The sequence below is a fragment of the Solea senegalensis genome, linkage group LG14, assembly GCF_019176455.1.
Source record: "Solea senegalensis isolate Sse05_10M linkage group LG14, IFAPA_SoseM_1, whole genome shotgun sequence".
NCBI lineage: Eukaryota > Metazoa > Chordata > Actinopteri > Pleuronectiformes > Soleidae > Solea > Solea senegalensis.
Window position 1 is genome coordinate 13608668 of NC_058034.1, and position 144179 is coordinate 13752846.

The 144179-nt window shown below is 40.0% G+C and overlaps 6 protein-coding genes and 2 non-coding genes across 14 annotated transcripts; 2 read left to right on the top strand and 6 right to left on the bottom strand.

The window, feature by feature from the left end:
• Positions 1 to 36056: 36056 nt before the first annotated feature.
• mfsd8l1 (major facilitator superfamily domain containing 8-like 1) lies at positions 36057 to 76971 on the bottom strand. Of its 4 annotated transcripts, XR_006361742.1 has the most exons (13): positions 76543 to 76971; positions 74043 to 74228; positions 73826 to 73888; positions 73393 to 73512; positions 73046 to 73125; positions 72594 to 72951; positions 72034 to 72107; positions 71727 to 71940; positions 71364 to 71486; positions 71081 to 71211; positions 69525 to 69631; positions 37035 to 37129; positions 36057 to 36254 (listed from the first exon to the last, which is right to left on the bottom strand). XR_006361742.1 is itself a non-coding variant. In XM_044044183.1 (12 exons), exons 1-11 carry the CDS (start codon positions 76616 to 76618, stop codon positions 69551 to 69553), a joined length of 1506 nt encoding a protein of 501 aa, XP_043900118.1. In that variant the 5' UTR covers positions 76619 to 76971; the 3' UTR covers positions 37024 to 37129; positions 69525 to 69550. The 4 variants fall into 4 exon arrangements, 3 of the variants coding, with proteins under 3 accessions (XP_043900118.1, XP_043900116.1, XP_043900117.1); XM_044044183.1 differs by lacking the exon at positions 36057 to 36254 and having other exon boundaries at positions 37024 to 37129; XM_044044181.1 differs by lacking the exons at positions 36057 to 36254; positions 37035 to 37129 and adding an exon at positions 69188 to 69323.
• A 1835-nt stretch (positions 76972 to 78806) lies between these two features.
• polr2h (RNA polymerase II, I and III subunit H) lies at positions 78807 to 82328 on the bottom strand. The gene is made up of 6 exons (XM_044043390.1): positions 82143 to 82328; positions 81230 to 81322; positions 81000 to 81083; positions 80789 to 80882; positions 80223 to 80306; positions 78807 to 79205 (listed from the first exon to the last, which is right to left on the bottom strand). Exons 2-6 carry the CDS (start codon positions 81300 to 81302, stop codon positions 79088 to 79090), a joined length of 453 nt encoding a protein of 150 aa, XP_043899325.1. The 5' UTR covers positions 81303 to 81322; positions 82143 to 82328; the 3' UTR covers positions 78807 to 79087.
• A 335-nt stretch (positions 82329 to 82663) lies between these two features.
• On the top strand, positions 82664 to 105063 carry LOC122780711 (lisH domain-containing protein ARMC9). 3 transcript variants are annotated; one of them, XM_044043894.1, is made up of 26 exons: positions 82664 to 82851; positions 83399 to 83567; positions 83764 to 83889; positions 84485 to 84658; positions 84921 to 85076; positions 85200 to 85292; positions 86497 to 86521; positions 86971 to 87128; positions 87455 to 87553; positions 88257 to 88292; positions 90808 to 90842; positions 90967 to 91078; positions 91629 to 91721; positions 93108 to 93198; positions 93715 to 93838; positions 94134 to 94273; positions 94921 to 94997; positions 95261 to 95335; positions 95756 to 95846; positions 96070 to 96122; positions 96611 to 96709; positions 97082 to 97182; positions 97453 to 97607; positions 98112 to 98217; positions 100191 to 100381; positions 103085 to 105063. In XM_044043894.1, the coding sequence occupies exons 2-26, from the start codon at positions 83493 to 83495 to the stop codon at positions 103105 to 103107; spliced, it is 2508 nt and encodes an 835-aa protein (XP_043899829.1). In that variant the 5' UTR covers positions 82664 to 82851; positions 83399 to 83492; the 3' UTR covers positions 103108 to 105063. The 3 variants fall into 3 exon arrangements, with proteins under 3 accessions (XP_043899829.1, XP_043899830.1, XP_043899831.1); XM_044043895.1 differs by having other exon boundaries at positions 83467 to 83567; XM_044043896.1 differs by lacking the exon at positions 88257 to 88292 and having other exon boundaries at positions 82665 to 82851.
• Positions 105064 to 114315: 9252 nt separating this feature from the next.
• On the top strand, positions 114316 to 117656 carry b3gnt7 (UDP-GlcNAc:betaGal beta-1,3-N-acetylglucosaminyltransferase 7). Its single transcript, XM_044043293.1, has 2 exons — positions 114316 to 114549; positions 115654 to 117656. Coding segments are annotated over exons 1-2 (1251 nt in total). The 5' UTR covers positions 114316 to 114547; the 3' UTR covers positions 116903 to 117656.
• Positions 117657 to 120876: 3220 nt separating this feature from the next.
• On the bottom strand, positions 120877 to 128485 carry ncl (nucleolin). Of its 2 annotated transcripts, none has more exons than XM_044044196.1 (16): positions 128341 to 128485; positions 127217 to 127315; positions 127020 to 127119; positions 126573 to 126680; positions 125977 to 126207; positions 125630 to 125779; positions 125193 to 125276; positions 124898 to 125021; positions 124084 to 124220; positions 123828 to 123954; positions 123578 to 123714; positions 123318 to 123450; positions 122906 to 123048; positions 122579 to 122705; positions 121819 to 122108; positions 120877 to 121599 (listed from the first exon to the last, which is right to left on the bottom strand). In XM_044044196.1, the coding sequence occupies exons 1-16, from the start codon at positions 128356 to 128358 to the stop codon at positions 121535 to 121537; spliced, it is 2073 nt and encodes a 690-aa protein (XP_043900131.1). In that variant the 5' UTR covers positions 128359 to 128485; the 3' UTR covers positions 120877 to 121534. The 2 variants fall into 2 exon arrangements, with proteins under 2 accessions (XP_043900131.1, XP_043900130.1); XM_044044195.1 differs by having other exon boundaries at positions 126573 to 126686.
• On the bottom strand, positions 124560 to 124696 carry LOC122781357. Its single transcript, XR_006361794.1, has one exon. It is a non-coding gene; the product is annotated as a small nucleolar RNA SNORA57 (small nucleolar RNA).
• Positions 126319 to 126455, bottom strand: LOC122781358. The gene has a single exon (XR_006361795.1). It is a non-coding gene; the product is annotated as a small nucleolar RNA SNORA57 (small nucleolar RNA).
• Positions 128486 to 131594: 3109 nt separating the features above from the next.
• Positions 131595 to 135208, bottom strand: nppc (natriuretic peptide C). Its single transcript, XM_044044197.1, has 3 exons — positions 134132 to 135208; positions 133041 to 133334; positions 131595 to 131989 (listed from the first exon to the last, which is right to left on the bottom strand). Exons 1-2 carry the CDS (start codon positions 134222 to 134224, stop codon positions 133062 to 133064), a joined length of 366 nt encoding a protein of 121 aa, XP_043900132.1. The 5' UTR covers positions 134225 to 135208; the 3' UTR covers positions 131595 to 131989; positions 133041 to 133061.
• Positions 135209 to 144179: the final 8971 nt, after the last annotated feature.

Here is a 144179-nt window from a genome sequence, read left to right on the forward strand (position 1 = left end):
TTGTAAAGGTTTGCCTTTAATTTAAAACAATTAACGTGAGATCTGTGTCCCCTTGTCCTTTTTTTAAAAAAAAAAAACCTCAACCTTGTTAAAAAAGTTACTAATGGCATATTTCCAAGGCGAGTAGAGCCTTGTACATTTTAAACAAGCTACTTTTTTTACTTTAACTTGAGTACATTTTTAGACCAGTACCTTTACTTGTGCTTAAGTAAAATGTTATCAAAATAGTGGTACTTTTACTTGAGTAGAATGTTTCAGCACTCTTTCCATCTCTGACTGTGAGCATTAATCCATCACTCTCTTATGCAAAATCTTCAAGAAGGCAACAGAGCATTATTTTCAAAGTGTTGCAATAAAAAAAAAAACATTGCAGTGACTGGTGTTTATTGTTGAATATCGAATTTATCGAGATTCTACATTAAACACTATTTTTACGTGTTGTCATGTCTCCACAAAACTCTGGTATTCAAATGAATACATTCAAATCAATATCACTACTGACGCAATCAGGGTTAATCCCGTCAAATTATATAGTGCACAGCAAAGGGGCATTTTCTCCTCTCCACACCTTTCCTCTGTGTCACACATAGGCAGAGGCATGCCCACATGCAATTCAAGCAGTTGGCGAACTGAAAACAAATTTCTGTCCAATTTTCGCACAATAAAACAGTGGCTCTGGTAATCTGGCCAAACCGACAGCAAACAAAGCCAGGATCAATCTACTCTCTAATCCTATTGTGATTTGGGTACCTGCTAACAGTGGCTGCGGCTTGTATCTCCATTTACACTGCATTCCCGCTGTATTATTAAGCACCTGTTAGAACAAGCGTATTCACCTGGAAGGAAAGCACTCCAGGCTATTAGACCAATGCCTACAGGAAAAGTCGAGTGCATGAAAGTCTTTACTGAAGTGAAAAAGCCTGGCTTTGGTTTCTACACCGACTCAATACAGTATGAATGGCTATACACTTTGGGGGATTTACAGGATACTGCATTTGTTTTATACTCTTTATTACTATCACAATAATAATATTTTTCCAAAATTCATTTGACAGGTAAGAGGCAGATGTTTCTCATACTCAAAATACTGTATATAAACAAGAATATCAGATCACTGTCGGCCTCAGGACCATTATTCTACACTCATGTTCTCTCTGTGCATATCTAACCTTTGGGGAATGAAAAGTATAACCCTGTGGAGGAGAGAGACACGGTATAAGAGAATTAACTGAAGCCCATTATTTGTGATCAGAAAACTGCACTTTTCGAAGGACATGGACTTCCAATTTCTGCTTAATGTGATCGCCTGACTTTGATCTATACAAGTGTTTTTCATTTACGATGACGTTGATTGTGATAATTAAATTATTAAAAACTTAAATTTCCTATCCAAAGAGCAGTGATTTTCCTCACAGAGGCATCAGAATGTACATGTTTTTAAAGCAAACCTTATCCAGTGGCTGCATGGGCAAATTCAATTGAAGCATGTCTGCCAATGACATGCACAACGATTTTTGCAGAAGTCATAAACAAGCAAGTATTCGCCACCCGACAAATCGCTGAAGAGTAACCACCGCCCCAGTAAACCCCTACTTTTTTAAAACGCTATATTTCTCAGTGTGCAGCCCTGTCCTCTGGTGTGGTACAGGAGCTTCACCGGGTGCTGCAGTCACCTGGCACAAGTGAGGCCTGCACTGCCACAGCTGAGAATCGTGGGTTTAGAGCCCGACCGACGCGCCATTCCAGATAACGCTGCATCAGGCGTGCTCAGCCACTGCCCCGAAATGGCTGGCCCGTTTTGTTGTGTCCTCTGTTCGGTGGTGATTTATTGCTGCTTAGGTGGAGAGAGGGTGCAGATTGTGTTGATTAAAAAGAAATATATATGGGAACTGAATGAGCGTTGTACCATATTACTAGAGATGAATGTCATGGGGAAAAGAAATAACTAAAAGATGACATCTTAGACAATCCATTTATTAATTTATCCATCAGGTAGCTGAAACTTACACCCTTGTTACTTTTTCAGATGGTCAGACAGTTCTGTCTGAACCACCAAAAAACTACAATACAAACAGAGGAAGCCAGTGTGTGTGCGCAAGAATCCACAACACATCATAAGGATGAGGGTTGCTAGTGGTATATATTTTTTAAGGAGCCTATTGACTGGAAATAAAGCTGTTAAAATGCCAGTCTTCATTTTATTGCAATGTATGTGCCTTTTATATTTCAGCCTGTTGGAAGGGCTGTTTTGTTATGTATTAATATTCAGTAAATATAAATGTAACCGAAACATAAATTAAACTAGATTTAAAAAATAGAGGAATTTTATTGCCAAGTGCAAAAGGTTTACAAGAATAATAAAGTCCGGTTGGCCAGTGTCTCATGCACTTGTCTTATTTTTTATTTTTGCAGTGTGCACTTCACGGACGCAGCGTCTACTGCCACACAGCTGTGTTACCCGGTTAATGGACAACGAGCAACAGCGCGTTAACATGCACTGATAATTCAGCCTGTTTTTTTTTTAAATTTTTGAGAAGCTTTTAACTCGACGTTTATTCAAGTTGACCTTCACTCCACTCCGTGTGTGCTCATGCACGAAATACCGAACTGGGCAGGACCTAGAGGAGAGGACAGAAATGACGAAGAAACACACACACTGACCTGAAATAAAACAAGCGTTGCTCCAAATGAATAATGGAGGAAACACTGAGCCCGTTGATAACAAAGACAGTGTGAAAGTTGAGATGCGAGGTGTGCTGCACACTGACTGTCCGCACGGCCTGGCACAAGCAGCAGGAGAACACCACTGTTGACTGAATATGGGGCATTTATCGCAGTTCAAGCATTCGTTTGATTTCAGGATGGCGATACATTTGCGATATATTGTGTAACCCTATAGTTGAAGCCGTTCATTTCTTGCAGCTTTCTGTCTCGAGTGTATGTGAGGACATATTGGGACAAGAGTCTCTAGATTCTGTAATTCCATTGCAGCCGATTGCTGATGGTCAGTCTTGCAGTTCTGTAGTATTATCATTATTATTATTATTCTGCAACTTCACTGGAGTAAAAATTGCAATTCCAAGTTATTCCTTTGGTTTCCAACACTGTCTTTTATGCAGCCTCCCTGTTGACAAGCAATTTTAGCAGAGACCTCCCTAAGTGTCTACTTCCCTGCCGAGGGCAACGCATCCAGCACATGCAGAGTTTCGCCTCGTCCTAATACCAAGGCTTTGAAAGCACTTTAAAACTCAGCATCATTTGCGGCGTCATTTGCAGCAAAGTTCATCCATATCCTCGAGAAATTGACAACACGGTTCATGAATTATAGCACGGCTTCAAAACCAAGGAGATAAATAATCTGCCAGGTGGTGAAACAATAGTTTCTGAGTAAAGTGGTCCCATAAACGCAGACAGATTAAGTGTTTATGTAAAAGCATGGAAACCTGGCCAACACCAATCATCCAATGGATCTGCTCCAAGTTGAATGTTTTTCACAATTAGCGAGACAAATCAGGGACATTATTAATATGCAATTTTCCTGCCTTGCATTAGCTGTGTCATCACTTAAATATTTGTCATATTTGACAGAAAAATAATGAACATGAGCCTCATAAGCTTTTGGCCAGCAATTGTTTAAGATTAAATGGACAGATAGAAATGGTTATGTCTCCCCTGGCAGTGTATACACGTATTATATTTTAATGCTACTGCCAGAGGTAAAGTCCCTTTTTTGATTTAAAGGTTGTCTGTGGGGGCTTTTTCCAGCACTTGTTCCCGAGCAAATCCACGACACAAATGTACTGTACATAATATTAGGTACGGAGGAGAACCTCTTACACGACTGTGCGACTTACTGTACGAGAGAGCAAGAGTGGAGGACAAAGAAAAGTACTTACAGGGCAGATTCTTAAAGGTTTGTGTTTTCTAAATTATACGGGCATTAGTAATGGTCAACAAGACTTTGAGCTTTTAAAAAGATGTCACAGATAAATAGCTAAGAGCCCGTAGCTCCAAATCAACCGTTTTAAACTCATGTGGACATACCTTCCATGCCCTTTGATTGCAGTTTGTGTATATGCAGATTTATTTTACAGGTTTAAAATGATTAGTTCACAACGCAAGATCTATTGGTCAACACATCACAAGCTCAAAATAGTATTGAATATTATTTGAGCTCATACGCAAAGAAGAAGAACACACTTTCATGTGGGATACAGACAATTTCCTTAAAGCAGGACCCCTGCTCGGTGAAAACAAAGGCCAGAAGAAGCGCTTCAGAAGGCTTGACAGAATCGATGGAGGTGAAATTTAATAAAAAACAAAAACTGAATGCCAACAAGTCTGCATGGTTGCTCTCTACCAACACATAAAGAAATCACCAACAACCCCAAAAAGGACAAAGACGATTTAAACAACAACAAAGAAGGCACATGAAAGCTACCTGATAATTTACCTGATAAACCGTTGTAGAGTTATTGCAAGTACAATTTTGTGTGCGTTAAGTGCAAAATAACAAAGCTCTCAATGGCACTGAGATGGCAGCAATGGCTGTCTGAAAGTGAGATAATTGTGTTTTGCTGTGGCTATTGGCCAGTATAAATATTCACCATAATATAGACTAATTTATCCCAATTTACTTGCTGTTTATTTTAAATCAAAGCCTCGCTGTTAAGACAGTGCTGAGTAAATGGAAAAGTTGAGTTGCACACAGACAGTTATGCAACTCAACACAATCATACTAATTACAACATTGACATTTGTGTTAGTTATTCAATCACTGAATGATCAGCCGAAATGTCCCAGTCCTTCACTCAGTGTTAATTAATTACAGTGTTGTATTTTATAGCCTTCACATAACAGAAAGAAACGTTCTCTCAAGAGATTGGACATACTTCAGTTTCCCATGTGAAACCAATATTTGTAGTTGTGATTTTTTTGATTCGTGATCATTCCATAACCTGACCCGTTTTTATTGTAACCACCACAACTTTGATCACAATCTTTTACAAAACATAACCAAGTGGTTTTTGTGCCAAAACCCAATCAAGCCATGACCGCAGACCTGGCAGAATGAGGCGACTGATGGGGCTTTTAAAAAGGGTGAGGAGGCAAATTAAGTGATGTAACCGTCAAAGAGCTTTCAAATAAAACTAGGCCACTGTTTAATAGCTAAATGCACCTTGGAGTATAGCCTACCAGCAAAAGGACATGAAGGTAACACAGCACCAACTATTGTTTTGTATTCATGAATGACTTGCAGTCCAACTCAGCAGGGGGAGGGACAGAGAAACAGCTGTTAGCCCATCTCTCCTTTCTCCTTCTGTCTGTTTCAGTTCAACAGTGTGGTCCTATAGTCACATGTATCTCAACCAATACATGCATCTTACATTTTCTCAATAGTTTAAGTGTATTAGAGATAATCACTGCATACCTGACTTCATTTGTGAACCTACTTCACAGCTGTGTCTGTGCAGCTATGTGATGTTCCATAGACACTATTGACCGGGTGTTGGAAATGAATGGCTCCCCGAGTCACAGAGTGCCAATTTTTAAAAGACAGAGTGGGGCTTGGTTGGATGAAATGCACCTGAGGTGGCTGTTCTCGGCTCTATCCTTTATTTTGTGATTGAATCGATAGAGACTGGCTGATCTGAGCAAGCTCTGACACTGCCAAGCACTGCCTGCAATCATTTACTTCCACCAGTGTGGCTAATGGAGTCACAGCAGTGTCAGGTGGAAGGAAGACCGCTGTGGTGGCCTGTCTGGATATACTGTCAGATATTAGCTGGCCCAAACGATCATTAAAAGGACCTCTAGCCAAGCTCTGATTTCAATTTAATACAATGGCGACGATGTACAAATGTGTTGTAGGGGCAAAGATTGAATGTGAAGCAAGGTTGGAAATGTGGGATAATAAGCTTCTGAAAGCCACTGAAATGGATTTTCATTGAATTTCACTTCGTCTTGAAGATCCTGTGGTGGGGTCTTTTATGTGATCTCATTTAAAGGTACTGAAATGGCCAAAGCTCTGAGGAAAATGGAGGAGGGAAGATGGCAATATGGGGAGTTGCATGTCTTATTATTGCACAATGGACTTTAAATGAGGCCTTCGACAATCACTGACCTTTAAGAAAAAAAACTGACGGGTGGGGGGGTGGAGTTCAGATTTATCTATTTTTGATGACTGCCAACTCACCCCCCCGCCCCGCCCCCCATTCAGTGTAATCACATTTCAATTCAGCTGCGGGAAAGTCTCAATAAGTGAGTCTCCTCACAGGTCAATTGAATTGGTTAAGACTGCAAATGGGCTGTATTTTTCATTTCGCAGTTTCGAGTGCAACATGGTTTTTGGATTAAACTGATGGGGTTGAAGCACACTATATGGCAATAAGATGTAACATCATAACAATCATATTAGAGGAGAACCCTTGGGACGCATAGAAAAAATATTACGTACATCATTCACACAAAAGCTCATGCACCTTTACACGTGACTTAAGACTCTAAAATGCATATGTTGAGAAGACTATTCATTGAATGTTAAACATTTTTTTTATGCATGATGATTTGACTAGTTTTACATGACTATCGTGTTTCCTTGTTTCAGTTGCTCTGTCATTAATTTCATTTTTATCAACATCAATTTTGTCTGCTCAATTAGAAAGTTGGGGGCAGGGTAGTTTATGGGATGTGATTGTGAGGTGACATTGACTGTGTGATCCTAAGAGGCAAAACTAAACAGTATAGTAAAAATGAAAAAAGGCATTTAAGCAACCTTTACCATCAGAGTATGTGAGCTGTGGTTAATTAGCTGAAAACAGCCTCAAACCCCCCTTACAGAATAGAAAATCAACATTTTGTTCAAGATGTGATCCAGATCGGTCACACAACACACCCTCTAACCCATCATTAACATAAGCACAACTATTACAATTCCACCATAACTCGTCCTTACATCCAGCAGTCCACTGTGCTTATAGACAAGTGTAAGTTGGCCGACTAAAGTGCTATGCCCCTCTTCTCTCACATTCCTCAGCAGGAACCCATCAACGAAACACTCCGCTAGGTTATGATTTACACTGTGTGGCTCCGTTTAAAAACTTGTCATCCTAATGCAGAGCTTGGTATAAATCAGAGGTTGTAGAATGAGATATACCCAGCTGATTATGAGCACAGGGTCTGGGACCAGTGATGAATGCTGTCATAATCTGTTGATGCATGAAGAGGAAAGTACATCATCAGTTCTCCATATCAAGCAATGACCATCTTTCTCAGTATAAGTCACTGCCCTCACTGGCAATGTTGGGTGGTTGTCTTTTCGGGCTGCAACTCAGGACTATTTTGGTACTCAACTAGTCATTGATTATTATGTTTTGATTAGTGTACAATAATTTGAAATTTAGAAGTATTGTGTCTTTGTCTACCTTAAAATTAGGATAAGCCTTTTTGAATCAATACTGGTGTACCTTTATTCATTAATTTCAGTCATCGTTTATCACATTTGACCATTTAATAGAGAACAGTCAACTTGTTTATACTATCACAAGAAGGAATACGAGCAGAAACCATTTGAGTCTATGGTGAGTTTAAGAACATAAAGTGGGTTTGTTGATGCTACATAATATGATAGGGGAATGTAAAACCTATATTAATGTGTCAAGAAAGAACCATTTACTACTTCAATGGATCTGATAGCAAAAAGCATTTTGTTTCAAGTTGAACTAGACTTGAACTAGGAAATTGAGTTAATTGATTTTGCCAAGATCAGTTTTAAAGTGTAAAGCACATAACAAATTACTTAAAGTTTGTATGTATCATTTTGTGTCATCTCTGCTTGTATTTCTTTTTTAATCACTGATTGGTTTCCTATTTCAGTGTCTCCTTTCTACCTTCTAGACTGTGTGATTTATTGATGGGTTCCATTCTTGTCATGCTATGGATTTGTTAAACTGTTGTTGCAGTAGCTTTTTGCTCGGAAAAAGGCAAAAAACTAAATGCTTTATCACTCCCACCTCATCCCACCGATAACTGCATCTTCCATTTGTTCAGTTAGAGTGCCCTTGATTTCAACCAATTTATCTTATCAGTGTAAGTGCTGCTTCTCTTAATATTGTAGATATCAGTTTGTTGAGTGAGTTGCTGCACTGTTCTGGGCTCAAAAAGGAGTTTGCACTAAAAACTTGTGTCCATAACGGTTTTTTTTAATAAATATTGCTGTATACCTGAAGATGGAAAAATGGGTGCAGTTGTTAAAGTCACTACATTTTTACCTATATTTGTACCTATACCTATACCTTATAGACAACATAAATATGACATAATAAAATATAATAACATGGGTAAAGTAAGCACAAAGAGAGAAATAAAAGTGCACCAGACTTAAATACCACTGGAACGACTAGCAATACATAACGACAAGCATACAAACTCTTATTGAATGAATACAATATGAGATTTTTCCACTGGAAAAAGAGTTCTTTGCTTGTAAAACCTTTTCCAAGTTATTGAAATCACGTGAAATAATTACATTTAACTATATGATACAGTCTTGATAACAGTGCCTGCTCAGTATGTAAAAAGTATGATGAGAAGTATGATATTTTTGCTGATGTTCTCTCCCATCTGTGGGACAGAAGTAAAAGCGAGATGGAGTGTTTGGCTCACAAGGAGGAGAGCAAAAAACGGGGGAGGGAGTGGGGTCAATTACCTGAACACAATTACTGTGCCTAACAACTGCCATCCATCACTTGCATCCTCCCTCAGCACTATGGCAACCATTCCATCCCCACATTTGAATTGGCTTTCCCGCCAGACACTCAGTCATCCAAAGAGGCCCCTCCTTGCACCACTTGAAAACCTGATCGGCATTCCTAAACAACTTACAATCCACTCCGCTTCATCCACTTTGTACACTTCAGCCAGGTTTGGCAGGATGTAAACTGCCCTTGACAGTAGCACGTCAGGAGGGGTGAAAAGGCCAGACCTGCCAGGCGGAGTGCTATCTAAAGAGCAGGGAATAGGAGCCCTTGTACCAACTCACTGCCTGCATATCAGGTCTGGAATCACACCAAGGCATATATTGACCAATGGGATGACAGACAATTATAAAATAACCAGCTGGAGATTGCAGTTGGGTGCTTGCCCAACCCAAGATGCAATGATCCTTGTTTTGTCAAAAATGTTGCGCTTCCTGCAGCTGCACTTTCCTTTTATTTGATATGAGTAGTACAAGTAAACGTGTCAGAAACCCCATATTCATTTTTCTATACCATATGAATGATCAATTAACATTTACACATTTATTCAATTTGGTTTGCGATAGGGCCTCTGTGGTGAATTAATGGAAATTACAGGAGCCACAGAAAGGGGACCCAGATCGCCTGATATGTAATAAAACAATGAGAGTTCCCCTTGGGCAATGTAGGCACTGCAGCTATGCAAGATTATGTAGGCGGGTGGCCACCCCTGCAATATTAGATGGAGATTAGATTTGAGGCAAAACTCTTTTATAAATGAGCCTAGAGGAAAGCTGTAAACATACTTAGTCTTTTTTACCCTTGTCTATCGCTGCACCATACATATATTCATACAAATGCATACTACAGGAGGAAAAGCTAGGAGAAGAAGGTGCACGGTCAGAATTGTGATGAATGCCCCTGGCAGAACAGGTGCCGCTGGAAAACAGGTGATAGGTTGAGAGAGGGGTCTGTTATAATGCAAGGTTTTGTTGCTGCATGTCTAAGATGGGGCTGTGTAGCTGAAGCCTTGGGAATGCTAGGGTTAGACCTTGGGTGTTCCTATTAGTCATTATACCTCTGCTTTGCTGTGTATGTGTGTCTGTGTTTGTGAGGGAGTTTGTGCATGTCTGTGCTGATCTAATATTTATTTTATCAGTCGGATTTCTCAGTGATTGCCCATGAGAATAAGTTGGACTGAAATATTGATGACATACATTTAAAGTGCCACCGCAACTCGACACTTACCGAACACATAGGCTAATTTCTGCGGCAGCAAATACTTTGTCATAACCCCTAAAGCAAAGTGGTCTCCGAGTCTTACACGGACCAGCTCACCACCGAGAAATGCTTTGAGGAGTTTCCTCACCTGCCGCCCTCGATGCGCTCTCTCGGAGAAAACAATGAACCCATCACAAAGCAACTGTCTGTGTCCAGTGTTTCTCTTGTCTCCTGGACTGTGCGATTTCTGACAACCCTCGCCATTCTTTACCTCCGTCTGTAGCCCTGGAGCCCAATTACCCACAAAGAACACAGAGATCCTATCACAAAGCAAGGTCATATTCCACTGTTCACCATGCTCACAAGGCAACATGGCTGCAAAATTCCCAACATACCTGCCACCACCTCAGGCATGGAATGGATGTAGTGGCCAACCCACCTTTGATTTGGCATCAAGTTCAGATGCACCCAGTGGTCAAATTTCAAAACTGTTCACTTGAAAGGTATTTTACTAATGGTGTCTCATATCTCCTCTACTGAAACCTGGCAGCTTTGTGTTTGTTAGCTGAGTCTCACTCACCACTGGGAGAGATGGAAGTGTGTTATCTGTGGCCTGTGGAAAACACTATTTTGCAAACATTATCACAGTTATCTTTATTTGTACAGTTGTTGTATTGGGAGCCTAAAGGGTACCAGTTCTCCTCCAATTGAGCCCGGCACAGGGACTGAAAAGCTGTGTAAGGTTGAGGTTAATTGTTATGCAATGCCCTAAGCACTCTCAATTGTCTGGGGCACTTGTTTTAGAAACAGCTGCCCCATCTTGGAACCTAAACACACCGCATTATTTTGGATTCTTTCTGAGGCCAAATATCTTCATTGGGATGATGTGGCTGTAAAGGTCAGTGCTGAAGATCTCTAATGACACCAGGGCCGGGAGTGTCTGCCAGACGATGTCACTATCAACACATTCAGGAGTGTGTTGTACGATGATGCACTAAAATATAACTGGACTTGACACTTCACTGCCTTCCAGAAAGGTCAAGGCCCCAAGGCTCTTCGGCATCAGGCCAAAGGAGAGTCACAGAGCCAATTCTGGGAGTTGAACCGCAGTTCAGTGTCCACAGTGTGAAGTATAATGAAAGCAACAGGAGCAGGTGGGGAGAGACAGCAGAGGATCCGAGGACCCCCAAGTACCAGGTTGCTCCTGCAGATGAAAGCTGTCAACTCACAGCTTATTGTATATAGGTCAACAGCATCTGTTCTGGGTCAGTGCACTACAGTAGGGTTTAACAGAGCAAAAAGTCATAGAGTGGGCAGTGTCAGCAAGTGGTGCAGCAGCCTACATTCAGACCTTGTTTAGAATTGAGACAACACTTAGAAAAAGAATAATATTATGCAGTTGGAGACAGAGGAGAAAAACCTGGAATCTGAATGCAAGAGGCAATATTGAAGGTGGGAACAAACTGATGTCAGGATTTTAGAGATAGTAGATTCTCTCTCCTTAATGAAAATTAAAGAGAGAGATCTAAGACATGAACATGTGAAAGGAATTCTGACAATCGGAAAATAACTTCATAAATGGAGACTATTTCCTTTTCTTCGGAAATGTTACATCCTGAAATGAAGGCAGTTGACCCCCAAATAAACCTGTTCAGTTTTAAGTTCAACAGAGCAGTTTTGAAAACAGTATTTCTACAATACAAAGGGCGCAAAGTTAACTTAAATAAATAAAGATGATGAATTAAAAAGTACCCTACAACACTGAAAATAATGAGTATAAATATTATATTCTATTTTATACCCACATAGAACACCAAAAGGTACAGGAAGGGCAAAGTTGCTTTAATGCGCTCAACCACTTTGCTTTCACCTTTACTGTCCGCCTTCTTCCTCCAACTTCTTTACTGATGAAATCATACACGCAATGCGACTCCGAGAGATCAATCATTTGTTTTTCAAGGCATAAACCACCAGCTCTGTGACACTTCACTGCGGCTGGGGAGGCATGAATTTACAGTTGAAGCCAAGAGGAAAAACTGGCTTCGGACTGCTGGTTGATGATAGGACACAACTGTGGACTTCATATAGATCTGAGATCACATGGTTATTTGCTATTTTTCCGTCCTCCTCTAAAAACATTTCCCCAAGGATGACGAATTCCTCAACTCTAATATCGAGCCTTAAATGAATTGTGATGCCGTCAAGGAAGAGAAATTGCTTCAAATACATTTCCCAGAAGCTATTAAAATCGCAGAGTCATTAAAGTCCCTGTAAAGTGATAAAACAATATCTCTTGTGACTTTTGTCAACCCACAGGAACATGTGTTAGTAACCACCTTACCAAACTGGAATGACTAAAGACACGCATTTAAAAATTTGGTTTAAAATCATGTAAAATTCAGCTTCATTCTCTGCTCTGAGAGGGTGGGGGCGTGGCCACTACAGCTGTTGCACAGAATATTTTGGTCTACTCACTCAAGTGGGTCCGCGAAAATCGCAGTTGGTCAGAGTTTGTACAGAATGTTAACATAAACGCTTGGGTGACATGTACAGAATTGACATTCTCAAGAAAAACTGTTTCATATTCTTTAATTCATAATTCTTTTTTTCCAACTTCTCATCCACTATTTTCTAACATGTATGTGTGAAGAGGAGAAACTCTCCAACTTGTAACATAAACAACAGAAGTGGAGCCCACAAAATGTGATCTACTCTTAATCTAATATTTATAGTGTTGTGATACAATACTCTCTTGTTTCACTGTGGTGCCCACTCGTTTCTAGCAGTGGGCCGTTATCTTGCTTTAAACTGTGACACTCTGTTTTCAGCCGTGTTTTGGTTTGATTTATAACTCTGTTCTGTGGTCATCATCTTTGTGTGCCCTCAGACCAATTTAAACCCCGTTTCACCACACCCCCCAGTCCCTTGCATCCATATTTTGGGGGCCATCTCCCATCCTCTGCTGGGCAGTCGGAGGAGATTTATCATTATTACTGCAGTGACAGGTCTATTACCTCCGGAGACTAAGAAAACAAGCGGGGAAACTTTGCAAAGCAGCCATTGTGGGAAAAGTCATTTTTAAGACTGTGCCAAACTTCACATTCTCTGCCTTTGTTGTGATATAATTAACATAATGCCTTGCTCAACATTGTGGGCTTTTTGAAGCATCTTCTGAGCTGTGCTCCACTGTTGGTGCAGTCCTTTGTAATTTGGAGGCGTAATTGGCCTGTGAGAATATTTTTAACACTATTTGTTCATATGTGTGAAGCACTACAGAAAATAATGGTAACCCAAAGGTTGTAGAAGAGGAATTTTCAACTTAAATCCACATCCACTTGAGTGAGCCATGCTTTCTTTTCCTTGTACAAATAATTGAGGTGCCCTTGAGCAAGTCATTTGTCCATCTATTCCCCCAGAGGAAATGTCCAGTAAAGAGGGCTGGGCTTTCCTGGGAAGAGCATTTGTACAGTGTGTGTATCTACCGGAGGTAAAGTAGAAGGAGGGAAAAAAAAAACAATAACAATAGGAAAGTGAGTGATCATATACAGTGGTGACAATGATTTATAAAAGGTATAACTATTAAAACGACTGTATGAGAACCAGAAATTAAATGGTTATCAGACTGGATGGACCACTTCATTACAATGTTATCACGTGCTAAGGAAAGACTAGAGTGATATCTATTTGAAGAAGGCTATATCTTCAACAGCAGGCACCTCCCCCCTTTTTTCAATTTCACTTTCTCGATCGTTTGTTACTCTATGAATGTCATCACTTTCTTATCTTCTGGAACACTGGGGCGGCAAGTGCTTACACTGTGTACCAACCTGATATATTCTCTTCTGATCCAATGTCAGATAAAGCATCGCTACCTCTGTTGTCTGCTTGTACCATTTCTTAATTTCTTGAGATGTTTCTTAAACTTAACCAGTAATTATAATTTTGGACGCAAAGGGCACGGAATAATTGCTACATATCAAATAAGATCAATGTATTTTCCAATTTTAAAATTTTTAATCATCAACATCTTTTAAGTAAAACTTTTTTGGGGAAGTTTTCAAAGTTTAAAGGATCACTGGAGCAATCTAATGAAACAGGATTAACACCAGAATCTCTGTTGTTGTTGGCATCAAAACATCTGTTGCCTTGCTTGAAATGATCCCCTTGCACTGCAATATCAGTGCAGGTTCCTGTGGAGAGGTGATAGGTGGCACACCGCTGCTCAAACAAACCTGAGTAAATGCACTCCAGGAACAGGATCGAAATGGTTTGTCCATGATGGGGAACAAACACCTCGCCGCTAAGATGGCTACCCATGGGAATCATCCATGTGTGAGATCATGAGTAAACAGGAGAATCTTGCCGTGTAATGTGTTATCTTCAACAGGGCTAGGGAAGTGTGAAGCACACTGGCACAGGAGATAAGTGCTTAAGATGGGAGAGAGGTGTGACTGTAGATAAAAATGGCCAAAAGGGGTAAGGGGAAGAGGAGAAGGACAGGGCAGAAGGCATGAAGTGACAGACCAGACTTTCTGAGATAACGGCACTACTGTATCCAAAATGTTGTTGCATTTTCATCCATCAGCTTTGCAAGTTTCTCCTGGTTTTAAAATGTGAAATTTTTGACAGTTTGACAGTAATATACAGTGCGTCGTAGCTCCTGACTGACTGACAGTACAACAGTTCTGTGTGGGTTTTACATCATCCCACATTGTTTGGGTTTCTGTTGCCTTTGTAGACATTTTCCTGCAGAATAAACAAATAAATAAATCTTATCCGACAATTAAGTAGTGGATGATCACTCAACTGCATAAAAAAATCAATAGAAAAACCAAAACACCCTGCAGAATTGTGGGAGAGAGATAAAGTAATTCTCCTCACCAAAGACTTTATTATGTTCGGCCAGATTACAACAGAGCAGCGTTCTTGGATCCAGGACCACAGTATGATACCTTAAGGCCTTGATCTGAGTGCCATCTGTGCTTCCTCCACTCATAAAGCAGCTGTGTTTTTCATAAGCTACCCACAACCTAATGGCTGTGTTTATGTCCAAGTGTATGGTGAACGAGGCAGCAAAAAAGCACAGAGCACACTGCTGAACATAGTTAGCATTCAGCATTTCAGGCCAGACAAAAGGGAGTGTGGTAAAACATATCATAGTGAACAATAACTGCAGATTATTTAAATCGCTCAGAATTTCACTTTAGAAATCTTGATCAGGTTTAAAGTCTAACAAGAATATCTTCTATTAATATCTTCAGAGCAGTTGATGAAATACAGATCAAGACAGTGATTTTCCAAATGAATGCCTGCCATCTGATATGAGCAAATTTACAGTAGCTATTAGGCTGTGATGGGGCAGCTGATAAGTGTGTGCAAGAGAAGTACTCGCAGACAAATAGAGTTTGACATGCAGCAATGTGATGAATTTACTCTTTGTGGTCCGTGTCACAGCTTTGCCAACTCTATGTTCAGAATGGCAAATAGGAAGGGACTGACAAAATGAGTCAGGGTTATTTCAACCTGGCCACAAAGTGGTTTAGTATACACAGTAAACACTGTTGCTTTGTATAGCTTGTGATTTGTTTATCTTTGCACCAAGTAAGTTGTCAGTAGAGCACATTACAACTTTATCAATATGATCATTTAAAATCCAACCTAAGCAAAAAAATAAGCAGCAAAATGTGCTCTTAAACTTAAAACAAAAAGTATAATTAAACATCCTGTAGAGAAATATCACTCCAGGGCAACTCTGTATATTACATTACATTACATTACATTACATTACATGTCATTTAGCAGACACTTTTATCCAAAGCGACTTACAATAGAATTGAGTACAATCAGCCAGGGGTGGGATCATTGCAACCATGATGTCTTTCGCACATAGGGTACCAGTCTTAACCACTGAGCCACTTCACCCCATTATAATACATAACATCAAAAATCTGCAGCATAAGTAATATATTACTCTGTATTATAGGGGTTTCCAAACCAGGGGTCAGGTCCCTTTAAATGCTCACAAGATAAATCTGGGTCATCAGATTATTAGTGCAGGGCAAAAGAAACAAAAACAAAGATCTGTTACACAAACTTGTGTTTTAAGGGTGGTGTCAGCAGATGGGCTGCACCTTTTTTCATCAAGTCATCTACAATCTCAGAGGTTTAGGTGAATAAAACTGCCTTAAATTATCACCTTGCCGTATCCTCTGAGAATGTGGTATTAGCAGTCTTTTTCTCGAAAGAGGTCACAAACTAAGATTGGGAACCATGACTTTTATCACTGTATTTTTGAATGTATCATATATATTTCACCAAATAATGGATGTCTACATTCTCTGTAGATATATTGATTTAGATGAGGTGGAATAGAGGAATAAAGCAGCATAAAAATACTAAAGAAAAGCTCTTGTACGAGTTGGTAAAATGTACTCATATACTTTGAAGTATTAAGTAAATGAATATGCTGCGTATAAAGGATTTCAATGCTACTGTTATTGTATTAACTTAAATAAACAACATTAAGTAAATTGCAGTGCAATAGAACTAATCATTTCAGTAAACAGTACATCAGCAGCCGATTCAAACAGACACATGGCTGAATAGTATTTGGGTCATTTGTTTGTCAGTAGTGAATTTTGTTAAGAGGCCCCCCAAAGCCTAAGGGGTCTTAAGATGTCTGCTGAATCAGGGAAACATTATGAATAAACACATATCTGATATTACAGTATACTAATCTGATAGGCACGCATTCAACTAATAGGATCAATTAATTTTATTATTATTATTATTATTAATATTATTATTAGTATTATGTCCTCATCTTGCTCATGCACCTGGGAGGTAACAGCCTTGGTGGTGGCCTGTCACAGGCTTTCACCTAACTTTAGCTTTAATCAGTACCGAGTACAGCTCTGTGTTATGACAGTGAGAGAGAATGTCTGGAGGGACAGCTTTAGCCAGTGCTCAGATTGAAGATAATGTGTTGTACAGAGAACATCCTTGTATGTGTGGGTGGAATTAAAGCTCAGCAGAGCAGGACCAGACAGAGAACCTTGAGATGAGTGCATAAGAATTAAAGTACAAAGCATTAAAACTTTAAATGCCAAGAATTAAGCAAATGTAAGGTTAACAGATAGTTATCCAATTATCCTACTATGAATAACATTAAATATGATCAAACTCTTTATTCTCAATAAGTAAAACTTTGAATTTGCACAGACTATTGTGGATTTCATCATTTACAGGATAGAAACAGGGGCACTGTGAGATATTAAACTGACATAGAAAGGAAGCAAGTGTTGCAGTGCGGTGATAAATTTGGGTGCGTCAGTGTATCTGTTCCCCTTTTCTTCAACAACTGTCGCTGCTCATGAGTGATAGTACAAATTACTTTCAGCTACAAAATTAGCTCCATTTGCACGACACACCTTGGAGTTATGTCCATGTCTTTTCTTTTTTTCCTGTTTCACTCTATTTTTCTCTGTCACCTTTTGCAGCCAATTATCGATATGGGCCGTGTTGTTGTCTGTATCTCTGCCAGGGTCCCGACATGTTGTTGCAGTTGTACAACAAGAGAAGTCATTAATTAACGACAGCTGTACACAGGAGTGATTTGCAAACACTTGCCTGGAGAGCCTGGCCGAAAGATTAACAATGAAGTTCCAATCAATCATACATCTGTGGGGAAAGATATTCCACAATGTATATTAAATGAATGCTGCTAAAATCCCAGCAGTTGCATATTAATGCACCTCACAACAACAACAGCACTGGTAATGACCTTTGAATTCATTTATCTGATTGGTTATAGATGGCTACTTGTTTTTGGCCAAGTTTATTGTTTCTAAATTGTTTTTTTCTGAGGTCCCTTTGGTGGTAATAATGATGATAGTCATTAAAGTAACCATAACATGTGGTCTTTTCTACCTTTAAAGTAAATTAAAGACGTTATATCACAACATTTGCAGGACAAGAGCTTTAAAGATCAGAATCCAATGAAAACCAACATCACTGGAGAAAATGAAGAGACAAATTGGAGTGGAAAGAGTAAAAATGAAAAACATCAGGGTCACACTGAGGTGATGAAGGGAAAGATAGAAAACAGGAAGGCGAATTGCAATGCAGAAACAGAGAGTGGAAAGCTCCAAACCAATGACAGTGACGCATATTGAATAAATAGAACGGGACGAAAAGAGAATAGGTTGGGACACAGTAAGGTGATGTGAAAGTAACAGCGAAAAAAGTCACCAATGAACACTAAATCGAAAAACAGAAGTAAAGAAATAGATGAAATGTGTGCACCTGTGACTGGGGGGGGTTAAAGTCAAAAGGAAGAGGACAACGGAGCAGACAATGGAAAGATTACAGTCAATACAAGCCGAGACAAAAAAGTTAGACACAATGCAAGAGAGAAAGATGGAAACATCACAGGATAAGTAGCAAAGGATAAGAATGACAGAGGAGAGACTGAGAGAAGGAGAACGATGGAGGAGGTTTGTTCTGATTGTCCTGAATCTGAGCCGCCTACTAAGAAGATGATGATAAATGAGGCAGTGGGGAGGACGTCTCCCCTCTCTGTTCACCAGATTGAGAGCCGCACACAAGTCTTTTCTCTCTAATTACCTCTCACTTGCCATTAGTGCTGCCATGGCCACTCAGTTCCACCATCAGGTGGGTCTTCCAAAGTGGAAACAGGGCTAGCAGACAGAGATAAATCCTGGCTCTCAAAGAGTTGACTCATCATATTACACACATAACGTCCTAGCTTACCTGATAACCCTGTTTTGAATACAATCAAAATGGCTAATTGTTTTCTGATTGGTGGGCCCTGTGTTTACAGCTACTGCAAGAGAAGGGACTACAATAGTCAAATCAATCAAAATCAAAAGTGCAATATAAAGAAAAGGTCTCAGGCTGGTGGATAAAACCCCAGATTCACCTCCCACTGGAAAGTTTTAACCATCCCCAGTTTGCTTCGTCTTGATTAAATACAAAGATTATATGTTTATCACTTATTCGTGCACCAACATATCCAGGATTTTTTTCCCTTCAACATTGCATTAGCTTTGAGAGAGTCACGTGCTGTAACCACGCATAACTTATTGCCACATGGATCTAACAGGTTTTCACCTTGTACAATTCTCGGAGTCCACTAAAACTAATTAAACTAATTGTTCTTAACCCTCAAAGTATATCAGTGCTTCACACTTAAACCTTGAAGCAAGGTGATTTGTGATGCGGCTGACGGAGTACATCAGTGATATTGCACAAATCATCCCCTAATTCTTTCCTTCTCCAAATGGAGTGCCCAGTGAACATTTTATTTTTTGCTTTCTCCAAATCTCGGTACATTTTTTATTGATTGCGCCAGAAGAGCCAGGACAGTCAGTAATTAAACGGAACGACTGGTGGGTGTAAAATTAGCCTTTGTGTCATTAGACTGGAATGAGAGAGTGGGTAAAAGGAACAAGTGTGGCTGAGATGACTGATGACTGAAAGGCCAGTTAAAAGGGAGAGCAAAGAAGAGATGAGAAGAATGGCTGTAGATGTGGCAGAGACGCATATGGATTTGTCTTGGATAATGAACTCTTCAACTGTCATTGATCTCCTGCAGAAGAGACAGTGGATCAAGGATTCACTTGGAAGGAGCTAAGGGGAAATTGCTGGATAGTTTGCCTGAGATGTTGAGATGAACTTAAAGACATAAAATTGGTTGGACTCTGCTTGGTGATTGGATTATAATTATCCAATCAAGATACCTGTGTACAGACAGTTGTATTCAAATGTGTAACAGCACCACAAACAATATGGGAGTCTGAAACTTATTTTTTTCATTTAATTTCCATGCCGATTTATTTTACAAGTTTAAAACTACAGATTCATTAAAAAGGGTTAGAGGTGAGCAGATGAATATCTAACAGCCAATACATTTCTATATCAATATAAAAAACAATACCTTAAATTTATAATATTTGCTCTTACCATGACACAGAATTTCGTATAAAAAACTATGAAGACTTTTACTCTACCGAAGTAAACATATGGTAAAATCTATTCAGACAAACTGCAATCAAATGAAAATGATAATGATGAATATTATGTACTGCTTTTGAAGAGTTTAAAACTGTAGTTTTGCATATCTGCCCCATGAGTTTTAAATATTAAATTCATCATATAGTAGAGGAAAAAATGTCTGCAGAGTATTTTATTTCCTTTGTAAAGTCCCTTGTAAGCCAACAAAAGGAGCTCTCTGAATGAAAAGGCCAAGACATCTGCTCTGTTCACTAGATAATCTCTGTAACAAATACTTCTCCATGACATGGCTGTTAACCTTGGCAAATTTGAACTAAAAAACTGAGGTGAGGAGAAAGAAAAACAGCTAAAAATGAAAATGACTTTCGACTTCAATTCAATATTCAATCTTCAATGCACACTCTCTCTGATTTCCCCAAGTAATGCATTCAATAGTTTACTTTCATTTATTGGACTTGACACGCCAACTTAACTTTTACCAGCTGTGATTCATTTTGAAAAAATAGAAATGACTGGCTGTTTATATGCAGCTTACATAGCAGATTTTGAATCCTGATTTTAAGAGCTTGACAATGCAGTACAGGGAGTAAATGACCTTGGGATGAATAACACTGACCAGTCACACCTCAATTATCACATTTAGACAAAAAAATTGGGCCAGTATGTGAAGGTAAGTTGGGGAAACACCTTTGTGGTTTTAAGTGCAGTCTGTGCCTGTTCTGAAACTGACTTAATTAGTCAATTGCACTGTAGAGTTTACCATCAAATGAGGCATGCCCTGTGTTGCAATAGCACATATGCAGCATAACCACAGACTGCTGCCAAGCTCCTTGGTGCTGCCGTTCATACTATCAATTGCCAACTCAATGTTTACTGATATATTTTCAGCAGCTGTCTATCTACTAATTACATGTTTCTTTCTGCTCTTCCATGATAAGTCACAGTAAAATACAAATACGTTTGGGTCATAGGTGCTGCCTCACCCCCACACACCAGGAGAATTAACTTCAATTGAATGCACTTTTCCACACTCTAAACTGTTCAGTGCCCCTTATCGAATAGGATTTATCAGCAATGCACCACATTTGGCTGGGAAATTACTGGCTGGGAAGGCAAAAATCTGTTTCTGATCAGTCCTTTCAAGTCACAAGTTGACTGACTTTCTTGAGCACGACCAATGGTCCTGTGTGTCGCTCTAACTTTGCCATCACTCAGTCACAAAAGCCGCCCAGATGGGGAGTTGCATTTGAGGGGAGAACCTGTAAATTGTGCCCTATGTTGTGAAATGCCCTTTGTTGAGTCTGGAAGTACTGATGGAAAGCACTTTAAATGTTGCCATGGAAACAAGAAACATAGTGTTCTTCGTGTCATAGGATGTTTTCAATGTTTGTGCCCATTTTCTTTCATGGGAGAACTTCTTATCAAACAAGATTTATCGTCACAGCTCTAAGGTCAAAATGTTTCACCTATTTGTTTACTTATTCCAAGTTTTTGAATGAATAAATGAATGAATAGGCAGTTGTTGTTTTAATCTAGACTCCAAGGTCTGTCAGTTGAACTTCAGCAGTTAGGAGTATGAAACCTGAGACATTGTGCTTTCCTTGTAAAAAAAAATAAATGTGAATGAAAATAGCACTACATCCATACACAGATCCTATCACTTCTTCTGTCCTCTTAATTTGAGTCCTTAAATAAACTCAACACCCAAGGCTCTGAGGCTCTTATTAATATTGCAACAGGTTTGTGATTCATTATGAATAAGAACAAGTGTGAAGACACAGAATGGACCTCAAAACAGTACAAGGCTGTGACAGAAACAATGCAGGTCACACAGATAATCAGCACAGATATCAACCTCAACTTAAATGACAGATGCTCTCTTGAAACCTCTATTAATTGCAATGCGTGACAAAAATAGCATAGAATCAGTGTGAATAGCATAGCATAGAATCAGTGTGAATGCTGTAATCATATTTTTTGTCACCCTCTACATATTCATGAAATGTTAATGAAATCCAGTGAGGTTTGTGTGAGCTATTAAGTCGGGACATAACAAAATGTTAAATAAGAAACATTACCACTGTACAAAGGTTTTTTTGTGGTGTTTATCCTCATGGATAGAGGGTGTCACTTGCTATACAGACTATAAAGCCCTTCGAGGCAACTTGTGTTTGTGATGTTGGGCTATATGAATAAAACTGGATTCACTTAAATGGGACTGAATATATATATGCACTTCGCTCCAGTCTGACTTTAGCTCTGTCACTGTTTGTACAGTCATAGTGGCAATTCACGTTTTCAGAGAAGAAGAGGGAACTCTCAGTGCTAGAGGAATATCACTGTATAAATGATTTACCTTTTCCATTAAAATGTCCTATGACATCTGTGACGCCTGACCTGATGCAAACACTGATGGCAGTGGAATGCCACACGGTGATGAACTGGGTCCTCTTACAGTTGTCCCATGATGATGTCAACGGTGAATCAAACAACTATGTATAAGTGCATCCTAATTTAGATCTGCATGGAGAGAGGTGGGGGGGGAAAGGAAGAAGAATAAGGTGTAAAAAAAAAATAAATCAACAACATTATGATTGTTTCAGACACAAAAATACATGTGGCTTGTGACTGTGGAGCTAAGCTCTTAAATTGCTACCTCTTCATGCACAGACATGTAATTGTATTAGCCATTTCAAATAAGTGTTGAAAAGAGAGTCAAGTGTTATTAAACTAAAACTAATCTTTAACACTGTTGGATGAGGGTACAATCCAATTTGAAATATAAATGAAATCTACACTCACTTCTTAAACCACAGCTTGTGCACATTTGAATATTTAAAATACTCCTTTACCTTCTCTCACGTTCTCCAACACTTATATTGAGGATATTTAGTAGTTTTCTCACAGAGCAGGAATCCCTTGTACTGCAGAATCTTCTGAGTTAGGCGAACACACAATCCATTAGCAATCCAAAGAAGCTAGCTTCCGGTCGGCTCACTGAAGAGCTAGGCTAATCAAGGTGGCTAACCGCTCAAACGCAGACTGCTCGTCAAAAGAACCCATTCAAAACAGTCTCTCCGTTGAACATAGCATACGTTTTGTGTACTCGCGTTACTATATTACTAAAAACATGACTACAAAACCGCCCGGCACCACGTTCCTTGCTTCACTTCAGTCTCTGCCACTCTCTCCCGTTCCAAATCACTTCCTTGAAGAACACATGACCTTCAAGTCACTCGTCATTGGCTCTAAAAAATAAACACAATTATACACGTGAATCACTTCATCGTGAACTTAATTTAAGCAAACAAAATATATTTTACATCATACAAGAAAATAACCAGACAACAACCAAACAATGTCAGTCTTTATTCCGTTTATGAAAATTATCTATCTATTTTATGTATTGTTTTTTTCCTGACCCTATTAGGATTGCCAACTTCCTGACACGAAAATAATGAAGGGGGCTTAAATAAATAAATAAATAAATAAATGATATAACATTCTCTACTGAGTTTTACTGTTTACATTGCACTCACCCATACCTGATATACTGCACTTCACATAGGTTACATTAATCCCACAAACTACACACTTGCACTGTCACAGTTGAGTAAAATATGCAGTTTTGCTGTTTTATGATAGTATTTCTATGTATGTAACTTTCTATCAAACAAATCTGAGTTAAAAAATCGATATAATAGTTTTATCATATTGTTGCAATCATCATTTTTTTTCACCTGAGCACTATCCTCCTGTCACCATTTAACCTTTATACATCTTTCCATGTCTCTGTTACTACGTCACAAAGGACTCGCTGTGAATCGGACGACCAGTTAAAAGTGCCCATTTTCTGTTGGATAGTAATGAATGGCAGACAGATGGAGAGGGCTTGACAGCAGGAGGAGGAGGATTTTATTTCCCCTCATACAAATCAAGTGATCTTCATTAGTGGACTAATGTGTAATTTTTCTGTCATAGTTTTGCACTGACTAATCAGAAATAGGGAAGAAAAGCATGTGCCTTGTCTGTTCAATACGGAACAAGTCTTTTTACCTTTTCACTACAGAACAAATCTTTATTTTATGGTTGGCGACCCTGAACCTATGGATTTTCATTATCTTAATTTCCCCATGAACATCCAAAAGGCATTAAAATACATGTTAAAAAGACTATGAAACTCAAGAGTGTCACATGATATATGCAAATCTAGTAGCAACAACAGCTGTTGTTGGTGTGTGTATATTTTCATTTCAGCTGTCACACCAGTAGAAACTGTTAAAGGAAAGTCCCTATACTGTCATGTCTATGCAGAGACCTAGTGCGCCATTAAACAGCTGGGCCCTGGAGGAGATTTCTCTATGCAACAGGTGTCTTTTACTACAGATTTGCCTTCTGAATTATTCACATGAATCTTCCACCTTTAAAAGACGCATTATCTTATTCATTATTTAGCTGCTTTTTTCCACAGTGGTGGGAGGCACGTTCAATTATTAAACAACATTATAGGGCCTAGCAAGGGGTTAATAGGACTGCAAGTGGCACTGAGCTGCAGGGGAGGTAAAAAAGGTTGTCACGGAGGTGAAGGTGTGGAGGGGTGGGAAAGATTTATGATACGGGTGTGGTGGCGAGGTGAGAGATTGTGGCACTGGGGGAGTGGAGCTGAGAGACTGAGAGAGGAGAGCGGGGCGGAAAATGGTTTGTGGTGATGGGGAAACATCAGGAGACACCCCGCTGCCACTACCAACATAAAACGTAGGTGGGAACATGTGTGTGTTAGGTAGGCTACTGAGAGTCATTACATAAGAATTGAATGACCTGAAGTTTAATTTTATGGGACAAGCAAGCACAGTGAGTCTTTCTTTGACTTAGGCCCAGTCCTATTTCTCATTTTAAGCTCTGCCCCCTTTCCCTGTGCCCCTCGGAACTGAGGTCATGGTTAAAATGTATACATACAAAATGAGACACCCTTTCAGGGAAGTGCTACGTCGCCACGTAAGCATAGGCGGTCATCAAAAAAAAAAAATCAAGCAAACAAAAGACACAGCTGCTATATCGCTATTGTGGACTATCGTGTGATTGTCTGCAGTCGAGAGAAAACACGTCAGTTAAAGTAAATTTTCAATGACTATACCAGTTGAAATACCAGTTGACCCAGTTTGTGTTATGAAGAGAGACCGCTTTGTTCAAGTGTAAAATAAAGCTTCCTGGAACAACAGCTCTTAACTTGCAGGTAATAATAAATTGGTAAAATTATGCATTATGTTGTATTCTATTTCCGATAATCCTAAACACTTGACCTTTAACCCCCACTTCTTTTATTTACTAATTTATGTTTGACCTAAAAGTTTTACTTTTGCTATGTTCACCACTTTGTTGACCAACTTAAAAGCACTCTTCAGTCAACATAAATTCAACTTTTCGAGTAATTTTTCACAAAATTACAGATGTTATATTTTGAGTATTTTGCTGTAGGAGCATATTGTATCTCATTAAATAAGTAAATTGCCTCTTAACGCATAATTGTAAACGAGGTGAAGAATGGGTATAATTTAAAACATTTGCATACTGGTGTAATTATCAAAGAGGAGCAACATAGAATATGAGTTGTGTGATTCATCTGAGATTTTTTTAGAAAAAAGCTTCCCACTTTTTATTTGTGGTGAAACAGTCTCCCCTGTCACACCAGTTGTTGTTTTTTATAACACAATGCACAGATTATTCCAAATAGAATTGAAGAATTGAAGAAACTAGAAAAAAAGAATAACTCATCATAAAGTTAATTAATATGTGCAACGTGCGGAGACATATTGGCTCACTTTCCCCAAGCAAATCTCAATAAACAAACTGTGGAAAATAAAGAATGTCAGTGAGGCTGAGGAAGGTGCAAAATAACTTGGCTTCTACTAACAAAATGTTCTGGTATCAAACGCCTCTCTGTCATGTGCCCTTCAGCTCCAGTTACTCTCTACTCTGTGTTATCTCCTCCTTTGTGACACCTTTCACCCGTGTCTTCCCTTCACATCCAGGAAGTACGAAAGGTGCTTTTGCCCGAGAGATGATATCGACTCGTGTAGGTTATTCAGTACAGATGCACAACACATATCCTGTCCGTACCTGCACCCAAAATATGTGTTAGACTAAAATTTGAAGAGAAGTGTAAGAATTATTCAATTATTCTACTGCGTTATCCTCCACATGAGGGTCGTGCAGGGTGCTGGGGGCACACTCTCACACCTGTGGTCATATACAGTAGTGTCTAATTTGCCTAATCCTCAAAATCTACACACACACACACACGAGAAAACATGCAAACTGTATACAGAAAGGCCCTTGCTCTGACTGGGTCACAAACCCTGGTCTTCTTGCTACAAAGGCAAGAGTTTCCAACCACCTCGCCAACCGCGTGGCCCTGGGTTGGAATTAATTCTAAAAAATATTGAAATCATAAAACATAGTGCAATTGCAAATGAGAAGACATTAAGCAAGAGTTTCTCCCAAACCTCGGTCTCCCCAGTGAGAAAGAAATGTTAATCAGCTGAATATATTTAGCCTGACTAACAAGATGTCACCATTAAGGTAAAATGTATAATTTACAGCGAGTAAATCAGTGTTTTAACACGTCACGTGGCTGACGACAGGTGCGTGTCTGCTACGCTCTTGTTACTGCCCAACAACGAGGCACCCCTTCTGTTTACATCTACCTGAACGTGTGCTGTACGTCGTCCCATTTTACCGTTACGCGCAGCCCCCTCTGACTATTAATCCACGTGATTAATCGGTCACTATCATTTTTTTTCTTGCAACATTATCGTTATCATCACTAATTGATTTGATGATCCATGCATCCCATTAATGATGTAATAGATGGGAGATTAAGAATTTAACTGTCCATAGCCATTAATGTGATCAAGATCTAATAAATGAACGAGTTACATTTCATTTCATTTCATTTCATTTAATCATACTCAATTTTATGTGGGCGAGTTGCAGCCGTGTACGTCCTGCCAGCCACCGTGTAATGTGAAATGCTTTGAAGTTGAATATGTGGAAAGTTTTTAAACACATTTTTGATAGACTTGGGTTTTGGACGGTGCATGATCCCGGTATATAAAATATTAATTCATCTGAGTGGCTTTCAAATAAGCAAATGCCTTGTAAAGCACTGAGCAGCATTTATCCTCCACGCAGTACAAATGCACTCCTTCTAATATGATGATGAGACTATATTTAGTGAACGAATAAAGGCAGTAATCACATATTGCCACTTTTCACTAACAAATAACTTACAATAAAAGCTTTGTTTGAAGCACACACTGGAAATTGCTAAAAGGGTCGGTCCTGTCTTGTGCAATTAGAAATGCTGCAGCGCCCCCTACTGACATGAATCAGGAGGGCCCTATGCAGACATCAAAGTCCCCCAGTTTTTATCAAACACAGCTCTGTACTGTAATGAATACCACAGCCAGGAAACCAGTCCTGTCCAACATCTGACACATATGAAGTGGTAATCTTTATCTCTAATCTGTGCGCTGCGGTTTGCCTAAATGGTGGAGTCAACAACGCGGTGCTGGACATGTTATTAAGGCGTTCGTGACTGTAATTAAGCACGCCTAATCTCACATGTCATCAATAACTGCCTCTGTCTACAGCACAGCGAACCCTATTCATTTGTTTTTTCCTATACAGGGAAAATGATATCAGTCCACCAAAATCAAAGAGTGGCAGAAATCCTTTAGTTTCAAGAGTTATTACGATTGAATCCCGAGTGCCTCTCACGCACTCGCTTTGTCCGCCGGTGGCAAAGACACAGACTCGAGATGTTCAGTGTGTGTATTTCTTCTCTGTGAAAACCAGAGAGGTCGATGCCTCTCGTTCAACAGCTGGAGAGCAATGGTGAGAGCGTGAGTGGCTCTCCATCTTTAGGGCCTTCCGCCTGTTTTTGAAAAGAGAAGAGAACTCTCTCTCTCTTCAGCTCAGGCTACGTTCTCACAGCGAACTGTCCCCGCAGTTTTCTCTCAGAAGATTCTTCGACTTTTTTCCTTTCTTTTTTTAATTCAAAAAGAACATACAGCCGATCTTGAAAGGTCACTCTAGGATGCCAATAAAACAAACCTTGTAAGTCTTATTTGCCAACAAGCTTTTGTTACATCTTCACAAAAAGGCAGCGTTTGCATGAAGGACAACGAGGTGTAAAAAAAACCAAAGAAAAACATCTGGCCAGACGCCTCAGCACAGTTAACACAAACCAAATCTCGGTCGACACAAGTAGAAGGTACAACCGATGTGATGTTTTCTGTTATTGCTGGTCCGCACATGTGTCCTCATAGCAGCTCTTTGTTTCCATTCTGGCATTTGTAACGGTTACTTCTTTAATTAAATTGCGGGGGGAAATAAGAGTGTAGGGGTTTGGAGTTGAGCATAAAGGCCCGAGGGGGTGTGTGTGAAACGCAGCCCAAAACAATCAAAACTCACAATTGAGGGAGGGGCTTTTTGTTTCTCCTCAGTGCCGAAACGGCAGATTGAAGCCTTTGATACCACCATACATCTGTCTGTCTGAAAGTATATCTGTCAGCGAGGGAGAACGAGGGAGACTTGGAAATATGCCCGTGTGGAGGCGAGGAGGAGGAGAAGAGGCGATGTGATGTTAGTCAAGTCTGCCCCAGGTGACGGTTTGGACAAACTCCCATGAAGCTCTCTGCTGAGAGTTTCATGCTGCGCCGCGCAGAAACAATGGACTAATTAAGGCGAGGCCCTCAACACAGGCTTCACTGGATCTTGGCTGGACAGTGGAATTAGAGGAGAGGGAGGGTGTTTTTTCTCCTGATTACGTTCAGATCAAGGCGGCTGACACAATCTGGCGTTGGTTCTGACTTAATGAATGGCTCCAATTATTTCAGCTCATGGTTCTGTTTGCTTTGACTGCAGTGTAAACTCCTGCTTAACAAAGAATACAGCACGGTACGGCCAGTGCCTAGTTTCACTATGTACATTATATGATCCCAGGGCTGCAGAGTTTACAACAATAGCCCATGTATTATTGTCATTTTCCACATTCATGCAGCTACTGAAACAAGGGGGCATGTGTGCAGTGCATTTCCCCCCAAAATATGCTACATGCTTGCTGCTATATTTAGCAAACAGAAACCCTTGATCCTGTCTGTGCCGGGACATATCAGGAGGAAAGATGGATTTGGAGAATAAACAGGAGCATATGGTAAGACTTAAATTTCAGCGGATTAAGCTTCCTTATAGAGAAAGAGAGAGAGAGAGAGAGAGAGAAGTGTAGAAAAAAAATCAATTTAACCAGGGTTTGAACTGAAAACAGAGGAAACATTCATATGCAGTTTTTTTTTTGTTTTTTTTATCAACATGTAATCTGTGAGCCCACTTTAATGACGAATGCATACTGACAGTCACAGGATTTAATGTACTGTGACGCTGCATGATATTATACAAATTGAGTAAAACAAGAGACAGAGCTCACATAATCCAAACAGGCAGGTTGGCACTGAATAACGAAGGGGTTTTGTAAGGTTAGAAACAAGACACACAAATGAAAAATTGAAAAGGTTTTTTACTTTTAATTGTTTTATTCCAATTGGCAGTTAATCATTTTATTAAGGAGGCGGAGGCCACATCCGTGTTATTATTTCTTTTGTTCACATTGTACATTTCCTTGAATAATCACATGGTTCAGTTGGAGGTTGTTGTCTATTTTATTCACTGTTCATTTGACAGAGGATTTTGGGTAGATTTTGAAGACCTTTTTTTTGCATAACACAATATACACATTGACTTCATGCTTTAATTATACTGAAACAGCTGCTTAGCTACAAAAGAGGGTTTAAAAAAACTTGTACTAGAACCCAAACATGAACTTAATTGATTCTCAGTTTAACATCAAAATCAACCCGCTGAGGGTTTTGCTTTTTTGTCTACATTTATGTAAAATTAACAAAAAAAATTTAATTAATTTTAATGTCTGATCTTTACAGATGTGAACAGTGTGAATCCATATACTTCCATGTTTTTTGTTTTTTTTTTCTCCCTCAGCTATGAAACAGGTTTGGTTTGCGTTCAGAGAAGTGAAAGCATGTGTGAGCGTCATTGTTTGAGGTCACTGGAAAACGTTTCAGAATGTTGTGTTCCGCTAACTGTTTCAAGGCGGTAAAAATCCGATAATCCTCCCTGATTCAATATCTTAAACAAAAATGTGTTTCAGGGGCTTGATCTGGAGTTATACTCAATAATGTCTCTTAATGTGTCTTGTTATTTTTAATTCTTGGTGTTCCTAAGTTGGGGGTTGTTTTACTGTAAAATTATATGTTTGTTTACGGCACTGCTCCCAACTCTAAACCCACACACACATACACACACAGACGTCCATTCTCTAAAATCCCATCCATCACACTTGTTTACCGACTGTTCAATTTTGGGTTTTACTCACTTGTTCCAACTTGGCAGTGACAGCTGTAGAGCTTGGCTTGACGGAGCCTGTGAAACAAGCACATGCTGTTGTCTGTCTGTCGTCATTTCTGTCTGTGTGTCCGTCCTTCTGGACTGTGAGGTTCCTCACAACAAGTGACAAGAGAGAGAGGGGGGAGAGGGAGAGAAATGTGCAAGCTCTGCAGGATTTTCTGTCCGTGTGCATGTAAGCGCTGCACATTTCGATCCGTGTGTACGTGTCATGAGTAACTTGCGCGCATATGTCCTGCAGATTGTCGGCTAAGCACTTTCATATGCAGGACTCGAGCTGGCGACAGAAATAAGAATGTGGCTTTCATAGCCAACAATAACACAACTTAGTTAACCATAAAAAAAAAAAAGAAAAAGAAAAAAGGAAAAGTTTTTTATGGGCAGAGGGAGAGAGAGACGTCACCCCCAATATGAAATGACATTACCTTATTCGAGTGTATGAGAAATCGGAGAGAACGAGAGGTTCTTTAATCACAGCGTAGCAGTCAGATTATTAGGAATAACATTTAATTTAAATCATTAAGTCAGTTATTCTATTTCTGCGGTCAGCACATAGCCACTGCGTCTAGAACCAGCAGTTCTGTTGCTGTTACTAGAGTTTCAGGGACGTCATTTTAAGGCCTAATGATTCTGCACTGTGTATTTACTGCACTTATCTAATACTGGCAAAACAGAGTCATTTTGCAGTGTGCAAAGTATAAAGAAAACCAGACAAATAGAACAACAAAGCCATGTTACTGTAATTGAGACAAGCCAATAATGAGAGAGGATATATCATATAAACAGTCCATTAGACATTCAAATGTACAGTATATGACTGAACGTGTGCATTCTTCGGGTGGGAAATGGAAGTAGCCCACTGTAATGCACAGGAAATGTGGTCCTTCCCATGCTGTTGATACAACACTTAAAAGAGCTTTGATGAAAACATCTGCCAGAGCAGTCAGCTATGCGGAGCCAGAAAATCTGCGGTCCTGCTGAGGTCTGACTCGACCCGTGAGATCCTTTGTTTATATTTTGCTGTCAAAATGTATTTGTGAGGGTGTGCGTTCACGTCCACAGGTGCTGTGAGTCATCCAGGAGGCGGAAGACGCTGAATAACGATCACGGCTCCTGGATGACAACCGCGGCAGAGAGGAATCCGTGACCTTTCCCACTTTTCCGTGTCAGAAAAACTCTAAAGGAGGAGAACAGCTGTCTCCTCCAATCTGAAGCTCCCGGCATGAATAACAAACATTATTGTTCCCGAGTGTCACCAGATAGCTTTGTTGGGAGTGTCTGTTCCCTCTGTGGTGGCGGTGCGGCGGTGCTACATGCGTGTACTTGTTTTTGCCTCGCTCCCAGACAAAACAGTTGAGAGATTGTTGCAGTCATGATCACATACTTGTTGCATTACAGGTAAGATGATACACTCGGCAAAACTGTTCAAAAACCACGAGATGCCGCATGGATCCTTAAATACAGAAGGCGGACAGCGTATGAAACAAGAGGGAAAAAAGGGTCTCAAACGTTTTGTGTTATGTTTTGTGGCCAAACAACTCAATCAGCAATCTGTCCGGACATTTAGAGAGTGGGATTCTCTATCATTGTTGACTGTATACATCCACTTACTCTGTGCCGGACAGTTATCTGCTAATCCATGGCTTTTGTTTAGTGTCAGCACGCCGTCTCAAATGTAATATTATACCATTTTGGGGCCGGGTGAGTATTTACCAGAGGTCAACATGTTTCCACTGCTGTCTTCAGTAGAAACAGTGAATGTAAACATGTTGGTTGTGGTGTGTTGGCCTCTACTGAGGAGTGTATGCACTGTGAATGGGGAGTGGCTATCTGCACAGATAGATTACGCTTGTCACTGCTGATCTGCGTGGAATGGCAAACCATTAGAGAAAATGATCTCAGGCCGCATACAAATGTACACGATATAAGCAGAGTGCAGGTGGACAGCGGCCTGTGATGGAGACAAGTAGGTTGCATCGTAGGCTGTGTTATGGTGAAAGATGGAGGGTAACGTGGACGTGCCTGCAAACACATACACATGCACTCACGCAATCAAACACACACAAAACAAGAGACATGCGAGACACACCTATGCATCCACTCTCACACACACACACAGACACACACAGTACACACATGCAGTCCCGGAGCCGATAAAGCCGTCAGTGGAATTAATATCTGTGTGCCGTTCTGCTTTGGGCCAAAGCCCTCACCGTAAACACATCACTCCAACTGTAGCCAGTCGACCAAGGGATCAACCCAAGGCTTGAGAAGGGGGGGGAGATTTAAGCATGTGGGTATGTTGCTGTGCAGCCCTGGAACGCAAGGGTCGAACTAAACTGACGTCATTGATGCTTTTTCTTTTTTTAACTCGGTTGTGCCCAATTATTTGAAGATTTGTGTGCATTCTTTTAATCTGCACAAATGGACACACTGCACTTGTTTACAACGTGTTTACACTGAGTCGTGATGATTTAATGATCTTCTTCCTCTAGGAGGAAGCAGATTAACCATTATGTTAATCTAGTTTGTCTTTTTGTAAATAAAATGACAAACCGGAGAATAAAATGAATCTCCTTCCACCCAGCGGTACAGATTCATTTAGAGCAGGGCTGTCAAACATACGGCCCGCGGGCCAGAACAGGCCCACTAGAGGGTCTACTCCAGCCCACAGGATGAATTTGTTAAGATTAATACTATATTTTTCAGTTGTGCGTTGCGCCTTTGTAGACCCACTGTGATCTGTAAGTTGTAACGCACACGTGTAAATGTTCAACTTGGGAACAAGAAATTTCAGGTTGTTCATAATATGTTTTGTGAGAAGATACTTCATTAAATGTAAATAACAGGCGAACATTTGGAGTTCTTGTTGTTTATAGGTATTATGCTAATATTTTACAAATACTTCATCATTTGTGGCTAAAACATTGTTTAGGCTGAATGTTGAGTTTTCAACAGTGTTTTAACCCTTAGAACACAGAGTATTCATGCTGCTTTTTTCCATTAACATACAGTATGTACATAGGATGTGCAATACAGAGTGTCTTATATCCTTTTTTTCAGCATAACCTACAGACAATGAAAAATTTAATTTATTTTCACCAACTATATAAACAAACCTGAGCAAAAAGTACTCAAAATGTTTCAAATTGGATTGCATTTGTGAAATTTGGAAATGCGTCACAGTTCAAAGTTCACTTGGCTCCTTTTTATGAACAAAAAGAAAAGACTTCTGCAGAACGATTGCTCCTTTATATCACTACTAAAAATGAGACATAAAATGAGTCATAACTCTGACTCAACAACACATAAGAGGACGAAAAAAGAATCACTAGACAGTGTCCTTTAACACCACGGTGAATTGTACTTCAACAAAGAGGTCTACCTTGAGATCTGCACATACTCTGCCTGTTTACATTTCAGCTCTGCGAGATTTAATCAGCGTTGCTCAGCGGCAGGCTGCTCGCTTCAGTGCAGCAAATCTGAAAGGTGTGCATTCAAAAAGAAAAGCGGCGACCACACTGCGGTGATTGCAAATCTTTTATTAGCCGTTATAGTAGAAGACCCCGTCTTTCAAGTTATTATGAATAATGAGTGACGCAGGTGATGGTCAACTGTGGAATAAATTGGATTGTGGGAAGAAAAGTCAGCGTGCGGGTGGGAACAGACGGAAAGGATCGGGAAGTTAGAGCAGCCGTGTCGAACACACAGGCCTGCGCCACGGCTGAGTGAGAGGTGGTGAAGGACTGGAGCAGGTACCCGTTATCAAGAGAAAGGGCACAGAGGGGGCAAACTTCAGACGGGCAGGCGATGAGTGAACCTTGGCTCTGCTGAAATAAAAAAAGAGTGGCTGAATTTTAAAGAAAAGCGACATAAAGAGAGAGGGACTTGGCTGTCTGTGGTCCAACATCAAACAGGATCGGAGCTCAGGAGAACTATTGTGCGAGAAAAGAATGAAAGGGAGGCTGTGGACGCGAGAGAGATCGCAGGTTTGGTGCACTCGGCAAGAGAGATGTAGGATATCACAACCGTTTAAGAGAACACACTGAGATGAGTCGGAGGCGAGAGATAATTGAATCAAACAGGGACACTCTTTGTTGTCCCCTTCTTCACAGCTTCATTGTGAGCCCGATTACTCAAACATTTTTTTGCCCGGCGTCTCTGTAGAGCTAAGAACACGCAGGCCTGCCATATGTCTTCAAGTAATATAGAAAAGCCAGGATCAAGGTACAATGTAACTGAGACAAAAGATGCATTTCAGAGCTAATGCATAGATTGAATCTAAGTCTCGCCCAAAAAGAGATCAATGAAGTGATTTGAGGTTGAACAGCGCCTCAATCTCATCTAACTTTTATTAGAATAGAGAAGGGAAGAAGAAAACCAGGAATGGCATTTCATCCCTTTGAGCATTAAGGGCTTTGAGCCACACATAAAGTCTCTTGTTGTGTCGTAGCCGCAGCCTCTGCCGGCACTCACTTTGCAGCCACCTACAGAGAGAGAGAAAGATGTGGATGGAGTTCATCTATCTCACCCGCCCCCTGTGTGTAGGGACCCTATGGAGGCCTTTAGGTTCATGTAAAATGCAAAATGCCCTCTCATGGTAGGCTTCATGGAAAAGTACTCCACCCTAGTGTCTTATTATATAAGACACGACAAGTGTTAGTTCCAGGAGATTCCACATAATTAACTTTATGCAGACTGAAAATGGTTGCTATTTTTTTTTTTATTCATAATATACCCGTGAAATTTAGATTAGGTTTTCGATAATTAAAAAAAAAAAAAAAATTTAAAAAATGCATTCAATTCCCACTGCCTTAAGATAGTAATGCACCAAACAATGTGCCTTACACTCTTTCACATTGAGATTTGCACATCGTTAAAGTGCTGGATAAATCGGGCAAATATTTGTATTCCCGCTCTTTGCACCACTTGGATTTTGATTTGAAGTTTCATTGAACATGGAATCAACAAGAAATAACAAAAAACAAATCGACTACCACTTATCAAACCCCAGCCCTTCTCCCTTATTCATATTTATAGGTAGATTTAACCCGGCGTCCTCATTATCACATAGCAAAGGGCATGAACACATGTAATTAAGTAAATTAATTAGCACCCCCATCTCATCCCTGAATCCCATGAATATATGATCTTCATATTTTATTGTGTTTTATGTTTTGACATGAATCTTGCAGAATGTTTGTACGTATTTTAACCATTTAAAAACTCTTATGATGGGGTAACTAAAGGACAGGGCCTGTTATCAGTCTGACAAATGTATTTCATTTTATTATTTCATTCAAAGACCACCCCTTGCTAAGAGAGTGGAGCAAAGTGGATGGAGCTACCGACGTCCCGAGAAGAAGTTTCTCCCTGGAAAAGTCTTATTTGTGTAGATTTGTCTCTGGCTCTGCTTGCCCATCTGTAAACATAACCAAACCTAAAAAAGCACAGCCTTTTTCTTGTCAAACACTTAAAGAGCTTAAACACGGCACAGTGTGACACTTTTCTGGCGTGTGAAAACGTCTGAATGCTACTAAATCACATGTATGTGAAGCCTAAATCACAGAACATCTATGCACACGAGCTGCAGCCAAAGTCCAGTCAAAGCGGTGTTGTGCAGCACATGGTAAGACATATCACAAGAGACATATTTTATTGTCTTTCATATCTAATCTGCGAAATGTTCTACAGAGGCAGGCTAAAGTTTCCTGGCAGACTTTGGGAGAAAACCGACGATAGCAGGTCTGCTTAGTGTTCCAACTGCAGCCTCCCAGGACTCATCTGTAAACACAGAGATTGCATCATGCACACCTTCTCATGCTTGAAAAAGTCCAGCAACAGAACTCGCCTCATTGAAATGCACACACATTTGAAGGACCCTGCACTCAGCTCGCACTCTTCCCCCGTCCCTCCGTCTCTCCGTCGTTCTCATGCTTCGCCCAGGTCGAGCCTCTCCAGAACTCCCAAATGCCCTTTTCTCTTTTCATCTCTGTGTTTGGACGCTGTAGTGGACTGGGAGCTGACTAACTGATAAACGAGCAGCCTGTTCCCGGTTCCCCCAAAAAGTAAAAAGGGGACTGGACCAATTGTGCTTTGAGTGGTTTGTTTTCCCTCTTGTGCTCCAGATTTTGGCCTCCTCTAATGTGGTCATAATAAGAGGGAGGGGATGATTTAATAGAATTAATTAGCCCGAGCTGTATGGCCAAATCATTTTCTGCACACACGGCAGCGGTGGGTTGTTTAAGTCTATAAAATGACTACAGTCAAGTCAACATGTTCATTCAGTTAGAGAGATTAATTTTGTCCAGCACACAGCTGACAGCCTTGATTTACAGCATTGATTTAAACAAACGCAGACTAGAGATAGTGGTGGCCAGAGATGGGAAATCTACACTGCTGGAAAATGCAGACACTCCCTGGACATTTATGCAGGGAAAACGAAGTCTCAAGGAGAAGAGAACTGATGAAAAATTAGATTTCTTTCTGTTTAGGCCACCTGTGTATAAGTTCTTGGAATCACAACGCTGTAATATACACACTGGGAAAAAGAAGCCTGCTTACCTCTATATGTGCAAGATGTTGTATTCAAGATTCTCTCCAGCAGATATCAAACTCCTTTGAAGTTCTGAATATTTGAATGGCTCGGGAGGCGTTTTCTGAAACACACGCATGTCATTGCTTTGTTAAATCGCTCAGTATTGGCTACATAAATATTTATTTTCACTGTATTGGGCGGATGAATAATTCAGGTAAGATAGAGGAAGGCTCTTAGGGACTGTGGCTGTTGTTATTGTCAGGCTTGACATTAATGCTCGTCCCTTGTCTGGGCCAAGTGAATTTTTATTATTATTATTTTTTTTGTGTGTGTGTGTGTGTGTAAGGGGGGAGGGGGGGGAGAGAAATTTACTTACCCCACTAGTGAGTTTTTAGCAGACAGGGTCTCATCATACATGAACTAAGTCTATACCAAGGCATTTGGTTTATGTTGTCATTGATTATGCATGAGTGGGTGAGAGTAAATGATCCTGCATCACTACAAAATCACTGAGCATCTCTGATTATGTCAGCAAACCACACGGGCGGCTGAATCGTGCAGTGCTTAAAATACAGAAGATATGGCAAGACATTTTGATGAGAGGGTTGTCTGATTTGTTGTTTTAGAAAAGCCAGAGGTGGAAAGTAATGAATTACATTTACTCACATTACTGTAGCTGAGTAGTTGTTTTGGGTACTTTTTAGAATTTGTGATTTTACTTTTACTTAAGTATGTTGGTTTTTTTTTGCAGTATCGTACTTCACTACATTTTAAATCATATCCGTTGAGTAAAAAAATGTTGGCCTGAATTTAAAAAGAATTTAAATAAAAATTCAAGTACCGGAAACTTTGGTAGGGAAAGATGAGGACAGGTGAATGATGATGTGGACAGGTGAATGATGAGGACAGGTGAATGGTGGGGACAGGTGAATGATGAGTGCAGGTGAATGGTGGGGACAGGTGAATGATGAGTGCAGGTGATGAATGACAAGGACAGGTGAATGATGAGGACAGGTGAATGAATGATGAGGACAGGTGAATGATGAGGCGTTAATTAAGATCCCTGAGTGAGTGAGAAAGTTAAAGCATTTGTGACCTTTGACCCCTTTTGACTGATACATTATGTGTTTACATATTTTATTTTGTCAGCACTTTAATTTGTAAAGGTTTGCCATTAATTAAAAACAATTAATGAGAGATTTGTGTCCCTGTGTCCTTTTTGCACGACACAAGAAAGAACCCCAGCCTTGTAAAAAAGTAACTAAGTAACTTTTACTCAAAAGAATATTTAAGTTCACTTTCCACCTCTGTGTAATGCTATACTGACCACACAGTATAATGATCTCTCAATCACTTAACATGAACACGTCCAGGAAATAGGGGAAACATGTACGCAGTAAACATGAGGTCTATTACACCAGGTTCATTCAACACATGCTTGAGCTTTATATGCACATGTTGTATAAGTTAAACCCACTGACAATTAACTAATATATATATATATGTATATATAGACAAGTCCAACATTCTGTAACATAATTTCAGTCCAAATGCTAATGAAACAACAAAGCCGGTGGTGCCCTGAGACTTCACACAGTCCTCTACATTAACAGACGGCCATCCATCATTTCAACGGGCTTGTGAGTTTCCCTTTTTGACTGATAAGCTTTCAACAAGTGCAGTTCAGTTTGTGTTAGACTTTGAACACGTCTACCAACTGACCCTGTGTTCCTTTCTTCACCGACAGAAGTTAAGTGATGACTAATTAGTGACTGCGTTACAAAACTGTGTTTATACGCTGAGAAAAATACGCATGTATTCATTTATGCAGATTTGTAAAGCATGAGCTGCATGAGCAATGTGCATAAGCTTAATTTCCACTTCCACTACAACACTATTACATGCTTTTATACTACTAACTATGGCTATTTTTTTTATCACATGCTCCCATAAATAAGAATTTTGGTAATAATTATAAATGTTAAAAACCAGATGGATAATGAGCGATTAATCTGTAGCGATTATTGAGTCAGACTTCACACAGTGCAATCCACAGGGGAAGAGAATGAATGATATATCATTTATGAATAAATTAAAATGACCATTAGTTTGAGTGATGTTTTGTATGGAATGGAACGCAGAGCATAAAACAACACAGTTGGTTAAACCAGCCGAGACCAGCAAAGCAAACAAAAACTTCTTCTTCACACTGACACAGTTTGAAAACCTTCAACCATTAAATGAATTATGTTTCTTCATTTACAAATGACACTGAAAATGTTCATTTCTTTTATTCCAGGACAAGTGAAAGGTGTTTTTTGTTGATTCAAGGACAAATGCCTGAAATTGAAACAGTGAATGGTGAGCTCTGTTAAGGCGCTCTCCTTGCCCCAGCCAATGCTCCCTTATAATATCAGTCCATTTCTTAACTTGACTTGTATTTAACTCCGAGAGTATTGCAGGCGACACATTTGCACAAGTGCACTTTGCATTACCGTAATTACACCAACGTTTGTGCCGTCGGAAAAATTCCAACCATTTCCTGAAAGCTGAGAAGTTGCACGTCAAAGCAAACTAAATGTGTTTATCTTTTTTGTACGGTAAATTCATGCTGTTGCAGAAAGCACATTTTCAAATTTAACATGCAAAATCTGGTGTTTAGTGTTTTTTCTCAATGTTTCATTTTAAATTGTATAATACACTCTTTTACATGCAGTGAATTGCAAATAACTGAAAATAAGGACAAAAACACTTACTCACAGGACATTTTCTGACCCCTTTATGGTTAAAATAAGCAAAAAAAAAGTCATTTTGAGGCATAGGTGTGAAAGGGTTCAAAAACACTGTCGTTTGTTTGTGCAGCAAAGAGCGGGAGAGGAATGAGAGCAAGAGCCATTACGGGTTCTGGTTGCAGATATTCACTAATCAGCCACAACATAATGTCGCTGGAAAGTTTCCTGGTGCGGCTCATCGTGGCCACAGTGTTTAGTCACAGGTTCAACTGGATGAAATCCTTTAACAGCTACATCATAGAAGGGAGCAGGAAGTTCCAAATAAGCCATTCTAAATTCACTGCACTGCTGATCAAAGGTTTCTATTTGCATTTCCGGCCGGCTTATGAGTCTGACCTGCCGACCTTCCATTTGTCCATGAGCGCTGGAGTAACTGGCGTGGTAAGCACAGGAACAATTGCGCAACAACAGCAAAACGCTGTCTCAGGAAAAACTTCCATCTGATTAAGGTTAAGATGTCAGACTTTCCTGACCCGCCATCCTTGGCCTCCCACTGTTGAAATGCAGGTGGTGGAGAGTGAGCAGGGCTGCTGGCTCAGCAACTGGCACTGATGGTAAACAAATACCAGAGAGGAGGAGAGCGCATGAGACAGACTGCTGATGGGGGACGTGGAGAGAAAGGAGGGGAGCAAAGGCAGATTTTTTTAGAAGTTTGAGAAGAGTGAATGGAAAGGGCAAGAGAGGTGGGAGAAATGTGACAGAGAGAGGGAGATGGTGAACGTGAGGAAAGAAGGAAAGAGAAAGCATGGAAGGAAATCTGCAAAAAATGCATTCATTTATGAAGAATGTTTTAAATAAGACACAGCTGTACAGCACAAGCTAACAAGTTTAATATTATTTAAGAGTGTTTAAGAGATGGAAACATATCTGCTCTTTAAAAGCTGCCTTTCCAGCAGGAAACCACAGACCAGGGTACAAATACTTTGTTACTGTCTGTACTTTGTTATTTATATTTTCCTTTTACTCCACTACATTTCCTCTAACTATCTTTTTTACTCGTTACTACAAATAAAATCAGAAGAATGGTCTGTATTTATTTCGAGCTTTTCTCGTCACGATGAGCTGCTTTACACGACAGCTTTGCCATTCACCCGCTGCAACATGGGGTTAAGTGTCTTGCTCAAGGACACATATAGACTAGCAGAGTCAGGAATTTAACCCACAGCCTTCCAGTTGAAAGACAACTCGCCCCACCACTGATCTACCATTGCTCAATCAATACTCTTCACTTTTTTTAATACTTTTGCTTCTAAAATGTGACTACATTTTTATAACAGTACAGTACATATCATATACTTTAAGACTTTTACTTAAGTGATATTATAAAAAAAAGTGACTTCAAATTCTACCAAAGTCATTTTCTGGTAAGATACTTTTTCTCCCTTTTTCCTTTAATAGGTAATTTATACAAGGTCGCCACAGACTGAAGATAATATATATATATATATATATATACATATATATATAATATACATATAGTATAATATAGTTAACTAGTTTTAAATGATGCTTTTGGATGAGGTGGGAAACTCTGGCCATTTGGGTCCACAAGACAATTACAAGATTAGAAGCCAAGACTCCCATTTTGCTTCATGGTGGTCGCTTCTGGCTTCAGGCGTGTCAGGTCACAGTCGGGGTGAGTGGAAACTCACGTGTAGCTGTTTCTTGTAAAACGTCAAGACAAATGTATAATGACAAAAACAAATTTGCAGAATATCACACTTCCCGAGAGAGAGGGGACGACAGTTTGCAGAGCACGTGCGTCATCACAGCCAGGAGCATGCCGCTACGCTGAATGGATGCAATTAACCCTCTTTAGCATTTTGGAAGTTTGGGTGGCCCAAACTGCAGCTTCAACAAAAATGTGGCTTTGACGGAATCATTGTTATGCAGGCGAGTTTTTTGTGGTGAGTGAGCTAATAGCTAATGCGCTGAGACCGTATTCAGAACGCGAGGATTTGTAAAGAGGCCAGCTGCAAGTGACATTATCAGCATCATCATCATCAGCAGCAGCAGCATCAAACGGTTCAAGCCATCGTACGGTATGTTCCAGCAAAGTAAATGAGTTGGCCCGAAAAAGGAAGTTGTAAAAATCATAACGGCCCTCGACAGGGAAAAGGTTCCCCACCCCTGCTCTGGGTTAAATATAGCAGCTTCTAACCACTCTCAAGCTGTCCGCCTCACTTTTGTTTTTTTTAAATACAAATTAAACGACTGATCCTATCCTATCACTTCCTGGCGCACTCTGACTCCTCTGCTCCGCCACAATATAAAAACCTCAGGCGTGGGAAGGTGTTGTTCTCAGCTGTCAGTCAACATCACAAGTGTTCACGTCTCCCCAGGGGCACCGGCAACGGCAAACATGTACAGTCATTGTTGGAATATCTTCCATGTCAGTGAATCCACGCAACTTTTTTTTTCCGTCTGTAGGCTGTGTTATTTTACCTTTACATACAAAAGCTAAATGGAGGGCGCGGGGAGGGAGGGGCTACTTTCATTTCCAAACGGATTAATCAAAACACAGAAGCCGTTACTTCACCTTGAAAAATTGAACGGCTTCATATAGATACACATTAATCAGCGCGATATGCTGAGCTGGATATAGATCTGAGGTGTGGGGGGGGTGCTGTTACATCTACTGTAGTGGCCACGTTTGAGGATCTGTCATCCTGGGGTGAATTCCATCATTAATTCAGATAAAAAATGAATGATTGTGGACATTTTTGTACTTCATCTTCTAAGACAGACATTAGCTCTGTTGCTCTACTCTCGCTGCCAGCTGTCAGAGACCTATACCAATCAACGATATGCACAAATCCATTGTGGTGGCCTTTTTCATCAAGGAAGAAGTGAACATTTCTCAACGTCCGCGAGGACTGTAAAGCCAGACCACCTACAACTGACCCTCAGTGGATGCAGACAACTTTAATCTTTTACTACTGCCGACACATAAAGATAAATAATCTATCTGCACTCTAAAATGGAGTGTTCAGGATGGAAGATTTTAAGTGTTTTACCCTCCCTGCTGAGCCTCAGAGCCAAATGTCTGCTTCCTTGATCTCCCTCAACTGCTTCGTAGTTTGTTTTTTTTACTGCTTCCGTGAATTGTTTCTCGTAGGTTATCTGGTTTGAGATGTTCCTGCATAAAACCGTCCGTCTCTTCATCTTTATTCATTGACTGTTTCACTATTTGGATGCCCTGTGAAGGCAGTAAAAGCCTCTTAAAATAGCCCTGTTTCTGTAAAGAAGATGCTTGATGAGTTAAGACGCTGTGGCAATTTAGGGCTCAATGAAACAAGCTTTTTGTCTTAAAAAAAGATCACATGATGGGGTTTGGGAGAGAGACGAGAGCGACTCTTTGACCTGATAAACTACCACGGCGGTGTCTTTCATGAATACATTTAAATGCCACAAACAAAGTTGTCAAGCGACCTCTGCAGAATCTCTCTTGACTTTTATTAAGTCGTCCCTCCATGCATAAGTAAGCGATGTTAAATTAAATGAAAAGAGTTTTTTTTTGTTCTATCATGACCTCTTTGCTCCAGTGGTAGATACAAAATAGATAATGTGATATAAATGTATTTGAATATTCATCAAACGCAAATATAAATTCCGTACTGTTCTGCTTATCCAGGTCCAAGTCGTAGGACAAATGTATAATCACAGAAATGGGCCACACAGTTGGTGTAGTGGTTAGCACTCTTCTAGCAAGAAGACCCAGGTTCAAGGCCCGGCTGGAACAAGGGTCTTTCTGCATGGTGTTTTTATGTTCTCCCCGTGTGTGCGTGGGTTTCTCCAGGTTCTCCGGCTTTCTCCCACAGTCAAAAACATGCAATTATGGGGATTAGGTCAATTGGACACTCTAAACTGACCATAGGACTGGCGATCTGTCAGCTGAGACTGGTGCAGCACCCCCTGCAACCCTCATGCGGAGGATAAAGCAGTAGAAAACGGATGAACGGATAAAATATAAAAGTTTAGCAAAAAAAATATATTATTATATCAAAATGATATACAAAATCATCAGATAATAGAACAAAGGCAAAAAAAACAGACAGTTTGGGACAAAAGGCCCTGGTATACTTCTTTTTGCATTGCACGTGGCTTATAACATATCACGGACCCTGGTATACACGTGCGTCAGGGTCCTGTAGTATCCCACTTAACCATCGGGTGGCGGCCCAAGTCTGGATGCAGGGAATTTCTACCAAAGAAGAAGAGAACAATACTGCAGCTCCCTCAGACTTGTCTGGTTCAAATGGCTCATGAGCTGAAAGACTTGTTGGGCAGGGGAGTCGGGTTGTCAGCTGACTCCCCTGCCTGTTTGTGGGTTGCCAGGTCGAGGCTCGGATGACTATAGTATACCAGGATATTTATATCACGTTGTCCTCCTAATGTTTTTACACATACACCACATTGGTCCCAGTTTTTCTTACGCAGGCTCAACCACATAGCCATGCTATAACGTATATTACGTCTTTGGTGCAGCGTGATATTTTTTATTATCTTCCCTGTTATTGGTTGAGTGAAAGAAAATCAAGCAAGGTCAGAGCACATACAGCCCTACACCCCCCAAACTCCTCATCATATAGAAACACTTATGCAGTGTTTGTAAAGTCTCCATCCATCTAAGTCCTGGATCCCATCCTGCACTGGAGGTCACCATCCAATCAAGAAGCCCATGTCATAGAATTAAAGGTCAGGTGTCTGAGCCTCGTCCAGGCCGGGCCAATAAAAGATGTGCTCATTTCCCGAGACGAATACTTCTCGATCTTAAATATTTTTTATTTTATATCCCACCAGAGACACAGGAGTATAATCCACATAGATCTCATTCAGCCGTCAAACTGCCGTCTCCTGGCTGCTGTTTTTACGCTCATGTAATTACTAAAGCCAGATGACAAGTCGCTGACAGATGGTAGATAGATGGGTCGTGCCCTTGAGGCTGGACTGCATCTGCGCGGCCTGTTCATCAAAAATATAATTCCGTAGGTGAACGGCACAGAGGAGTCACACACACACACACACACACACACACAGACTTCACACCACAAGGACACTGGACCGCCAGAGGTCTTGTCTCAAACGAGATGACAATTATACAGTCAGCACTAAAGAAGAATGCAAGTTCGAAAGCTTCAACTATTTTTTTATTTTTTTCCATAGTGCCATAGATATATTGTTACATAAGTATCTTTGACAGCAAGTTGCCTCCTCTGGGAGCAGTTCAGTTAATGCCTGTTGGGTGAGAAAAATGGAGGATATTTCAGACGTTGCTGCCATCAATCCTCAGCATAGTTTTCATCTGCACAGGGGGGAGGGGGAGGTTGGGACAGCTATAAAGTTATGTCATCTGTCAATAAAATACTTTTCTTGCTCCCTCAGCGGGCGTGCACTCAAACGTGTATCACCTTAGCGATAATGCACGCGGTGATAAATGCCCTTATCTCTCTTTTGACTGGAACCAACGTCATGTGCACACAAAACCACACTCTTTGCTGTTTGCGTGACAAAACGGCAACAGCTTTGACACGCGGTGCAATCTTGCAGTCGGGGGTTTGACGACGCGGCGCAGTCGACGCTCACCAGTCTCATTTCGCCGCAGGAACTAGGTCATAAACCCTTCATAATTCTGTCAGTGCGATATTATTACAGCTGCTACAGCCACTTGTAGCGGAGCCAGGAGGACAGTTGATGTTGGCGTTCGAGGATAACCAAAGAGCGCATCAACTCTTGCAAAGACTTGTGCCAAAGGAACTTCACAATCTCATCACCATCTGTTTTGCCTCTGCATAACTTTCATTCTCGAGGCCCGGACACTCCGGCTTTCACTGGCGGTTGCCTAGCTGCTGCGATTTTGTGATGCGACATGCAAAAACAAAGTATCCTGTGAAATGTGCCCGTAACTCATCCGCAGCTGCCAGCACTTTGTCAACAGCCAGCGGAGGAACACCCGTGCAAATCACACCAAAGCGACCGGGTGACATTAAGCATTCAGCTCGCCCGATGATACAACTGCCACGCTGCCGCATTGATTTCAGGTTTTCCTATTTTTTTCCCCCTCGCCATGTAGGTGTAATGCAGTTAAAGGGCCATAAAAGATATGGAAATTGATTTTGCTATTGCCAATACATCCCGACGTTGGAAATAGGTGTGTCAAGCATGGCAAGACACAAATCTCAGCCACTAATTTGTGATGTGTTATATTACACGGGCGAAGTCTAAATCAGCCATTTGGTTGTATTAGGCGCTGGAGGCCAAAGCAGTAAATTGTTTACAAGCGCACATTATTTACTTTCTCATTATTTGCGGGGCAATCACGGCTAAATATTTACTGGTGAGCTTTTTTAATTTCCGGCGTGGTTTTCGTTAATGGTCCAGTGGAACTTGGAAGTATAAACATTCAACTTTGTTTGATTCTTGTTGCCAGTTGGAGGAATTGGAACTGGAGAGATGCAAAGTTCCTCTTGGCAAATCCGTCATACAATCTCAGCAAAGATCTCCGAGTTTCATCACGTTGAGATAGTTAGCGTAGGACATGCCGTCATTCACTCTCTGTGTGTGTGTTTGCGCGTGTGTGTGTGTCTGTGTGTGTGTGTTCGGCACAAGCCCCTTTACCCCGTCATCCTGTCTCCAGAAGGATTTAATCTAGTCCCTCAGGCCTCGTGCTCAAAGGCAGTGACTGACAACTGGCACTGAGTGTGAGAGATATGCATAACTCGCTGTACTACACGTGTGTGAGAATGTGTGAGTGTGTGTTGTTCCCTGCAAGTACTCAATAACTCCACTGGTACCATAGGAGCGAGCATTAATCTCTACATGAATGTGGGTTATGTGTGTGTATGATTCTCTTTTATTCGCAAGCATAATCAAGTCATGTTTCTGAGTAGTTTTACTTGCGAGTTAATAAATAATTAACGACGGCGATAATAAAACGTTACTGCAATGTGCATTTTACAACGGAGGAAGAACGCTGTCACATTTTTAAAGCATACTTACTATTTACAATTCACATTTTTTTTAACTCTCACAATATATTTAACCAGTGGTTTAAGCGGGTCATTTTAGGTGCACGACTGAAAAAGGTCTTCCGATATGAAACTTAGAGGCCAGAAAGCAAGAAGCGGAACGATTTGATAAAGGTTGCTGTCAACTTATAATGCACCAGAATGTTTCCTTTTAACATCATACACATTCATTCAGAAAATATGCATTCTTTTATTTATTTCCTTATAAAGTTGTGGCTTTTAATTTTTCAGTCTGTGTGTGTGTGTATGTGTGTGTGTGTTTAACATCCAGCAGCCGTATTTTCCCTGTAGACGTCTCTTTCGTACGAGTGCACAGCCATTACACTTACGCTAAGTCGCCCCTTGTGCATTCCATGTGTTTTACAGCTGTGGAAAGATGGATGGTGATTCGGTTCATACAGATTCACATGAAGTCAATGGTTATTATTTCTTTTTGAATAGTTACAAAAGGAACTTCTTTTTGTGAACGCTGGTATTCTGCTGGAGGTTCTTGGATACATTTTATTTGTATTATAGTGTTTAAGCACTGAATTAAAAAAAATAAATCAGTCAGTGCGTTTACAAGTCCAATTTAAGTCGTAATGTCTTATAGTCCGACTAAAATCTAGTCCTAATCTGACTAACATACCTGGATAATGACATAGTCTGATTACTCCTGCATGTATACACTTAGTCTGACTGGAGTCGGACTTGGTGTTCTTCCTCCCTGGTCTTTGACCCGGAAGTAGAAGGAGACGACGTATAAACTGCAGTGCTGTTGCCGGGAAAATAATTTACAGAGAAGACCCACTTTCGGACTGACGAAGAGAAGACATTTATACCGCCCATCTCGCCGTTCGCTGTTTGTTTTTCTGTGACGTAAAGGTCAACAGCAAACTGATTCAATTCACACTAGCTTATAGAGAGATACAGCGCCACCTACAGAGGCATCGATTTTCTCTTCCACATGTATACTCGGCAAGTTGTCCGGTTGCCTGTCTTAGTCGGACTACGGCCTTAGCTCGGTTAAACTGTGCATTGTTTTTGTGTTGTTTGTTAAGCCTTTTTTCACCCCTACACACCCGAGCTGTCTCCGTAATAACTCACCAGAACCACGCCAGACCCTGTGCCACAGCACTGCTTACATTAGCTTGATATGCTTGTTGCTAAAAGCCCGAATTAAGACTGACCTTTCAAGTAAAGGCCTCACTGTTAATTAAGCCCGTGCACAGCTGCACTTTAGTACAGCTAAGGCAGAATTATCAAGCTCAGTGGCGGTGAATGGGCGCACTGTATGAACAGCATTCTCTTATGTCAATCTGTAGGGGGGCTGCTGTTGCACCGCTAAGCCTTGTCATTGTTACAGTTGCTACTGTTGGACACACACCAAGGACACAAACCGCTGGGAACCCAGACAGAGGACGTACAGTATTTGATAAGTAACTGTACGCGTGCACGCCGCGTAACGCGCACCCCCGCGCTAATACTCGTGTGGGCACGAGCACGTCTCTTTACCTTGTGCTTGCGTTCATATCAGTGTCATCTGTGTGCCCTCAGATGTCTGCCATTGAGTTTTGGCACGAGATCAGATCCCGCGCCGACAACAACAGGACCCCCAGTTTTAGTGCCAAGTCATACAGTGCCCCCTAATTCCCCATAATCCACCCTGTCTCCAGGCAGGTGATCTTTGTGTGTCTCTGTGTAGGCGTGTAGGCGTGTGTGTGTGTGTGTGTGTGTGCCTCTGTGCCAATCCCTGCACTGGTGACATCAGCAAACTGTGGCGACTCTTGGAAACTCATTTTCCCATCAGCCTGTCACTCCATGCAATAACCAGTAGACTAAGCCTGTCACAACCCTAGTTAAGCCTTATCATGTGTCTCACTGGGGGGTATGAGGGCTATTAAATATCAACACAAGGCTACTTTGGTACTGCCATCAGTCAATGTGTCAGCTCTGAGAGTATAACTAGTGTAGTGCTGCTATATGGAGGCTCTCTCTACAGTCCCATTACAAATCTCTCTCCTCAGAGAGGCCAGGGCCTCGCTGGATGCATTTTGTGATGGCGGTGTCGCCGAGCTGCTGCGCGTCACGCGCCTCACGCGCCTCTGTTTTCCACACAGGGAGTCTGCCGGGCCTCGGGGTTGCTGCTATGTTCAGGGATTACCTTCCAAAATGATCATAAAACACTTTTAAATTCTCTAAATACTCTCTGTCGTCAGTTCTGCAAATATTTCACGATAGAATAGAAGAGAGTAGAATGTTATTTTACAGCTGGAGCTGGAACGTTGCCTACTGGATACATGCTATTCATGCATGATTAACAACAATACATATATAAACCAAAATAATAATCAAAAAGTTGGCTCTTTAGGATCTTACCTGCTGTTTTCACAATGCTAAATAAAATCAGGTGTCCATACCAAACAGAGATATTAAAAACAAGGACAATCTCTTTAAAACTAGCGTACACCTTTTCCAAAATGTCAAGACTGACTACAAACCCCATTTGTTTTGCAAATTAAGAATAGTCTCTGGTCTAATTTGGTGTCTATGAAAGTTAGTTTGTCATCTATATATACATTTCCAGGTAGTGAAAAATAGTTCCATATTCCACACAGTATCAGTGGGTGTGTTTGATTTAAAATAATTTCCTTTTTTTCCCCCCAACATTGATTAACAATTAACTAGACTTATGCCATTTCTCTATCTGGGACACTTGGTCAGTACTACTACTAGCAAGGCATTGTTTAAATATGTCACTGGAATATACATCATACACAATTTAGAATTGCTTGCGGTGCAGATTGTGGAGACTTCAGTAGTTTCTTCATTATTGCTGAACTGAAATTGTGACAAGAGTGAAAAATCGTTTAATATAAACGACTTCCACCTTCATTCGTTTAAGTGTATCCACTGTGAGTGACGGGAACGCTGAACAAAAACTGCAACAAAGTCATTTACAAAAGTCCAAATATGTAGACACATTCCTGGCAGATTCATTTGTGGTACCTGAGTGTTTTGGATATTACTCAGAAGATATCGTGTTGCTCAAAGGACTTTCTCCATTGCCTATAGGAACACACTCACACCTCATATGACTGAACAATTTAATGCTAATTTTGGCCCGAATGTCCATTTAGAGCCAGACTACTTTACTAGCAAGCAACCATCTGAATTCACATGACATAGGTGCATTGTCCTTGGGCTGTCTTTCAAAAGATGCAGCCTCAGAGTCAAACCATTCCAAATAACTGTCAGCAAGAAGCTGAAGTTTACCCCCACCCCCTCCAAAATCTACCAAATTCCCAAATTATCGCTGAAACAAAGCAGCCGAAAAACGACTCTTGTCCAGCAGAACTCCACGTGGTCGCTCGAGGACGTGTCATGAGTTCTTTCCTGCTGAAAGAAAATCCAGATGCGAGACGCCGACGATACACACTCATGGACCAGTCCTGACGCACAGAAACACTCAGACATGTGTTCATACCACGGAGAGCTCACACATACAGTATGCATCTGTTAAACCACATATATTCTTGCGTTGACGCCCGCCAGTCGAGCGTCACTGCCCGCTGACTTTAACATGCCCACCGCTTTCGTCAATCACTCCGTCAGTTACGCCAGGTGTCAGTTATGTGTCTCGCTGACCAGCGATCACAGCGTGTAGCAGGAGTGAACACTGGGGCCCCCTGCTGCACTCCGGCGTGAACTCCTCACCCCGACCCATTATTCATTTGGCCTCTCTCCAGCCTTCCTTCAGCATCCCAGCTTTTACGTTTTTTTTCTCTTTCTCTTTTTTCCTCCTCTTTTCACAACACCAGCATTTATGGACTCAAACAGATCCATCACTCAGAGTACTCTACGTGCCCTCTCTCCTCTCCATTCTGCCCCCTATCCCTGTTTAGGCTCTTATCCAAGTATTCCTGGTATTTAGCCTGAGTGACAGTATTTAATAATGTGTTCAAGAATAAAAGAGCATTATTAAAAGGGAGACGGGGAGGGGAGGGGGTCTGCGCAAAGGCCGACTTGGTGACGAAACCTGTGTTGTGTGACGGGGGCACTTGTTTGCGGGTGCAAACGGGTGCGCCGGCACGAAAACCGCGCTCGTCTAATTAAAAAGAAAGTACACGGCAAGGTGTGGCCGCTTGTTCAATAATTAGCCTATAATTACCTCAACATCAATTAACCCCCACCCAGTGTGCTCTATCTACACTCATACACACGAGTGATGTGGTGGTAATTTCACGTGTAATTCTACGTGAAAGTTTGCGTTAACTGGACATCAAAAAAAAAAAAAAATCCATTACCAGCATGTCTAGGAATGTGTGCTGTGCGGCCGATCCCAGCCAATGATAAGGCACCATCTGTTACCCATGAGTGGAACTGGTGTGCTGTCCAAACACACACACACCGATGCACGCACACACTCCAGTCTTGTCACTTGCTCCAAAGGCCTCCCCCTGTGGAGCAGATTATGGAAGGGTTTGGGTGTTTCGGGCTTTTCGGTCTGTTATTGTAACGTCTCCGGTCAGCAGACACTGCCCTTTCTTCCTCTCTTTGGTTTCTACCAAGGATTACGAGAAGCACAGGAGATGAAGGGCTGCCTATAAACTCCCCTCGCCGGCCTCTCTCGTGTATGAATTTAGAGTCACACAGGCCCCATAGCACCAATTCCATTCCTTTCCATCCAGTCTTAATTTGATTGGATGTGCCAGCAGGGGAGAGGGAGAGACTTACAATGAGAGTATAGGAGTGACATGGGAGAAAAGGAGATCACGCAATATCATTTTCCCCCCTCGTGCTGTGTACAGTCCCCGCGTGTTGTGTTTGGAACAAGTTCAGAGTGCGAGCGGTCTGCCACGGAGCGCAGAGCGAGGATAAGGTGACTCCTGCTTAGTAAAATGGTCACAGGATTGTGTTTCCACAAAAAGCTTTTATGAAAAAAAACAAAAAGTGGCAGAGCAATTTTTTGCGACTTCACTTTGGTTTAATTAAAGAGCGAGCGAGAGGAACACCAGTCAAAACAAGTGGAAGCGATACCATTTTTAAATCTGTCCTTTTCCCACGCATTGTAATGTCACACAAATAGTGCAGCAGTTAAAATGTCCCCTCCAATCAAAGTCCCCAATTTGTTGGGCTCTGTTATCTGATTGGAAGCAACGATGTGCCCTAAATCTGTATTTGCCGTTGTTCGCTTGCCAAATGTGACGAACGAAATGGAATATGAAAACCAGTTCTTCAGGTCATGTGCCTTGCCTCACAAGAAAGTCTTTTACTACTTTTGTGCAATGACAAAAATCATACATCTGAAAGCGTAACGGGGGATTCACTGAATTGTCTAAGCATATTTTACTGTCACTTCCCAATAAGTAAATAGAACAAGATTTAGATCTGAGGGATATCTTTGCCTTTGACTGTTCAGTAACTGACTTTAGTTTGAAGTTTTGATCCAAAAACCTCTCGGATGTGTCATCTCTCCACATTGTCCAAAATAAGTTCTGCTCCGTCACATTACAAGCACAAGACAGCCCATCTCAGCCCTCTCATGTCCATAACTCACCCCGGAAAGTCACTTTCAATTCTTTCTCCCATCTAATGAAACCTCCAAACTTCTTCCCCCGAAAGGTGTCAGAAGTAAATAGCTTCAACAGGGAAAAGAAAACGGGCTGAAGAAAGTGTCAGGAGGTTGTTTGAGAAGCAGCAGGAGGCTGACACACACACACACACAGACGAGAGACACACACACACACACACAGCGAGAGCTCTTCAGCTGTTATCGAACAAAGTCTGAGATGAGTTAGTGATTGTGTTTGTAACTAGAAAGGCGACACTTCTACTCATCCATCCGACTCAAATGAGCTGCAGGACGACGGTGATGCTGCAACCGTGCCACCGCCTTTTTCTAGCTGATTCTCTCAGGAAGTTTGTATCTTTCAGCTTCTCTTCTTCTTCTTCTTGGGTCGCCACAGCTGATCATCTGCCTCCATCTTGTCCTTTCAGTATAGTATTTCAGCCCAGTATTTCAAGCATTGGCCTGCGTCATCATATCATGTCAGTTTCAACATCAGAGGTCTCCGTTTCTGCCTGTCCAGGATACAGCTCTGCCCAGGAGTTTTCAAACTAAAACGGAGACAGCAGTGCTTTCAAGATTCTCCATTTTGGAGGCATTAAATATGCCGATGTCGAGAGAGAGAGAGAGAGACAAGCGGCTCAGCACCGTCTCGGCAGCTGAGTTGTAGTGGATAATGCAAGTCATAGTCTGATTACTCCTGCATGTATACACTATAGTCGGACTGGAGTCGGACTTGGCGTTCTGCGCATGCACCAAAGTTTCCTCCCTGGCCTTTGACCCAGAAGTAGAAGGCGTTTGAACTGCAGTACTGTTGCAAGAGAACAAACAACACACCGGCGAGAGCGAAATTTACGGAGAAGACTCAGTGTTGGACTGATGAAGAGACAAGATTTATGCTTTAGAATAAGCCAGGGTATTGTGAAAGGCAGGCATGTCTGGGGCAGATTTGTTGCATTTCCAAATAAAAACATGTCACGCATGAATGAATATTGAGTTTCAGTGTTTATGGAAAAGAGAAAATTCATGACATGCACAAGTTTCTGACATACCTCATCCTCTCATTTTACTTTGAAGTAATATTTGGAGATGACTGTTAACATTGCATTAATACAACCAGTTTGGAGCCTGGCAAATGCATTATGGACATTTTAAGACGTTGCATAAAGGCCCGAGGCCTCCTGCTCTTGTGGCGCTCACACATATGCAGCAGTCATGTCTTACTACAGTCACCCTGCGAGAACCATGTCCTAAACCAACATGTGTTCTTGCAGAACGTGTCAGCTTAAGTTATGGGTAAAACCAAAAGCAGGTTGCTGTTGAAGCTGCTCAGTGTTATTGGAGCGCTGCTGGTCCATTGACAGGAAACCCTCTCTGTGGCTGCTGTCTCATATCCAGTGGCAGCATCCCAAGTGTTTGATGCTCATGGACTCTGTGTGTCCTGCGGTGGGCCTGCCATCACTCCGCTAATGGACACAAACCGTCCTTTAGCCTCTGACACCATGTAAGGGACTGTTCCTTTCTGGGTCAGGCGCGTCCACTGGGGAATGGAGGACACATTAATGCGCGTAATGCGGGCGTCTCCCCCACTTTGTTCTTTCTCCTTATTTGTTAGTTGTTGCACTTCGTTCACGCGCGTCTTCTAACTCCTGCCACTGCAGTAAAGTCAGGAGACTGTCTCTCCAAAACGAATTCAGTGGTGAGGCCAGTCATCCGATTCCACCACGAATTATATTCACAGCTGGTTTATACACCACTATGTAGAACTGAAATGATAAAATATAATTATTATTTTTATCCATGAATGTAGAATTGTACTGTACAGAAAACATAGCAGAGCACATTATTATTTCTTGATTAAGACGTCAAATTATAGCTACTTACTTGCATTCCTGAACAGTGGTTGAATGTTATGCTTGATTGATTTGAGCCCCAGCTCAAATTTTGGCTATAAAAGGTGAATTCAGTTTGCATTTTATTTAAACTGTTTTTCGTGTGAGTCCGTGCATGTGAGTTTCTGTGTCTGGGAGCTATAGAGGGCAGAATCAACTCCCCTTATCCCCCACGTCCGCAGCCACCTCCCTTGACCTCACTTTTCTCTCCACACTGGCGTGTTCTCCGTGTCACACACGCCGCAGACGCCTCAGCTGTCCTCCTGCCTCATTGTCAAGGTGCTAACAAACCATGAAAGGTGTCAATGCAGAGGTTCTGTGATCAGAAGTTGGCCCTCACATGAAAGCCGTCATGCATGTGTCTGCTCGGAGCTCGTCTGGCCCTCCTCGCGGTGCTGTGCCGTGATGTCAGGCCTACACTTCAGTGAGGGGGGGGGAACTGATGGTGGGGCCAAGCAACTTGACACACTCCGGTTCTGAGCGACCCACTCTGTGCAGATGTGAGCAATACTTTGGCTCCGGCCAGCACAGTGCAGTTCCAAACCTGTGAATCTGATACCAATTAGTCGCAGCATAATCATGGGCCTCCAAGTCCTGGCTTTTGTTAGGAAACGGAGTAAAGTGGTGGGGAAAAGGCCAAAAGAGGGGTTAAAAAGAAATCCTTAAAAAAAATGGAGCGAGAAAAGAGGTGCCACGGGATTGTTAAGAGAAGCAATCTGGCCGCAAAGGATTTACATAATCTTAACTTAATCTGTGAGGCAAATTTTTCCTCTGGGCTTCGTCTGTTTTTCTGGAAACGCGTCGTGCAAACCTGAAATGTGGGACGTTAAAAAAGACGTTAGCGTCCGTTGGACCGCTCGCCGGCCACATGCTCGTTTGATTAACCACACCCAAAACAAAAAATGACCACATGTTCATGTGTGCATGAGCAGCCGCATGCAAATGCAAACACATGTACACACAGACACAGAGCTTGCTCACATGCATACAGATGTGTCTGTGTCATTGTTCCGCTGCCGCAGGTGGAGCGCTGGCATTTTACCAGTCAGCAATGCCCCGCTGAGCTCCCGGCAGATTTGCAGTTCATCAGAGGGTCATCTCTCTCTTTCTTTCTCTCTCCCTCTCTGTATTCATTCATTACTCTACCCTCAACAAGCAAGCAGCAATCGCCCCAAAGGTAGGTAGCACACTGCCCCCTAATGGAGCACGCGTGTCACATCACAAATAGCTCTCATTCAGAGCAGACTTGTAGATGTTAGATCAGCTAATTTGAACCAATGACCTCTGAGTGAACCTTGTGTCACTCAGAGTTCACGGTGTTTTTCGGAGTTAAAACAGCTAAGCTTCTTTTTTTCTTTTGGTTCTCGGATAATGAAGATTAGACACATGTCTGATTACACAGCGAGAGATGAAGGCATTTTGTTCGTTGAATGTATTTTATCCGTCGGTGATGATGTCAGTCAGCAGCGTTTCCAAGGTTACCGGTTCTTTCCTTGTTTCAACTCTCAGAATCCTCAGATTTGTTCATTCCCAAGCGTAAATAAGTAATGTTTTATTCTACTTTAATTGAGCCTATAGTTTCTTACCTATGGCTTGATAAATAATTCATGAACACATAATAAAATAGATGTATAATTTTGCTCTTATAAACCCTGTGGGTTTGACTGTGCAATTATATTTAGAATTAGAGACATTAGTCTGTTTTAATTCAACTTCTTCTTCTCTACATATACTGTCACACTTTCTATATATTATGCAAAGTTTCATCATATATACTAGGATTTGAGAGGTCCTATTTTTTTGGGAAGCAATTTACATATTACAACAGAGGAAGAAAGCTGTCACAAAGCACGATATGAGGCTTTTACCTATTCTTTATTTTATTTTTTTGAAGTTTAACTGGGTTATTTCTGTGCCGCAGTTTTTGAAACGTTATTGAACGGGACTCTGAAAAGGTCTCCCTATTAATCTTACACCGGCCGTAATTTAAGAAACATATTTCTCTGTGGAAGGAATAGATTCATCTTCCCGACACCAGAAATAATGCATCATCTCATTTTTTTTTTTTTCTTCACATTGAAGACGATACACATTATTCAGAAGATATGCAATAATTAATGAATGAATTGGGCGTTCTTTAAATTATGACACAGCTTGGTATCCTTTCCTAGTAGGGTGCTATCAATATTGCTAGAGAATTAAACAATTAATTATGTTGGCTCTAAAATGCATATACTTAATATTGATTGTATGAATTGTTTCCTGTATGCTTCATAAGGTCGTGGGTATATTTAGTAAAATAGTTTGTTTTTAATATATCCCCTATTATCTTTGCCCACTGTTACACAGTATGATATATTACAATTGTACTGTAACCTGTATTGATTCATTTGAGAGAGTGAAAATGCAGAGATATAAAATAAAAGTATAAATAATAAGCTTTTAAAATACGTAAGACAACAAAAACCAAGTTTGAGAAAATAAGTTCGCTCTTCCTGGAGCCTCTATTATTTCTGCTCTGTCCTCATCACATAAACAGCTGCACTGTACGTCAGTAGTTATCTTCATATTCCCTCTCCGACATCCACGCACACATGACCCGCAGCAACATGGACATGATGGAAGGAACACAGTGATGTGCACGATGCACTAGAGGCGCATATAGGAAGAAAACGGGCCACTGCCTCTCACTGGCCTCCCTGAAAGCATGTTCACTTAACAACTGGTCTGCTATTGTGGGCATACTTATCTTAATAAGGCCCAAGTCTTTGTGAAGGGCACGGATCTTTAAAAGAAAACGGTCTTCCCCCACCGCATGTTCCTTATGTCAAACCCGAGACAGTCTGTCTTTTGTGTCTAAACTGAGACATGACAGATCAGTGTCAAAGTTGTCATCGAAGCCCGTTAGGAAAGATCACTCCTCTTTTTCTTGAGTGATTGACAGAGAGGTTCGGCGCCGCTGTCCCTCTGAGACACCTGACTACACATTTCGGAGGACAAAAAAGGACAACATACACTGAATATGCAGCGGGAAAACCCACTGGGCCATGTCTCGAGACTGTTTAGGAGTTTGTCTGTTTGTTCCCCGAGCTGTAAAAAAAAAAAAAAGAGATCTCGGGAAACACAGAGCAGAACAGCAAAGGTCAAGAGAAGGTGACGGCACTTTTATTGGGACTCCAAAGACCTGGAGGACAGGCGCATCTCTTAACGTATACCCACGGCACTTAAAAGGTGCAGCCACTTTTGTGCGTATAATAAAAGACTTTCAACCTTGACCCTGCTCCCAACTGATCCCAGACCTCTGCTGATCCTCTCTGTATCTGCTCCAAATGCCGGCGGACGTTTACAGAGGACACGAAAGGACACGGTAAAAAAGCTAAATCAAAGGGGCATCATGTGCAACAACAACAAAAAAAAAGGGGAGAGAGAGGCTTTTTGTCTAGTATTAAGAGAGAAACTATATATTTTTCTAAACAGTTACAGAGCATCAAGAAGACGTGTAATAAAAATGCTTTCACTGCTCACAAAGATTATCGTGGAGACTGTCCTCTTTTTGGGGTGGGTGGGTGGGGGGGGTGCTGTTAGTCTCAGGGCGGGTGGGATCACAACTTTCTGGCTGCAAAGGCTTAGTTTTCAAAACTTTACAGTGCGCCGCTGTTTAATGTCTCGGACAAAGTGTTGTGTGACAATGAAAACAGAATTGTGATGATGACACTGAATATTGAAAGAATGGAAGGTAAGACGGTGGAAATATTTCTACATAGTTATTGATACTATATATAGTAGTATAGTTATCTTGTTGTGTGACAGCAAATGTCAGCAAAAGAGTATAATCAACTATATTATACTTCAATAGAGGTAGAAGTAAAAGTAAAAGAGTAAAGTTCATTTTTACTCCATCAAACACACAACTAATATATGTATTATTAATGTTACAATACTGAAATATTGCGTAGATAACGATTATATTTTGTATTTAATATGAAATATAGGCAACAAAAGTGAATAAAAAGCAGACCTAAAAGAGATATAAAAGCCCATGATTTGCATATTCGGACCCAGAAGGAACCAATAAATGTGGAGCTACAACGCGAGGTCAAGAAGACACATGAGAACGCGAAGAGAGGATGTTTTACAGTCTGCGATAAACAAACGTATAAAACCTTAGACGTTACAAAGAAAAGCCAAAGATCGGAATGTGGATTGTGTAGAAAAAAACACAGAAAAATCTGAATTCAAAGGTTATATTATGAGTCACCATTGACCGATAATCAATTGTTTTTTTCTTTTTGATTGTTAACTCAGTTAGATAAGAATTATTATTTTTTATTAAATTGGGGTCTAACAGAGACACAATGTAAGGGACAAACTGTGGACCAAGAGTTAGGGAAACAAAGAGTTTTACCAAGTGAGACTTTAAGGGGAGAATGACTAAGTTATCAACAAGAGGAAAGATATAAACAAAAACTTTTCATTTAAAAATGGTTCATTTTGTCAAAGTTTAGAGAGACAGTTATTGCGGTGTATTTCCATGTGGCATTTGCTCTGCTGTGATTGAACTCATGAGAGCAAACAGGCTGTAGTCCTGTTTTTTTTTTAACTTTAATTGACATTGACATTAATTGGCTTCGAACAGTGAGCGCACTGTGACACGTCAGCTGGGTTACAGGATGTTCAGCACCCTCACACCTCGCAGTGTTAGCAGGTGACTGTGGCTGTGGATGTGCAGCTGAGAGCGAACAATGGGCGAGGAGGAGTGGGGGAGTCTCACTGCCGGGTCAGGAGTTCAGGGATGGAGTTTGTCACCAGCTCGGCTTGGCATGCAATCATCCTCCTCTGGAGGAGGAGGAAGACTGAAGCTCCGCCACCTCCACACACACACACACACACACACACACCCTCGGTTCTGTCTCCCTTTACCTCCCACTAATTTTATTTAATGAGTGATTTAACAACACAGCACTGCCCAATCAAATCAAACTGCTACTGTCGGCCAAACTTAGTCCCGGGTCAGTGCTTCTGTGGCTCCTGCCTCACACATTCTCTCCCTCCTCCTCCTCCTCTCTCTCACACACACTTTAGATTCTCATCGCTCCCACGCCAGCAAATCCACAACAGGCAGAGAAACGGTTCTGTCCAAAAACAAAAGTGTTATAATAGTGTTTGTAAAAGGGATGTTCTTGACTATAGAGTGTGATATCAGGAATCTTTGGTCCTTTAAATTCTGCTTAAAGTGTTTTCTGTAATAGAACTTTAACTAAAAAAAATAAAAAGCCTTATCCATTCACTTTTTTATTTGAACCTTATTTTTGTTTCATGCCTGTCCCAGTCTGCTTATAATTTAATCTTTAACATTATTTATTTTCTAATACATTTTATTATAGTATTATTATGTCATTTATACTGTTTTAATTTGTACTTTTGAATCTGATCTATTTTATTTTTTTATTAGTAGGATTTATTTACAATAATATGTTTTTTTTCCCTCTTTAACTATTAGGTTTTTTTTTATTTTTAGTCTATGGTCCATTGTTTCCTCATGAGATTGTGAAGAATGACCGTGTTCTTTCCTCAGTTGTGTTTCTTTTGTTTTACTTGCTGTCGGAGCCAGTATTGAGTTAATTTAATTTAGATCTAGTTTAATTGATTAATGCAGGATTACAGTGTAATGTGTTAACCCTTAATGCGCCTTCAAGTAAGTTACATTAACACATGTTTTTAACATAAAATAAAAAAATGTATTCCATCTTTTTAAGTTTTAACCCAACATCAGTCCTTTCCATACATATTACATATACAAATATTAATTAATTTTAAAATAAGAATTTTAACTTTTAAATTGCCAAGTTTTTTCATGATGCATCTTTATTTTATGCTCTAAAAACACAATAAATGAATTATTTTCAATATAACTGGATTATTTTTGGTTTGATTATCGCAGCCTGGTATATGTAACGATAAGCAGAAATATTTGTTCATATGTATTTTGATTATTTCATAAAATACTCACATTACACACCTAGAGCACCAAAATGTGGCAATTAAACATGAAGCTATAGAAATTGTATACATTATTTTTTATTTTATAAAAAAATTAAGTCAATATCAGTCCTCATACAAGTTTTTTACTTACTATTTTAATTACTATTTTTTGCATCAAAAACAGTCATTTGAACAGGTTTCAATGAGGACATTTTGTGCGTAAGGTGTGTTAGTGTGAGTATTTTAGTTAATAGACAATAGACTAAAAATAAAAAACACATGAAAAAAAATGCACAACTTGGCATACATTTTTAACAATATGCAGGAAAAAAAGGATAAAATATTCTTGAAATTAAAAGCCACAATCACAAAAATGTGTCTTGGTGTGTTTAAGGGTTATAGGAGTTAACTGACGCCTTTAAGCAGTTGCGTGGCCATCGATGTTATTAGAAAAAGGACACCATGGGTCTTTGATACCTTTGATATACATACATAGATAAATGGGTTGAATGCTACAAACTTTCATCTACAACTTGGATAATCAAAGGAATATTTTGATTCCTTTGATGTTGCTGTTTGATCTTGATCTGAGAAAGGCTTGGATATATGTGGATGGAACCTGGATGTATGGCATATACCTCGGTGCCTTTGGTGACTGAGGAATAGAAACAGTACATGGGTCCAGCTCATTGAAACTTGCCCACAGCTAATCATTTAGAGTGGCTTTGAAGTTAAGTTTAAGTTTGCCATTTCACTTGCTTTAAATGTTGTAGAGGTGGGTGACTGGTTATGGTTTGTGTTGGGGGACGCTTTTTTTGGCCGGGTTTTAATCACGTAGCATTTTGGGTTTATATGAAATGTGATACGTAAATAAAGTCTCTGACGGAATTTCCTAAAACATGTCACGTACCTTCCTAAACCATGGATGTGATTGTTTTCCAGAGTATTATAATTGTATACTCTAATACTATAATGAATAAAACTCTTCTTTTTCATTATGCTCTGCAAAAACATCAGTTCCCATCAGACAAAACAGGCCGAGATTATTCGACATATTCATATACAACATTTTGTATTTCTGCTGTTTAATCAACTTATTGTAAGTAACCTTAGCCTTAAATGAGCAACGCCTGCGGGACATTTTAAATGCCTTGACCTTTTTGTATATATATATATATATATATATATATATATATATATATATATATATACACACACACACTCACACAGATTAATAATGTAGAATGACATGTCGCAGGATTTTTTCTGCTAAAACAACAGAGCCGTGGTTCAGCTGTAAGATTTGTCGCTGCAGACGAGCAAAGCTGCTTCTCAACTTATAATAACTCTAAAAGCAGCTTAATTATTAGGTCAAAGGAGAAAGGAGCAGTAGCTGCGAGAGAAGGAAGGGTCTCATACTCTGTGGCGTTGTTATGGCTCTCAACGTGTCATTACCTCCACCAAGGAGGAGGTTGTATTTTTGCCAACGGTCTTTCCGTCTGTTAGTGAGCGGCAGAGCTCAATAAGTAAAGGGACGGTTTTTAATGACATCGCCTGAGAACGTAGGTTGAGGCTTCAAAGAAGAATGATTTGATTTTAGTGGTGAGCTGGACATGGATACAGAAGAAAAACAGTTTCTTAGTGGTTCTTATCTTATGCATTTGTTATCTGTGCATTTGTTTCCAGGTTTCAAATGCAATTGCACATAGATTGTGTACTTATAAAGGACACAACTATTCCCAAGATGTTTCAGGATAAACACGACAGTGGAATTCTTTACACCTTTTACCTTGTGAAACTAAAGACATATATTTTTAATATATTATTTATAGAGTTCATATGAATAGTTACGCATCTTTATATATGTAGATTCAAACAGTTTTTAAACTCATGCAGATACAAACACAGCTTCAAATTAAAAACCTGCCCGCCTACCTACTGTAACTATGGATGTATCGTTTGTTTTAAATTATAAAATAATTGTAATTCTCCAAAGGAATACACTGTTAAAGCGGCACTCATGTTAATTAGCGAGTCAAGTTCCTACACAGTAATTTGGTCTTTAAAAGAGATTCATTATTTACTTGTACTCTTATTAAATTTTAGGGTCTGACACAAATGATTTAATTCTACCCTTTAGTGTCCTTTAACAATCTCGTCTCATTTATTTATTTATTTACGGACTTATTTTAACTACTGCTTCACTTATGCAGTTCATTACAGTTTATCTGCTAGATCACCATTTGTACTTTAGTTGACTATGTTTTTATCCTGTGAAGCACTTTGAGTTGCATTGTTTTGTATGAAAAGTGTCCCATCAATAAAGTTTGAGTGACTATTTTTACTAAAGTAAAAATAAAAATAAAGTATTATGCTAAACTTTTTCTTTTCAATAGAAGGGTAGACAAAGTTCAAATATCTCACCTTACACTGAGTCAAATTGGTTTACATTTTAACAACAATAATAATAATAGTGAAATGAAAAGGAAAAGTCTAAAGTCAAAAAGTAAAAACAGTGCTTTAACTTTGAAATAAAACAAAACATGCAAATAAAACTGTAAAATACAATACAGAGAACAAAATAGGAAAAGACTTGAGTCAATAGGTTAAAATCCCTGTTTAAACTTTAAAATGCAACTAAAACACAGCACAGGGTGGAATAAAAAGCAGCTAGTTGAAGTTCTAGAGTCAAATATCTAGTGAGCTGACTTGTCTGATATCTAAGGGTAGTGCGTTCCAAAGTTAAGGGGCGTAAGTAACAAAGGTTACAGCTTCATTTGTTGTGCCTTGTCACTGTGTGTGCAAAAACAATTCACTGGCTATTTGGCAACAGAGCCAAATATATTATATGTCGTCATGTACAACCACACTGGCCCTTAAGTCTGTTGTTATCTTTACATTTAAAGCTTGATTTGGAACATACAAGCTGAAATCCTGCCAGCTACGATATGGTATTTCTGTTGACATAATACTTCACCGTGACCTTTTTAAAATAAGCCTTTGGCAATGACACATTTTTTAGGCAGGAAGTAGATTTTCCAAATGCATCTCGGCAAACAGTAATAGCTTCAGGCTCGTATGTGAGTAACATCACATACGGCAGCAGAGTACGCATTCAATAATAAGTGCTAAATCAAGGGAAATGCGAATAGAAAAAAGTTCAGACGCTCTCTAACAAGGACTTTTATCGTTATTTGATTCGTTTTTGCTGCACGTACATAGAATGTTTCACTATGAATTAGGTTTGTCTGCAGGAATATTTAAATAGAACAGACATCATGCCATTTTATTAAGTATTGGTCAGTTGTGCCTCAGAGTGTATGCATTTCTGTATATAAAAGAAGACTTCAAATCTTTTCGCTCGCTCCCTTGATTCCACCCTGTGTTGTGTTTTTTTTGCATATTAAGTTGATTTTAAAGTTAAAACAGGGTTTTAGAATCCTTGTCTCCAGCTTTTCCTTTTCATTCCGCCCTGTGTCGTGTTGTGTTCTGTTGTTGTATGTGCATCCCTTTTCTTTTTAAGGTTGATTTTCCTTTTACTGGGAAGCACTTTGAGCTGCAATCCTTGTATGAAAGGTGCTATACAAATACAGAGGAGTAGAGGAGTATTACTATTATTATTCCTATCTTTTTACTACGTTCCAGTCTGTGCAGCAAAGAGTTTAGTGGTTACAAGTTCTCAAATGCACCCAGCACCAGTGGGAAAGTCAAACCAGTTTATGTTTTACAGAGTGGGCTCTACATTTCAAACCGACGCCCTGTTTTTCCTGCACTAAAACAGAAAAATATGCATGTATTCCTCCTGTGTAATTTTTGATAGAGGCCTCAAGCCACATTATCTTTCCGTCTCTCTTTTTATTTGCTTATTACTCTTCCTGTTTCCCACCCACCCTCCCTTCAGTTTACCCAATTCCCTCTCGGTTCAGTGGCGGGGCACTGGGTCATGGCACTGGCTTGATTTTCACACTGTTCCCTTTACTGCACGCCACATCAAGTTAATCGGGGTTAACAATTGCGGCAGTGCCTTGCTGAGCGGAGCTCCCATCAGCTTAGCGTGGCCTGGCTCGGGCGATACAGATGGGCTAGTAATCTATGCGGGGAGCAGAGGAGACAGATGAGGGCGGAGGTGCGTTGTGGTTACTTGGGTGTGTGGGTGGCTGCAGATTTGGGATGAGTCGTGGTCAGAGCACGATTAAAACAGTGACACCAGACTGAGGAGAGTTCCTGAGGAAAATTTGTAGAGGGAAGTTTAACATTTCCTGGAGGCCCAGCTGGGAAAGTCCTTGTATTTAAAGAAAATCTGTGTAAAAATGTTGTAAACAATGATACATTTGACATATTCTCGCTGTTAATGTTCCATTCAACTGTACATATATGCATCCAGATACAAGTACACTTTTAATGATACTTATTGAAACTCATAGACGAATAAGAGTGCAGAACTCTGTAATGACAGGCAGAAATATGCATTTCCGGATTTAGAAAACTGAAAAGGTCCAATCCAATCGACTTATAAAGCACATTTGAAAAACAACAGCAGTTGCACTACGAAGGAGGATTAGGGCCAAACAGAAAAATGAAAAAAATGTCTTATCTTTCGAGAATAATATAGTCGTAATATTATGAGATGCATCAGCCATTTCCTCCTATATTAAAGAGACAATTTCCTCCAAGTCTGTGTGATTCCTTATTCGAAACAAACTCAAGTTTCCTGATGCTAATGCTGGTGACAATGTGGTGCTGAAGTATTTCCTTATTTGTGAAGCCCAAACTAAAACATAACTTCACAGAATGCTTCGTGTTTCTCATCTTGTCGCAGGTTGCAGCTGATTGTCTTTGCTTGATTATTAATGATTTTATTTATTTAGTTTATTCTCGCTATATTACAACGACTTTCTTAATTTACGACTTTATATTGCGACAACTTTATTTTCGTAATATTACGATGACTTTACTCTAAATATTAATTTGTCGTAATATAATGACTTTATTCTCATAATACTACAACTTTATTCTCATAAAATTACGACTTTATTCTCTTGGAATTTGCGACTTTATTCTGATAATATTATGACTTTATTCTCTCATAACGATTTTATTTATTCTTGTAATTTACAACTTTTTTATTCCGAGTTTATTCTCGAACGATTAAATATGTTTTCCTTTTCAGTTTGACCCTAACACTCCATTGTACTGTACGGTATATTAGAAAATTTAAAATAAATAACAAACAGATGCGAGTAGACATGACATCTTGATCGCAGAGCAGCAGACTTGCACCATGTGAAAAAAAAAGGTGTAAAAAGTGCTACAATGGCCCTGCTTTATAATTACGACTGTGCTGTTGAAGGTCATAACAAGCATCCAGACTCAGTGAGTGATATTTTAAGATCAAAGGAGGAGGAAGATTCTAAAAGGAAACCTTTAGCGCTGAAGATGGCTGAAGCGTGACCCATCTGCCAAAACACGACTCCGTGCAATAGCAGCTGGCTCGCATGCACATCACAGCCCGGGGTGCTGTAGCTATGGGGGAACGCAGACTTAATTATTTAGTCAGTCAGAAGAAGCATTACACAGCAAAACACTCTGCTTTCCTCACCAATGAAGAAGAAATATAATTCCTATGCATATCACACAATCAGTAAGTTGCTGCAACCGAATAAAAAGCAGCTCTTCGGCTGAACTTTTTAAACTATCAACTGCCCAACTCTTTTTTTTTTTTAACCCAGTACTTTTTCCAGCACTCTGCACCTGCTATTATGTCCTTGCTTTCGAGATGTGACACCTCTTTGGAGTGACACATGTATTATTAACACTGGGTTCAAGTGCAATCCATGCAGGGATACTCACAGACTTTCACAGGTTCCTGTCACTGCCACCATTTTGATATGAGCGGGGTTGTTTTTTTTTTGCACAAACATTAAGAAATTCGTGACACTTGTGCACGACTGAATATTTCATCGACGAGGCAATAGTTCTAAGTCCTGAGAGCACTTCTTTTCCATTTATTACCCATCTCAAGTCACTTCATGAAAGTCTTACAATGACCGCCGAATGTGTCATTCTTTAACGTCTCGTGTAAAGTGCACGAGAAAGGCCAAGAAAAAGATAAAGTGGCGTCTGCACCCATGTGTAAAATCTATTGGTTGGGCTAAGCCGCAGTGTCCCATAAGCCTGTGTCGCATCATCCCGGCTCAATCTCAGCGTTAGAGCCCGGGGAATGAAATTGAGGGAAAAACAAACAAACAAAAAAAAAGGTCCCACTGAACTCCACCTGCCCTCTTTGCCTCAAGTTCACCAAAAGTTCAACTCTAATGGGCGATATTTGCGATATACGCCTCATATAATTTAGCCCTGCAAAAAGACGACGGGGGGGAGGAGGAGCAGGGGGGAGCTTTTCAAACTTATCCCAACAACTACTGTTGATATGACACAAGGCGTCCTCTACATATCTGACCGCGTTACGCGGGGGTCACTGTTCGGTCAGACTGCCGCTGCAGGCCGACTGTGTTTGGGTTGTGTTTATGTCGGGTGAAGGGTTCAGCGAGAGAAAAAAAAGGAAAGGAAAGAGCCCAAAAAAAAGCCCAAAAATATCTCTGTTACTGGCCCAGTGTCGTAACATTTCTGAGTTTGCCCCAACCAATGCCAAAACGGGTTCAACTAGAGTTCACAGCGAAGGCTCCGCCCCCCCGACACCAGGCCAGCAGGGAGACAGCGACGATGTGTTGTCATAAGAAATTGTGTTGTTAGGTTTGATCATTGAGGTCACGGCGGCCCACGGTAAAGACTCATACAGCGTGTTTGTTGTAAACTGTAGTTTCAGAAATGTCCTGCGATGTATTTCTAATTAGATATTGTTTATTTGAACTGAATATCTTGTATTTAATATATAAAATTATTAATTTGGTCGTGAAAATTCACACTCAAGCACATCACTAAAATTGTGATCATTAATCCTGGAGTAAAATCTACTGTATCGTGTAATTTTAAACCACAAACATTAATTTTTTCGTTATTGTTATTTATCATTCATTTCAATTATTAAATGATTTATGAAAACACTAATTATCTTTTTAAACTGTTATTATTTATTAAATGTAATACATTTCATTAATGTAGTTAACATAGTTTTATGTATTTTATAAAATGTATTTCTTATAAAAATGTATTCAACTGCACAACATGTGTTGTATTGTTGAATAGTTTATTTAATGAGAATGTTAATGTTCTGCATTCATTTTATTAAAATTAATAAAATATAAAACTGTAAAAATCATGCTAAAGTATGAGTGTAGTGTATAATAGTTATCCTTGATAATCTTCACAATTTTGTACATAGAAGTTAAATTATCAAATAATTACAGGTCAGCAATGAAAATTAAATATTAAATACATATAATAAACTTCATGACAAATATTTACTTTTTTACTGAATGTTTTTTTTTTCAACTAAATGTATTATTGTATTGTAAATTAAGGATTTAAATCATTTCAGCAATTTTAACAATTTTAAATAAAATTGATGATCAAATATTTTAAAAATGGAAGGGAGATGGGGGTTTGATAGTAGCCTACCAAAATAAAAACTACATGGGAACATTAATCATACTGTAATTGTACACACCTATATTATTATAATGTATTTTTGTCCTGCTCTTATATTTAGTGTACACACAAACAGAAAACACAAGCCAGATAAATATGGTGTAATTTTTTTTCGTGTGTAAAATGTAAGTTAATGTACGAAGTTAGGTCCCCAAAACAATACAAAATAATAAATACAGTAAATACAAAGAAAATACATAAAGCAATACTCAAATTTTTTGGGTTTCTGTGAATATAAAACTGAACATATGGAGACAAACAAAGGAAACATCTAATGCCTTTGGGGGGAAACAATTCTTAGACTAATGGAGTTATTTGTTTTATCTTACAAAAAACTATTTTACATAACATAGTTAAAAGTATGTTTCCCCTCTTTTTAGCCTAACCAGTTTTTTTTTTTAATAAACATGCATAGTTGGTATAGTGGATCCACATCAGTCTCATCAATAATGGGTAACACGTTCTTTCAAGCGCAGACTAAGAGCACCTACCAGTGGTGCAAACAGGTACTACATCACCAACATGAAAAAAAAAACATTGAACAAAATCATTTAAATACCCACTTTCACATGTATAAATTTAGGTAAATAAATGTAGTGTTCTTTTCCTTTCGGCTGCTCCCAAATGTAGTATGTTTCTGAATTAATTTACCAATACTGATAAATCGATACTGACACAAACTGTGTTTATGGACAACGTGAATTAAAACAGCATTTTCCTTACAATGTCAGAGCATGCAGGGAAAACGCACCTTAAATAAATCTACTGTATTAGTGTTAGTAATTAGATTGATAAAGGCTTATTACTGCTTCAATTATAGAGGTCACTCTGTCACGTTATATGAATAAATAAGAAAATCAAACTGTTTTCTGTGAAAAAGCATCTGTGGTCAAGGAGACAGCTCTAAAACATGACACGGGTGTGAATAAAGTGGATTGAAATGACATTTCGTCAAAGTTTAATGTTGAATTACTGCGTTACTTCAAAGAAATGACATTATTGCATAAGATGAGGTGATAATTATCAAGTCACAATTAGGTAATCAAGTCACCCGGACCACAAGGTCAGTGACATCAATCATTTAGGGGCATTTGAATGAATTTAACCTAGCAGCTGGCTTGTTCAGCACAACATAAATTAAAGGAAAGAACTCTCTGCTGGAACTTGCACATGTGGTGCCATTGTCATTCTATATTTCCATGGGAAATATATAAATATATATATACACAGATATATATATGTGTATATATATATATATATATACATATATATATATATATATATATATATATATATATATATATATATATATATATATATATATATATATATATATATATATATATATACATACATATACATATATACACACACACACCATAAACAGTACTTTCATCTATCTGCCTCTGCACCCAAAGGTTCGACACGTCCATGATTTACGGTAGGAATCCAAAGGTGGTGAGATGTGCTGACGGGTGTGTGTGCAGAGAAAGAAGAAAATGCTGAATGAGATGCAGAACGACAACATATTATAATGGTTTTCACTTTTGTGGCGCACATTATTTTATACTATATGCTGTGTTTTACATTTATAAAATGTGTAATTATGTAAAAACAACAACAACACACGTCCATTCTAAAATGATTTGTGCAGTTTGCAAATAGCTACCTTTTGTATCAGCTTTTCCGACGAGATTAAGCAGAGCTGTGACGGCTGTCGGCTTGCTCCTTAGCAGCGGGTTCAACCAGACGCTCATATGAGATTACCAGCATTACCTGCATTCAAATTATAAGATCAGTGTTAATACAAACTGTGATTAAAATGACTTAAAAGGGCTTTTCTTGCTTTTCGGATTTCCTACTGTTGTCTTTACTCAATTCCAAATATACATTTTCTGCTAATTAAATCATCGACTGTATTTTTTCTTCAGATGAAACATTTCAATTAAATTAGTAAGTCAAATAATTCTTTAATTACTATTCAGCCAGTCTTAGCCTCTTTGTATATGTAATGCAATCAGGCTTGGGGAGTAATGGAATACATGGAACAGCGTTACATAATTAGGGACTGAATTTCATTATAGTTACAGGACGAAGAAAAAAACATAATCAGATATCACATTTTGTAAAAAATGGGATTATTAGTAGGATTACAATTAAAATACCTAATAATGTATGTATGTATGTATGTAACAATGTAATACATAACAATGTAAACTTGTCATGCAAGGAAGCAGATTTTATTTTTGCTTTGTAAAGTGTGCTAGGGTGTTAAAGTCATGCGTAGGCACACTTTCATTGGACTGGACGTCTTTAGGCTACTGTCTGAACTTGTTTAAAAGGATAAGCACATTTGACTTAAACAGAGGGCCCATTTTTGTTTCCACCTCTTCATTGTCTAAGGTCACATTGTTCCGTTGAGGTACAAGTGAACTTATTGATATTTCTTTTATCGTGTCTTTATTTGCATTTGTATTGGGGTAATCCAAATGTAAATTCGAAAGTAATCAAGTTACCTTACTTTAAAATTGTGGTACTCGCATTAGGTTACTAACTGTATCGGAATACATATTTAAATAAAGTAACCCTCCCAACCCTGAATTCAATGCATCACAAAAGAGATAGAAAGTCAGAAAAAATAGGTCAAAGAATATTTATATCATCCGTTCCTAAGCAAATCTTAAAACCCTATGACACAAACCCAATCAAGCAATGTACTTTTAAAAAAAGGACAGGAAATGAAATAATTGAACATACAAAATACACATTTTAAATAAATATAAGGATGAAGAACCGCAGTTTAATCCAGGACGGTGATGGGAATGGTCGTGTTTAAAGCCAGATGTATTCTTGTGTTGTACTGAGAACATTACTCATTACTTTGTATAAAATACTGTAAATATGTAAATATTTGGTGATGTGATAAAGTAGTGTATTTATTGAGTTGTGTGTAATAGGAATATGGTAGGTACATATAAGTTTATAATTTTGCCTACTCCTTTTCCAACATGTGATGAGATGTAAATGTAAATGTGTTGTCATGAAATAAGCTGTCTAGCTAGATAGATAGATAGCTTATTTAGCTAGCGGTTTAGGGTTAGCTATCGGGAATATACCAAACACAAACAAAGACAGAGTTCCTGGTGGACCCCATTTGGTGGAAGGGAAAGAACAGGAATATGGACATTTAAACATTATGTGAACGTCTCAATAATTTCCACCTACTGTTATCAGTACCAGCAGTGCCATCATCACCCCTAACATGATGTACATGTGCTCGGTGAGGCCACCAGCCCACAGCGGGCCCAGGATGGTAGCGAGACCTCCCACTGAGCGACGCACTCCTTGACTGAAACCTGCAACAAAAAATGAAAGAAAGACGCAAACACACCAGAGCTCAAACTAAAAGTGTACAGACAGTTACTGGGTACAGAGCCTTTTACAGTTACACGGTGAAATGTGCATGAAATTGTCAAAGATATTTCTACTAGATGTCGCTCATTCTCACCTTGTGTTTTCTCAGAGGTGACTTTGGAGAAAAGAGAAACCTGAGCCACAGCTACAAATGGCAAACCCAAAACCTGAAGAAACACTCCGATGATGAACTCAGTTAGCTGCCATGGAAAATCACCTACAGGAAACACAATGAAACAGAAGACACCCAAGTATGAGTATTACTGTGATAAATGTGTGCACAGCCATTAACATGACTGTGAAATACTTCAGAGTACATGTATCCACATTTGCAGGTATTGAATATTGAATAGTGCCTTATTCATCATTCACCAGAAAATCTGTTATCATTTACTGCAAGTACAGATATGGATGTGCAAGAAATATATGATGAGGTGCAAGATCAGTGCTGACTGACCAAGAGGCTTCGCCAGGAAGATGAGGCACCAGACACCAGAGATGTTGCAGATGGTCCAACCAATGACCAGGACTACCCGTTCTGCGACACGTCGACTCAGCCAACGGACAAAGAAAAAGCCAGCAATCACCTCGACGCCACAGAGACAGTACATGACGCTGTTCTCCAGCTCGCCATAGCCAAAGTACTTCTGGGTTAATGGAGTCACCATGGTCTGGAGGAGGGAATGATGAATGTGTTGTCGGTGCAGTTGACACATATGAATGTATTAAAAGTCGGTGTGTGTGTGTGTGTGTCTTAAATGTACCTCCAGTGCTGTCTGATTGAAGAGGGTGATGAACTGAGCGGCCAGCAGCACAACCACCTCTTCTTTTAGGAATTCTACAAAGGTAATAAGACAAAGGAAAAGACTGAAAAAAGAAGCAGAGACCCACATCCAGAGAGAGATAACAGGGAGCTGAGAGACACTGATTCTCATCTGTTAATTACTCAATTAAAACATTAGTACTGATGTCATCTGAGCAGTCCTTAAACTAGACTGTTAAGTTTCTGAAAGACGGAGGTAAGAAGATGAATATTAAGTGAAAACAAAACTGGGCCTTAAATTGCAAGCTTAAGGCATACCGCATTCAGTGGGAGTAGATAACAAATAAATGGTCCTTATATGCATGAAAGGAATTGTTCATAATATTTAAATTTTACATCAAAAAGGTACAGTTTTTCAGATATGAGAAACTACTTCGGAATGACAGATCACAGCTAATTCTGTACAAATTAAACAGACTGGGAAAAAAAAATCGATGTTTCTTAAGTTCCCTAAAGCGGCCAAACAACAATCTTGCACAGACATTGTTAGCTGTAACTTACCTCGGGATACACTGCAACTCTCTGTGGGGTTGGAGGACTCCTGGGTCCCTGACAACACTGGAGAGAGAGGTGGGGAGATGTGATCCAGTGAGGAATTGGACGCCGTAGCGATGCAGTTTGTCTGGTGTTTGGAAGTCCCCACTGAGCCGTAGGACCCACCCAGCTCCTGGGACCTCATTAACGGCTCGTCCTCATCGTTGTCATCTTCCTCATCTTGCAAACGCCCATGCTCTTTCTCTTCTACCTCACTCGTCCTTGCTGGACTAGCCTGCCCCGTCCCTCTCTCCAGAGGTGGTAGGTCCCAGTACATGAAAACCACCACCAGCTGAAGGAGAGTCCACAGCAGGCACATGAACAACTACAGAGGGTGATAAAGGGCTGTTAGCCTTTATGTGGGGGAGCAAATAAGACTGCCAAAAAGGTCTAATTGGGAATTAATATTTTGTACTTACACCAGGCGCAGTAAATTTATTGACAACAAATGGACCCAGATTGAAATCACACAACCTCAAGAAGATGTTAAATGCTGGACCTGTGAAAATTACAAAGTAATGCTGTAATACCTCCTACACAATACTTGTCGGGTGTAAATAAATCTCAAATCAATTATCCATACTGTTTGATTTATCATTCAATTATGTGTCTCATGTGTAATGGCCCATGGTCTTTAATTTAACATTTGTGCCACGAGTATTAACCAAGATAACTGGCGATCTCGGTCCACTCCGATCTGGAAAACAGCAGAGACCTTGTGATACGAATCACTCTAAAATCAAATGATGAGCAGAGGAGCACTGACCAATCAGAAGGCCAGCTTGTCGACACGCCATAACAGCTGCAAATACTGTAGCACGGTCTTGTGGAGCAGTACTTCTAGTCAGGAAGCCAAAGATAGATGAGCCAGCACCTGTGCCAATGCCTGAGGGGGATTCATACATTTCAATATTAAATAAGTGCTCTGACACATTCAGTTACAAACACCGAAGACTGTGATATAATCCAAGTGGGCCCTCATCTGCATAAAAGTGCAAGTGACTTTCAACTTAAACACACAAAATCTGATGTTCATGTACAACTACAGTGTTTGTTTGTTTTTATGAATATGTTGTAATTCAGCATTTATCAGTTGTTGCTTCAAAACAGGTACAATCACAAGATTCATACTTTTTTGAGCTTTTAAATAGACCATTTTGTCTTTTCAGTGATTTCAGTGGCATCCAGTCTGCACTCACCTGCTACTAATCTGCTTGACAGTAAGAGCCACTTGGAGTAGCCGATGAAGTACATGAAATTACCTACAGCGTAAAAGGTTGAAACATTCGGTTATTGGTCAAACGGACAACATTCAAATATGCTAATTGAAGATTTTTATAAACTGGAAATCAAAAGTGCGTGCTTTCCTCTGAACTCTAACTAAAAAGCACTCGGAGAGTTAAAATTGAGACTCACCGACTATCTCAAAAATGTTTGAAAACAAGATGATCTTCTTTGTAGTTTGTGTCCTGTCAGACCAGTGGCCAAACAGAGGCCCAGACAGGAGGCCACTCAAGCTGAATGCTGACAGCGCCAATCCCAGGAAGTAAGGCGCAGCATCTAAAGTTTGCAGGTACCTCCATATTGTGGGCAATATTACAGCTGGAGAGAAAGAACAGAACCAACATACCAACATGAAAGATGACACAAAGATGAACCATTGTGTGTTGGGACATGAATGAAATTCAGATCACATGTCAAGGTTAATGTGATAAACAAATGTTATTCAACACAGAAAAACTAACTTCATGATTCAGATTATGAGATTATTGAGCTCTGTTGGCCTTTCTTTGGTGGAAGTCATAATAATATAAAGAACATTTGGAAAGCCTGTTCGAACACGATGGCAAAAATTGCCACAAATGTGCTGCACTTTAAGACTGTTTCGCTTTCATTTCATCCCAAAGCATTTTGATAAGAGTAAAGGTTTAGACACTGCAGCTATTCCATCATTTAAAACCTCCTAATTATTTTTCCTCTAATACTTTGCACCTCTGTCCAATCAAGCTGCTTCATGTGGGTTGCAGGACTGCTGGTGCAAATCCCAACTGGACCTGGACGGGTCACCAGTCAATCACAGGGCCAACATACAGAGTCAAACAACCACTCACTCACACATTCACATCTACGGGCAATTTAGAAAGTCCAATTAATCTCTGCATGTTGGAGGAAATTGGAGAACCTGGAGAAAACCCTCACACACAGGGTGAACATGCAAACTCCACCTTGGACACGAACCAGCAACCATCTCGCTGTGAGGCAACAGTGCTAGCCACATCACATTATTTCAGGGTTATTCACTGGAAAGTTCAATTAAAGTTCAATAAAAAGTGTAAATATTGAAGTGTTCTACTGTGTATATTCAACGTTTTGCCTTGAATTTACATGAAGGTCATCTTTCTAAGATAACTTTTTAGTGTCTTCCTTTGAATAGATTGTTCTTGGTCAACTTTGTATAGTCGTGATATCGTTATAATAATTGACCTTGAAAGAAAACCTAAAGGTTAGGTGACAACATAAGATAGTTTAACTTTGACTAGATTGGTAGTGTTCTTCAGTGCTTCCAGTCTTATCCTTGTGTGGACAATGGATAGTGCTGAACCATTATATTCTGAAATTCAATTTCAGGTCAGAAGACACACAAAATAGCATGCCAGGGAGGAAATAATGAATGTTCTTGTCATCTGAGGGAATGTCATCGCTTCATTACCATGACAGAGACATCTGTATGTGGAAGTAACAAAACCACTTGTCATGGTAAACCCTGTACAACTGGAATGTAATCTTGTACAACAGTGTACAGTGTTAAATGCCATAATATTATCTGTGTGTACATACTGTATATCCAATCTTTATCATGTTGCCATTGAAGAAAATGATATTGCAATATACCATATATAGTTGTACAGTATGTTGTCATAAAGGATGATGGGTTGTTGTCCCAACAAAACAAGGATTGTCATAATCTATAGGAAGCATATAAAGGTATTTATTTAAATTATATATTGCAAGTCATCATAGTTAGTGCAAAATATTTAGGCATAAAGTGAGAAAACCCCACACAGGAACTGTTAAGAATTAACTGTATGGTTCAGGTGAGACTACTAGAGACATATCAATGTGACTGTTTGGGAATGTAGTATGGTCATTTTACTTTTGAACTTACAGTCACACTTATGATATAGCCTGACTGTAAATGTCACTCATTTGAAATTATGTTTTAATAATGCAATGGAGAGGGAGGGGTAAAAAAGTAACAAACAAAACAACAGGCAAAAAAGTATTTATGAGGGTATGATGCTCAGTTGTGGTGAAGGATAAGTACTTTGTTGAACACCAAATCTGAACTCTTATTTCTTTTACTTAGCTATTTCTTTCTAACCATTCATTTTGTGATTTGTCAGAAATATAAACACAGTTGAAATTTAATGGGATGTTTGTATTCAAACTCTCAAAAGCCAAAGAACTAGAATGAAAAGTGCAAATTGCGATTAGTTTTAGTTTAACTTTTAGGCAAATCTTCTCAAGCATAAAACTAAGCCCTTCTTATAAAAGGTAAATTGAGGAAAATAGTGCATATCAATGACAGCAAAGTCTGATCATGCAGTAGAGACGTTAATCGATATCGATCAGATACCGGTCAAAATCACTGTATCTGATATCAGACAGAAAAAATGTAGACTCCAATTCAAAAAGCCTATATATTACATGCTTCACTATGCAGACTGTAAAAATGTTTGGGTTGTTTATTTCTTCTTTTTGGGAGAACAACTTTGTTACAGAGTCATGTTCACTCTACATGACATGTATCACTGTTCTATTGTTAAAAACATACACATAAAGCGTGTGTTGAAATAAGACAAAACGTTAAGGCGTACAAGTAGCAATATAACAGATGCAGGTTCACACGTCTTACCATATTCCACGCCACTAAGAAGAAACATGAGCCCAATGGTGGCGTAAGTCAGCCTCTTTTTCCGTCGATAGTCCATTATTCGGCTGTTTGCCGTTTGTTTAATGTTGGTCTGACTTCACTCACAACCTTCAACATCGTCTCTCCACACTCTCAAACACCGCAGCTGACCTAATGCCGAGTGCGGTGCTCCCAATTAAAGAGGCGGCACAGCGAGGACACATCAGCAGCTCTGCCAGCATGTGGCAGTGGAAAGAAAAAAACCTGTTTAACAGGGATTCATGTTATTCTACATGCTCTGATAATGACAGCACACAGCGCAGAAGTCTTTCAGCCCGTGAAGCAGAGAACACTCCTCTCTCTGAGAGCGTGAACAACATAAACACACCTACAGACACACCGGATCCGTTTACTCGCCTCGGGAGGATCCGACCTGTGCACGCACTCTGATTACATCACTTCCGCTGGGATTCCACTCCCAACCGTGGATATAAACATTTGACTACTGTAACTGCAGCCATAAAGGCACCAACTCGGCGAGTATGATTGGTCACCTTACTAATTTGACTTTCATAGCTGAATTCATGGAAAGCAATTGTTTTAAATAGTAGTGATAGTAGTAATAATATTACTAATAAACCCCATGGCATGCCTGTTTTTATTTATCTTTTGCATAAAGAGTATTATATATATATATGTATATATATATATATATATATATATATATATATATATATATATATATATATATAAAGAAATAAATAAAGAATATGTGAATATACAAATAAATATATAAATATATGAATGAAGAAATACAGAAATTAATGAATGAATAAATACAATAATAAATAATGAATAAATAAATGCGGAAATAAATGAATGATTAAATAAATAAATACAGAAATAAGAAATACTGAAATAAATAAAATAATTAATAAATAATTAGTAAATAAATAAATGAAAGAATAAATAAATACATTGAATACATTTATTTATCGGGCCACACAGTGCTGTAGTGGTTAGCACTCTCGCCTTGCAGCGAGAAGACCTGGGTTCGAGCCCTGGTTGGAACAAGGGTCTTTCTGCTTGGAGTTTGCATGTTCTGCGTGTGTGTGTGGGTTCTCTCCGGGTTCTCCGGCTTCCTCCCACAGTCCAAAAACATGCAATGTGGGGATTAGGTAAATTGGACACTCTAAATTGACCGTAGGAGTGAGTGTGAGAGTGAATGGTTGTTTGTCTCTAGTTGTGTGTGGCCCTGCGATGGACTGGTGAACTGTCCAGGGTGTACCCCGCCTATCGCCCGATGTAGCTGAGATTGGCACAGCACCCCCCGCGACCCTCTGGTGGAGGATAAAGCGGTTAGATGATGACTGACTGACTGACATTTATTTATCAATGTGCTTTTCAATGGTCAATTTTTAGTATTATTATTCATTTATTTCTGTTTGCTATGCAAATGAGGTAGAGGGTCTGATGTACAAATATTAAAAAACATTAAACTTTTTGTAGATTAGCATAGTCCACTAGATAGAAAATAGTCCGACCAGTCTGTCTCACACCAGTTAATCAGTTGACCTTGGTCATGTCTACATGACTAAATACGTGTGAATGTGTGAATAACATACCTAATAAAGGGGTCAGTTGTATAAATGAATGTCCTTTTTCCCTCCAAACTACTAGCTGATTTTACAAAATGTCCTCAATAGAATATATTTAGGCCTTTCAGGTACACACTCTATTATAAGAAGCTAGTGTGATTCATTAACAGAACTGCTTACTAATCCTGTGACATCCATTACCATGGACACTGAGGACACTGTGTTGTACACACAAGCTGACTCTTCTCCCATAATTCAATTTTCTTACTGTTGGGTCAACACTTTGGTTTCTCTGACACTCAACCAAATATCCATGACAATTGTGGAAAATAAAGTCCTAAATGTGAGTGGGAAGGAGAGTAATTAAATAATGAATATAATAAAATACCGCTTCAAGTCCTGATTTCAAAATTAATTTATTATAAAACTATTCCGATTCAGATTATTCAGATTTAATGTTTTTTTATTTATTTTACTGCTGTATGTATTGCTGTAGTATTTTTTACAAATGATTACAGTATTACATATTTCCATACAGATGTTATAATCCCATGTGCACTGGTCCAGATGGCTGTCATGCCACAGTAATTTAAAATAACACATCTTACTATGATGACAGCTGAATAAAAAAGTATGAGCCAAGATGACAGATCACCAAAATCTGTTAAATTTTGTATTAAAAGAAATCTTTATTTACATTTTGCCAGCAGATGGAGGTTGCAGTCCTTTTTCAGTGTCCCAACCTGTGGTCCATTTCCTTTGAGGAAACATTGTATAACTATATGAAAAAAAAGAACACCAACTTTATTTTCTATAGTCTTCATGTGTTTTGTCAGTGAGCTACCACTGGTGATGTGCTCCAGACTTATCGTGTCCGCAGCCCAGTATGAAGGTCAACTATGGCAGTGGGAGAGTGAGTGGAAAAAAAAGTGGAAAAGCAGAGTTGGGTTTTAGAAGGCCAGTTTCTTCATGAGCAGGTAAACCCTAGAGTCCACCTCAAAGCCATGAAGGTTGTTGGCATCTCCCTGTAGCCTCATGAGAAGGCCACCATAAGATACATATGCAGAGCTGAAAAACAGAGCATGTCCATAGATTAAAGCCAGTAAGAGACACATACACATACTGTTTTTCAAATATAATCCCAAACTGATTATATGTGTGTGTGTATACATATATATGTATATATATACACACACACATATATATATACACACATATATATATACACACACATATATATATATATATATATATATACACATATACATACATATATACATATACATACATATACATATATATATAAATATATAAAGGCAGGTAAGACAGCATATAGGGATGCACGATTGCCATTTTTTGGGCTGATTCGTATTTCTGGTTATTCATGGAGTTTGAGCTGCGATCGATTTTAGCAGATTCCGATTTGATTTTTTCAAACCACTTTAAAGCACACAGAGATTTATTTTCTATCTTTCCTTTTACTTTACATTATTTTAATATAAAATTCTAACATAGAAATACAACCAACTTTTCAGTGATAATATCTGTTAAAAGAAATGGAACAGGTTAACAGATAAATTCTTCAAGACTAACAGTCAGAGTCTAGATACGTTGTTACTGCAATACTGAATAGCGCCACAAGATGGTGGCGCCTCTTGCTCCGTGGACATCCCCAAGGAGGAACTCTCAGTAACGAGTTGGTGCTGGTTGTACGGTCTACGTTTTACTGCTCATGAGTGATTAGTGAACGTACAGCCGCGGACACCTGGCTTTGTATGGTCGATGTGAATACAGTAGTATGAAGCTGCCGTGTGGAATCCCCACCTCTCTGCCTCTCAACTCTCTGAGCTAACTTGCTATCCGGAGCCTCTGCTAACCCGTTAGCCTCTCCACTTGCACCAGCTCACTTTACAACGTGTGCTGCTGTTGCTGCGCGCTGTTGATCATGCAAGTGCTTTTGACCGGCATAAAATCGGTGTATCTCTGTGTGACCGGCCGATCGATCGTTGCATCCCTAAAAGCATACCGTATACAATTATGCTAATTTTTATTGTCATCATACTAATAGTATTGTTGGTCACTCACAGTCGTGTTGCTGCTTCTGTTGAAGTCTCATCACCTTCAATCTTGTACACCTTCCCGTACATCACATAATCAAACTGGTCTGCTCTGGAAATTTAAACATATATATAAAAAGGAGAGTTTAAACTCCACTGCAATGTTACACGTGTGATGCGCGCAATCGCACGCACGCACAATTCATTAATTGGTTACAACTTTAGCGTCCACATGAGGGTCATGTGGGGAGCAAAAGGCATGGACAGATTTCCAGTCCAATGCAGGGCAAACGTGTTCAACCGTGGTCAGTTTAGAGTATCCAGTTGACCTCTGCATAATAGTGGACTGCGGGAAGAAACCAGAGTACCCAGAGAAAACCAACACGCACATGGGGAGAACATGCAAAACCTCAGTCGAACCTGGATTCCAACCAGTGATCTTCTTGCTGTGAGGAAACAGTGCTGGCCACTACTACTTCAACATGTGGACACACACAACTAATAGATAAATTTATTAGTTGTGTATATGTATGTATATATATATATATATATATATATATATACACATATATATAAAAATTACAAATGACTCACCTAGACGGCCGGTCATCCTGAGGATTATACTCTCCATCATCTGGTGTTCCATCTTCATATAATGTACTGGCAATGACCAGTCTGAACTTATCACCTTAATGGAATAGATACATAAGGCCATACTATGTTTAATCTATGATTGTGAACTTGAAAACATAGAGTTTTTGGTCCATTCAATTAAAAAAAGAACACATTATGTCAATTTTCTTACCAAGCTCAACAGGATAGATCTGAGTGTTCACATCCAAGATGAGGTCCATCTTGAAAGATTCACTTTCACAGTGTAGACGAGACACTAAAACAAACAGTCAACCATGGAAGTTTGAGTCACTTACTTTTTTCACTCTCCTTATACCTGTTTCGACTACTACTACACTTTTTTCAATGATTAAGGTGCATGAAGTTTGAGTATCTTCAGAAAAAAAAAACATGTATACACACCTCTGTCAAACTTCTTTCCATCTGGATCGATGTCTTTAACATCAAAGATGTCCTCAAATAGAATTCCAGCCATCGCTGTTGCGGTCTAAGAACCTAGACAAGAAAAAAGAGAAATTAGTCAAAAAGGAGAGAAGCATGGCACTGGACTTTATGCTAATATCCAATATGCCGACATATTGGGAGTGCTTAGGCTGATAACCAATATCATGTATGCAGAAGTAATTTAGTCTGTTCTGTAGCGACCTTAAAATAATAAGTATGATTTATAGCAATATGATAATAACAGTAAATCAAAAATGGATCATGTATCAAATTATTCAAAGTAAGAACTGAGAGCAGCAACATAGAGGTAAATACACATTTATTAGTGGAGACACACAGAGTGATAACCAAAGCTGCAATGTCAGGGAAAAAAACCTGTACAAATGATCGAAACCAAGTATCATCCTAAGACATTATTAGACACAATTAATAAAAATATAAAAAGTTTACTTGACTTGTCATTAAGAGCACAACTACAGTTAAACTGACCTAATTGTTATATAAGCTGTCAATAAAGTTGGCAATCATCAGTTGTTGCAGGAATACACGCCATTGAATATTTACACAGATGGTTGCCATTTTTAGCTAGAATTGTATTTCATCTACAATATAATGTGGGAATATCCAGTAAATATATTACCAACTCACTTACTTCTGTACATTTCTCATATCACTCGTTTTCCAGTGAGAGATACAACCACTTAAAAGCAGTGGCGTAAAATAAAATTATGTACACGTAGTCATGAACAGTCAAAACTATGTTTAATTATTTATGCTGGTTACACTAGCATTGCATAAATCATACACATTTTGGGCTACCTCTTAGCTTTAGCATCAGCTTAGCTTCGTCCAAAAAGTTCCCCAATCTTACCTCAGAAAATATTGCGCTTATATATTGTATCGCTCACACAATAACGTCGCTTTCCCTCGGTTAATCGTTGTGACTTTACGCTGGAACTCGCATTTGAAAACGCAATTTCATTCACAACAGCGTGAACCACAACCATGTACCGCTCAAACAATGTGCGCGACCTGTGACACGCAAACTACTTCCGGTTGGAAGTACAACATGGTTTACGTATCAATCACAAAAGTGCTGTTAATGCTGTGTGAAATATAGTTATATGTGAAAAAATAGTGAATAAAGAAAAAAAATACTATAGCTCTTTATCTGGTGTTAATCTGTACCGGAAATACGTCACTGTTATATGTATTTTATAATTTATGTAGAATGTGGGACATTTTATCCAGTAGTCATTATAGCGCAATGATAACAATTAATAAATACAAGTGGTTCTCTATAGTTTCCCGAAACAAAAAGTGGAAACACTTTAGTGAAGCTCGCCCGGCGTCGTCATTATTTACGACACTCGCCTCAGCTTTCTGGCATACAATGCATCCCCAAACCATTTGGTTGCTAGGTGTTTTAGCGTCCTGTCTGTGTACGGTTGCTAGTTAATGGCTAGTCGCCTTTTTCAGTGAAGCTCGTAAACCTGGGCGGAAATGGAACGTATCGGTATCAACTGCTGATGAACGCGCTGGAATCACATAAATCAACAATTAAAGGATATGCGATTGGGGTGAGGATTACGATTATGTCCGATTAATAGCGACTCTGATTAGCTTGTCTGTAATCAGCCGAATTTGGTTGAATTTGGTCGATGCTGTCGCTAGTTGACTGGGAAATATCACGTTCGACTCAAAAGGAGAACGAGGGTAACTTTTGTGTTTACGTTGTAAGTGTTAGGTGTGTGCTATTTGGTGAAGAACATTACTTATTTTTCATAAGCATTAGTTACTTTTGTTAGTTAAATCCAGACTGTATTACTCTCTGATTTTTCAGGTAAGAAAGTAGATTATATGTAATGCATGGAAATACGGCACAATTCATAAAGAGGTTGATGTAATATATACAAACACCAATAATCACGTAATGTAGAGACATAGATTCAAAATCTGTTGGGCCTTATCAAGTGATCGGCACAACCTAGTTCTCCCTTACTAGCTTCCTTCATTCATATGACGCTTTTTGATTTATCTGCTCCATTACTCTTTACTGGAGGTGATGTCCTTTATTTATTATCCACATGACTACTAACCCTGCCATATGTTGTGGTCTCCTCACAGGCTCTACAGAATGCTCACTGGAGGTACAAGTGATATTTCATGAGAACAGAATTGTTTTCTGTCAGTAGGTGTTTTAAAGGTTTTGGGCACTCACATGAGCTCCAGGGATGCAGCCAAGATGGGTGACATCTTGGCAACGGAAGCTGATCTTCTTGGCATGATTAGGGAGGTAAATAAATAAATGAAAATAATAAAAAAATGTCCATATTCATAAAGCAATGTTCAACAAGCAAACTTGCTGGATACATAATATGCAGTGATGAGAGCTGTGAAGCATACATTTGGGTGATTTGTAACAAGACGTCCATTATGCACTGGTTAAGGTGGAATAAACAAAGCTTGTGTCCATGTTGTGTCTTTTACAGTACCTTAAATTTGAGGAATTTGAAGAGACCATTCACCGTTTTGACAAGGACTGCAAAAGTAAAGGCAAGCTTGTGTCAAAGCCTCAGGGGAGTACTCTCAGAGACTCAAAGACTCGTGTCATTCAGGTAAACGTCACACTTCTTAGGACATGTTGGTCCCTCTGGTTAGTGAGTTATTTGTCAATGTCACATGTAATGCAGTAGAATGTGCTGGAAGATGAAACTGGCATGTTATGCCACTGCTAATTACTTACATGTAGGGGATACAACCTTTATAAAATTATCATCTAACTTTTAATTGAATTGATCAAATTGATTTTAAATTGTGCTTTTTGTGGTGTGTTGTTACTTATTGATCCTAGCTGTAAACATTTCTAGGCCCTTTAAAACATCATCAATTGCATTACATTGCATTACATGTCTTTTAGCAGATGCTTTTATCCAAAGCGACTTACAATAAGTGCATTTCATTTGGGCACAAACAAGAGCTAGAAGTAAGTAAGTGGTTCAAGTATGCCAAACTATAAAGTGCTACTCATAAGTGCGATGTACAAGTAAGTGCTTGTGTCGTCTTAGTCGAGGTAGAGTCGATCATTGTGTCTGTAAATAAAATAATAACAACAAAAACAAACAAAATGTTCTTTGTGTTAGATGACATCTTTCTAGAGTTGTTGTTTTTCCAACTACCATATCATTTGTTTTTAACTCTTTACTTTTCCAGAAAGACCTACTTAGCTCTTTCGATGACGGAGATCACAAGGTGTTCTTTGAATTGTGGACAGAGAACAATATTTCCTTTGAGGTAAAAGACACAGATTCTGAGGTTCAGAGACTTGAGTTCTACCTTCATGTCCATTTCACCATCTACCCGCTGAGGAGGCACCCTGGTAGACATGTATGTAGATCCTACTTGTCTTCTCTTTTGTGCCTTATTGCTTTGTGTGCAATTTTCCACAATGTCCACTAAGCTGTGCTACAGCCTTTTTTTTCCCCAGCAGGGGCTTGTATGTTGTATGGTGATGATGATGCTGTCCCACTGTGCAAGCAGTTTATCTTTTCATTGTGTTGCAGTTGTGTTTATACTCTTATATTGATGATAGCGATGTAGTTATAGTTGCCTTTTACTTAACTGAAATAAACACATTAATTGTCTCCAGGACCAAGCTGAGTTTGAGAAGAGGATTTCCTATTTCAAGCAGTATCTGGAGACTCGAGGAGCAGCACTGAGTCAGACCGCAGAGTTTCTGCCTTACTATGCCTTGCCTTTCATTCCCAACCCCACCGTCCATCCCTCCTTCAAAGACCTTTTCCAGGTGCTCAGCTGATTATAGATTATTAAGTAGATGGTTATTGCCAGCTGGTTGTTATGACATTACGGCTCAGTGCCACCCTCAGTATGAACATAACCCATTTCTTTGTGTGTCATGCATTTATAGGAAACCTGGATACCACATTTGAGGGATAAGCTGGAGCAGTTTCTCTTTGTGACACTGAAGCCAGCTTTCATCCCAAGGTTGCTGAATTTATATGTATCCTTTCTTATGTCAGGCTGGGAAAATCAATGTAGCGTCAGCTTCAGGAAGGGCGAGTTTATCGAGCTTTGTGTCCCTTTTAAAGAGTTGACACTCATTTAACTGGGATCTTGGCAGCAATGTCTTATTAAATTGCCACTTTTTAACCAAACAGAACTGACACCTGTCACAGAGGTGGCTCACAAAACTGAACAACAGTCAGTAAAAGTCAGACGAGGAACTCGGGGATTTAATATAGGCCTATTGCAGAGTGGCTTTCAGCCCCCCTCATGACTGGGCTGCACTTCTCAAAGCCTCAAATGGTCTGCCTGTGAAGCTGCTCTGGACTACAGCTACTATGTGACAACTATGTGCAGCTCATTTTCTATCACACACCCAACAATGCTGCCAGCACCACAATTAGGAGCAACTTCAGGTTAAGTGTCTTGCACAGGGACACGTCGGCATGCAGACTAGTGGATGAAATCCACAACCTTTCATGTGAAAGATAACCTGTTCTTCTACTGATCCACAGCATCTTAATGTCACAAAGGTACCAAAAGGAAATGTGTTCCAGTCAGCTTCCAGTAAAATCAACAGCTTCACTTGCTCATCTACTCATCTACTGAGGGGGTTAGTGTAATATTAGGTCTTGCCATGGCCAAACACTTAAATAACAAGTAAGTGACATAATAGGCGAGAATAAATTTGGTTGCAGGAATGAAACAACCAAATCTGGACAATAGTGTGAATTGTAATAAAATTATTTTACTCTTAAACCCTGCCTCTACTGGCTGACAATCAAAGTGTGACATCTGTACCCACTACACAGTTGTGTTTAGTGGGTTCAGTTTAAGGTTTTTGATCATTTTTACATTATATTATATAAATAAATTACAGTTTTGTTTGCCCAGGGTGTTTTGTTGAGGGTATTGGATTTATAAAGAGAACCTCCCCACTCTGTAAAACGAACAGATGTTGATCCTTTACCAACACTCGATTTCACTTCAGACATAAAGGGATAAGCTAAAACTAAACTATATGTTTCCGTGACGAACTATCCTGTTGTGTAATGTCAAACTCAAACAAGAAGGGCCAACTCAGCGGAGTCTTTTGTTGAGTGTGTGTAGCTTTGGACAAGATGGATAAGGGAACAAATATAAAATGTGTGATTAATGTTCTGTTGAGTTCAAATGTGTATTCTTTGACAGACATCATGCAGAAGGAAGGTGGAAGGAGTGCTAAAGGTAAATATCCCTCTCAAAGATTTACTCTTTGTAGTGTATTTAAATTATTTCATCTGGCACTTCGTCATATTATATGTAGTAATAACTGCGCAATAATTTAATGACAGTTGTTGTTGTGGTCGTTGTTTCATTTTAACCTCAAATCAGAAATCTCAAGAGTGCACCTTCACATTTATGAAAGGATAAAACATCCCCTTGCAAAAAAAAACACATTAAGAACACAAGTGACATGACAAACAGTCGCCCCCAGATCGGTTTACTTTGTGCATCTATTGTGTGACTGATTATTTTATGATTTTTCTGTTGTAAAACAGTAAAGTGGATAATTACTCAGAACAACTTGCACATTATTAGGTGACTCACACACTGTTACGTATGGTTCCAATGTCTTTTCTTTGTGTCATTTGTTCCCGCGACACTTTTGACTGTGTGTGCTTGTGACTTTGAAGAGGCAATGCAGCAGTTACAGCTCCAGCTTGTCGAATCAGACCGGCGTGTCACCAGCTACATGCGTAAGTTCAACAAGATGCAGGCTGACTACCACAACTTGATTGGAATCACGGCTGAGCTGGTCGACTCTTTGGAGGCCACCGTCAGCGGAAAATTGGTAGGTCAGCTTGACTGTGAGGCAAACAAACACACACACACACACATTCTAAAACACAAGCCAACACACACAGAAAGACACACTCACCAACACTAATGAGCTAATGAATCGTATACACACACACACAAACAGTGGACAAACTCATTTGAAGGCTTTGATTATGCTCTTTGTCCCACATGCACAATTTTCACATTGCTGCACATTTTATTCACATCGTGTCTTTATATGACACAGTTGTGCAACACAAATGCCATAAAATGGCAGGTTTGCCTTTCCTTTTCGACTACCCACAAAGCTCAAGAGGCATGCTGCGTGCGTGTTTGCAGATTTCCCCCGAGTACCTGCAGAGCGTGTGTATTCGTCTGTTCAACAACCAGATGAGGCAGAGCGTGGTGCAGAGCACTGACTTCACCAGACCTGGCACTGTGAGTGAGCGCATACAGACACATCTCTTTCCACTTCTGCTTGCCCATACATTGGTAGTGAAACGGCATACAAGACGCGGGGCCCTCAAAGAGACATAGAAGTGAAATCGTTGGATATGTTGTGCCGTGAAAAAGCTTGTCTTTTTGTGCTCTGTATGTGCGGCCGCAAACTTAATATAAAAAGACTGGATCCTGGTTTATGACACACTCACTGGAAAAGATAAAAAATACATACGACACAACTCACAGATACTGTGACATTGCAACATGTTGTTTGACTTTAAACAGGCGTGTTTGTTCTGTGCATGTGAAGCAGCAAACTTGAAACATCACTGTATTTACTCTGTCCGGGAATTAAACTAAGACTGGATCCTGGTATATGACACCCTCGCCGCAAAGTTAAATACGTACGACACAACTCTGGATGCAGGAAATGCCACAGGGTTTGGCGTTCATTAACCACTTTTCAAATGCAACTTTCATTTTAATGATAAGAATTTAAAACAAAAACAAAAAAGATGCTGCTAGTTGGTGTTAAAATGACTGAACAGAATGACTCGCTCAGTCACAATCACACATGCTGTAGTGTACCTTCGTCAAACTCTGCCTTGTGAAATCTGTTTTCTCTTTTTCTGTTTTGAACTGAACAAATTCTTTCTGTGTGTTTGTGTTTCTGCGTGTGTGATGCTTTTGTCCACTAAAGGGATATTACTCTATGAGTCCCTATGACGATGGCTATGTAAGTTTCATATGTTTTCATCTCTACTGTTTTTTTTGTCATCGATCAGGTCGCCACCTCTCTCTCATCTTGCTTGTGCCTCACCGGTGTTTCCTCTCCCTGTCTTTACGTCTGCCTCCCCCTACTGCCCTACACCTACACATCTTTCAGCCTGCCTCATTTTGTCCCCGTCTACCGTCTAGCAATTGGTCTTTTTTTTTTTTTAAGTAAATGGTCTCAGGTTGTTTCCTCCATTGTAGTTTGTTAGCGTTATAAGATTCTGTGACTCTGTGACCCAACAATAAGGCACTTTTTTATCGAAAATCACTTCTTTACATTCAGGCGGTCGAAGAATAGGAAGGATTCAATTACCCTTTTTTTTGAAAAGACACTACACTCTATACATTTGGGATAGTTCTTAAACCATTAACGGCTGGCATTTTTGCATCCGCGTCATTAAATCCAATAATTGGTTTTAATGTTGTGGCTTTCTGGTGAATATCTGTGCCCTGTTTTGTAAGAGTGCATTCTGAACCATCAGTAATGCCATTCAAGTTATTTTGTGGTTTCAGTTACTTGTCGTATCTTAATAGCTTGAATAATCGCCAGAATACACAGATGTGTCAGAACAGTAAAACCAGGTACCGGTTTGAATGGGTTATTATTGGTAAATTGGTAAATATTTGATGTCAACTGTAAATAAGAGCAATCATAGTCCTTAAATTTGCAAACCTTGATTGCCAAGATCCGGTGGCCTAAAAATAAATATTTGTCTTAGCTGCATGAGAATGGACTCATTATCACATCTACTCTGATAAGCAAACATTCCACTAAGGGCTATACAACGTCACATTCAAGCATCATTTGTAATATTAACATAGATGGTGCTGATGTTTTTGTTCTTTTTTTTTTGTTAGTGGAGTTTTCTACCGATACAATAGCATGCATAATAGATGGCATACAGTTGTACCTGTGGCCATAGAGGAGTAAATAGCTAGAAGACAAGCTAAAGAGGTAAACCGTATAAAGGCAGCTTTTATGTAAATTGTGTATTGTTGGTGTATTCAGGTCAAGCCATTGCTTTGTGAAAATGGCCTGCCGAAATCAGATAGTAGATGCGACATAAGATTATATTGTGGTGTAGATTTCTTTTTTTCTGTGTGTGTGTACGTGTAGTGTAATTATTCAATTATTTGGTGCTCTCATTTTCCATAGTAGAATTATGAAAAAAAGCTACCATGGATGCTGTACATAATCAGGCCACTCTCTGTCAAATGTTTTTAAGGGAAATACATGCATATCCCCTTGTTCTTTAGCGCATTCTTTAGGACACCTGGAATGTTTCTTGAGCGGGAAACTTTCAAAAGAATTCAGGTTTCAATGTTCTCCCCCACCTTCTTATTGCCCATTGCACACCAAACAAAAAATGTGGCCCCAACACCTGATACCTTAAGTGACCTAGGCTGCATTTACACTGCTGGTCTTGATGTCCAATTCTGATATGTTGCCTATATCTGATTTTGGTTTTTTTTGGACGACCTGCTTATATTGTGTTTCAAAATTGACCCATATCCGAGAGTGGGCGTGGCAACTTACCTGAAAATGGTTAGAGGCCTAAAATGGAAAGAAATGAAAGTGGTCTAAGTATGGAATTTACAAACACTTAATAAATTTACAAACACTTGCTCCAAATGCTAATACGACATGAAACCTCAGCATGGTTTGGGCCCTCGTCCTCGTTTTTTACAGGTTGTAATAGATAGTGTACACGTGTTTTTCCATCATTCACCTCCATGCTATTTCAAAGGAAGCACAAGTTGCATCGACAGGGGAATATATCTTATCCGTCCACTTACATTGTTGACGCAAATGCACATTTGTAATTCATTCTTTCTTTATGCAAAGAAGGCCTGAATCTGATCTGATGTTATCTGAATCCATGCATTTCTTTTTTCTCTGCTTACACTGTAATGGGTCATATCTGATTTGTGCCACATGGGAGGAGAGGATTTGGGTCACTTGCACTATGCAGTGTAAACGCAGCCATAGACCACTCCCCCCCCGACATTTCGCTGCGGCATAGATTGGATTTGAGGCGTCTCACACACACACACACACACAAACCAGCATTTTATACAATACTTTTCCTTTCATCTCAGAAGACAGCACACTGGCCTACAGTACATGTGAACTGAGTGGTGACAAAGGCTATTTCACACTAACCCGCCCCTCTGTGGTAGATTTTATTTGTTAAATTATCTTCATGTCACTGACTGCATGTGCGATTTTGCCAAACGGTACTACATTGTATGCCCGGGGATTCAGCATGCCATGAACCACAAGCATGACGAATGCATGTCAGAAAAACACTAGTTACTTAATTAGACAGAAGTTAACTTGGTTGATTGTAGATGGAAAACCCAACGCGGTAAGTAGAGCTGCCTTTTGAACAATGATACTACAGGCCTAGTTTGTGCAGTCATGTGGGCTAAAAGGTGAATAAATGTAGCTATAACAAAATACTCCTCTCTCGTAGGCCTCCTCAATGCTCCGAGCATCCATCGCACCACAGTGAGTGTTGAATAAAAAAAACAATGTGTTTTTCTGCGGCTTAGTATTTCACAATTTCCATGATAAAATATTCTTGTTGTTTGTTTTTAAAAAAAAAAAAAAAAAATGTATTAAATAACTCCAGGAGATCCAAGGAGGTGCCAATGCTCCCCTCACTGGACTATGAGAAGCTGAAAAAAGACCTGGTTGAAGGCTCAGACAGACTCAGGTCCCTGCTGCTTCAGGCACTTCGCTGGGTGAGTGTCATGAACCTGTTCCTAGTCATTTACCATGTGTAATGTTCCATCTTGTTTTCCCTCTCATTTCTAGAGCCACTGCTCCTTGCTCCTTCATTTTACAGTCTCTTAGCATTGTACGTCACATTGTGCTTCACTCGTTGTCACGCTTTGTTGCTGAAGTCACCCAACGTCATTTTTTTGGGGGTGATAAAATCTATGGTATGATATTTATACGAAATGTTTAGGCTATGGTCTGAAATCAGCTTGGTATGGAATCCTTTTATCACAGATGTTGTCATTCAAGCATTGCCCACTTCTTAGTGTTTTGTTTGTCAACCTTCTACTATAATATACTATATTAACACTAGTAGTACAACTCTGTTTTGAAAATGTTGGGGAACAATGTGTTTTTTCTTCTGTGGGAAACACAAATTAAAGTGATTTGTTGTTCCGGAGGAGACAAGTGCTCCATTCATAGTCACTTACTATAGTTACACACCACTTCCCTGCTGCTTTGCATGTCCACACTTGACTGATGAGTCTTTTTTCCATGTGTTTTTGTTTTTAGAGACTGACTCGCTCACTGCCTGGTGAGCAGAGAGACACTGTTCTTCAAGCCTATATCAGCAATGATCTGCTGGAGCGCTACAGCACTAAACAGGTGGGACCTAAACACTAATTGTAGTGCATTTAACTCTTTCAAATCTGTTATTAACTATACTGAACAAAAAAGTGCAGTCACATAGTTTTCCATTACCAAATAACCTCTTTGATGAAGACTTCATACTCGTGCAACCATCTGAGCCAAAGTACAAAATAGCATCTTGTCCATTGGCCACACCATCTCATTAATCCCAAGGCTCTAATTTCACTTGGATGTGAGCCCGTGAATTGGTGCATTTGCTTTATTTACACAGACTGCAATGTGGGTGAAGGGCAAAAACAGGAATCGGGACATTGGATCTCCGTTATCACTCATATTCTCTTGGGGTGCTGCCGTGTTACAATGATACTGTATGATTAAACCGTTATATGTATCACTCTAAATATTTCAAAAGGGAATACTGATTTGTTCTTGTAAATGTACCCACATATAGCTGCTGTGTGATCATTTACTATAAATAGGGAGGATAAGCCTTTTGTAATTCTTCACACAAATCTGTAGTTTTACATATTTGCCACAAACTGTTTGGATTTTTATCAGATTGGAGATTTGTTGTGAAATGTTCCCAGCCTCAGGCAGAGTAGTATTCCCGAACAATTTATCCTGTTACTTCAAAAAAAGGTCAGAGTAGGAAACATTATATTCCAATTTCCACCCTTTTTTAGAAGGCTTTTCAAAAGCTGTACAATCACATGTCTTTCTAAATCACTTCATTGTTTTTGTTGTTTTTTTTTCTTTTGTTTTCTTTTCCTCTCACAATGCTTCACCTAGCTTTTAGTGACGGGGTGCCATGTTGAAGATGAACTCTTTTACACAGGAGTAAATGATCCCCAACTCACATGGTCTCTTTTGTCTGCGTACTTGCCAAGGTGTGCACCAAGCTCCCTGAATATGACACTGGAGTCATTTACTGAAGAGTGCCACAATAACAGTGGTCAGGTGTCAGTGTATTGTAATCAAATCACAACATGAATGTTCTGAGGAGAATAGCATATTGACAGTTGAGAGGTTCATTTTTTTTCTTTTTTTATCAGCTGAGTGGATGAAGACTTAGGTAAAATCAGCAGATGTTGAATAAAAAGCAGTTAAGATCAAGATGAATGAGGTTTTTGGGGGCTTTCCCATACCCCAAAATTGAGAGTGTTTTTTTTTGTTTTTTGTTTTTTTTTAATGTTTGACATACATGAATGAAAGTTGGTATACGCGTCAATCATGTCAGGACGGTCCAAAAAGTCAATGACAACTTTGCCGTAAGTCCTACATGAAGGCCGCCATCTTGGGGTGAACTGCGGGGGGGGGGCGATGTTGGCAATTTGGTACCTCTGGTATTCTCTACAAACATCAGACATGATTTCAATCACTCTACATTTTGTGTTTCCACAGGATACTGTTCTTCAGTCAATAAGGTCGGAGAATGAGATTGTCCGGCAGTACATGGCTCGTCTCATCAATGCATTTGCTTCCTTTGCGCTGGGTAAGTGCTCAACTGCCATTAAGTTTGGTGAAGCATTGTAATTTCTTGGTTAGATGAGTCAGTGTCTTAACTGGATGCATTCAAAGACCTGGATAGATTCAAGGAAGAGCCGGTTGACCTGGCTTTTATCATCAAAACCACTAATGATTCTCTGTAACAGCATGTCAGTAACTATTGAGTGCATTTTTATTTAGAAACGGTGCCGTAGAGGCAAATATCATTAGAGCTGAGATTTCTACAGAAAATAGTCGACATTTAGTCAAATTAAAAACTCAGAAGATTTAATGTTTCACTGGATATATCTAGACACATATAAGGACTTCTTGGAAGTACATTCCTTTTCAGTAATAGAAATATCTATTTCACATGACATTGCTGAGTCAGTTTTGAGTTTGTTAAGGAGAAATGATTAACCAAATGTACTGTATTTTATGTTGTCCACTGGCAATTTAGAATGTGAGTAGGTCCTTTCACCTTGTGATATACAGTAAATCTATGTTGTGGTGATTCTTACAGGTCGGGTTTACCTCTCACAAATCCCCAGTCTTCTAAAACTTCTGACAGATACTCTTAGGAAGGAGGAAAAAGACTCCCTCACCAGAGAGAATGTGCTTGTCGCCCTGCAGAAACTCAGCCTCAGGTAAAATCCACCATGATCTATGTGTCCTTAAATCCTTCCCTTTGCACTTTCCTTAGAGGGTGACGAGTCATCACGTTGAGTCTCAGGTACGGAGATGAATGTACTGTAGTTTATTTAGGCTAGATTTAAACACATGATTGAGCTCGTACTTGAAGCTGGTCTGTGGGTAACATAAAAGCACTACCTGGTTCTCTTAGAAAATCTAACATGGTTTTTGAAATCAAACAGCTACATTTCGTCCCGTCGAAGATCATAAATATTTCATATTTTTTAATTTATAATCATGTGTTTGTAGGCGGGACCAGCAGACGGCCATGATAGCAGACGATCTGATCGGCTGGCTGGTGGATGAACTGCAAGACTCGGACTGTCTGACAGACTACACCCTGGAATATTTTGCAGCACTTCTAATGAACCTGTGTCTGCGTACAAAAGGTAAAAGCAGAGATGGAATATTGGCATACCTCAGTCACTCAGTCAGTCAGTTATCTCATCTCACTCCCCACCAGAATGAGTAAATAAATGAATGTTCCAAATGTGTGCAAAATTAATCTTCAGAGTGCATTTAAGACCAGTGTGGAAGAAAATGTGAGCATGTCAATAAACTATTGCTGTCCTTTTTTATTGCCACAAAGACTATCTATCTAATCTCCTTTTGGATTATTTTATTATGGGTTATTTACAGTTTATGAACACTTTGTTTGTATGGGTATACTGGGCTATAGTTGGTACAGCTCGTTACTTACTTAATTACTTTATATTCGAAAATGTTTCTCGATTCAAATCTGACCACTTTACAGGGCATAATGTCAACAAAGATATATTCTGTCCATGTCTATGTTTGCTCTGTTGCCTTTGAGGAAACATCACAGGAAGATAGTGCTTTGCATTTGATTCACATGTGGCTTTACTATTTTTATACACGGAAAGATGAAATGTGAAGGGATAAAGAAAAATATATTAAGCTCCAGGAATTCATGGTTTGTCCTATATTTAAAAAAAAAAAAGACAAACCTTTGTCACTGAATAAGCAGGAAAGAGCTGTTAAATTGAAGTGTGTGTGTGTGTGTGTGTTTGCACAGGAAAAAGGAAGTGTGCAGAGAACGCCAAACATATACTAAAGGTTCTAACTGACCTCCTTGGACATGAGAACCACGAGGTGAAACGCAGAGCTGTCACTGTTTGTACACTTACACATGTTACATTCACAATGTGCATAGCAGACTCACACGCAGAGGGTATACAACACATCATCATCATCATCATCATCAGATCATAAAATATAATGTAAAACGTTGCACCGCTGAGGAATGTTTGCTGCATTTGGCTGCACTGAAATGGGCACATTTGTTATTCTGTTTCCTTGTGTCTGCGTGTTCACACTAGCCGTTACCCACGTCTGTGTCACTGTGCTTCCCTCAGATTCGGCCATATGTGAACGGAGCCCTGTACAGCATCCTGTGTATTCCCTCCGTCAGGCAGGAAGCCAGAGAGATGGTGAGATTAAGACAAATGCCTTCACCTGCTTTGAGGAAATGGCCACAGTGTTGCTCTGAGTTTAGTCTTCTTTCGTGTCACCGCGCGGCCAGTGTCTGAAGGGGAAACGGCAGGTGTTTCACAGTCATGAGAGTGCCTCAAAGATCTTTTTTTTTTTTTTTCATGAACTGACATTTGGAGCTGCAGCAGAGTGTGAATGGGGCTGAACCACCCCGTGTAGCACGTTTTGTGTTACGGAGGAGGCTACAACACGGGTTCAATACATTGTGTTGGCTTAAAATGAGTACATTTGTCCACAGCTTAGTGGTTTTAGTCGCTGATAGCCATTGCATTCTTTCTTTCTCTTTCTCTTTCTCTTCTTCTCTGCTGTAAACCTGCGTGCTTGCATTTGTGTGACATGTGTTTCCCTCATGTGAGCAGAGCTTAGAGGAAATTCTTCGCTGCTACAGCAAAGAGGAAAACCCAGACCTTAACAGACAGATTGAGTTCATTATTAAACAGCTGAACTCAGGTGAGTTCAGTCACATCAAAAATACACATTTATTATTTATGTATAATGTTTGTGTGTGTGTGTGTGTGTAATGACTTTCTACAGAATTGGTAATTGAGCGTTTTGTGCGGCTGCTATTATTTGAGTGCTTTATATGACAGCCAATAGAGGAAATACAAACTGTTTTCATTCCTATAATGACCACTATAAATGAATTGATTCGTTGTGATTTTGTTCCACACAGCTGAAGAAGAGGCACCAGAATCAGACGATGAAGAGGAAGAGGATGACAATGATGTGAGTCCTCCTCTTAACCTGTTGGACACCAATGAAGTCCATGCTTTTAACCTCTTTGGTTCATTTAGTTGTTTCTCATATTAATTTAGCAGCACCACGGGAATGGGTTAATAATAACAAATAAGTCAAAACAGTCAAATTGAGAGAGAAAACAGCACCTGAGGGCAATCATTGCGTGACACCGTGTATGGAGGTGAGTATGTAGATTGTCAAGATAAGCTATATGTGTGTGTGTAAGTTAAAGTGGGAATGGCTTGACCCTCTCAGGATGTCCCAGTGGTATACTGTAGACAGCACTGTTCTGTGGATGACTCATTGTTTCTGCGGGCTCATATTGTTGTTGTTGAGCAAGTCCACTTCACCCTCTCTGACGTTCGAAACAACTCACACTGGTGTTATATGGTGGGAGACCTCTCATAGAGACCTCTCATAGTGTTTCACTGCAAATGACATACTTTTAAGTGACGTGTCATGATTTTTTGTAACAGGAAGATTTAATGGAAACGGATCTCGACAAAGAAGAAGTTCTGCAACCGCAGCCCAGGGAGCTGTCTGGGGAGAGTCTGCTCACCACTGAGTACCTAGGAGTAAGAGAATATAATATATATGTGTATATATACTCTACAGTATATACATAAAGTATGTATGTATGTGTCCAACAATAACTAACAGTAATTGCACTACATTACCTGCTACCTTAGATTTTAGGTCATTGTGCTACTGGAAGTTTATCATTATTATTATTTGATGGGAGAATTCACATTATATCCACCAACACAGATGGACCTCTGTGTTCCATTCGATGAGTGTGTCATATCCTAAGACTTGTTTGTCCTATCCTGAACATCTCCTGGGTGTCACACATCCTTCCTATGACACAAGGCTTGTTTCACATCAGTAATTATTATCACAAATATACCTGTGTCGTTACTGTGTTACTTGATTTTGTGTGGTTACAGATTATGACTAACATGGCAAAAGTGAAGAGGACACAGCCGGGTGTTGATGAGCCCCTACAAAGGCCAGTCACACCGAGTTCTCATCGCAATGTCAATGCAGTGTAAGTAAAACACACACACACAAATACGGGATGACAGTGCCTGGATTAGCATGACATTGCATATCAGCATATCTGTCTGTTATAGTGACAGGAAGTGAACAGAGCATTAGGACGAAGGCGCAAGATGGCCAGACTCTCTCTTGTCAAGGCTTATACTTTAAATATGAAGTTAGTGCTTGACAGTCGTTGAAAAGTAGAACTGATGCCATTATGCCTCACAAAACCTAAATAACATAACTGGATGAATTGTTTACGTGTCATCATGTGCAGGGATTATCAGGTGGGCAGTCAGGGGGGCAGAGAATACCCTCTCAGTCGACCGAAGAGCGAAGAAGGAAGCCTGCCTCCTTCCCGATACAACTTTCGACCGCCTACGCGCTCCGGCAGCTGCCCCAGCACTTCTGACTCTCTGCGTCACACCATCGGTAAGTAGCGTTGTGATATGTGCACTGTGTACATTTTAGTGTGCATACTAGTCTTTGAAAGGATAAAATAATGCTGCAATGAGCCTGTGTGGCTGATTTTTGCAGTCGGACTTCTCATGCTAAATACACTACGCAATGAAAACCATCTGTCAGCAGTAATTATAGCAGGACTTAATTTCCCTTCCACCTGTTGCTTTTTATTTAATTTATTTGATGACATGCCCAGTGTCTCCAAGGACCAGGCAAGCAAGCTCTAGAAACTTCCTCACAGAGCAGAGGGAATAAAGAGACTAACTTATTTTGGCTTTCTATAAAACAAATTTAAGCGTGGCATCAAGTTGTTTCTGATGTTTCTGTTAGTGACGATGACAGTTTTGCTGTGTTGCTATTTGGAAGTTTTTTTGATTTTTGAGGGCCTGCCAGTTTGTTACCAATCCAAAACCAGCGTGGTGGAGCTCTAATGTTTCCATTGTCTCTGTCGCACACAACAACTCAAACATTCAGACTCGGAGTGTGGCCGGTTGTCCCAGGAGTCGGAGTTGGACAGGCTCTACGAGAGGCAAGCGACAAAAGAGCGTTCCCGGGAGGAACACAACGGACACTTTGCCAGGTAAACGCACAAATATGATTGGTCATGAATTTCTGATGGTAAATAAACCTTGAACTTTGATTACTTAAGGCGCTGGTGTATGCGTGTGTGCTCAAATGACTCAATTTGTGAAGTTTACATTAGAAGTAGTCTGCTCTGGTAGCCGAGACATTCATGTGAAACGACAAATTGTTCTGAATATTGTTGTATGTCACAGGTATTGATTTATTTTCACCTTTATCTCAATGCACCTCCATTACGTTTTAGCGTCTATATACCGCGCGACTCCTCCTCCATCACCTGAAGCCTCTATCTGTTTGTAATTTTCTTAATGTTTTAGGTCTTATCTTAAGATGAACCTCTAACCAACCGGACCGGTCTTTGTTACTTCTAATAACAAGAGTATCACTGCAGTGATACTGCAGTGCAGTATTGCATTTTTACTAGCACTGCCAACATATGTGGAAACACCTATGGTGTTTATGGTTATGGTGCAATTTGATGTAGTCCATCCATCTATTTTCAGACAAAGACAAACAGTTAGTCAGGCAGTTTGCATGGACTCTTAAATCCTCCCATTCTGCACCTGTGTACTTGCAAATTAAAGTCAACAACATAACTCAGCCTAGGGTTCCAGCGTGTTTGTGTGTCTGTGTGTGCGGTGAGACCTGGCAAGAGTGTCATTTGACATGGATCGGTGACTCAGCACTGCCAAATTGGTCTGTGAGACTGACATGAGCTCAGACAAGCAGGGCCCCCACAAAGACACCCTTTCAAGGGAACTTCCCCTGACTACTTGAATCATACCAGCAGTACCGAGTCCTAGGAAACCGCTTCACCAATTCCCCACGAACGTAAAACACCTCTACAATACAGCCTGGCTGAGTCTGACCTCAGTAGCCTCAATTCACTCCAGTATGGAGACGAGATTTAAGTGTAAAGCGAGTGATTTCAGGCAACCCTCAGCAATTTGGCAGATATAAAATGGACGGATGTCTATTTTTGCCTCATTCACGTACACAAAATAACACATGGGGGTTGACCAGGCTGTTTTCTATTAAGGCTTTAGAAAGTCCAATCTTGATATGCTTGTTTCTCAGTAAGAGGCTAATAGGGGTGGCGGACAATTTTGCATCATAACATTCACTTTTAGAGCCTGTTTTAAGCCTATAGATTAAGAGTTACTTATTCTGTTGGAATAATGATGACTCATCTCACTTTTATTTACTTCTCCACTGGATGTAGGTTATCTGGCTCCTGAAACAGCCCATGACTGCAGGCAGAAAAGTCATTTAATATTAGTCAACATGATCCTGTATATCAGATTCACACAGACGTGACTACAAATGACCCTGTCTGTGTTTTTGGTCACACAGGAAGGCTTTTTTTGTCCGTGGACTAAAATATGTGTCACTTGCATTAAAACATGTGACTCTGAAGTGACAAAATCCATTTGAATAGAGTCCGTAAAGTTTTACCTCTATGTCTAAAATTGTAGTAGCTTCATAATAGCTTTGTGCATTATTTTACACTTATGCTAAACCTGTAAAGCTGTGGTTGGTAACTGGGGGCCCGCGGGCCAAAACTGGTCCACCGGCATTAATATCTGGCCTGGTAGATATTATCTAAGAATTCAGTGCCTTTTATTCTGTAAAAACGAACTGAGTCAAAGAGCAGTTCTAAGACACGAGTAACAGTCTGTGCATTGCTTAAGTACCTTATCTTGTACACACGGCATTAAAAACACTTTCTCTGACTTTGGGGTCTCCGTAGAAACCAGTAGAACGGATGCTCTCATGTATCCAGCTCCATGGGCTCTGACACACTCTGTAAAATGAGATTTATAGTGGTCTATAGAAATGTGACTATAGTGTCTGTGTAGCTATTGATCAGGTAAAAAGATCAGTCTAAGATCTAAAGGATCCATCTTAAATTGCAATGAATAATATATTAAAAGCATACATCTTCCTTTCCATCTTTTCTCCTGGCAACAGTGGCGGTCACTCCGTCTCTGCGTTTGCATGCCGGCCTAAAATTCCACGTACACCTGACACGGCGGATAGCCAGAGCAGCGCTCGCAAGAGTCAAGACTTGGCGCCTCAGTTTTCCCAGTCAGAGCCACAGCAGAGAAGCCGTCAGGGCTCCGCCGGCTCCACAGCAGGAGGAGAGGGACGCCAAAGTGGAAGTAAGCATAATGTTAAAGGTTGTTGAATGATCACTGGAACACTGCCTGGTATCCACTGTTAGGGACGTTTGGCTTGATATTGTCAGCTGGAAGATAGCCAGTCGGGATTGCTGGGGGTCCATTGTTTGTTTGGAAAGGCAAGTTGACGAGAGAGACTGCCAGTTGTTATTCAAGATGAAACAACCAGTCTGACCAGACTTGAGAAATATTTCTGGAACTGCTTATTAGTGTCCGTCTCGTTTTCCACCGTGGGAATTGAACTTGTCCACCTTCAGTAGGAGTGGGTTGTACAGTGGATAAAATATGACTCCCGCCCCTTTGTCCATCTGCTACTGCTTATTGTAGATCTGTATACCCTTGTTGTCTTGAAACCAACAGTAGATCTATAGGTGGATCTTGCAGTCAAAATCTTGATTGTGTCTTGAGTTACTCAGCATTTTTTAGCTGGAAGTCTGTAACAAAATCTGCCATCGTTTCAAAGCGTTTGTGTCGGTCTTTGTTCACGATATACTCATTTACTCACAGCTGCCTCAGCCAGCTCTCCTTCCTTTTGACAACCTATGCAGGGAGTGTTCATGATTCACACAAATGGATGTGAGACACTACTGTGCAGCATATCAAATGCTCTTCAGGCAGGAGAATGGGCATCTTTTGCTTTGCATGAGCAGATGACTTTATTGTGTGGATCACTGGACTGTGTCAGCTATCTCTTTATTTTTGATCATATATCCTATTTCAGAATAAAAGCAGGGTGTTTTTTTCCTTCTCTAGACACTTTCAGCTTCTCCCTTTAGGGGTCGCCACAGCGGATCTTCTGCCTCCATCTTGCCCCGTCCCCTTGTGTCCTCTCAGCATCTTAAGCTCTTCCACCTCCACTGTCTCCAAGTCATATATAGTCCTGTCCTTCTGTCACACATCAATCATCCCAGACACTTGTCTCTACTCGGCCTTCACTCTCTTCTTCACCTCTTTTGTCCACTGTCCATTGCTTAGGATGGTTGACCCCCCCTAGGTATTTAAAATCATCCACTTTCTCTCCTCCCTGCATCGTCACTCAAACAAAGGTATTCTGTCTGTGCTCTTACTAACCTTTATTCCTCTTCTTTTTTTTTTTAATAACATCATATCCCAAAAAAAAGGGACTCGGAATCTTTTCAAGACACTATTTCAAGTAAATAGAATAAAACCCAGTCTCAGTTTACATTTTAAAAGTTTTTTTAAACGGAGGCTCCCGTCAGACCAACATGACCGCAAGCCCATATTTATTTGCTGTCAACTTCACTTCATGTTAAACATAGAAGTGAAGCTGTCGCAGGGAAAACCATCAGTTGCTCTGGTGCTCTCAGTTGGGCGATAACATCTCCCAATGCTCTCATGCTTCTGAATTGCATTTTCATGAGCAATTACCTCCGGGCTCTTACGCCAGGGTGCTCTTACCAGAAAGCCTGTTATCGGGCCTAATGGTCACTCAAAGCCACCACATCCTCGTCCTGTGTGCATGTTGCTCTTTTGAGGTCTGGCAAGTGTCAAGGATCTATCGATTCCCAAGGAAGTCACTTGATTGTGGCTGCATTTTAAAGGAAACAAGCAGACACACATGGCTTGGCAAACAAAATCAAGGCCAGTTTTACTGTCTGCTTTTATTGCTGAGCTTCCTGATACAGTAGCTTGTGCTTGTAAACCAACCTGACAAAGTAAATCTGCAAGAGAACGTTTCTTCATTTGCTGAAAAGATTTGGATTTGTAAAAAAAAAAAAAAAAAGAGGGAGAGAGAGAGAGAGGGGGAGATCAGCCCTCTGCTGGGATTAGTTTGTCATTGTCAGGAGTACAAACAAGAAAACACCAGGTGTCCCCAAATGGCAGCAAATATTTTCCATTTGAGCGCTTATGATCTAAAGTACATAAACAAGCTGCTGGAAAGTTCGATGTAAATGCATGAACCCATGTTTTTTCTGCACCGCTTATAGAGAGACGGCTCTCTGCACACACTTCCACTGTGTAAGCGCAGGGTTAGTGGTCTGATAGTTACGCTCGATATTACATTCCACTTTCACATGAAGGACGCGGCGTTCAAATAATGTTATATTATTTCTGTTCACGAGGACCAAACAGAGGCTGAATAATGGCTCGAGCTGAGGTTGAACTGCAGCTATCTTGAAAGTGAATTATGACTTGTCACAATTAATTATAGCAGTGTAAATATAAACTGTGCTTTAACATCACGACAAAAGAAACACTCAAGAATCCTTCCTCAGCGTTGTTGGCACAAGAGGACACAATAGCGCTGTCACTGCATGTTTAATTGAATATTTGTGTTAACAGGTGTGTGTCACTGTTTGTCACTATTTGTATTTACGGATGATGTAAGTCAGTATTTGTCCCCGCGGCTTGGAGTGCTTGACATAATTTGGCACTTGGGTGAGAAAAAAAATATGGTAAACCCCGGATCTACTACATCCTCTTTATGACTGTAATTCACGAGCATAAGTGCTGTGACTGTGTGCATATGTGTCGCTGAAAGAAAATCAGATTGTGACAGGTAAGGGAACACACTGAGGAGTGTCCAGCTGTTAAATCTTATTTTTAGTACACCAGTATGCCAGTGTTCTTTTTATTGATACATCTCCGTCTTCTCTTCTCGTTGAAACCAATTTAAATGTCCAAACAACTCATCCCACTTTCCTCCCCTGTCTCCTCCTCCAGGCAGCCAGTCAAAGAGGAGGTGAAGAGGGAGCTGTCACCGTGGAGCAGCGCTATCTCCCCAGTAGCATCAGGCTTCCTGTAACATCATCCCCCCCAGGTTGTGATCAGGGTCAGGGCAACAGAGATGGTCGAAAATCAGTAGTGAGAGGAGGGGGCGGGGGGAGGGGAGGAGTGGGAACAATGTGAAGGATTGTGGCCCTGCATTTTCCTCCCCCCTTTGGCTGTCGCACAGACTTCCTCCCGTAACATAATATGCGGTTTGGTAATAATCACAAGCCCCAGCCGTGAAACATTGTACACCTTGTAGTCTTACAGCTAACCTCTAAATTTCTAAGAAACCGAGGCTGCTGAAGTCGACGGCGTCTTAAAGCGCCACTGTGGAACTTCTGTCACCCCCTTGAGGAATTTAGAGTAATTACCAAAACACTGCTGGTGCCAGTGATCTTGAACCAACCCCCTCCAACTCTGCACTATCCTGTTGCAATAAGCATTCATCCAGTGAAACTGCTGAACGTCTGGAGGGTTTACAACAGCAGAGTCCACTTGTGAAACCTTCGGTTGGCGCTTCTTTCTTGCTGTTCTTGATCTTGCCTCTATGAATCAAATCAAACGGGCACAGCGCACAAGAAAGTTACTAAGAAAGTGAAGCTGGTAGGCAGCTGTAAGAACAAAACATCTGACCCACTCACTCTCCCGCACCAAAGTCCATGGAGAAATTCAGCATTTTAAGGAGAGCGGAGGGAGAGCTACTGCAGGGGGTGAGCAAAGCAAACACATTTCAGCTAATGTCAACATGTTTTTAAGACATTATAGACATTAAGGAGTTTGTAAAATTGGCTCAAATCTGTCATGGTTCTAAAGAGAGCAACCATACCATTCTTTACTCGTTGTAATTGCACGGGTGCCATCAGGGGACACATACAGCGCAGACCCGGTACCAACATCCGTCCTCAGTAATAAATCGTACATGGGATTGTTTGCATTAGGCATGAATATATGTCCTGGATCAGATTGGGCTTCCCTGCCCTTTATTCAAATACACACAGACGTCATGAGCGTCTCCAAGAACAAAACAGTGTTTGTAAAGAGTCGGACTGTACAGACGTCAGACGTGATTAAAGGAAGAGGATGGGAGGGCGCTTTAGTGAATCAAAACTCTACTCGCGCAATGAAATCATTTTTAACCATTAAGAAAACAGAGTCGTAATAGAAATCGGTGTCAATATCGCGGTGGTGGCCGCACACATGAATGTATGTATGAGCGCTGGAATAGTGTAAAACCAAAACTCGTAACTGCTGTAATGTCGGCTGAGGAGACGGAGTCTCAAATCCACCCCGAGGACAGATTACACTTAAACAGGAATGTGGCCACGTGTCCTCAAACCACCTGCAAATGTGGTCTCTGTGATCCGATCACTCATGGTGGATGTTAATACCAGGTCTGTACAACCCATTTTTTTTCCCCACTTGGTCAAATGAAGAATAAACTTAAAAATCCTTATGATGCTGCTGTGTTTGTTTAATTTGACCAGGTTTTTTTTGTCATTTATTACATTTTTTCAGATCTTTTACTCATAGAATTGACAGAATCGCAGTGTAGAGATTTTATTTTCTTTGAAAATCTCAGTCCCATCCTCCACTGTCTGATGATCGAATAACACATCTATCTCTGGAAATGAATGAAAAACCATGTCTTCATGTCTTGTCTCGATTCTACAACTCAACAATCTTACAAATGTCTGCTATGTACAGAATCATGTACACAAATACATGCATATAAATACTTAATAGTAAAATTAGTATAATTATTGATGTACATTACATTGCCATTCTTTCCACGTCCGACAAAACTCGGGGTGTTGTTTCCAGGTGTCCTGATATTTATTTGTTAACATCTACATTTTTGTTGTAGTGCATTTGAAACTGACTTTGATATGTTGTGCTGTATGTGGGTTTTAAATAAATGTGTGACACATGAACCTGTTTTCTGCCGTGCAATCCTGTGTCTAAACTCCCTATATTTATTACGTGCTATACAATTATTGAACTTGTTATCTCTATCTGTTGAAACAGGATCCATGCTACATCCCAGCATTACTGGCAGTCATTTTTTAGGATAAATTGTACTGAGCATGGTCTCCAAATAGATTGAAATCCTATAAGCAAATATGTTGATTCCTAAGGTGTAGCCTCTTGTCCTGAATGGAAAAAAAACAAAAACACAGCAGTGGAAGAGTGGGATGGAAATCCTGAAATTAATGTTTGTTGTGTTTTGTACAAGAAAGTTGAGCTCCACGTTCTGCGTGTTATGCATTAAACAAGCCTGTTCCTTGTGAATGCTTTATGTTTCCATATCCTGGGGCGGATGTTAACAATGTTATTGTTAATAACATGATACAAGACTTCGATGAGGGTGCCATCACACTTTCTGTCAGAGTGAAAGTTTTATGGTGGCTGGCAAATGTCCCCACATTGTTACACACAAATAAAAAAAATCCAACGACTGGAATTTGGAAATGAGTCATCAATGTTTGTGCTCCGTTAGGTGTGAAGCATCCGTGGTTAATAATTAGAAATGAAACAAACACCAGTATACCAGTATTTTCTGGTGTAATGTCCTGTACATGACCAGCACGATTTTGAATTATACAGCATATTCTGTACGTCTTCACTTGTCGTCACCTCCACATTTTATGTCACAAGGAACCACAAAAAAAGCTCCTCTGAACAAGGTGTTATTACCCACGATGACCTATAGCTACAGGTTTAGGTATAGGAATGACTTTCGCGCTTGCTGTGCAGCTCTTAGTAGCCCCACGTTTCCCCCTCCGAGAGATGACATGTTCAGCAATTCATATTGTTGGACGCCGCGAGTGAGAAGCAGCACAATGTGAGGAAACAGGCTGCACATGAAACACTGACGCACTTGTGGCCAGGTGGCCGCGTAACCCCGGGCTTGAGCCACGCTGGTAACTGTCCAGCTGTAACTCCGACAGAGAGGAAGCTCTGCTTTTTATCAAAACAGTGGTGTGGATAAAGACCACGGGATGGGGATCAGACTTAGTCCATGATCACTTCCATGGCCGATCACATTTAAAGGAATACTTCACCGATTTGCATTTAGCTTTGTATTACTAGAATAGGGGTAGTATTTTTGAAAATGTGTGCTTCCCAACCTCAGTTTCCCCTGAGTTGAGAAAGATCCTCTAAGAAATAGTGTTGATTATCCATCAACCCAACAGATTCATGTCTTTAAAGATTTAAAACCTTATTCTTAAGTATTTTTTTAAATGCCTCGGGATTAGGTTACAAAATCCCACGTATATGTCACATGTCATAGTTGAGATCATGAGCAAAGTGTGACCAATTTGCACCACGGCCTCATAACTGTGCAGTTAATCTGGTGAGACAGAAGTATTTTCTGAAGTGTCACCAGGATAACTGGCACCATTTTCAGATGTCTTTATCAGGAGACAGCCATGTGAACTGATAAAAAGGTGCCGCCAACCAAACAAGAAATGGGGGTGGGGGTGGGGGTTTCTCTGTCTGCTGAACCTCCTGTTTCCGTGAGCTTTTCCCTTCAGGGCCATGTTTGGTAGCTTTTTGAAAGTGCACCAAACTAAGATAAAGGCCTGACAAAAGGAGACTTGTATAAAAGACGAAAGTGTATTTGGAAGTCGCCGTTTACATTTTTGACATTCTCAGGAATGTCCTCACAAACAGCCCGTTAACCTTCACTGTGAACGCAGCCTTACTTTTTTTACTCCCTATGTACGTTTGGTTAATGTTTTGTGAGACCAAATAAATGAGAGCCTGTGGCGAGAATAAAACCGCCATCACTGTCACTCATGTGACAGATGGATCAGTTTAACAGCAAGCCATGCTTTCCTGGGACGTTATCTGCACAAGACAAGGGGGACCTGGGGTGTGGACAACACCGGCATTTATGGGAATCAGTGTAACGGTTGATCTTTGACATTAAACAACAGATGACAAAACACTCATGAGTCATTCATTTGCTTGCTCTTGCATACTGGCAAAATGGCTGCTGTGCAAAGGGCCAATTCCTCACTAGTACATTGCTACGATTGGTCATTTCAACTAGTAATGTAAGCAATAGCTTAAGTCGTCAAGAGTCAACACAATGTGTTTGTGCAGAAGAAATGACAATGTGCGTGCTGAACTATGACAATGTCTTTTTTATTTTGCAAACAGAAGATAAGCTATCAGATAACACACGCAGACCATGTTCTGTATAAGTGACAAAGCTGTTGATTGAATTATTGATTGATAACCCTGGTTATGCCGTTTTGCACAATGCGCGAGCTGCTGTCTACTTCTTTATAACTATATATATGCATATATATATATATATATATATATATAAAACTATTTTCTGAAAATGTAAATAAAAAGGCTCACTCCAGGCAGTGATATGTTGTCATTAAGTCATTGCTAAATCGGGTTGTCAGTCCCTCCACGTTTAAATGTGACAGTGGTGGACGTCACTGGGACAGTGAGTGTGATAAAAGACAAATACTTCCAGGAGGCTGACAAACTGGGGCTGAGACTGCGACTTAAATTGCTAGAGACAGTCTCCCATGCTCTTGCAGGATGGGGGACAAAAAACTAGATCGCCTCCTCCAGTCTCACCTAAGACACTTGATCTGTTTCCCCCCTCACCCCTTCTTTCAATTCCAAATCAACACATTAGTGTTCCGTGTGACTTTTAATTCTCCTGTGTGACAAACTCATGGAAACAAATGTGACATGTGCTACTCTTTGATGCAGGTTTCAAGTCGTTTCCTGTGTAAAACCATAAAATGTTAGTTTAGAATACTCGCAGGATAAATCATACAGTTTAGCTAACCTTTGTTCTCTCCCACTGTAAAAGCACCTGTGGGTGTTTCCTGCCCTCTGCCCTCGGGGGGGGGCAGGAAAGAGACCATCACAGCTTATCACAATAAAGTGAAAAAGCCACAGCACTAAAGGTAAGGCAGTAGCTGATAAAGTAGCCTCTGCTAATAAACGTCATGTTACAGGGTCTAAGGTTTGGGGGAAAGTGGCCCTTGATGAACATCACTCGAATAATCCGCAAGGGTGTCCTAAAAATAGCATTGTGTAAATCGTTAACATAATTCCTTTGACTTCAGCCGTGGTTCATTAACACACACCTGAATCAGTCACACTGATGACGCAAAACAGGAAGGCATGTCAGCACCGGCAAGGTCTTTTGCCGCGACCTTCTCCCTGCCACACGTTCAAAGACAACTTCTATTTGCACTGGTTACTGATTGAATACAGAATTAGTATTACTATTAATACATATTTTTATGTATTATTATTAATACATTTCTGATTTCTTATCCACATAGTCCCAGGAGTCAACCATTAACTGCCAATCACTCAGAGTTTATTGAAATATTAAAATAAATTAAAATAGCCAGTGTAAAGTCTCACCTTTTCTCTATTTTAAATCTCGCGTCTTCACTTTGACTGTGTGTTGCCGTCGTTGTGTTATCTGTGCCTCGTCTTATCCTTTGCTTCGTCTTACCTTATCTAACCCTTTGTTTTTGTAAAGCACTTTTGGCACATCTCCGGTTGTTTTTAATGCACTACACAAATAAATACGGCTTGACTTAGTGTGTGACTGAGCCAATGGGGGCCTCTCTGTTTAGAGAGAAGGCAGCTGTTTACCTATAACACAGCTGACAGCCTGATCACAGCTCCTCCTCCTCCTCCTCTTCCTCCTAAAGCCTTTTCAGAGAAGAACGTCCTCAGTTGACGGCTGAGTGGGAAAAAAAGAAGAGTGTATGGGGGGTGAGGATGTGTGTGTGTGGGGGCCCCTCGAGCCAGTTATTCTCTCCCAGCAGTAAATTCTTTCATAGTGAGTAAGGAGTCAGCCGCCAGGGCCCCTCATTTATCACAAGGAGGAAGGACAGGCTCATTCATTCCACTCAGTTCACAAGAGAAGAACACGGCAAAGGTATTCCTCTCCCTCAGGTGTGTTAAACACAACAAGGGATTAGCAGCGACTTCCTCTGAGTATAGCTGCAGAGGTTTTTCCGACCACCCGCCAAACTTCCAGCATCCAGCTCGCCTGAGCAATAAGATTGCAACACGAGGTTAAAAAGGAATTCCTGAGTGGAAAGTTAACGTGGATGGGATGACGGAGGGTAGGGTCGGGTCAGGTGTGACAGGGATCGGCCAGATTACATCACAACAATTTCAAAACTTTACAATTTACTGGCATACAGTGCTCGTTTATGAAGGGAAAACTATAGGATTCTATAATGATTAACCCTATCTTACACTTGCTCTTTGGACATATGCTGGCTAAATTGAAGCAAGATTGACTTATATAATATAATATAACATAATATATACCAGACCAGATGTTTGCAAATAGCTGCCTGTTGACTATATTACTATATAAATATCAGCGGGTGCATTACTATAGTACAAACTTTGCAGTAACAAAGACGTCAGAGATCCTGTGTTTGCAAAGTTCACTTCTCCTCTGCCTTGTATAAAGTCCCTTAAATTGATACTTGAGCAAATGTACAAGTATCTGACCAGGAAATGTAGAAGGTAGATGTTGATCTCACCTTTTTATAATATTACTGAAGTAAAAGTCTTGACATTTACTGTCCTTAAGTATCAAAAGTTGTTTTCGAATGAGGAGTGAGGCGTTAGGATTGAGCCATGGTAGCTCAGTGGTAGGGTGAGTTGTGGGTTAAAGGAATACTTCACCGATTTGCATTTAGCTTTGTATTACTAGAACAGGGGTAGTATATTTGAAAAATTGTGCTTCCCAACCTCAGTTTCCCCTGAGTCGCTACAAATGTAAATAACAAAGTAAAGTGCAGCTACACGAATGTCATACTTAAGTTTCCTTACTGGCCGTTGCCTCTTTTAGACATCAGTGACAAACCTTTCAAGCCAAGGTCAAGATGAGCGACTGCAGTGTCCGTCAACACTTTGCTCATCTGCAGCAATCACAGAGAGGAACCAAAAAAAATCAAAATGGGAAAAAACACCGCCAGCAGGCAACAGGATGCACATGGGCCTGAGAAGGATGACTGACTGGATCCAGGAAATGGAGAGAGAAGGAGAGGAAGAAGAGATTGTTGAATTGCAGCTGTGTGTGCGAACTGAAAAATCCCTGTTTTTAAGCCTAGAGACATTTTGTTGTTCTTTCCCCAGACCATAAAGAGGCGGAATTGCACAGTTTGCCCCAGCAGCGGGTTAAGAGTGTGGCTGCGGTGGTGACAGCTGTGCAATCAGTGTCTCAGTCATCACCAAGTCCTTTTTTCAAGTTAGAGAGCTGAAGAGTAAAAATCAAAATGGATGACTGAAGAGAAAACACAACTCGTGGTTCAGGACATGACTTTCTTTTGTAGGCAAACGTTCTATAACCCTTTACCGCATGATAGAGGATTAATATGTCACTTATGGGCAATTAAACATCCTCTGAAGCACAGCGACAACGCACACTCGCTGACATCAGAAGGTTACTGCACAACTATGCTAATATCAGTGATTGTGTTACAGTTAATTCTTTTGGTGTTGCTGAGACGTGAAACACCAAATTCAAAACTAATCTTCTGTTGTATCAGACCAGTGGTTTCCAGTGCTTCTCACTCTCTGAGAGTGTTTATTTTAAAGGACTGATGTCAAATAAAATTTTACGATTAAGTTTGCAGAAACAGTGAATCTCTTTTGAGTTATAAATGGGGGAGAAAGAAACTAAATGAATGTATTTCGTTTTGGATCTGCAATTTCAACAGCTGCTCCCACCTATATTCACATGACATATCTATTTATTTTCAGATTCTACTTTATTTTATTGAAATTATACGCATATAATCTATGAACGGTCAACATGACCTCTATGGTCTTTCTAGTAGGGACATCATTTCTGGTGTTAATAATAATACTTCACTTGATTACAAACTGAATGGTGCATTTAATCTCTTTTACGAGCCCATTCAATTTGACTCTCTTCACTTTCAGTTTGACTCTCTTCACTTTCAGTTTGACTCTCTTCACTTTAACAACCTGAGTTTCAACGAAGTAAAACTCAGAAACTGTAAATATTTTTGGGCGTGCTCTACAGTCAAAATGACAGACGACACTGCTGCGTCAATACTTGCGCGGCCACGGTTATTTTTGTAAAACAAAAATAGATAAGAGAGTGCTTTTTTTTCGATGTGTTTTGATCGTTCTTTAGAAATCACACATGTATTGTCACTGTATCCTGTCCCTGCAAACACTGTTTCCTTCATATCTTGGCATGCAGTAGGATTCATGCTTGTGCTGGAAGTGGGAGTTTGAAGAGCACATGTGATTTGACTGTGCATCACATGCAATGTTACAATGTAACAAAGTACAAATACGAAAGAAATTCACACATCTGTACTTCACTTTTTTTCTTTTACTCCACTACATTTCCTACAACTATCTTTGTTACTTGTTACTACCAAATAAAATCAGAAGAAGAAGAGTTGGTAATGGTCTGTATTTATATGGAGATCTTTTCTTGTCTTGATGAGCTGCTTTACATGACAGTTTCTGCCATTCACTCATTCACACGCTTCAACATGGGGTTAAAGGTCGTTTCACCCATTTTTTTCCCCACTTGGTCAAATGAAGAATAAACTTAAAAATCATTATGATGCTGCTGTGTTTACTTCCTTTGACCAAATTTGACCAGTTTTTTTCAGATCTTTCACTCATAAAACTTGACAGAATCACAGTAAAGAGCAGTGCAGGGCTTTTATTTTCTTTGAAGGAAGGGATGTTGTCACCGACTTATTGTCAATTTTTTTTTTTTCAATCCCAACTTCCTCTGTTGTGGGAATGACACATGTATCTCAGAGCCACTGTAATATATAATAACACATTTATCTCTGGAATTTAATTTTTTTCTTAAAGTGGCCCTTTAATTGTCTTGCTGAAGGGCACATATAGAGTAGCAGAGCCAGGAATTTAACTCACAACCTTCCAGTTGAAAGACACCCGACCACTGAGTTACCATGGCTCAATCTTTACTCCTCACTAACCCTAAAATCATTGATTTTAGCTTGTGTGTGGACACAGGAGCTGCTGGTCCACTGCTGCCTCGTGTGGTCAGTTTGAAGTCAATCTGAACCCTCTTTTAGGTACTTTATACAAGACTGATCACTAACTTGTGTTAAAGTAACTCTGTGGTTTCAAATGCACAGTATTGTAACTGTTGGGTTATTGGCTTTACATTTACATATTATTATTATTTACATCGCTATGATTTGACATTATTATTCACATCATCGTACTTACATTTAAAAAAAGAAGTGCAGAGGGAGGAGAATATCAGAGCAGTATTTACAGAGTTGAATGCCGAGCTTAAGTAACCCACAGGTCATGTTGAATTAGGATTTATATTGAATAAAATGTTGGCTCACTGCACAGATCCTGGTCCTCCCATGTTAATCCCGCAACGTAAAGAAGCGGCTTTGGCGTCACTATGAAAACATTTACTTCCTGTGTAAATATCGTATTCACTGCAGCATCGATGGACAGTACGACTTTTAATTTAACTGCTTTTTTAAATTCTTTTAAGCTTTTGCTTTAGGTCAATGAGAAAGATGGAATCCAGCAAAACTGCAAGGAAGCTAAGTGTTAGCTGCTCAAATCTGCTGCTATGTCACTTGTTGATATTTATCATTTTCCTCTAATTTTACTGTACGTGCCTGATATTATGCATAATGTGTTTTTAAATTTAATTTACTCTCCTTGTGACGCCTCGCAGTCATAACTATCATTTATTTACTTGTTCATTATCTACTAGATTTTGTTTTACATTTCTATTTGTACATTATATTTCTCTTCAGTTTAATCTTCATGGTTTTTCACTTTATGATTTATGGCTTTTTCTTTTTTTGCTATGTCCTGAACAATACACATACTGTACTGTGGGTTGTAAAAATCAAAAATGGTCATTAACAGCAGGGCAACAGGGAATAAAATAAAATCATTTAAGAGAAAAAAAAAAAAGTCCAGTGTCAGTGTGTGGAGCCACTCCTGCCATGCATTTAGGGGCCAGACCAGATCCATTAAGAGCCGGATGGATCATTAAGTTTCACGGAGAGTCTCACACACTCCCTGAACTTGTAAGAATAACTTCAATGCTGTGACATTTCAGTGCTAAACCCAAACAAACACCTTTTGAAAATGAGAAGCCATCTTAAACAGGGTGACGGCTCCAGCCTCTTTAGATGGATTATTATGTATGTTAAAGAATTCACGACCAGCATTCCTCTCAAATAATAATAATAATAATAATAATCATCATGCAACTCAAACATACTCTACAGCCAAATAACAATGCACTATAACTAACACAGCAAAGCAAAGCCTGTAAACCACGGAATGAGCAGAACAAAATGACCCACAAATGAGTTTTAACAGCAGCTTTTTTGTCCTTCGGGCTGTCTCACGGTTTAGTTCAACCATGTAGAATAAATGCAAAGTGACACTCGTGTCACCTGAACCATTGTCCTCCCTTCGTCCACACTCCTGTCCAAAAGAAGCCACATTCTCACAGGGTAAGACACACACACAGATTTGTCTCTCTATGGTTGTGAGGACATTCAATGCACTGCTCAGTCCTTTTATGTAACTTTTATGTAAATAAAAAGAAAACAGGAAAAGGAGCAGAAAGAAGAATAATCTTATTTATTCTGTCCCTTTATACCAAGTAATCAATTTGCATAGTATATAATTATACAAATTAAAATGTACAGTAGATAAAATACAACAAGTAAATAAAATAGTCATTGTCCAACACAGCTACAACTACATCCCTAACAGATACTAACCACTACTAACAAATGCCTAATTCTCTCTATCTCTCTCGCTCTCTGGTTGTGTGTGTTTACATAGTATTCCTAATGTTGTGGGGACACATTCTGGGGACAAAAATCAAGTTTAAGGTGAAGACATGTTTTAAAATTAGGCTGAGGTTAAGGTTAGGGGTCAAGGTTAGAGTGAGGATTAGGATTAGACAAGTGCTAGTTATGGTTAAGGTTTAAGGAGTAAGTCTCCAGGAAATGAATGCAAGTCAATGCAGTGTCCTCTGGAGACATGTAAACCAGTGTGTGTGTGTGTGTGTGTTAGTGAGAGGGAGCGAGAGAGAGAGAGAGAGAGAGAGAGAGAGCGTTTAAAAGCGGGACACAGGGAGGGAGAGGTCTGTGCTCAGGTCCTCAGCAGCAGCATCACCACCACCAACAAGACAACTCCACCGTCTGCTCCAAGGCTGTTTTCATAGAAAGGATTATTATTTTTATCTTTTTGGGCTAAAAAAAAAAGTCAAGCTAAAAAAAAAAACCGAAACAACCCTCTCTTCTGGTTTACTCCACATTTTTAAAACCCCTCAAAGTAACAACGCTCACAACGTCCGTGGACAGAAAGTCTGAGAAAATGTAAGTACAATCTTTTCATGACGTTGTTTTGTGGAGAACACACGGCTATAAATATAGATAATTGTGTTTTTTTCTGGTTTTACAACATTCCAAGCTTTCATTTTAATATACATTTAATATTCAAGGAGTTGTACGTTTTACGTTATTACTTTCTTCTTCTTTTTTTAATCGAAGTGACTTCGCTTTAGCTTGTTTTATTTTTCACTACGAGGGGAACAGGGTATTTCAGAGGGGGAGAGAGGGGGCCTGTATTTTCCCCCTCGGGAGTGTCTCGGGGTCGTGACTGTGACGAGCCCCGGCATGACACGATGGAAATGTGAGCATTTTGAAGTGCAAGTGTTTGACTTCACTTTACTTCACCGTACATTCCAGCTCTTCCTTCAGAAGTGACAGTGGGCAAATAGCAAAGTGATAAGTGCTGCTTTATCTGGCCGTGGTTGTGTTAAAAATGTCTGTCAACGACGTGTTGAACAACTAATTGTATTCTTTTTTGTGTTATCCCTTATCCACAAGACATGGCTTTAATAATATTTTTTTTTAAACAAAAAAACCCCATAACCATAGGCTATTTAAAATCATTTAAATAGGACTTCACCTACAGGGAATGTTTTCTTTCTTTTTTTTTATTCTTACTTTGCTACATTGCTTAATTTCATAAAATTCAGAATGAATGAATGTTGAAACTAGTATGCATTTATTGCTGTTATTTTATTTATCCCAGAAAAAACATGAACATTCAAAGGTATTTCAAAAAGTTATCAGCCCAACCCAAGAAATGTCACAAGAGAAACGTTGTTCTTGCATCATTTTTCCATATCAGTCACCTTTAACATCCAATCACTTGGTTCCACCGATGATCAAGTGTGATTGTCCCTTGCACGCAGTAACTCATCACAGCCACACATCTGCTCTTGTCACCTGACTGTCCTTTAAGATTATTACTTTGATATAAAACGTAGCAGTTGTGCCCCCAAATAAGTTACCCACTTTGTTTCCATATGAGGCGGATACCTTTTCAAAGTATCCAAGTACATTGCATTGTGTGAATCATCATCAGTTCTGTTTTTTTTTTGTGTGACATCTGAGATCCATGTCTTCCCCCAGGTTCAACAACAGAGATCGGTGGAGGGTGTACAAGAAGGTGATTGTCATGTTCTTCCTGGCTGTGGTGGCACTGACTGTTGTCCAGAGAGGGAGTATCAACATGGTGGTCCCATTCGAACTCCAGAGACAGGCTCGCATGGACAACTCTGTAGGAGTCGAGCCTGTCGCTGTAATGGAAGACAAAACGTTCCTGGGGTTAAAAGGTTTTTGGAAGACCAATAAACAACAACCACACCCGAAAGTATTGCCGAGCATACATGAGGCCACATTCACAGTGAACAGCAGTCCTAGAACCTGGGACATAACCAGCTCCAACTGCAGTGCCAACCTCAACCTCTCCAGCCAGGACTGGTTCAAGGGCCTGGAGGACAATTTTAAGCAGTTCTTGCTTTATCGACACTGTCGTTTCTTCCCCATGCTTTTCAACCACCCAGACAGGTGTAGTGGGGAGATATATTTGCTCATGGTAATCAAATCAGTGGCCACCCAACATGACCGCAGGGAGGTCATCCGAAAAACCTGGGGTAAAGAGCGGGTGGTGGATGGCAAGAGGATAAAGACCCTCTTCCTCCTTGGCACGTCGTCTAGTAAGGAAGAGAAAGCGAACCATCAGAAGCTTGTGGAGTTTGAGAACTACATCTATGGGGATATCCTCCAATGGGATTTTTTGGATAGCTTCTTCAACCTCACACTAAAAGAGACTCACTTCCTCAAATGGTTCCACATCTACTGTCCCAGTGTGCGCTACGTCTTCAAAGGGGACGATGATGTGTTTGTCAGCGTGGACAACATCATTGAATACCTTGAAAACACCAACCCTAACAAGGACATGTTTGTGGGGGATGTGATTTTCAAGGCTAAGCCTATTCGCAAAAAAGAAAACAAGTACTACATACCCCCAGCTTTATATAACAAGACACTATACCCCCCATATGCAGGTGGAGGGGGTTTTCTGATGGATGGGAGCCTTGTGAAACGGCTTTACTGGGTTGCCGAGACCCTGGAGCTCTACCCCATCGACGATGTCTTTTTGGGCATGTGTTTGGAGATCCTTCATATCACTCCTATAAAGCATGAGGCCTTTAAGACGTTTGGCCTAGTGAAAAATAAGACCAGTAAATTGAACCGAGAACCTTGTTTCTTTAAGAGCATGATAGTGGTGCACAAGCTGCTTCCATCAGAGCTCATGCGCATGTGGAATCTGGTAAACAGTGACCTGGTTTGCACACATAAGGTGGAGATCCGATAGTTGATCAAGGACACCAGATGAGGACTGAGCTACATTTCTGTGGCCGTCAAGAGGATGCACAGCACAGTGCATGATAGTCGAAGACAATCTTCCGAGTAAATGCACATACACGTACAATATTTGAATTCCTTTTTCTGGGGGTAACTTTCTCAAAAGTCATAGATGATGTAGTCTGACCTAGAAGTTTGCATCTCCATTGGCATATTGAAAAAGAACTCACTGTCAGCATGCAGACTCCGACAACTCTCCCTACCTCTATGACTTGGTAAAAGAACTCTTAAATGTTACGATGGGTGACATTTTCTTCTGAAATAAATCATGATAACATTTCCTGAATATCATATCACCTTTTGTAACACAGTGGTCCTTGTTTGGACTGAGACTGACTCGATCCGTACTTATACCACTTTTACCATAGGCTACTTCTGTGGAAACCCTTGAAACAATTGTGTCAACTCGCTAACATTTATGTGCTGACTCTCTACGGATTTGAACATGCTGATATACTTGACATGAATTTGGTAGTTTTTGCAAAGACACACTGTGAACTAAACTGTTGCTGGTACGGTACGAGCATATGACGTGTTAATTTAATTGCTCCAGATAAAAGGTGGCACATGTGGGGGGTTCTTTGTGTTTAATTTAAGCATATTAATTGTTGAGGGCGTAGTGGGATTTTAGGTGATGTAAATACATGTAAAAATCAAAATGTACATACACTGTCATTTGTTAATAAAAGATTTTTTTGACAAAACGGTTGTCTTTGAAAATCTGTGTGTGAAATGTGAAACTTCCATTATGACAAATAGGGTTCTTTAAAAAAGACTTCTGAACCATAGTGTTGACAGAAACCGTATTGGACAAGAGTGAAACGTTAAGGAACTTTTCTTTATTGATATTATTGTGTATAGAAAATTGTGTTGTATTTATGATAAAAGCAGCTGCTGACTTGGTGTCAAATTTCACATTGTTTATGTTAAGTATCCCTGTTTTTTGTTGTTTTGGAGCATGATTGTTGAGGCTACTAGTGTCACTTAACAGTGAAGATTCAAGTTGCATCATAAAACCAAAAACCTTACTGTTGTTTTTTCCACAATCTCCACAACCAGGTCAAAGACAAGAAAGCCGCACGGAAACAGAATCTTGTCCGTATTGTGTTTCACGAGGGGCACACTCGCAAATACAGAGGCAAAGCTTAAGAAGGGTAATCTCTTTCAACGGCCCTCTTTGTTGAACACAATGTACAGTGAAACAGAGTGAAATCTCTCAAAAATGAGTCGCGCTATCTCTGCTTTTGTGCACCGGTGTGGTTTTCTGCGACATAACGTGACAGAGAAAGGTACAAGTCGGTGGGAGGCCGTTCGCAATCCAGAACATGTGAACACCCATTTAGAGTACACAGGTGTAACTAATGACATCGTTAGGGGTTCTGCCCTGGTTGCGTAGAGACCAACACTCATGTTTGATTGATAACACCTGTGTTTACCTGCTATCTCACACTCACTGGTTGATTTTGATTACAGGACATTATTCGTACAGGACACCTCGCCCATCTGCTTCAAGGTCTGATGTGTTACCTTGACTGTAACAAGTGGTTATTTGAGGTGCTGTGCGTGGCATCAACAAGGCATTCAAAGATAACCAGTTGTTTGTGAAAAAAAAAAAAATCTCAGTAGATCTGAAATAAACAGGATGGTCTGGCACCAACAACCATCCACAAGATTTCTCTGGCTCCCTGTGTGTGGTAGAATTGATTTTAAAATTGTTTTGGTTGTAAATAAATGCCTGAACACCATAAATTCTCTGTCGGGCCCTATGGTCAGCTGACCACCTGACCTTGGTTGTCCTAATTTCCCCCTGAAGTCAAGGTGTTGTGTCAGTGTACGTTTCTTTCTAAATTACCCTCAATGAATGAAGGTTCTAAAAGACACGTCGAGGGGTAATATAACCTTTATGGCAGGAAATATTTTATTGGTCATTGTGTGAAGTGTATGGGACATGGGATAATTACTCATTTTAAAAAGACAGCAATATTAAATACTGCTCACAATCAGGTATGTACTTTAAAGTTTAATATTAACGCGTGAGCTGTGCACACTCAGGCTCGCAGCCAAAGTGACGCAAACAAGGAAGCGGTAGCTTTGTGGCTGAAATATCTGCCTTGCAAACTACAAACAAATTGTTTCCACCGTTTAGTCTGCCTGTTTGTTGACACTAATTAGAGGAAGCCTTTGATGTCAGAATGGCCGGTAGATTTGAAAGAGACAGTTTCACGTCAGCCTTTGATTTTCCACAACAATTAAAACTATTTTAAAGTCTTAAATTTAGCCCTGACTTTAGTTCAGTCATCAGCATTAGCACTTATCTGGACTGTTAAGCTGTATACGTGACTAAGATGTCGCCACAGCAAGAATTACGCGTGCGTTCCTTCCCAGAACTGAGAGTGTCCACAACACCGCTAGTGATTACGACTCGTTTGTTCTGCGTAGGCTAAGTCTACGTACAAACAGTAATGCAGGACGCGTGAAACCGTAGGCAGTGTTGTAACAAACAAGGTAGACATTTAACTAGTTATCAACTTAATTATTTTTTTCACAAAATTCAAGTACTTTCAATGTCTTTCTAGGACTATCTTCAAAAACTTTCAAATGCCAAATTCACATACTTTCAAGGACCCATGGGGACCCTGATAGTGGAAAACAGGTCAGAGAAACGTGATACAATACAAAACCATAACAAATATCAACTGGGAAGATATTTTTAGATTGGTTTAAACTCTATAATTATGCCCTTTTTAGACCAGCCAATAAACATATGAGAAACGGTATCAGTGTCTGCCCTCTTATCTTTTCAATGCTAATATTTGACTCTTAACAAATAGAGTGAATTAGTTGTTGGCCTCAATCACATTCTTACCATAGCCTCTAATATAATGCTAAAAAATAAAAATGTTCATAGAGCTATTATTAATTACAAGGTTACCGGTGGCACGCCTTGGCTCAGTAAGATATCAAAGACCTCATATTTGACCTCGTCTATAAACCTGTGTATAATTCTGATTACATATTGTAACATCAATATATTCATATGCAATACATTTTAAAAAGGAAAAAGAAAATAGACCAGACAGCTGCCATAGTGTCACAAGAAAAGCTAGCATGACCTCTGTCACTGCTCACGGCAGAGAGCAACAGATCTCTAAATAGAGGCTTTTAGTGGTGCCATCATCAGCACCTCCTGCCCATGCAACATCAGGAACAAAGGTTCCCGTTGAGCTGGAGAGTCCTCGAGATAACAGCATACAGGCGTCAGCTAACCGTGTCACTGACAAGAGACACCCACTCCCTCTCAGCAAAATCTCACATTTACCAGCAAGAGACACAGGGAAGCTTTAATATAAACTTTTCTTTTCAAGCCATGTTCTCATTAGCCTCTCAGCTATGCATTTTTTTTTGGCAATCATGAAGGTAATCAAAGTGAAACCAAAGGCTAGACATTTCTAGAATGGTTGAAACTTCACAAGGTGCATTCTCTGTTCTACTATTCAGATGGACATGTAAAAAAAAAAGGGTGTTCTACTTAAACTGGGATACTGAAGGATAGAACCGCCAAGGAATCCTGCATTCATCAAAACACTGATTTAAGTGAGCAGTTCCACACATTGACCAGATAAAAAGCTAGTAAAGCCTGCCATCTAGTGGACAACTCACACAGCATTTTGATTGATTCCATGGCAAAGGATTTAGTCCCAATTTAATTTTTAGGCTTATAGTCGTCAGTCACCTGGGTTTCATGACCATAGGAAACAATTAAATGGCATCACAAATTGGACCATACAAAAGTATTTTTTGGCTGTAATCCGAGTGGTAACTGCAAATATTCTGATCAAACGCAGGGAGGATGCACATTAACCTATGACATGTTTGAACTCTATTCACTTCTTCACATTAATGAACGCAATGAGAGCTGGTATATAAAAATCACCACCTACACAGTTTTATTCAATCACATGAAAAGCTTTCATTCTCAGATGGGAAAAAATTAGTCAATGCACTACAAATATCTTATGTCACTATTTTATGTTACATAGATGTAGCCATTCGTCCTTTGACACAGTCCGTGATATGAACATAAGCCATATTCTTATCATCCAACTATCAAAATATTCTTTGCACATTACAGTAAAACTTGGCAACTCAACAGAACTAAATGATAATAAAAACAAAAAAAACAAAGGATACAGGTGTATTGTTTTTTTACAAAAGGTAAAATTAAATCATACAAACTGTTTAAATTTACACAATGTATCTGACAAAGACGCACATTTTTTTTCCCACTGCAAACTTGTTGCCAGGCCCCGTTCCGTTTTACTCCTTAAGAAAAAGTAAGCTACCAAGGGCAAGAGGTGCAGGTTTGCATTTGAGACAGTCTGTACTCACACGTAGTACTTAAGTTGAAAAGGTCAAAAGTACCATTCTGGCACACAAGCGTGGGGGAAGGTTGAAAGATCTAAATAAAGGGCTAAAATGCCCATTAACAGTTAAATATTTATCAACGACGCTTTCCGGAATGTCCAAAAGCTCTGAATTGGTGAAACCAGAGTCCATTGAAAATGTAGAACAGAATAATGATTTAGTCATCAAACTTGATTTTCTTCCCCTGGGGTTTGGCTCCAAATCCGCCGCCACCTCTTCCGCCTAAAATGAAAGAGACAAGTTAAACAGCCAGAAGAACAAAGCATGCAAACAATGATAACTTAGCTGTGGTGAAATGAAGATTTGCAGGACTATGCCATTGGGCCTTTTGTTACATGTTCTAAAATTCCTTTTACAGAAAGCTTAACATCTTGGTGCTAACCAACAGTTTAATCCACTTCAATGTAAAATTAGAAAATTCCCAAATTAATCTCCCTTTACCTCCAAAGCCACGTCCACCTCCTCGGCCACCACCACCGCGGCCGCCAAATCCACCACGACCTCTTCCTCCTCCTCCGCGACCACCACCAAATCCTCCAAATCCACCACGGCCTCCTCTGCCCCCTCCGCGGCCGCCAAATCCACCACCGCCTCTGCCTCCACGGAAACCGCCTTCACCCTTGGGCTTGGCGTAGTCCAGGGTCACTTTGCTACCATCGATCTCACCATCCTCCATTGCCTCCTTGGCTGCTTTGCAGTCATCCTCGTTGTCAAAGTCCACAAAGCCAAAGCTGTGGAGCAAAACAGTAACTGGTGAGATGATGTTTGAAACACTCAACCTACAGCAATTGGTTTATAAGCTTCTCTCCCCCCCCCTCCCAGACATTGACTCCAGTTAACAGATTTGACTCCGAACACATAACAAATTAAGTGCAACATGAGGTGTGGCACTTGAGCATGCAGGAAGCAAGACACTTGCCCATTCATTCACAGTGGATACTGTGTTCTCACATGAGCTCACTTGGACGTTAAATGCAGATCACTCTAGGAAGCTTGCAGGAGAGTATGTTTGAAAGCAGCTATTACGTACTACACTGCTTTGGTTCCACATCGAACATGAGCAACTTCCACTGAGGAAGCTGCCTATTTAACTGAGAGTCTATGCTACTTCTCATGCAAATCCATACAGTCATTTGTGGACAGAGCAGTGCTCACCAGAAGAGTCAGCTGCCCGAAAATGAATTAAAATTTTCAGACTTACCCTTTAGATGAGCCGGTGTCCCTGTCTGTGACTATCCTGGCTCCCACAGCACCCTCAAATGAGTCTTTAAGAGTCTGGTCTGATGTGTCCTCAGACAGACCCTTCACAAACAGGGTTTTTGTTGGACCTAAACAGAAGAGGTCATTAAAAATCTATAAATTACTTTAATCTAATACAAGTCGAGGTCACTTGCAGACCAGATCAGGACTTCACTATCTTTGAATCATCACAAAACTTCAGGAAATTATGTTCATTGTCACTGACCAAGTCAAGATGGAATACAATATACAAACAGAAAATCTTTTTGGGTTCTGTTTAATGACCTACCAGAGTTTCCTCTTCCTCCATCTCTGTTTCCACTGTTCTGGCTGAACTCCAGTCGGATTGTGCGGCCCTCAATTTCTGTGTTGTTGAGGTTTTCCAAAGCGTCCTTAGCATCATCTGTGGTCTCAAACTCTACAAATGCAAAACTAAACACAGAAGTATATATTGGATTAGAGTGGGCATCTTTTATTACCACTAAACATACCAACATGTATATGTAGAACACACTTGTAGTTGTTGCACAGCAGACATATGCAACACCCATAGGAGGCTTGGGTAAGCTTATTCTGACTCTGCACTGACTCTGCTTCTCGTGCGAATCCATGCAGAATCATGGGTAAGATTAAGAGGAGCTCATGAGAAGGTGCAACAGTCAATGACAAAGATGGAGGCAAAACATTGTTTTAACACCTACCCTTTGGGTCTGCCATCCCTCTGTGGAACCCTTATGGACACAGCCTTCTCAAATGTGGATTGCAGGGCTTCCTCTGTGGCACTGAAGGCCAGATTATTCACGACCAGCGTTTTACTGGCTGCTCCCATTGCTCCTGTCGAGAAGGAGGGATATTTAGAACTACCATTCTAATAATTTGTACATTTACTTGATTTGACATTACAAAATAATTTTGTCAGTTGGTCAGTAGAAAAACCTCCTTTACTGTCTGAAGAGCTTACCTCCCACCTTGGCACCCTTCTGACTCTTATCACCAACATAATCAACCATGATGGACCGCCCTTGTACATCTGCTCCCTGTGCCTCCTCCAGCATCTTATCGGCTTCTGCCTCCGATTTGAATTCAATGTAAGCAATGCTGTTGAAGAAGGAAAGATCAGTCACGTAGGAAAAATACTGAATTTATCAGGTTGGAATACTAGGAAGAAAAAGGTACCACCTGAACTAATAAAGTAAATGTTGCATTCTTACCCTCTGTTTGAGCCGTTCTGGCCTTGCGGCAACCGGACATCAACTGCATCTTCAAAGACTTCCTTTAGGTCATCAACCGTGGCAGAGAAGGGAAGGTTTTTCACAAAGAGTGTCCTGGCGTCCCTCTCTGTATGACAAATGAAAACTTTCAATCACCTGGGAAACTTTACAAATTTAAAAAGCAGATATACTATATAATAATTATTTTTTACATTTAAATAAAAAGATGTACAAAACAACAACTGTAGTCAATCACCTTTCTTGCCCTCCTGTGAGGTCTCTTTGCTGCGGGCCTTATCCAACTTCAACTCCTGGCCCATGACCTTTTTGCCATTGAGCTCCAGTGCCTTCTGCATGTCCTCCTCAGTTGAAAAGTCCACATAGCCAAATTTTCTGTTGAGGTAAAGAATGGAGGTCTAATTACACATTTGCAGGAAAGGACATGAGTCTTTTCATGTACACGCTTCATTTTAAAACTTATTTTGAACCAACAGCCAACTAATAAAATTATAATAGCCCATTAGTGTACATGAGGTTTGAATGGTGGTCATTGAATGACACGAGTGGGTATTTTCACCTTTTGTTTGTGTTAATAATAGTACTAGTGTTCAATCTGAATAAATGCTCATCATTGTTAGTCAGATAGAAACCATGCCTTTCAATTAAAATATCCTTAGTTATCCAAATTAAAATATCTTCAAAATAACCATTCCACACAGACATTAGAAGCAAGAATGTCACAGCGATTGAGGATAGAACCAGCAGACAAGAAACACACTGGTACCGAAGACATAGCACTGCATTCACTTTACCTCCGTACATACCACACATGAGTACTTAACAACTTCATGCATGCCAAGAAATGGAGGGTGTATAAACATGAAAAAGTTGCAAAACTGATTTCTGTTGGACCAGTAGGGCTAGGTTAATAATGAGCATATTTATCTGTCCCAGATTGACTAAATCTATGCTCTGTGTATTTATTCTGAATAAACAGAAATAATAAAAAATTCCAAAATCAGTTGCAGTTCTAATTGTTTCTTTTTTTTTATTTTCCGAGTATCACTTACTTGGTTCCTCCTAACCGGACATCGGCAACCTCAAGGTCGTTCTTGGTGAAGAATTTCCTCAGGGCTGATTTGATTTCATCAAAATCTTTGTTGAAGTTCAAATTTCCAACAAATAGACAGAAGCCTAAAAAACAGGAGTATGTTAAGTACCAATCTGCTTTTTTGTAGAACCTTGAATACTACAATTGTTAAGATTCAGAATAAGAAGGTGACATCACACATCAGTATTAAGTCCCTTGTTTGTCATCATTAAGCGCAAAAATTTAGATTGGAAGCTCGGTGTGTTTATTCTTACCTTCACCTTCTGCCTTTGCCTTTTTGGCAGGTGGTGTATCCTTTTTGCCATCTGCCTTCCTCTTTCCAGGTGTCACGGGGGCATCTGCCAAGACAAAAACAAGCATGAGACATGTCTGAAGTAGTGCTGGGCAGTGTGACCAAAAATGGACATCACAGTTTCAGAGTATACAACAGTATTTTTTTTATGCATGAGTGCATGCTCTGGTGAAAGAGGGGAGTGTGCGCTCATTGAGAGAGAAAGTGAGAGATGAGTGTGCTGTTTTTTTTTTTTTTTAACACCGGTCTTGTGGCATATGACAAATTCATATAAAAAAATGTAAATATTGGTTTTCAGGACAAATGGGTATACCACCCAGCACTGTGATTCATACAAACTCATTTATTTATTGTAGGCAAGCAATAGCTTATGGCCAAAATCAGAATTTTCCTTCTCACCCTCTTCTTCCTCATCATCATCCTCCTCATCATCATCATCTTCTTCATCATCATCATCCTCCTCCGACTCCTCCTTGGCCTTGACCATGCCGGCTTTTTTTGCCTTAGTGGCTGCTGGAGCGGGAGTGGTGTCCATCTCCTCTTCAGAATCTGAAAGAGGACATAGTCAAACTTTCTGAGGGACACTACAACATAAATTGACCATTTGACAACCTGCATCAGACACAAATGAGTGACATCAAACGTTGTCAGTATTAAGTCCCTTGTTGATCATCACATAGCAACCAATTTAAATCCTGGCAACTTCATGTTAACATAAGCGTTAAAAACAAGATGTTGGCACTCACCATCTTCATCTTCTTCGTCATCATCAGAAGCCTCCTTCGCGGGCTTTGCCTTAGCAGCTTTCTTTGCAGCTGGTTTGGCTGGAGTAGCTTTCTTGGGGGGTGGGGCCTCCTCTTCAGATTCATCATCTTCCTCCTCAGAGGACTCCTTTGCAGGTTTAGCCTTCACTGGGGGTTTAGCAGCAGCCTTGGCTCCTTTTTTGGGTGGTGGGGCCTCTTCTTCCGATTCATCATCTAGACACAATTTATAAAACAAAATTGTGAATGAAAAAAGCATTGCTTTTTGGATACGAACAATCCCCTTGAGGTAAAATCTCATTAGATTCCACACAACCATTAGAACAAGAATGTCACAGCGATTGAGGATAGAACCAGCAGACAAAAAACACACTGGTACCGAAGACATAGCGCTGCATTCACTTTTCCTCCGCACATACCACACATGAGTACTTAACAACTTCATGTATGTCAAGAAATGGAGGGTGCATGATTATATACTTCGATATAGAGAGATTGAGAAATTTACTTAATACAAACTTCTGTTAGACCAGAAAAGGGCTAGGTTAGTAAAGAGCAAGTTAATCTGTGTATGGTCTTACCATCATCATCGTCATCTGATTCCTCTGCCTTTGCAGGAGGTGCCTTGGCTGGTGTTGCTTTTGCAGGAGTCTTCTTTGGTGGTGGGGCCTCCTCTTCAGACTCCTCCTCCTCCTCTGTAGGACAAGTGAAATTCACAAGACTTAGCACAAAGCACAATTGTTGCAGTGGTGGGTGGTATTTGGAGAGTATATTTAACCCACACCAGAGGTCAATGCATGAATACAATGCTACATTTTAGCTAATTTGGGGGTCCGAACTTCAAAGTCCACCGTCAGTTGAGGCTTTGTTTACTAAGCAAACAAATAATGGTGTTCTTTCTTGTGTACAGGGGCAACCATAGGACTTGGAAATGGGGGAGGGGTTTCTCCATTTGGTTAGTAGTCCCTTCTTTAAATACCACATAGCGTGACCTTTGCATTCAGTTAAATTAGCCAAGTCAAACTTACCAGAGTCATCATCTTCACTTTCTGCTTTTTTGACAACAGTGCCATTTTTAGCAGCTGCTTTAGCTGGTGTGGCTTTCTTCACCGCTTTAGGAGGAGGGGCCTAAAGAAAGACATGCATTAGTTGATGACTTGCCATCTTACATTGAATGTACAGAAATATCAAATTTTTGTAAGTGATAAAAAAAAGTATATAGCACCTCTTCCTCCTCACTGCTGCCCTCTTCGCTGGATTCCTCCTCCACTTCTTTAGGTGGTGGGGGGGCCTTTTTCTTTTGGGCCGCTTGCTTGTTTGCTGCCTGCAAAAAAAAAGTAAATTGTGAATCACTATAACAATTAATTGTTAGAATGTGTGAAAGCACATCATTAACTTCAGTGCCGTCAGAAAATCTAATCCAGACATGCTGCTTCAGCATGTTTGCCGACATGTGGGTTGGATCTATACCATGTGCCAATTTAGTGAAAACACCACAACTTCCATTTCAATAATAATTAAAAAGATAACATCTGACTAGCATATTCATAGGACCTTTAACATGCACCGCATTCAGGTAAAGATGCATCTATATGAATGGCGGTGTCGTTTTCGATGTTTGCCTCGTGTGTCACTCGGAGCAGGCGCACAACCCACGTGGAGCGCAGGAGGTGGGGAAGCTAACGTGTTAGCTACATTGACGTTGAATGTGGAACTTTTCATACGCACGTTGCGTGACGACGACTTATAAACACAGCGTCTGGGGCGAATTATTAAACGGCAGGTACACACGGAAAAGTCGTGAATCGTTATCAGTTCTCCAACTAAGGGACGGTTTCAGTTCTGCATGTACGTCGCAAACCACCATGCTAACGCTAACATCTTACCAGCTGCACCGTGTTTATCGATGTGCTACAAAAAATTCTGGTTTCATGGGCGTTATCTGTCACCCGTCGGCGTTTGTTTTATTCACATTACGCCGAGCATCTCAAAGCTCGATTATTTAATCGAGAACGCGCATGAATGCCATTTTGTTTGGCGTTAGCAGGCCAGACAACCATCTTTAGAAGCAAACATGGCCGCTCTCGGCAGCAAAGAAATAATCCCCCTCCACGCTGCATCCACAATACATACACTCACTGTAACGATGTCGTTATGTTATACAAAGCAAAACACGTTAACTACAGCGTGCCATTTTACACCGTTGGCAGTTTTTTTCTCCCCATATATGCAGTAACTTTTTTGTGGAGGCCTCGCGGCTTAATTTTGACGACGACTGTACACCTTCATCACCAAATACACGCAATTTCTTCCCTAAAAAACCCCCCACATAATTATATCTTCTCTTACCTTTGCTAACTTCACCATGGTGCTGTTGTGTGTTTCGGGGAAACACGGTGGATTGGACGATAGTATACAGGTAAGGAACTGGCTAACGCATACACGTGTCTCAACCAACACGATGGGACATAGGACAGGAAAGACAGACGGGGTGAAGACGCGCTTCTAACTCTCCTACTCTGCGCGTTCGCGCGGACCCGCCCACATGACTGTGTCGCCCAATCACAGATTAGAACATTTGCAGCGTGACCGCGCCTCGCCTTCCCACACAGGGGGCGTCAACAGACGAGCACATGAACCGACGCTTAAAAACACATTCGGTGATTTTAATCATTGTTTCATTCTGTTGCATTTTACGACATTAAGTTCCCTTTAACTATTCAATTTTAACCGTAAATATTTAGAGTTATATGTGCTGTTGGGCTCGTTCAAGACATATGTACAGTAGGGTCTTTATGTCCCATCATGCAGCTGTTTGTATGAACCACGTGGTATGGGCCAGTTGCCATCAACGATCAACCACGTGGTACGCTGGACACCACGTGCTGCTGGTACATGTACATTTAAAACAGTTGTTACCGTTAATTTCAATTGCCTGGATCTTTTTAATGAATTGCTTCCAATAGACTGCTGCATACGATTATATCATTATATTAATATATAGACATATTTTTTTAGAGAAAAACAATCTTAAATCTCTGGCGATAACTGCATTCATTGACTAATATTTTTTTGATAATCAATAAAACAATTTTTATAAAAATATAACATAATCTGATTTCAAGAGAACATAATCAACAGGTTAATCAATAATGGAAATGATCATTAACTGCAGCCCTACTCCAACTTACTTTAATTACTAAGTTGTGCACATGACATACATGAGCCAAAAGTGTGAACTAGAAAGGAATAGTTCCTCCACAACAATGTGTTTTAATTGTATTAATTCGTCAACAACAGCAGGGATGTGACGCAACTGTCAAATGTGTATACTTACTTTTATTTTAGAGTCAGTTTTAACAGCAGGAGCCTACTTCTATAAGCTTCAATGCAGGACTTTTGTCTTGGAGTATCTGCACTGTTACTAAAGCAAGATTGTATAATCTGCCATTAACGAAAATAAAGGCTAAACCATACAGATATTAAAGTCTAAATATCAGTGTGGTTGGTATATCTGTCTGTCTGTCTGCCAGGGTAAAAAGCAAGCTACTGCAGTCACTCTGTTAATTCCCAGGGGAAATGAGCAGCATGTTTGAGTAATTAACCCTCAACACCACACAGAGGCAGCATTGCATTTTACATCCCTCACTTATTTCACAAAGCTCTGGGCTTAGACATTCACTCCATGTCTCTCTTTCATATACTGGAGTCTCACAGTGACACACTGTGTATAAGCCAATAAGCAGTTTATTGTCTGGATGTTGTTAATATTAATTAAGGGTTGCTTAATGTGCATTATTGCTCACTGTGGCAAGCTGGGTCATTTAAATCTGTCCAACCTGCGTCCAAAAATGCTTCTGAGCACTTTATGCATCCAGTCTATTCCTCACACATATCCTTCTGCAATTTCTCTTCTGATTTCATCTGCTTATCTTACTATAATGAGCTGTCGCTTGAAACCCACACATGCATGCAGATGTGCACATCTATTCTTGTTAGGACACTGCATTAATTGCCATTCATTCAAAGCATTATCCTGAACTTTAACCATAACCAGTTAATTCTAAACCCTAACCTTAACATAATATTAGCTAAAATGTACCAGTTCCATAAGTTATAAAGTGAAAGATAGTTATCATGTTAACAATGCTGGATTAATGTTCTGTTATCTTTAGTTTTTTTTGTGCTGTGGATAAAATTTCAGTTGCTCATCGTCAGTACACACTCATTGGTCATTTCATTAGGTACACTTGTTCCGCTTCAATTGTTAACCTAGTATCTAATCACTCACTCAGACGACAACAAAGCAATGCATTTCGGCATATAGACCTGCTGAACTGCAAACTGAGCATCAGAAGGAGGGTAAAAATGTGATTTAAGGGACTTTAAGTCTTATGGTGCTCGAGTATTTCAGACACTGCCGATTAACCATCGTGTTTACAGAGAATGGACAGTTCTCTCTTGTCTTAATGCCAAAGGTCAGACTAATTAATAAAGACAACAATAATTTAAATGACTACTCATTACAGCCAGGGTATGCTGGGGTGCCAATCCTGAATGCCTTTGTGTGATGAAGTGGACAATATGTGCTTCTTGCATAAGCTTTAAAGATGCTTTTGGCCCAGTTTAACAGGTGTTTTTTGTTTGTTTTGTTTTTTAATAATAGCCCATGTTGCTGTCATGCTTTTCAAATGTTTCTGTGATTTAATGTGGCCTCTATTGTTTCAGTCACAGCAAGTACTCGTTTTCTTGTTTTCCATCATGTGTGTGAGTAAAATGTTTTTTCAGGTCTTGTTTAGGTCACCGCTAAACAAGGAATAAGCATGCTAATTACAATAATCAACCCTTTTTTTTACTGTAAAGTGTTGTGGATAAAGTGGCACTGTACTTTTCACTGCTATATCACTTCAACAAAACCTGAAAACACGGAGTATCCAAAGTAATAGATTCATCTCTTCTGCCTCTAAGGAAAATGCACATCTTGAACACATCTGCCTTTGAGCTTCTGGCCCTATGATTTCCTTACTACATAAGGTGACAGCTCAATGCTATAAAAAGGTCACAATCAAATGTACAGGTATAAGGTGGTGTCTCACTTTCATTTGCATTATTTATCTTTGAATATACCTCTGTTCTCAGATTTGTCTTGAAACTTTATATAATTCATAAAGCTCCAACTCTCTATTTGATTCGTCAGGTCAAATATAGAAAACAAACAAATGAACTTCCAAACCTGAACATATATGAGATTCATAATAATAAACCCTGAGTATAGATGGTCCAGTTCAAAATGGAATCTCTTAATTTGGAACTTAACTCACCTTACTGAACTGTGAACTAAATTTAAGGCAAAGCTTTTGCCAACAATGCAGTTTTTTTCACCATAAAGGACATGCTGCGTGAGTGCAATTTACCAGAGTCACAGAAACATAAAACCCCAAGAAGTTGCATGTAAGTGCACATGGAAAGTTCTTTTTATCATTTTTGAGAACATTTTACAACTATTTGAGACAAAAGAAAAAAGTTACAAACAGAATTGACCTGCAGTTTGCGTTCATTTTCAAAATGTTACATAAATAAAACTCATATTTATAAATATCTCTTTTTTTTATAAACATATAAATAGTTTTTTAAAACATAAATACATTTATGCAGGGGAAGATGAAGTACGTGAATGTACAACAGCAGCAACAATATACAGCTTTGCAGTTTGTAGTTTTTACACCGTTGCCTGCAGTCTTGTCATATGCATCTGCGTTTGGACCATTCTGTGTGGTATACATACATGTATATATGTATATATACTGAATATTTATTATATATATTTATATGAGGGTTTTGTAGCACTGTCTTCTCAGTCTTTGCTAATGCTGGTCGTGTTGACTTTCGTACCGAAAATCCGTCCCTTGGTTGAATTCTACTTTGTTTTTTGTTTTTTTCCCCCCAGCATTTGAGAACAAATTGAACCATTTGTTGTCCACAACTATTGTCCAGAAATCTAGGGAAAAGAGAAGGAAAAGGGGGAAAGGTAATGTTAGACTGGGCTGTAATAAAACAACATGAACATAATTCAGTTTTTAATTTTGTCTGCTCAGCCTCTCATCCATCTGAGAATCTCCAAAGATTAGTGCAAAATGTTTCCCCCTGATTTTTCACCCCCAGACAAACACATGTAGACCAAAGTCTGTCACATCAATGGAGTTGACTAACGAAAAATGCACTCACACTCATTGAAGTTTACACACAAAATCACACTCCCCCCCATCAGGATTTTACTGTTTCTCACGACCACAAAAAAAGGCCTTGAGCGTCAGGACTAACTGTGCGTCACCTACAGCTTCCTCGTTACTTTATGCATCCCACAGTCTCTTTGTTGGTTTTTGTTGAGATCACTTGGATAAAGACAACCAAGTTTCCCAGAAAGGCCCTGGCCCTCCACGGGGTGCTGTGTTTTCAAGTGTGCGTAAATGTGTGTGGGTTTGCCTGTCCACTTCCTCCCTCTGACTCTCCCTGTCTTCTGTCTTTAATGTGATGTATCCTTGCAGTTTCCTATATGAAGCAGATGGGTCCATTCATGATGATGACGTGTAATAATACGATCCACTGGGCTGTTTCCCATACATCAATTCCAGTGGAGTCTAAGTGGGATTTCCAGCTGTCTTAAAGGGGGTTCCTGTCCAAGGAGGACCCCACCCCCCTCCTCCCTACCCATCCCAGCCCTGATTGATCTAATCATATAAACTCTTAGGATAATGTGGTGTCAGTCAGTCAGACAGACAGCTGAGGTCAATGACATTAATGTCCTGCTCTGCTTAATGTGAATTCTTTAATCAAGCTGACCTTTCACCCATGACTGTAAGGATCCAACCATATATGGTCATCACCTGCTGAACTGTACAGTGGTAACACTATAAAGTCTAAACTCTCTTTTATTTTCTAAATCACTTCTGACTACAAGTGTTTCTTCTCTTTTCCTTCCCCCCTCTGCCATCCATTCTTCTACGTCATCCTCACACATTTGCTCCACAATGATCGCGATCTGAACTCACCATCACAGCGCTGCTCCAGCCCTAGCAGCCCATGCCGCTGATGGTCCCTATCCTGTCCATCTTGTGTCCGAAGCAGCCACTCCGCGACGTGGAGCTACCTTTCTTGCTCCCCGATTTGTGTCTCCTCGGTGCGGGTTGGTCGTTAAGCAGGCGAGCCCACATCCCCCTGGCGCGAGTGTCTAAGCGTAAATCTCGCAGTAACCGTAACCGAGAGCGCACAGCATCCAACCGCCTCTCCCTCTCCTCCGACTCCAGAAACTCCGCCAGCTCCTCGCCCAGCAAACTTCTAAGAGACTGGAACACAGATGGGAGACAATTCATTAAAAAAAAGCAGGGCAGTCGGCGGTGCGCAGATCATCGCGTGTCGTGTTCGAGCTGAACAGTTTGTGAAGTTTTGATATTTACGCGCGCGCATCAGTCAAATGATTGGAAAATAACCACACGAACTCACTCTCGTCATGATGTTTATTCGGTTTAAATGTGAAAATACATCCTTAACTTTTTTCCAGTAATGAGATCGGGCTCTCACTGTCACTACGTGTATAAATCATCTGTCTTCATGAAAGAGCCACAGTAAGACAGGTGTCTGTCCGCTCTTTCCCCTGGTGTGACCGCGATGGCATCTGGTCATATAAGTCCAATTACAACTGTTTTGCTTTTTTTTTTAAATGCATAGCTTTTTCTTAAGCATCTGTGTCGATTCTAAGGTTTACCTTTAGCTCGTTTTATTTGATTTTGACGCTCACTTGAACAAATTAATTCCAAAACCCCCCCAAAATAAACAGACTAAATGAAATCTGATGTAGTTCGTCTACTGTATGTTGTCCAAAACTAATTGTAATACTTTTCACTTAAAAGGGCTTGGATCTGGTTTTCCCCCTGGAGAGTCTGCCTGGATGAAACATCACTAAAACACCGTGTTTGGATAAATGAGTTTGTAAGTTTTACATTAAGGGAGTGGAAATAATAATAAAAAGGTGAATTATGACGCGTAAAACCAACACTCCTGTGCGTCGGAGCCACAGAACAGTGAATGTGAAGCTTCAGGGTTTTTTTTCAATTTTAAGGATAAAAAAACGACTCATTCTTACCTTCTGCTGCGCCTGAGATAAAGGTTTTGCCCCCATCCTTACTGAAAGCAGGGTGACCATAAGTCCACAAGCTACCAAATATGATAGGTTCATTCTGACAGGTCTTGTATTCTCTAAGTGATTCCTTTGCGCTGAAGTTCAGAAAGAGGGACGGTCACAGCAGCCAATCAGTCAGCTGTTAAACACAGAAGGCTTCAGTCCGTCCTTTACTCCAAAGCTTTTCAAGTGCTCCTCTAACTGAGTATTAGTCCTCGCCGCTTTATAGCCAGCCCATAGTGATGTCATGACAACCTGCGTAATGGTCCTCCTTCCTCGCCAACTGCCTGTTTTCTCTACCTGCTTCTGAGCACGTCATGCTAGGGTTTAATTAAATGATACAAGCTTCGGTCATCGAGGCTTTGGAGGGAGCTATCAGAAGGCGTCGTGTGTGTGTTTTTTTTAATTTTCAACTTTCAGACCTTTGGCTGAGACGCAGCGGCTGAAATCGAAGGTGGTTTCAAAGGCTGCGCGTTAAGAGCTGAAGAGCGACTTTGGCAGAGGAATGACTTCAGGGATGCCAACCGAAAGCCCTGCGAAACATCTTAACAAGACTAACACTCTGCTGGGCGAGTGAGAACGACATGTTTCCCTGATAGTGAAAATTCAAATTGTGCAGCTGGAATGATATAATTTGACGTATTTTCAAAGATTTACTGTGGTCAAATGATGTCAGTGTCCTAATCTCAATCCTTCATTGAGCACACCTCAAAGCAATGACATTTAACATACATATACAATACATGATTTTTGCCCCAAAGTTAAAGAAATGTGAGATTTTACTTTTCTACATGAGACAACATGACTTTCCAAAAACATTTTAAACTGTTTGGAAACCAGTGCCAGACTTAAGCCCAAAGATATGACACTGTACAGTTATGTGAATTTATTATGGCCTCAAAAATATTCCCACTAGGCAACAAAACACAACAAATTGGACTATTCTCCTCGGCTGAGTGCTGTGTGTGTGTCTGTGCATCTATCCGGCCAGACACCTGCCACACACAGAGAGAGGGTTGGTTTAGACTCACTTGGTGATGAGGTTGTCTGTGTTATAACTTCACACAGAAACAGAAACACTACAAAAACACTTCAATCTTAAAAATAATAAAAATAAAAATGACTCATGCAGCGTTTGTCCCGAAGATCTTTTGCATCAATATTCCTATGCAAAGTCAGGTCCAGAACAGAGCTTCCTGAAATATTCTGGTGCAGAGACAACAATCTGAGAGAGATTTCTTCGAGGGCAAAAGACTAAAGACCTGAAGTGTCTGTGTGTTTTGAAAATGACGTTTAATTTAAACGTAATGGGTGAAACAATTAAAGTAATAAGGACCCTAAATATCGGTTGACACAGTGTTGACCCAGACAGTCATTCTGAATTATGGAAGCCAAGAATTGTGTTAATCTGAGGCATTAATATCTTAGGAGATATAATATATCACTCTACTCTACTCTATTCTATTGGAATGATCCCACTTCACAGCTTCCCAGCTTCTACCCTAAGGAGCAAGGTTGTAAAAAGGTGCTATAATAATTATATTAAACTTTTGCACATGACTGAACTGTTGTCAGGAGATTGACACCTCACTGAAGAAGTTATCAGTGACATCCCACTCACCCCACTGACAGACATGCTTTCACTCGTCTGGAGGAAATGATGCAGACTTGCAGCAGTCTTTTTTTTTTGTTGCAGCGTGCAGCAGGGACTGTGTTGGCGTGTGTGTGTGTGTGTGTGTGTGTGTGTGTGTGTCGCTCCTGCAGAGCAGAGCTGCAGTGTCAGGCAGCACCGTCTGTTTTGGAACACAGAGTGGCAGTATTCGCTGTGCTGAGAAGTGAATACCCCCTCATAGTCGCATGTTTACTGGATCAATTCCATCCAGTCAAAAAACAAGTCATTGTTTACGGCAGACAAAGAGTGCACGGAGAACCTGATGAGGTTCCATGTCGAGCAAATGTGGTGTGTGTGTGATGATGAAAGGGAACCAACAAGTCCCTCGTTTTCTGTGGCAAGTGTCTTATCATTTGAGTTCAACCCGGCCTTAAAGCTCAAAGATGTTTGTTGAATTATTACTATAACAAAGATCATCATTCTTCTGTCCTTCTTCACAGAACTGTACGCTGCTCTCTGTCTCTGGATGTATGCCAGAGCATGATTGATCGGGACATTTATTGTAATGCTACAGCTCACACTAACTGACATTTTCATGAAATATAGTGGAAAAGAGTTTAACAGCAGACACAATTTTATCTTTTCTTTCCGTTTCATTTCACAGGAACTGGCCAATATCTGACAGCTCAATAGATCTAAGAGTTCTAGGCAATTTCTGTTTGATATTAATTCGGCTTGGACTTCTTGTTGGAGTGTGTGTTCTTTCTGTTTTCTTAAACCTTCTTAAACGTTTTAGTTCTTTGTGTCTGGCTCTTTGTTCTGCTCTCTTGTGTTTTGTTAATTTCCTCTTTTATTTTGTAGTTCTTTCTAGTGTGTTTACCTTGTTTAGTTTCACTTTCTTGTCCATGCTCCCCGTGTTCCCATGTACATCTGTATTTGTCTTTTATCTCTTACAGTCGGGCACTGGACAGTTCAGTTGGCAGAGCCGGCACCCTGTGGGGCAAAGGGGCCATCGAGTCTGCGGTCCTCTGCCACATGTCTTCTGCATTTTCATACTTCTCTATTCTATTTTACAATGACCTTATCTATCTGTTTTTGTCTCCATTACTCTATCAAAGGACTGGTTCAATCGAGGGCCTTTTCTGTGTGGAGTTGTGTGCATGTTTTTCCTGTGTGACTGTAGTTCCCCAAAACATAAAGATTGGGGATTATGTTAATTGGACACTATACACTGACTGTCTACCAGTGACAAAAGTGGGATTGTCCAATCCAATCCAACTTTATGTGTCAAGCACTTTAAAACACACAGTGTTGTACTTGAGGGTGAAGATATTCATTTTGTGTATTACTTGGTATGTCATGTCACCCAAATGTAATATCTTCTTCATCTTCCTCAACATAATACTTTTCTAGCTGTTTTTCCAACCCTCTGAAAGCACTTTTCCAAATGACACTGTGTCATCTGGCTTGTAATTCCTAGTCCTTTCTTCTGCCCTTTCTCTAGCATGGTAATTATAATTCCACCATGCTCTTCTTTCTATTCTTCCTTGCAAGTATAGGAATAAAGAGCACAATTGCTGAGAAAGGCAACCAACATTACAACACATGTAAAAGCCACCAGTGAACCTGGGAAACACTGATGTATTCTCGTATCAATCGGCAACGGTGTATAGCAAAACCAGGCTGATATGAAAATATTGCAGTTTGACTATAAATGATTGTTTAAGAAAAATAACCCCTCCCCCCCAAAAAAAACTGTGCGTACGTGTTTGTTCACTCACTGGGTCTCTAAGGACAAAAGAGTTCATGTCAAATATCATGTTCCAGGTGAATTTATTCATTCAGAGAATGTTTACTGTGCATGGATATGTTTGAACTCTAGACTGTGACGGTTTTAACACAACAGAGTCACAGTGTGACACATTTACCTCCAGATGCTCCACTGGGGAACTGAAGGATTAACGTGCTTGGCACAAAACACTGTTTGTTACTGATCGAAGAGGTACTTAGATAATTTTCTGGGGATGTACGGCCTAGGGAAGAAATTATTAGATCCTGGTGGTGATTTGGAAATGGAAATGGAGGGGATGTGGCAGAGGCTCGTGCTCACTGAGTGCTCCCGAGTTTTGATTTACAAACAAACAAACAAAACATGACTGAAGCAAAATGTGAAATGTGTTTTCAGCTTGAGATGCAGTAACAAATTAAAATGAATGAGTAAATGTGTACATTTTTGTACATCGTTAAAAAAAAAAATGTCAAAATGTCACCAATATAGTCAGAGGTAGGGTTGGAGATCCTGGATAAACAGTTAGAGCAGGCTACATTTTGAATTCAAAAGTCCCAGCCCCTTTTATCAGACCTCCCTCTGAAGCTCCGCCTCCAGAGCACAGGAACACGCAACCAACACAGATTCACGAGCGCTGTGCAGCATCGGTAACTTATGGTACTGTTCGTTTTTTTTTATAGTTATTCAATTGACAATATGATGCCAAAAACAACAAATACTCTACACACTTCACAAAGACATACAGTGAACCTACCAGTCCAGTAGAAACAGGGCAACCATGGCATCATTTTGCATCAGCCTTTTTCTTGGCAGTAGCTTTCCCAAAAAAATGTCTTTCGACCAACACCTGTCTCGCTGGATTTAGCATAAGCTCTGGTGTTGTCTTCTGAGCATGTGTAGATTAGTGCACGAAGAGGGGAAGCGAGGGCAGATGGCAGTTTGGATGGATGCACCACAATCCAATGAATTTGTTCGGGCCGTTCAATATGATTGGATGGTGTTTTTACAGGCCTGTCCTTTCCACAGCGGACTGACATTTTTCCTTTTTGTGACAATGCGGTAATTAATTGGCTACAATCGGGTTGTGAAACTCTCCCACCCTACCTTTAACTAACATGTGCCGTATGTCCTGATTCTGGAACGCTCTGCCTCTTTCCTTCACCGTGTCTTGTTACAGCAGGAGACACAAACAGTGGTCACATGATGAATGCATCTCATTCAGTTTGATTTGAAACACGACAACGAGCACATCGTAGTTTGATATCTGTTCATGCAGGTGTTGCAGGGACTGAACCTACAGTATGTGGCATCATTTGTTACCTGACTGTGTCTCGGTTACAGTGCACAGCACACCAGCTCCACTTCATGGAGTCCTTTTTCCCCCATGGTGCAAGAATACGGTGTGACGTGTGTATATCACTGTAAATTGAGTTTATGCTCACTGACATGCATACTGTCTGTTTGCGGTGAGCTGGAAAAGACAGATGCATGGATAATTCTGATATGTGCAAGTGTAATTTTCCAGACCTGGGCTTGCCCTGTCATCAAGATTCTGTCCAAAAATGACAGAACCCGTGCTTCTTTGCAGCTTTCTGTGGCGGCGTGGTGTCACTGTTCCAGCGAATGTTAGGGAGATGCTTTTGTTTCCCATACTTAAGACGAAAGGAAGTCTCATTGACCTCTTTCTAAGAAATAATTGAGGGTTTGTCACTTTCAGCAAATGCAACTGGAAAATCCCCCTCACACACTGAGGTACCTGTAGTCAGAGCGAGTGGAGGATGCTGAGTTTTGTGTCTAAGCTAATCTGCAACGTTACTTTCACATTGGCACCAATGTGAAGAAGCTGAAGAGCTCTGTTTATGTAGTGTCTGTGACAAACTCAGATTCTTTTTTTTCTCCCTCTAATTGCCAAGTCCTTTATTTTGAAATTTTACGAGTGACACATTCTTCCGAAATGCCGCAAGTGTTGTGTCACCAGTTTCTTTTTTTGGGGTGTACTTTAACAATGTTACACAGTCTTACCGATTACATCACACGGGTTACTGAGAGCGCCTATGTCTTTTCTTCCTCTGCCTTTGCTGCAACGTCTTATGCGCTTAATTATCAATAGGTTTCTTAGCTTTTATGTGGCTGAAAAAAAAAAAATGAAACAACTTCACTGGTTTGCTTCAGGCAGCCATACAAACCAGCAGAGTGGCTTCTGCAGTGAATGTTTTTTTTTATTTTTTATTTTTTTTGTTAGGGTTTGTGTAAGACAAACTACAAGGTTGTTATGGTCCTATAAATAACAGTTTTATTGCATGGGGATTTTTAACGCTTTTTAGTGCTCTGAATGTTTTTGCATGTGCCAACAATAGGCTCACTTTCAGTTCAGATGGTTACATTACACTCGTGTACATATACACATATGACGATGACAATGCACTTATTTTCTGGAAATAGGGTTTGCCCTTTTGATCTGGAGAGTTGTGGCCTTTCATTAGGTGGCAGCTATTTGTGTGTGTATGATGATCCTAAATTCGGTATCATTCTGCAGATTTGAAACCTCACACAGATACAGATACTCTTGGCACGTGGTTTTTCCTCGGAAAGTTGCACAGAAAAAAATTCACTCTCAATTGGACACCACTGTGTTTCACTAACACATGATTTGTGCTGGAGCCACAAATCTTGTTTTGTGTATTTGTCAGCAGATGGATACAAACTCTACCACGCACACACATACACACACACACAAATCTTTTTGCACAGTTTCTCCATTGGAATGGGGGGCGGATCCACAGATGAACCTACAAATCACATCCATGTTCCTATAAACAATCAGCCAGTAATGACATTTAACCTTTGCTTGTTCCACATTATGTCAGTTATGTATACTTGAGACAACCAAGTGTAAATATGTGAAATATTCATTGTAAGATATGAATTTTGTTTTATATTTGAAAAAACAAAACAAAAAACGTGGTATTATTCATGACACACCACAGATTCCAACTCCCATTTTCTTTCCCAAGTCCCTTAGACTTGTTTGATGCCATTGTTCCTGCTGCAGCATGAGTCTTTATTAACAAATGCATCACAGTTTACTTAGGCAGTATTTATGATGGCAACATTTTCATTTGCAACAACATATTAAAAAAAGTTATTTTGTCAGAATCACAAGAATCTGAGCACAAAAACATCCCCAGGCCTCACACTGTATTTGAAATAACAGAGGAATCCCTGTTTTAAAACCACAATACCAGTCAGTAATGCAGGTGCATTAGTCTGGCAGATGGAGACTGCTGAGCTCCACCAAAATATTATTCTTTGCCACTCATGTATGAAGCCAAACACAAAGGACAAAGAAGCCACAAGTGGAATATGTTCATATGAACAATCAAGTTTTATGGCTCATTCCAAAACATGCACTTTCCACTTTATTGAAATTCCACAACCACAATATACTGATGATTTTTGGGCAGACACTGAGGTGATTAAAAAAAAATCTATATCTTCATCTGCAAAAAAATAAGAAAAGCTATAACATCTCATGTTATCATCATATAGCCACTGAAACCAGATTCTTAACCCTTTTTTTTTGCCAAAAATACTCACAATACAGATTGTTTCATGTGTGTCATTTTTTTCTTCTTCTTCCTTTTGCGGTAACATTGTCTCGTTTGGAAAAAGCATTCCAATCTGGAGGCGCGAGGACAGCACGTATGAAAGACGCTCTTAGGTCAGGAACTATTCTTGTGCATATTTTGTTTTCTGCACCATAAGAGCTGCTGTCTGGCTTTTTTTTTTTATTGGGTTTGTGTTTCGAAAATGGCTGCAGCAGCACATGCACAAATTACACTTACATCCCTTCATATTAAGCCAATAACACCGGAGTGGCATCATATTCCTACTAATGTCATCTCTTTTTATAAATAGCTTCAATCATCATCATAATTACTCAGAGGTAAGATCTCCCTGGTTGTTATTACGCCGCCTCAGTGTTACCATACCTATTAAAATCATAAATGAGAATAATTTACAGACGGCTTCAAGGGCTTTTATTCCAGCGTTCAGTGTGCCACACATACTTGGTGGCAGAAATGTCTTTCTAAGCTACTCGAACACTAGTGTGTCACTTGTGTTTTTCAAACCATGTGGAAAAACCCCATGTTTGGGGTTTGGGTGGTACAAGCCTTGACAAAACCACATGGAAACAGGACATGTCATCGCAGATATATAATCTTGGATCAAGGTACCAAATAATGTGCTTGACATAAGTGAAGTGTACAATCATCTTGCACAGACTCACTACAGCACACAGTTTCCCTCATTATATATCATTTTGTCATTGAGAGCAGCATTTCCCCAATATCTCATTTATTTGACAACTTGCAGTGAGACTTGAGGATAAAAAATATGTCGTTTATTGTTTTTGAAGGTACTTAAAGAAGAGTTATGTCTGCTGCCGTGCTCAATTGCACGTGGTTTCTCTCAAACACAAAACATGTTGCAAATGTCAAAAAGTTTATACTGAGCGAAAATGATTTAATATTAATTGTAGCAGTCCTTGCAAGCAAGCATCAACTCTTGTGGAAAACACATGGGCTGATTTACTTCCCAAGCACCACTGAAACATTTAGCGTCATTTCAAGGGACAACACATGGAGCCAGCTGAGACACAGAGGTGTAATAATGTAATGACTAAAAGTACCACTGAAAAACACCATTCCTGTTGTAAAGTCTGAGGACAAACTGCCGCGCAGGACGTGATGTAACCCCTAATCAGCTGGACCTAAAACCCAAGGCTGCAGATGCGTCACGTGAGGTCACTTCTTCGCTGCATTTGAAAAACAACAAGGAATGTGTTGCAGGACAACCACAAAGGAAATTCAAAGGCTCTGTAAATGGTTTTAGGGCATTAAGCTAACATTCCTAACCAGGAGCTGCTCAAAATGAGTTAATTAACAAGCGCAGACTCTTGGACAGGGTAATTTAAAAGTGTTTTATTGAGTAATGAAGCAAGAATTAAGTCATTCTTGTGTACTGATATAAAAAAAAATTTACCTGAAAATACAGTGGGTAAAAGAAAACAACACATTTGATCATTGTGCCAGCACAGTGTCTCACTTAACTGGTCATACTAATCCCACTAAATGTCATTTACTGCTTATCACTTCACTTTAAGGCACTAGTATCAAGTAACTGGAAAGGTATTGAGGTTACAATTTTTACCAATCAATCTGCTTGATTTTTGATTTTTGTTTTTCATCAGACAAAACAAAATCATCAAGGAAGAGCATAAAATAATTGATATATGGCAAGTCAGACAAGTTTCCCATCTTGTCCATTTGTGAGCTTCCACCTCTGGATTTAGTTATTCATCTTCTATCTGGACAGAGATACAGGCTCACCAGAGTCAATTCTAAAAGATACAAATTGTGATGGCGCCGCATGAGTGGCAGCTGCACGAGTGGCCGCACGAGTGGCAGCCAGTTACAGCTCCGAGCGTTTTCCTGTGGTCTAGTGCCTTTTTGTCCTTTTTTCATGTATTGTCTGCACACGTCTGTCATAACTGTTTTTTTTTTGCTGCTGTGACAAGTCAATTTCCCCTTTGAGGGATGATTAAAGTTGACCTTATCTTGTCCTTTGTTCCATGTGCAATCAACGCTATCAGTTTGCACAATTCCTGAATTCTTAACTACACTGTTTATTTATTTTTTCTTGTTGCATTTTATAAACTTGAAATTTGGATTGTTTTTTTCGTCAAGTTTGTACTGTGTGGGTCAAAGAAAGCAAAACAAATCTCCCCCCTGAGGGACTTCATACAAACAACCTGAACATTTTACCTAACATCTTTTCACAAAAGGCCAAAGAAGAACTCTTTAAATGTGCAGATCTGGATAAGAAACATTGAGAATAGGGTGTTTTGAATTAAAGGGAACTGTTTGTCCTTGGTAATGGTATGTGCTTAATGCCTTTCAAATTATATTATAGTTAAATGGATGTTTTAAATTTAGGGCAAATAATCATGGAATGCTTTTGCAATTATAGTTGCAAGTACATCTGCAGCCAGCTAACCAGACACATATTTGAACGCCTTGCATACAAACAAAAGCATGCTTTGTAATCTAAAATGTATTCATGATTAATCTGGATTGTTTTGTCAATTAATTGAGCAATTCATTTTCAATATCCGGAGTTCAAGGAGGAGCTTTCAAATCCTTTGTTTTATTCAAACCATCACAAAAGAATCTAACTATTGCTGAGGACAAACCGGAAATGTTCACCTTAAGTCTTAAAAGCTAAAACAAAAAAAAAGAGGCTTAAATAATTAATTTCTTGTTGAAATAGTTGGCAATTCTTTTTTTGTTGCAAGCCACTAATCAAGTGCAATATCTTTTCCATGTTAACTAACCCCAATCATAAAATCCTGAATCAAGGATTTATTCCTGCTCCTGGAGCAATACAATGACAAACTATCCCATAATATACATGCATGCTGTATATGAATGCATGTAACCAATAGAGCTGTAGGCTGGTGTATTGCAAGTGTCAGCCTGTGTATCTGGATAACTGATGTTATATCCTGGAGGTATCCTGGGTTTATCAGAAAACACTTTCCTTCCTTG

What these genes read in the sequence shown, in the direction of transcription:
- polr2h (XM_044043390.1), bottom strand. Translation starts at nt 81,302, where the DNA reads ATGGCTGGAATTCTATTTGAGGACATCTTTGATGTTAAAGACATCGAT. An exon ending in TGGAAAGAAGTTTGACAGAG is followed by an intron (nt 81,084 to 81,229) that starts GTGTGTATACAT and finishes TGTTTGTTTTAG; the next exon opens with TGTCTCGTCTACACTGTGAA. An exon ending in GATCTATCCTGTTGAGCTTG is followed by an intron (nt 80,883 to 80,999) that starts GTAAGAAAATTG and finishes TATTCCATTAAG; the next exon opens with GTGATAAGTTCAGACTGGTC.
- nppc (XM_044044197.1), bottom strand. Translation starts at nt 134,224, where the DNA reads ATGAACCTATCATATTTGGTAGCTTGTGGACTTATGGTCACCCTGCTT. An exon ending in TATCTCAGGCGCAGCAGAAG is followed by an intron (nt 133,335 to 134,131) that starts GTAAGAATGAGT and finishes TCTGTGTTCCAG; the next exon opens with TCTCTTAGAAGTTTGCTGGG.
- LOC122780711 (XM_044043894.1), top strand. Translation starts at nt 83,493, where the DNA reads ATGAGCTCCAGGGATGCAGCCAAGATGGGTGACATCTTGGCAACGGAA. An exon ending in TTCTTGGCATGATTAGGGAG is followed by an intron (nt 83,568 to 83,763) that starts GTAAATAAATAA and finishes TGTCTTTTACAG; the next exon opens with TACCTTAAATTTGAGGAATT. An exon ending in CTGCAGAAACTCAGCCTCAG is followed by an intron (nt 93,839 to 94,133) that starts GTAAAATCCACC and finishes ATGTGTTTGTAG; the next exon opens with GCGGGACCAGCAGACGGCCA.
- ncl (XM_044044195.1), bottom strand. An exon ending in CAGAACGGCTCAAACAGAGG is followed by an intron (nt 123,715 to 123,827) that starts GTAAGAATGCAA and finishes CTTCTTCAACAG; the next exon opens with CATTGCTTACATTGAATTCA. An exon ending in AGGGATGGCAGACCCAAAGG is followed by an intron (nt 123,049 to 123,317) that starts GTAGGTGTTAAA and finishes TTCTGTGTTTAG; the next exon opens with TTTTGCATTTGTAGAGTTTG.
- mfsd8l1 (XM_044044183.1), bottom strand. Translation starts at nt 76,618, where the DNA reads ATGGACTATCGACGGAAAAAGAGGCTGACTTACGCCACCATTGGGCTC. An exon ending in ACAAGCTGGCCTTCTGATTG is followed by an intron (nt 73,126 to 73,392) that starts GTCAGTGCTCCT and finishes TAATTTTCACAG; the next exon opens with GTCCAGCATTTAACATCTTC. An exon ending in CACCTCTGAGAAAACACAAG is followed by an intron (nt 71,212 to 71,363) that starts GTGAGAATGAGC and finishes TTTTTGTTGCAG; the next exon opens with GTTTCAGTCAAGGAGTGCGT.